Source organism: Callithrix jacchus, chromosome 7 (assembly GCF_049354715.1).
Source record: "Callithrix jacchus isolate 240 chromosome 7, calJac240_pri, whole genome shotgun sequence".
Lineage (NCBI taxonomy): Eukaryota > Metazoa > Chordata > Mammalia > Primates > Cebidae > Callithrix > Callithrix jacchus.
This window is the reverse complement of record NC_133508.1, coordinates 47,137,535-47,279,852: the sequence shown is the minus strand read 5'-3', so window position 1 is coordinate 47,279,852 and position 142,318 is coordinate 47,137,535. Positions and strand designations below refer to the sequence as shown.

At 52.5% G+C, this 142,318-nt stretch overlaps 1 protein-coding gene and 1 long non-coding RNA gene across 5 annotated transcripts; one reads left to right on the top strand and one right to left on the bottom strand.

Moving 5' to 3' along the window:
- Positions 1-45,533: 45,533 nt before the first annotated feature.
- On the bottom strand, positions 45,534-126,518 carry SPSB1 (splA/ryanodine receptor domain and SOCS box containing 1). Of its 3 annotated transcripts, XM_054258741.2 has the most exons (5): positions 126,347-126,518; positions 105,809-105,900; positions 103,410-103,526; positions 59,212-60,052; positions 45,534-47,602 (listed from the first exon to the last, which is right to left on the bottom strand). In XM_054258741.2, the coding sequence occupies exons 4-5, from the start codon at positions 59,903-59,905 to the stop codon at positions 47,475-47,477; spliced, it is 822 nt and encodes a 273-aa protein (XP_054114716.1). In that variant the 5' UTR covers positions 59,906-60,052; positions 103,410-103,526; positions 105,809-105,900; positions 126,347-126,518; the 3' UTR covers positions 45,534-47,474. The 3 variants fall into 3 exon arrangements, with proteins under 3 accessions (XP_054114716.1, XP_035163521.1, XP_035163522.1); XM_035307630.3 differs by lacking the exons at positions 103,410-103,526; positions 105,809-105,900; XM_035307631.3 differs by lacking the exons at positions 103,410-103,526; positions 105,809-105,900; positions 126,347-126,518 and adding an exon at positions 102,776-103,046.
- On the top strand, positions 79,503-88,622 carry LOC118155341 (uncharacterized). Of its 2 annotated transcripts, XR_004745715.3 has the most exons (4): positions 79,503-79,808; positions 82,287-82,375; positions 86,404-86,449; positions 87,385-88,622. It is a non-coding gene; the product is annotated as an uncharacterized LOC118155341 (long non-coding RNA). The 2 variants fall into 2 exon arrangements; XR_004745716.3 differs by lacking the exon at positions 86,404-86,449.
- Positions 126,519-142,318: the final 15,800 nt, after the last annotated feature.

Here is a 142,318-nt window from a genome sequence, read left to right as displayed (position 1 = left end):
CAAAGAAGAAGGCCTGGGCACCCCCCACCCCCCCACCCCATCTTTTCTTTTCTTTTTTTTTTTTTTTTTGAGTTTTGCTCTGTCACCCAGGCTGGAGTGCAGTGGTGTAATCTCAGCTCACCCCAACCTCCGTTTCCTGGGTTCAAGCGATTCTCCTGCCTCAGCCTCCCAAGTAGCTGGGACTACAGGCACCCGCCACCACGCCTAGCTAATTTTTGGATTTTTAGTAGAGACAGGGTTTCGTCATGTTGCCCAGGCTGGTCTTGAGCTCCTGACCTCAGGTGATCCGCCTGCCTCTCCCTCCCAAAATGCTGGGATTACAGGCGTGAGCCATCGTGCCCGGCCTCTCCACTTGCGTTATAGTCTCATTCCTCCTAGTTCAGGGACAGAAACAATCACTAGAGGTTTCCTTAGAGACTGAGAGTCCGCTGGAAGGATAAATGTGAAGCAAAAGCCGAGAAGAACCCTAGGCGGGGGGACACTGCCATTTCCACGGGCCCAGCACCCTCCTGTAGGAAACCTGTCCCAGCATTTCCAAGATCCCGCCTTCCTCTCCTTGCCAATCAAGGTTCCCACCCACATTTCTGACTGCAGTGATTGGCTGGGGAATAAGCACATGACTCAAGCTGGCCAATCAGAATACTCTCAGGCAGTTTTCGGCCAGAGTTGCCGGGCAGCGGCTCTCTTTTGTGGGTGGTGGGTTGGGGGCTGCTGAGCCACAGAGATGGCAAACTTTGGGTTTCAGATTATCCTCATGCTCCGCTGATAGGAAAGACATTATCTTAGAGGTATGGAGAAAGATGGAGACCTGATGACAACACGTGAACTTCTGGATCTTCATGTGCCTGAAGCTGAAGGTGGCCCATCTGTGAACTTTCCAGATCCAAAACAATAGGCTTTTCCCCACTTCCACTGGTGTGAATTGAGTTTCTGGCACTATTGAGTAAAAGACCACCCCATGGAGTTTGTAGCTGCTGGTCTCCCCAGGTCCTTAGGGGGAGCAGAGTTTTTATTGTTGTTGTTGGGTTTTTTTTGAGACAAGGTCTTGCTCTGTCGCCCAGGCTGAGTGCAGTGGTGTGATCTTACACCGCAACCTCTGCCTCCTGGATTCAAGCGATCCTCACACCTCAGCCTCCCAAGTAACTGGGACTTTGGGCCAGTGCCACTATACCCAGCTAATTTTTGTAGAGACAGAGGTCCTGCTATGTTGCCCAAGCTGGTCTCAAACTCCTTGGCTTAACCAATCCTCCTGCTATGACCTCCCAAAGCTCTAGGATTACAGGCAGGAGTCACTGCATCCAGCTAGAATTGATTTTTTAGACCTAGGCACAGTATACGAAGTCCTTTGTGGCAGACCCTGATGGCAGTGGCTCCTGCCATAATGTGGGCCGCAGCAGGGGCTATATACTCCATGGAGCAGGTGGAAGCCTCATCCCTTCTTAGTTGGTGTGGGAGCTCCCCAGGTGCCCCTGCAGCCACCCAAACAGCAGCTGCAGACCCAGACCTCCTGTTCTACGAAGCAGGCAAGAGCCACACTCTCCTGAGCAGAGCTACAGCTGCCCAGACTGCGGCCATGAATCCCAGCCTTCCAGTGCTCTCGAGTGGGAGCTGGGAGCAGGCAGGATCTGCCTTCCTGGGTGCAGCTGCAGCCACCTGACCTGTGGCTGCAGACCTGGGCCTCCCACTCCACGGAACAGGTTGGAACCAGGGGCAAGCAAGAGCCCCATCCCTTTCAAGTTAGTGGGGCAGGTGCTCCCTGGGTGCAGCTGCGGCCACCCTCCCAGGGACAGGACCTGGGCATCTCTGCAGCCTGTATCCTCAGGGGCCCAGGAAGGCCTCTCCCTGTACTTGCTGGCTTGGGGGTGTCTGCTCCCATTGCCTGTCCTCTCTCCTCTCCTGGTGCCCCTCCAATCTTGGAGCACAGTTGGGGCTGAGCCCTGGGGCCATGAATGACAGGCAGCAGGAGACAGACAGATTCCTGGGTGGAAGAGGAAGTTCCCAGTAAGGCCTACCTTCAGGTGAGGGAGGGCCTGAAGTCTGGGGGTCAGGCTGCCAGTCCCATGGACTGGAGTGGGGACTTGTGGTGCCTCCTCTGGGCCTAGCCATGGCCATCTGTGGGCCAATCAGCATGTACTTCCTCCACTGTGAGGTCTCAGCTAGAGCAGGGCAGAGAGCAGAGGACAGTGAGAGGACAGGAAGGCCTGCTGCAGGGAAGAGCTACCCTCGCTGCTGAGAGCTTCAGAGACCTGCAGAGACATCCAAGCACCTGCCTGTGGAGGGTAGCCACCCTCTCCAGGGCCTCCTGTCTGCTGAGGGCATCAGGCAACAGGACAACCAGTGGGCAGGGAGGAGCTACCCTCTCCAGGGCTTCTTCTCTGCTGAGAGCTGAACACTGACAGGATGACCTGCCTACAGAGAGGACCTACCCAGCAGGTCTCCTCTGAGCTGTTCTAACACCAAATAAAACTTCTTTTCATCTTCTTCACCCTTCACTTGTCTGCATACCTCATTCTTCCTAGATGAAGGACAAAAACTTGGGCAAAGGCACCACTGGCCACAGAGGTTCTTAAGAAGAAAATCGATACCTCCAAAGATCCCATAAGAACCCCAGACTCTTTTTGTGTTCTCCTGGCTCTTTGAGTCCCTAACACACCCACACTCACACACAATCTTCTCTTTGGCTGAACTCAACGTGGCAGACAGAGTAATGACTCTCAAGATGTCTACATCCTAACCCAGAGCGTTTGAACTTGACCTTACATGCAAGAAGGATTCTGCAGGTGTCATTAGAGTGGAGGACCTTGAGATGGAGAGATTATCCCGGATCTCCTGTGTGGGTTCAGTGTTATCTCTAGAATCCTTATAAGAGTTGAAGCAGTTGCTTATAGCCATTACTGGAGATAGTGGGAAAAAAAGGAAAAAAAAGAAAAAAAAAAAAAGAGTTGAAGTAGGAGGGTCAGAATCAGAGAAAGAGACTTGACAAAGGGACCAAAGGCCAAAGTGACTCAAGGAAGGGGCCATGAGACAAGGAATGCAGGTTGCATCTGGATGCTGGAAAAGGCAAGACAATGGCTTCTCTCCTGGAGCCTTCCTGACATCTTGACTTTGGCCCAGTGAGACCCATATTGGACTTCTCACCTCCAGATCTGTAAGACAATGCATGTTGTTTTAAGCCACTTGGTTTGTGGTAACATTTGTTACAACAGTGACAGGAATCTCACACATTCTGCTTCTTGCCTGGACATCTTCATCCCTGCCGTGGCTTCTGTCTGGCTTGCCCTTCACTGAGCTCTTGGATGTCTAACTCCTGATGGTCCTTGGAGATTCAGCCTAGGTATCCACAAATTATTCCTTGTTTCCGTGGCTCCATCTGTGTGTGTTTCTGTGCCTTCCCTCTCTCCCAAGCTAGGCTGGAAACCCCAGTTCCTCAGTCTTCCATTCAACAGGTGTATAGTACAGCAGGTCCTCAGATAACATCGTTTCATTGCAATGTTGATATGAAAACAAAATCAATTCCCAGCTGGGGCCACTGTGTGTGTGGAGTTTGCGTGCTCTTCCTGTCTGTGTGGGTTTTCTCCAGGCACTCTGCTTTCCTCCTGCATCTCAACACGCACATTAGATGAATTGGCACATCTACATGGGTCCAGTATGAGTGAGGGTGTGTGTGTGCGTCTGCATGTGACTCTGCACTGGAATAATTGGGCAAATAATTATCTTACTCGTTTTATTAATCTATTAGGTTGGTGCAAAAGTTATTGCAGTTTTTTTTTCTTCTTAAAAAATTAAAAAAAATTTTTTTTAAAGATGGGGTTTCACTATGTTGGTCAAACTGGTCTTGAACTCCCGACCTCAGGTGATTCGCCCACCTTAGCCTCCAAAGTGCTTGGATTTACAGGCGTGAGCCACCACGCCCAGCCCAGTCATTGCAGTTTTAATCCAGTCTGGGGGACAAGAGCGAGACTTCATCTCAAGAAAAAAAAATAATTACAGTTTTGACATTACTTTTAATGACAAAAAATAGAAAAATTAGGCTTTTTACATGACAAAAACAGCAATTACTTTTGCACTAACCATATATATATATATGTATCTCACATTAATTTAACTTTTTTTGAGTTGGAGTCTCACTGTGTTGCCCAGGCTGGAGTGCAGTGGTGCGATCTTGGCTCTGCCTCCCAGGTTCAAGAGATCCTTCTGCCTCAGCTTCCTGAGTTGCTGGGACTATAGGCATGTGCCACCACGCCCTGTTAATTTCTGTATAGTTTAGTAGAGCCAGGGTTTCACTATGTTAGCCAGGCTGGTCTCGAACTTCTGACCTTGTGATCTACCTGCCTCGGCCTCCCAAAGTGCTGGGATTATAGGTGTGAGCCACTGCACCCTGCCTTTAATTTTTGTTGTTGTTGTTGTTGTTGTTGTTGTTATTTCTTTGGGGTGTTTTTTGTTTGTTTTTTGGTGAGACTGAGTCTTGCTCTATCACCCAGGCTGGAGTGCACTGGTGTGATCTCAGCTCACTGCAACCTCTGCCAGGTGCCTGCCACCACACCTGGCTAATTTTTGTATTTTTAGTAGAGACAGGATTTCACCTTGTTGGCCAGGCTGGTCTCGAACTCCTGACCTTGTGAACAGCCTCCCAAAGTGCTCAGATTACAGGTGCGTCACTGTGCCCGGGCTATTTTAATGTTTAATATTAAAAGTTGTATTAGTCAGTTTTCATGCTGCTGATAAAGACAAACCCAAGAGTGGGGATTTACAAAATAAACGGGTTTAATTGGACTTATAGTTCTACATGGCAGGGGTAGCTTCACAATCATGGTGGAAGGCGAGGAGGAGCATATCCCATCTTACATGGATGGCAGCAGGCAAGAGAGAGAGAGAACTTGTGCAGGGGAACTTTTTTTTGAGAAGGAATCTCCCTCTGTTACCAGGCTGGAGTGCAGTGCCTTGACCTCACCTCACTGCAATCTCCACCTCCTGGGTTCAAGCGATTCTCCTGCCTCAGCCTCCTGAGTAGCTGGGACTACAGGCATGCACCTACACGCCAAGCTAATTTTTTTGTATTTTTATCAGAGATGCTGTTTCACCATGTTCACCAGGATGGTCTTGATCTCTAGACCTTGTGATCCACCCACCTTGGCCTACCAAAGTGCTGAGCCACCGCACCCAGCTGGAACTCCTCTTTTTAAAACCATCAGATCTCGTGAGACCCATTCAGCATCATGAGAACAGCACGAGAAAGACCTGCCCCCATGATTCAATCACCTCCCGCTGTGTTCCTCCCACAACACAAGAGAATGTGGGAGTTACAAGATGAGATTTGGGTGGGGAGACAGAGCTAAACCATATCATGCCTGTAGTCCAGGCTACTTGGGAGGTGAGGTGGGAGGATGGCTTGAACCCGGGAGGCAGAGGTTGCAGTGAGCTGAGATTGCATCACTGCACTTCAGCCTGGGCAACAAGGGGAGACCCTGTCTTGAAAAAAAAAAAAAGAACACTGGGAGGCTGAGGCGGGTGGATTGCCTGGGCTCAGGAGTTTGTGACCAGCCTGGCGACAAGGTGAAATCCCGTCTCTATTAAAATAAAAAAAAAAAAAAAAAAAAAAAAGCCGGGTGTGGTGGCATGTGCCTGTAGTCCCAGCTACTCAGGAGGCTGAGGCAGGGGAATCCCTTGAACCCGGGAGGTGGAGGTTGCAGTGAGCCAAAATTGCGCCACTGGACTCCAGCCTAGGCAGGAGAGCAAGACTCCATCTGGTTAAAAAAAAAAAAACAAAGATAAGAAAGAGAGGTGGGCGGGCCCACCACTCCTCTTTACGTTTTTTTTAATGTGGGCGGGGCCGCCACTTTATCTTCTTTCAAGGATGATTGTTGCAACTTTATTCTAGTGGCTTATACTGCAGGGGCTGTGCTATCTGGAGGGCAGACCAGCCTGGTAGAGAAGTGTCCTAACTGTTTCCTGACACCGCAAATCCCAAACACACTTGCAGTTCAGTTTCTGCTCACCCTATCAATTTAAGTAACGTGTGCAGGACTCACAGCCTCTCAGCATTGCACTGAAGGCCTTGCTATGTGGCCTTTGAGCCTCGGCTTCCTGAGCTGTAAAATAGAACTAAATAAAAAGACCTTTCCTATAGAGTCATGGGGGAATAAGAGGTGAGCTCTCTGGCATGGTGGAGCTGACTTGTTCTGACTCAGGAGGGTCGACGGAGAACTTTCAGAAATCGTTGGAGCCAGTTGTTAAATATGGCTATCATTAACAATTAAGTTCTATACATTTATGATTAAATAAATTATACTAAAAACAAAGCTATAAAGACTCAAGACTAGGCTGGGTGGGGTGGCTCACTCCTGTAATCCCAGCACTTTGGAAGGCCGAGGAGGGCAGATCACGAGGTCAAGAGATCGAGACCATCCTGGCCAACATGGTGAAACCGTACCTCTATTAAAAATACAAAAATTAGCCGGGTGTGGTGGCGCGACCCTGTAGTACTAGCTACTCAGGAGGCTGAGACAGAATTGCTTGAATCTGGGAGGTGGAGGTTGCAGTGAGCTGAGATTGCACCACTGCAGTCCAGCCTGATGACAGAGCGAGACTCTGCTAAAAAAACAAAAAAAACAAAAAAACTCAAGGCTCCTGGTTAATTATTTCACTCCTTTTTTCTATGCCCTGAGGCATAGCCATGGTCTCTGCCTGGTGGAAATACTAGTAATGGTGGCTACTGAACATCTCTTCCCAACTCCGCAGTCAACAATGTCATGCTGGGACCTCAAAATCAACTGCGCTGGGAGTATTTATACCACAGAAATGGGCAAATGCTCTCAGTCAGGGCTTTCTTTACTGTTCTGATGATTCTCTAGATTTAAGAAATAAATGGAGAAAATGTTAATATTGGCCGGGCACAAGGGCTCACACCTGTAATCCCACCACTTGGGAGGCTGAGGTGGGCAGATCACCCAAGGTCAGGAGTTTGAGACCATCCAGGCCAACATGGTAAACCCCGTCTCTACTAAAAATATAAAAAGTAGTTGGGTGTGGTGGCACATGCCTATAATCCCAGCTACTTGGGAGGCTGAGGCAGGAGAATCACTTGAACCCAGGAGGCGGAGGTTGCAATGAGCCAAGATCGTGCCATTGCACTCCAGCTTGGGCCACAGAGCGAGACTCCGTCTCAAAAAAAAAAAAAAATACTGTGAACTATTTTTTTTGTTGGGTCGGGTAGTAATCAAGCACTTACTTGTGGTAGGATTTATACTGTATGTTCACATATGTATGTGTACGCTCCTCCATCCCGCCCCGCAGATAGCTGGTTGTTCAGCATTGGCCAGCACAGCACAGAATGTGGCCATGGATGTGAAAATTCTTAACACAGAGACAGAGCTCCACAATGTCAGCTCAGTGGTGGCCTTGTGGCTGGAGCCCTTTGGAAAGGCAATGTGTGTATCTGAGCTGGGATGGAAACTAGTTCTTTTTTTTTTTTTTTTTCTTTTTGAGATGGAATCTCACTCTGTCCCCCAGACTGGAGTGCAATAGCAAGATCTCGGCTCATTGCAACCTCCACCTCCCGAGTTCAAGCAATTCTTCTGCCTCCGTCTCTGAGTAGCTGAGACTACGGGCACAGGCCACCACACCCAGCTAATTTTTGTATTTTTAGTAGAGACAGGGTTTCACTGTATTGGCCAGACTGGTCTTGAACTCCTGACCTTGTGATCTGCCTGCCTCAGCCTCCCAAAGTGCTGGGATTACAGGCATGAAGCACTGCACCTAGCCGAAACTAGTTGTTTTACTTTATTTATTTATTTATTTATTTATTTTTGAGATAGAGTTTCACTCTATCACCCAGGCTGGAGTGTAGTGGTGCTGTCTTAACTCACTGCAACCTCCAACTCCTGGGCTCAAGCAATCTTCCTGCCTCAGCTTCCGAAGGAGCTGGGACCACAGATGTGCGCCCCCATGCCCGGCTAATTTTTGTATCTTTGGTAGAGACAGGGTTTCATCATGTTGCCTAGGCTTGTCTTGAACTCCTGAGCTCAAGGGATCCTCTTGCCTTGGCCTCTCAAAGTGCTGGGATTATAGGCATGAGCCACCATGCCTGGCTGAGTTATTTTACTTTATTTATTTATGTATTAATTTATTTTGAGACAAGGTCTCATTATGTTGCCCAGGCTGGTCTTGAACTCCTGGGCTCAAGCCATCCTCTCACCTCAAGCCTCCCATGGTGCTGAGATTACAGGTGTGAGCCACTATCCCTGGCCAGAACTAGTTCTTGTAATCATGGCCTGGAGGTCCCACTGTCCCTTCCCCTGAAGATACCCTCCCCCTTGGATGGGCATGTTCTGGGCACAGGTGAGGTATCTGGGAACCCCAGGTGGGAGCGACCTACTTTGGGCAGGTCCAGTGGCCACCCATCTTAGCAGAGGGTCCAGGAACCCCGGGTTAACCTGTACTGAATGGGTTGAAAGGGCAGGATCAGGACCTAGGTGGCTTCTTGTGGGTCGGGGTCAGGAAGAGGTATTGAGGAGCACACTCAGAGTGGGCCCAGCTCAGCAGACAAAATTCTGGGCTCCGGGTTTTTTGCACTGAGTCATTTTTTTATTCATTCAAACAGTATTCAAGAAGCATCTGGTCTGTACCAACACTGGGCTGGGTCATATAGCTCATTTTTCTTTATTTCTTTTTCTTTTTCTTTTTTTTTGAGACAGAGTCATGCTCTGTCGCCCAGGCTGGAATGCAGCGGCACGATCTCAGCTCACTGCAACCTCCACCTCCGAGGTTCGAGTGATTCTCCTGCTTCAGCCTCCCCAGTAGCTGGGACTATGGGGTTGCACCACTAATTTTGTATTTTTAGTGGAGAAGAGGTTTCACCATGTTGGTCAGACTGGTCTCAAACTCCTGACGCCAGGTAATCCACCCACCTTGGCCTCCCAAAGTGCTGGGATTACAGGCGTGAGCCACCTCGCCCAGCCCACAAACAACTTTTTAGTGTATGTCCTGTCCAACATCTGGCAACGCTACACTACCAGCGCCTGCCTGAACTGGTCCCTTGCCAGCGCTCCCTCCCTCCTGCTGAGTGAGATGGGTTGGGCTGAGCTCAGCATGAAAGCAGGGATCTGGGGTCAGAACCAGATGCAAGGAGGAGTCCAGGACCCGGAGGACACAGAGCTGTGGAGGTGTCAGGCCAGACCCGTGAGGTTCGGAGCTGGACCTGAGCAGGATGGGGCCTCCAACTCTATCACCCCTACCCACCAAAGGGCAAGCTGAGCCCTGGCAAGTTTCAGGCTGAGAGCTTGCAAGCACAGGCTCCAGGTCTGAGTTCAAACCCTGACCCTGACATTTATAAGCTGTGATCTTGGGCAGCCACTTACCTTCCTTCTCTGAGCTGTTGTCCCATCTATCAAATGGTAATATTAATGCTAAACATAGGTGGTTGTGAAGATTACAGGGGACATGGGACACTCAGCACAGTGTCTGGTGTATACTGAGCACTTAGTAAATGGTAGGCATGATCATCGTGTATATTATTAATGTTATATATATTTTTTGTTTTTAAAAAATTAATTAATTAATTAATTTTGAGACAGAGTCTCACTCTGTCCAATTTCAGCTCACTGCAACCTCCACCTCCCAGGTCCAAGTGATTCTCTGTCTCAGCCTCCTGAGTAGCTGGGAGTACAGGTGCCCGCCACCATGCCCAGCTAATTTTTGTATTTTTAGTAGAGATGGGGTTTCATCATCTTGGCCAGGCTGGTCTTGAACTCCTGACCTCATGATCCACCTGCCTCAGCCTCCCAAAGTGCTAGGATTATATGCGTGAGCCACTACGCCCTGCATTATGATATATCTTTATACGATAATTATTTATGACAATAAGAAGTTCCTATAGACTGGACTTCTGATATCTTCCCAGCATCTGGAACAATGCCTGGAACACAGTAGCAGCTCAGTAATTATGTGCTGAATGACTACACCGTGGCAGAATGGGCGTCGCCTGCAGGGAGCTGGTACCAGACCAGACACCAGCATCCGGGAGGGGGACCATCTTACTCCCACCAGACCAAGCCACCCAGATTGCCCAAATGATAAATAAACAAGACACAAGGGGACATAGAACCCCAGGCTGAAATGTGTGGCCTCCTTTCAGCTGAGTTCTGGGCAATCAGCTCCTTTCCAGCCTGTGACAGGTGGTGGGTGGCCGCAGGGAGCAGCTCTGTATCCTGACTCATGTTGAGGGCCTGTGGGGTGAAGAGTCTAGATCCGTTCCTCCAAGGCAGACGGAGAGGAGCCTGCAAAACCAATGCAGGATGAGCAAGGCATAACTGGCTGTCCTTACCTGGCCCCACCTCTGCGGCGTCCAGCACGCCTCGCTGGCATGGCCATGAGACGTCCCCAACACCCATGCCTGAGGACAGAGTACTGGCTTCCATGGTTATTGGGGCAAAAACACCTTCAAATTCCTGGCATCTCACTGGAAATGTTCCTAGACCCAGCAGGTCTGAGACTGAGCTCTTGACCTTCTCCCACTCCCACTCTGCTGCTCGCTGGGTCTCCCACCTCTGTAAGTGACACCTTCATTCTCCCAGTTCTCTCCCCATGTCCTGGCTGCTCCTGCACATTCTACCTCCCAAATACCTCCCAACCCTCTCCACACCCATGGCCACCCTCTGGGTCCAAGTGTGACTTCCTTGTCACCTGATTACTCCCTGCCACGACCTGGCCCTTCCCCCCAGCCTCATCTCCGGCAGCAGTTCCTGGGCGTGGGCCTCTGCCGGGCGACCCTTGGTCTTCTCTCTGCTTTGCTAGGCTACTTCCGGCTCAGCCCTCAGGAGCTTGCCTTCCGGATGACCACCAAAATATTCAAAAGTCAGTTGCAGACACGATGACACTTCCCTTTCTCAATATTTCAGCAGGTACCTTCCAAAATCAAGGACAGTCTCCTGCATGGCCAAAAGTCAATTTCCATACTTAGGAATTTAGCTTTGATGCAGGGATATGATATAATATGTAATCCATCATTAAATTCTCCAAAGCCCTGAAAGCAGCTACCTCTTTTGCTTTAATGCAAGCTCCAGTCAAGAGTCACAACACTGGGGCCAGGAACGGTGGCTCACACCTGTAAAGCCAGCACTTTGGGAGGGTGAGGCAGGTGGATCACTTGCAGCCAGGAGTTCGAGACCACCCTGGCCAACATGGTGAAACCCCATCTCTACTAAAAATACAAAAAGTAGACAGGCGTGCTGGTGCACACTTGTAATCCCAGCTACTTGGGAGGCTGAGGCAAGAGAATAACTGGAACCCGGGAGGCTAAGGTTGCAGTGAGACAAGATCGTGCCACTGCACTCCAGCGTGGGCGACAGAGGGAGACTGTCTCAAAATACAAACAAACAAACAAAAAAACCCAAAAAACAAACTAAAAAGCCCAAAAAGAATCACACATTGCCTTTGGCCACCCTTCCCTTGAGTCTCCATGATGCCCTGGCAGCACCCACACTCCTCGCTGGGGAGCTGCGGTCCCGTGTGCAGTGGCTTGCTGCACTGCCTGCCTTCCCTCTGGACTGCAAGCTCTTGAGGGCAGAATCAAGCCCGTCTTGGGGGTGGCCTCCCCCACCACCCCAGAGTGCTTGACATACAGAAAGCATGCAGTGAATATTATTTGAAATAGAATCGAGGAGATGACACAAATCCTGTGTGCTCATAACCGTTCTTTGCTTTTATGGTAAAATCTGCTGTCCAGTACAGAGAGCTGCAGTTGAGGGGTTTTTTCTTTTTTTCTCTTTCTTTTCTTTTCCTTTTTTTTTTTTTTTTTGAGATGGAGTCTCACCCTGTTGCCCAGGCTGGAGGGCAGTGGTCCTATTTTGGTTCACTGCAACCTCTGCCTCCTGGGTTCAAACAATCCTCCCATTTCCGCCTTCCAAATAGCTGGGATTACAGGCACACACCACCACAACCCAGCTAATTTTTGGATTTTTAATAGAGACAGGGTTTCACCATGTGGGCCAGGCTGGTCTCAAACTCCTAGACTCAGGTGATCCAGCCGTCTCAGCCTCCCAGAATGCTGAGATCACAAGGTTTGAGCCACTGTGCCTGGCGGTGCTGCAGTTGAGTTTTAATTGAAACTCGAACGCGGCTTAAACTGTTGAAGTGTCAAGTGTGGAAGGAGGAAAGGCAGCTTATCTTTTCCTGGCATGTGGTGTCGGTCTGAGATGCGATGTCCTTTTCTAGCATGGAGAAGGGACAAGACACCAGGCAGAGGTATAGGGGGAAGGGCAGGGGCCAAAGTGTCGGCTCCTTTCTGACTCTTTCCAAGTCAGGGCCTCTGATGTTGCCCATCCTTCTGCGCTCAGGGTCATTCCCAGAAGGTCTGGGGAGTTCTGGTGAAACGGAGCATGCGAAGCTAGGAGGCAGAAAGTGCCTTCTGAGTTACCAGCCTGCCGGGGCCATTCGGTCCCCAACACCCTCTCTCTGGCAGGGAGCACTACACACTGGCTAGAAAAACAACAGCCTGGACACGGTCTTTGGAGGGGCAGGAAGGCCCACACGGCCCTGCGAGACGGAGAGGTCATTAAGAGTCACCAATATTTATTGACACAGCCATGACTGTTCCTGGGACAGCTGTGAATCAGAGGAACTGCCGGGAATAGCATTCAAAGGCCAGACTCACACTGCCTGACCAGCTGCCTGCTGGCCTCCCTCCCTCCCTGTGGCCCCCAGCACCAGGACGGGAACCTCGGCTGGGGTGGGTCTTGCCAGGCCCAGGGAGTCCTGGGTCCTGTATCAGGCTTTGCAGACACAAGATGAACACAACAGGCTGCCTGCTTTCTAGAACTCATTGCCTGGGGTTGAAGATGGACTTTATTCCTTCATTTGTTCAACATATGGATTGTGAGCCTACTGTGTGCCAGCCAGGTTTCTAAGCACTGAGTTTGGTTGTTCACTCTGCATTCTTTGAGCACCTACTGTGTGCTGGGCATCGTCTAGACCCTAGGTGACACTTCTCATTCTTGGTTTGTTTTATTTTTATTTTATTTTTTGAGATGGAGTCTTGCACTGTTGCCTCGGCTGGAGTAAAATGCATGATCTCGGCTCGCTGCAACCTCTGCCTCATGGGTTCAAGCGATTCTCCTGCCTCAGCCTCCTGAGTATCTGGGATTACAGGCATCTGCTACCTCACCCGGCTGATTTTTTTGTATTTTTAGTGCAGATGGGGTTTCACTGTGTTGTCCAGGCTGGTCTCGAACTTCTGACCTTGTGATCTGCCTGCCTCGGCCTCCCAAAGTGCTGGGATTATGGGTGTGAGCCATCGTGCCCAGCCTATTTTATTTATTTATTTATTTTAAAACAGAGTCTCGCTCTGTCACCCAGGCTGGAGTGCAGTGGCACAATTTCAGCTCACTGCAACCACCACCCCCTGGGTTCAAGCAATTCTTGTGCCTCAGCCTCCTGTGTAGCTGGGACTACAGGGGTGTACCACCATGCCCGGCCTGGCTAATTTTTTTGTGGTTTTAGTAGAGATAGAGTTTCACCACATTGACCAGGCTGGTCTCAAACTCTTGACCTCAAGTGATCCGCCCACTTTGGCTCCCAAAGTGCTGGGATTACAGACGTGAGCCACTGCACCCGGCCTGCTTTTGTTTTAGAATGCTCACTCAGGGCAACCTGAGGTGGTGAAGAGAGGCACAGACCCAACCTCTGTCCCCAGTTCCTTTGGGTTCTGGCAGCACTGACCCGGGCTGGGAGAGGGCAGTTCTCCCCATGCTGTAGCAGGGATCTGTGTCCCCCCAGGTCAGCCTGGTAGTGGGGAAGCACCTGGAAGGGATAATACATGAGCCCAGACTGCGTGGCTGGCTGTTGCCCACAACAGCTCCCAGGGTACCCGGCTCCGCATTAGAATGGCCCCCGTTGCCAGGAGACGCTGTGCAAAACAGCTCTGGCTGGTCTACAAACTGTCGAAGCCCCCAGGCCCCTGGGTGGCTGCAAGGAGCCCAGTCCCTTAATTAGAACCTGCCGGCTTGGCCTGCACCCTTCTTAGGCCTGAGCCTGAGCAGTGGCCGTGAAACCTGCAAACTCTTTCCTGCATACTCCCCTGGGAGCCAGCCTGCAGGAGCCTCAGAGGCGAGTCACTTCCCCTGGCTGAGGGATGAGCAGGTGTGGCTGCGGCCACCCGCCTCCTGGACTTAGCAGCTTTGGGGTGCAGGGCTGGCCCTCCCAGGGCCTGGCACTCTGTCAGTGCTAGGAGGGGACTACTGAATGAAAGAACCCCCAGCGCCAGAGGCCTGGCCGCCTGCCTCCCAGTCCTCTGCAGCACTTTCACCCACTTCCAGCAAAGCCGGTCAGCTCAGCTCAGTCCCAGGCTGCTTCTCTGGGCCTCTGCCCCATGGGCACAGGCATATGGGGTGCCGGTTTTTTACCCGACTGCGAATTCCTCTAGGGTAGGGACTGAGTTTGGTCTCTCTCTGTATCTTGGCACCTGCCCTGGGTTTGGCACAGAGGAGGGACCAGGGAGATTTGTGGGTAGCTGAATTAGTCACCGGGCTCCGGCAGGAAGGCGTTTACCTCCTCTTCCAGGAGCCAGAGATTCCTGAGCTGAACTTCTCTCCCCTGCGGACCCCATGAGGTTGGCATGGCCTGGGCCATCAAAGTCTCCGGCCAGGTGGACGGGGCTGTTTCCAGCTCGTAAACCAGCTCTGGCCAAGCCCAGGCTGGGGTTTCCACTTGGAGGAGGTCCCGATGGTTGAACTGGCGGAGGACACAGCTCTGAACCTTTGACTAATCCCAGCTGTCCAGCCTCTAGTTCCTGGTGCAAAGGGAGCAGCTGTCGCCTCTCCTAGCCGCCCTGTGTGAGAGGTGGCCGGGACCTGGGTTCTAGGTTGGGGCCACGGTGATGTCCCCTGGTTCCATTGCTGCACCCAAAGGCCATGTCAGTTTGCAGAAAGCCATGGTCTCAGCCCCAAGAACCGTGTGCAGTGGCCTCCAGCAGGGCCAGGCCGGGCTGGATATTTTTGGGAAAGATGGCTATGCTCTTCTGAGCTTTGTGGCTGTTTGTCTATACAAAAAGCAGTGGGATTCCTTGATGGGAGGCCAGAGGGGAGGGCTGTCAGCTAAGACAGGGACTTGAAAGGGCTCCCTGGGGCCCCCTCCCCTCCACTCAGGCCTCCAGCTGCAGGACGGGCTGAGCTGCCAGCCAGCAGCTGGCAAAACACAGCTCTGCTTGCCTGAAGCATCAAATAGCAAACAAGCATGACGCAGAAGCAGCGACAGCTCTGGGTCTCGGTGACAGCGGGGACCCTGCTGGAAGTGGGGGTTTGAGGGCAGCATGGGGCTGCAGCATAGGCAGAGTCTGGTGGGCAGCATCTCCCTGGGGCAGAGCAGGGCAAGGACCCTGCTCCCCCAACCCCCTCCCACCCTAGCTGGTCCTCAGCTGCCTCTTTCATGGGCAAGCAGCTCAGCTTTTGCTGATGATTTAGTTCCTAATTTGGGCTGGGTGTGGTGGCTCACACCTGTAATCCCAGCACTTTGGGAGGCTGAGGTGGGTGGATCACTTGAGGCTAGGAGTTTGAAATCAGCCTGGCTAACATGGCGAAACCCCTTCTCTACTGAAAATATAAAAAAATTAGCTGGGCGTGGTGATGTGTGCCTATAATCCCAGCTACTTGGGAGGCTGAGGTGGGAGAATCACTTGACCCCAGGAGGCGTAGGTTGCAGTGAGCTGAGATTGCGCCACCACACTCCAGCCTGGGCGACAGCGCAAGACTCCGTCTATAAATAATAAATAAATAAATAGTTGGGCATGGTGGCTCACACCTGTAATCCTAGCATTTTGGGATGCCAAGGTGGGCAGATCACCTGAGCTCAGGAGTTCGAGACCAGCCTGGCCAACATGAAATCCCATCTCTACAAAAATACAGAAGTTAGCCAGGTGTGGTGGTGAGTGCCTGTAATCCCAGCTACTTGGGAGGCTGTGGCAGGAGAATTGCTTGAACCCAAGAGGCAGAGGTTGCGTGAGCCAACATGGCGCCACTGCACTGCAGCCTGGGCAACAGAGCAAGACTCTGTCTCAAGTATATATATAAATAAAACAGTTTCTAATTTGCCCATGTCCTTTGATGAGTCTATCAGGCCAAGTGAGGACCTGGAAAATCTCTGTGTGGTGTGGCAGAGGAGGGAAAACCGGCATTTATTAGGCTCCAGCTGTATGCCTGGTGCGAGGTGTTGAGGATGGGATGAAAGGGGAGGCGATCATCTAGAAGCCATGGGTGAGGGCAGCAGCCCCCACGGGCGGGCGAGTGGAGGGAGGTGAGGCCAGGCCTGGTGCTGCCCTGGGCTCAGCCGGGAATGGGGAGCCCCAGGTCCCCGCCCTCCTGGGTGGGGCCTGCCTGCGTTTCCCGAGGATGAGGTCTTTGGTGGGCCACATTGCTGGAAAGGAGGGAGGGGTGGGAGAGAGGAAGTGGTGTCTGGGCTTGAGGCTGCAGCTGTATCCTCCTCAGCCTCTCTCCAGCTCTCCTCGCCCAGCTCGGGGCCCGTCTCTCCTCCCGCCCCCCCTGGGATCCTGGCAGAGGCTGCAGAAGAGCACTCCGCCCCTTCCCACCCCGCCACCTGCCTCCTGGTCTCAGACATTCCCCGTGTGACTCAGGAGGGTGGAGAAACGGCCTGAAAGCTTCTCAGCATCCCCTTTCGTCCCCTCCCCGGCTGCTGGCCAGAATCCCCCACCTTTTCTGTGGGACCTGGATAGCCTGCGGGGCTCCTCAGTCCTGCAGGGCACATTGGTCTGAACCCTGCTTCCACTCAGGAAAAACCTGGCCTGTCCAAGGGTGTGGCTGGCGGGTCTTGGCGAGAGGCTCCCGCCAATGGAGTTGCTGCTGCAGGGCCTGGACCTGCACGCCATGCACAGGGGTGGCTTCTGAGCTCTCTCACGGGCCTCACTGAAAAACATTTACAACGTCTCCCACCACTGGCTCACCCAGGCCTGAACAGGGGATCCTGGGCTCCAGAATCCATCCCAAGGCAGGAATCTGCAGAAGCCCACCTCCTCTTCCAGGAGCCAGAAGTACCAGAGCTGAACTTCTTTTCCCTTTGGGCCCCCAAGGCTGGGATGGCCTGGGCCATCAACGTCTCTGGCCAGGTGGACTGCGCTGATTCTAGCTCGTAAGCCAGCTCTGGCCAAGACGAGGCTGAGGTTTCCACTTGGGGAAGTGGAAGCCCCCAGTCCCATAAGGCCCTTGTTCCTCTTGGAGGAAACAGCAGGGCCAGGCTGGGCCTTGTAATCCCAACAGTTTGGAAGGCTGAGGCAGGAGGATGGCTTGTGTCCAGGAGTTCGAGACCAGCCTGGGCAACACAGTGAAACCCCGTCTCTACACAAAATCGAAAATTAGCCAGGTGTGATAGTATGTGCTTGCAGTCCCAGATAGTCAGGAGGCTGAGGCAGGAGGATCACTTGAGCCTAGGAGGTTGAAGCTGTAGTGAGCTATGATTGTACCAGTGCACTCCAGCCTGGGTAACTGAGTGAGACCCTATCCATTTGAAGGAAAGAAAGCGAGACAAAGGAAGGAAGGAAGAAAAGAAAGAAAAGAAAAAGAAAGAAAGAAAAAGGAAGAAAGAGAGAGAGAAAGAAGGAAAGAAAGAAAGAGGGAAAGGGAACGGACAAGAGCCATGCCCAAGCCTGGGACTCAGCTTGTGTGAGGCCTCAGTCCCGTGAAGTCCAGTTAACATGACTCAGGGAGGCCCTGGGCTTTTATGGAATGGCCCTTGTGGACGCAGGGGCAGGTGGCATGGTAGCTGGGCTGGGGGCCACCCCTGCTGGACACTCTCTCTGGGCAGCATTTTCCTCTCTTTCCTCTTTCTGAGGTAGCTGAGGCCATCCCGGGCCATCCTTGGCAGGGCCCAGCTTCTTGTTAACAGCACCTTTGCCAAAGCCTGGACTGTCCAGGGGTAGGAAGCCAGAATTCTGCTGACCCCACGATCCCAGATTTCTTGGAATGGGGAGAGGATGTCACTTCTGTTGCTGTCAACTCCAGGAACGGTGACCTGTGTCAGGATTCACTGTTCCTTTCGTATTGGAAATTATTTACCTTTCTTAAAAACAATACTTTTTTTTCTTTTTCTTTTTTTGGTAGCGATGGTGTCTCCCTGCGTTACCCAGGCTGCTCTCAAACTCTGGCTCAAGCGATCCTTCTGCCTCGTCCTTCCAAAGTGTTGGGATTACAGGGGTGAGCCACCACACCCAGCCAAAAATTCCTTTTTTTTTTCTTGAGACAAAGTCTTGCTCTGTTGCCCAGGCTGGAGTGCAATGACACAATCTTGGCTCACTGCAACCTCCACCTCCCAGGTTCAAATCCCTGCCTCAGCCTCTGAGTAGCTGGGATTACAGGTGCTCACCACCATACCCGGCTAATTTTTGTATTTTTAGTAGAGACGGAATTTCACGTTGGTCAGTCTGGTCTTGAACTCCTGACCTCAAATGATCTGCCTACCTTGGCCTCCCAAAGTGTTGAGATTCCAAGTGTGAGCCACTGTTCCCTGTCTAAAATAAATCTTAAGGCTCTGTATTGAACCTGGAATTCTGCCCCCAGACCCCATGCAAGTGGAGGTGAGGAGGCTGGTGGAGTTCTCTCCTCTGCACAGGGATTCTTCTCCATGGTTTTATCTTCCTACGGCTTCCTGGAGATCTGGGCAGTGACCTGCAAGGACGCAGTTCCCCTTGTGTGTGGCTGCTGGGCCTCTGAGCCTGCAACCCCTGGTGCTTTCTGGGGAAGGTTCTCTGTCTGCCACTGGACTGAGTGCTGGACCCTGCGTGCATAGGTCAAAGGTCAGGGGTGGCCTTCTCCACTGCAGGGGTATGACTTATCAGAAGGCCCTCTGAGGCAGGGATGAATAACTTGCCCCGAGTGAGAGTTAGGGCTTCACCGCAAGCATATTCAGATGGAGGTGAGGCTAATTCTCATTGGGACATGGTGGATAGAATAATGACCATCTGGAGATGTTTACATGGCAAAAGAGATTTTGTAATCATGATTCAATTAAAGACCTTGAGAAGGGATTACCCAAGTAGTCCTAATATCAAGGGTCCTTAAAAGAAAGAGAGGGAGAGAAAGAGAGAGACAGGTGAGAGAGAGACACACACACACACAAAGAAACAGAGTCAAGAGAGACAGAGACAGAGAGAAAGGAATAGAAGAGAGACCAGAAGATGTTATGCTCTGCTGGTTTTGAAGAGGAGGATGGGGCCAAGAGCCAAAGAATGCAGGTGGCCTTTAGAAGCTGGAAAATGCAAGGAAACAGATTCTCCCTTAGAGCTTCCAAAAGGAACTAGCCCAGCTGACGCATTGCTTCCAGCACTTCTGGTCTCCAGAACTGTACGTTAATACATTTGTGTTGTTTTAAGCAGTGATTTATGTGGCTGTTCGCTACAGCAGCTGCAAGAACCTCACAGCGGCCACCTGTGATCTTGCCTGCTCTGCTGGGAGTTGGTTTCTCTTCTGGTGACAGCTCCTGGACCTTCTTTTGGGAACCTCTACTCCCTACTCTCAGTCCTGGGTTTGGGTAGAACTGGCCCATCATGCCCTGGCTCCTTGGTGTATGTGACATAATTAATCAGAAGAGGGCATCTCCCTGGTCACAGTGCAGGTGGCCAGGGAGTCAACAGGGCTCTGTTTGGGGACATTTGCAGACATCGCTGGGGAGAGAAAAGTCACTCCTCCCTCAGAGGTGGCTGAGAATCAGTGTAAGCCCTGGGAGGCTGGCAGCTGCCTGAGTACTGTCCGGGGAGAGCCCACCTCTTGACGGACCCCATGCGAAAACCAGGGACTGTGAGCTGAGAGAGATGACAGAGTGGGTGCTCCCTAGCCACCCTAGTCAAGCTTCAGTCAAACTGCTCTTGAGCTTTTCTGATACACAAAATACTAATGTCCCTGTTTTCCTTACCCTCATTTGAAGTAGGATTCTGTTACTTGCAACCCCAAAAGCCCTCCGCTAATGTCACTCCCAGCCATTCATGTTCTCAGGTGGGAGAGAGGGTGGAGTTCTAGCCAGCTGTGTGGGCCCCTCAGCCTGTCTTTATGTCAGTCACTGCCATTTAGCATTTTTGGGGGTAATTATGCATTATGGTACCGCTCTGTGAACAATTTTATTTTGGGAACTTCCATTAAAATAGGAGCATACTGCCAGGCGTGGTGGCACGTGCCTGTAGTCCCAGCTATTTGGGAGGCTGAGGTGGGAGGATCGCTTGAGTCCAGGAGTTCTGGGCTGTAGTGTGCTATGCAGATTGGGAGTTGGCACTAAGTTCGGCATCAATATGGTGACCTCCCAGGAGTGGGGACCACCAGGTTGCCTAAGGAAGGGTGAATCAGCCCAGGTCGGAAACGGAGCAGATCAAAAACTCCCGTGCTGGTCAGCAGTGGGGTCGCGCCTGTGAATAGCCACTGCACTCCAGCCTGGTCAGCATAGCGAGACCCCGACTCTATTATTTAAAAAAAAAAGTAGGAGTGTACTTCTTACATGAATGTCTTCCATTTATTATGTCTACCACATGGGAAAAAATGGAGAACTGCAATTTTGGAGGCCGGAGAGTCGGTGGACACATTTAGCTCTTTCCTGGCAATTCGTAATCAGGAAACGTATGCAGAACTCAGTTCCTGGCGCGGACTTAGCAGGAGCCACTGGAGCGGGCGATCATGAGGCTGGTTGGGGTGTGTTTGCTGCTCTCCGGGACCCTGGCTGGGGGTGGTTGAGGGGCCTGGGGTTTGGCATTTGGTGGAGGAGCTGGCAAAAGATGATTGAAGCAAAACTGTTGCAAGTCTCTTCGCCTTGCCTTTCCCAGGTGAACACCATCCTCAGTTCTCTCTCCTGCAAATGGAGACCCTGTTTTCTGATGTTTTGTTCCATGATGGTCTAGATCGGTATGTGGGCATGGGAAAAGAAAGCAAGGGTGGATCTCTGGAGCAATCTTGTGGATGCACATGTGATAACCAGCAAGGAGGAAATAGACCAAGATGCCCATGTTCACAGCAGCAGCGGCAGCAGCATGACAGCCAGGTGGGCGGGCAAGGGGCCTTCGAGGTCTCTGTGGATGCAGTGGGGACTGAAGAGCCACAGACCTCCTGTAGACATCTGGGTGGGATGTCACTGCAACCATCACTCTTCTCTTCTGCCTTTCTCTTGCCCCTCTGGATCCTGGCCCTATCCCTGTGTCCTTTCTTCTTTTTTTCAGACAGTTTCACTCTGTCACTCAAACTGGAGTGCAGTGGTGTAATCTCAGCTCACTACTCACTACAACCTCTGCCTCCCAGGTCCAAGTGATTCTCATGCCTCAGCCTTCCAAATAGCTGAGACGGACTGAAGGCATGTACCACCATGCCTGGCTAATTTTTGTATTATTAGTAGAGATGGGGTTTCCCCATGTTGGCCAAGCTGGTTGCCAACTGCTGACCTCAAGCGATGCGCCAGCCTTGGCCTCCCAAATTGCTCATGAGCCACTGCGCCCGGCCCCCTCCTCTTCTGATAGAAACACCTGTCATTGGATTTAAGGCCCCTCCCTAAAACCAGGATGACTTCATCTCTGGATCCTTAACTGGTTATATCAGCAAATGAAACTATTTCCTTCTCTCCCTTCCTTCCTTACTTCTCTCTCTTTTTTTTCTTTCTTTTTTTCTTCTCTCTCTCTCTCTCTCTCTCTCTCTCTCTCTCTCTCTCTCTCTCTCTCTCTCTCTCTCTCTCTCTCCCTCTCTCTCTCTCTTTCTTTCTTCCTTGATGGACTTTTGCTCTTGTTGCCTAGGCTAAAGTGCAATGTTGAGATCTCGGCTCACCGCAACTTCTGCCTCCCAAATTCAAGTGATTCTCCTGTCTTAGCCTCACGAGTAGCTGGGATTACAGGCATGTGCCACTATGCCTGACTAATTTTGTATTTTTAGTAGAGACAGGGTTTATCCACGTTGGTCAGGCTGGTCTTGAACTCCCAACCTCAGGGATTACAGGCATGAGCCATTGTACTCAGCCTAGAACCTATTTTCAAATAAGGTCACATTCTGAGATTCTGGGTGGATGTTAATCTTCGGGGATATGTGTTAACCCGACGCAAGGCCCCTTGGACTGGCCATGTCCCTTGACTGAAGTCACTGCTCCCCTCAGGGTGGTCCTGCTATACCTGGCTTGCATTCTGTTTTGGGTAATTGCTCCCCACCATTGTCCTTTTGGGCCTAGGAGTGGAGACAGCGCTGCTACTGCCAGTCCTGCGTTCCTTCACTTTCCACCTCTCTTTGGGGTTCCCCTAGAGCCCCACCTTGTAAATAAGCCCTCCTAGAATTATCTTGACAATGCTGTCATTTCCTGTTGGGACACTGATGGCTGCAGTGACTGACATGGAGCACAGACTCCATCTCCTTCTGTCCTCACAATTACTGTCACTCACACTTGAAATGAAGGGACAGGGGCCCCAGGAGGCCCAGGTGCTTGCCCAAGGCCTTGCCACTGAGATGGGGCCAAAGGCCTCAAGACTGGTGCTCTTGACCATGGGGTGTCACTGCCATGGACAATGTCCTCCCTCTCTCAGGGTCCCAGGAAAGCCAGTTCTGCCTCTGGGAGGGGTCCTTCGGGTCCTTCAGGAGGAGGGGGGCCTGATGGTGCGCTTGCTGCAGGTGAGAGAAACCCAGCTCCAACTAGCTTCAGCAAAAGAGAGACTGTATTGGCTCATGTGCCTGAAGATCCTGGGGATGTACTGGCCTGAACCACCTCAGGACTCACGTGAGTGTGTGCTGGCCTGGAATGGGTGCATCCCTTGTCTCAGTGCACCCGCCTCCCCCGGGAGCTGGTTTGTTCTGCAGCAGCTGGGCTGTGATGCCGCCTAGCCTCTCTGGACCCTCATCTTACTAGCTCCAGAGTCTCAGCAGAAAGAGAGCTGCTTTCCCCACAGTGCCTGGGAGGGTCTCAGGGAAGCCACTGGTGAACTGGGTCACATGCCTGAAAGGTTGTTTCCCAGAGGAAAATCAGGGTACTGCTGAGACTTCTGGGAAGAATAGGTGCAGCTTGGGCGCCAAAGCTCTAGTGTGCCAGGGAACGCAGACAGAGGCATCATTGGTCAACTGAGGGAGAGAGGGGGAGGGTGGACTTGGCACTGGGGCTTCTTCTTCCATACTGCAATGTAACCACCCAAGGGGTTCCCCTTGCCTGCTGCCTAGACAGAGCCAATTCATCAAGACAGGAGAATTGCAATAGAGAAAGAGTAATTCATGCAGAGCCGGCTGTGCTGACCAGAGTTTTATTACTACTCAAATCATTCTCCCTGAGCATTCGGGGAACAGAGTTTTTAAGGATAACTTGGTGGGTAGGGGAAGCCAGTGAGCCAGGACTGCTGATCAGTCAGAAATGAAATCATAGGGAGTCAGAGCTGTCTTCTTGCGCTGAGTCAGTTTCCGGGTACAGGCCGAAAGATCAGATGAGCTAGCTTATTGATCTGGGTGGTGCCAGCTCAATAAGCACCATCAAGTGCATGGTCTGCAAAACATCTCAGGCATTGATCTTATTTTTTATTTTTAGTTTTTTTGAGATAGTCTCCCTGTGTTGCTCAGGCTGGAGTGCAGTGGCAAGATCTTGCTCACTACAACCTCCGACTCCTGGGTTCAAGCGATTCTCCTGCCTCAGCCTCCCAAATAGCTGGGATTTACAGGCACCTGCCACCACATTGGGCTGCTTTTTGTATTTTTTAAATTTTTTATTATCATTTTTAATATAATAATATAAAAATTCACCATGTTGGTCAGGCTGGTCTTGAACTCCTGACCTCAGGTGATCCGCCTGCCTTGGCCTCCAAAGTGTTTGGATTACAGGTGTGAGCCACCACGCCTGGCCCTTTTTGTATTTTTAGTGGAGACGGGTTTCGCCATGTCAGGCTGGTCTTGAACTCCTGACTTAAGGCGATCTGCCTGCCTCAGCATCCCAAAGTGCTGGGTTTACGGGCGTGAGCCACCACCGCGCCCAGCCTCAAGCACTAATCTTTTATATATATATATATATATATATATATATATATATATATATTTTTTTTTTTAAATAAGATGGGGTTTCGCCATGCTGGCCAGGCTAGTCTTGAACTCCTGACCTCAGGTGATCCACCCACCTCAGCCTCCCAAAATGCTAGGATTACAGGCATGAGCCACTGTGCCCGGCCCAAGCACTGATCTTAGGAGCAGTTTAGGAAGGGTCAGAATCTTTCAGACTCTAGCTACATGACTCCTAAACCATCATTTCTGATCTTGTGGCAAATGTTAGTCCTACAAAGGACTAACAATCTAGTGCTCAGGCAAGACAGAGGGTTGCTTTGGGAAAGGACTGTTACCGTCTTTGTTTAAACTCTAAACAAAGTTTCTCCCAACATTAGTTCAGCCTAGGCCCAGGAGTGAACAAGGACAGCTTGAAGGCTAGAAGCAAGATGGAGTTGGTTACGGTAGACCTTGTTCACTGTCTCAGTCATAATTTTGCAAAGGCGGTTTCAGCAGGGGTCCTCCCAAGCTGAGGTCTGGGGAGGGAGACACAAGCTCTTGGATGTTGTGTATTGGTTGGAGAAGACCCAGGCTGCCGCATGGGAACTGTCCCCCTGTTGAAAAAGCCAAACTCTGTAAAGTATTTGAAGAGATTTATTCTGAGCCAAATGTGAGGACTATGACCCAAGACGTTGCCCAGGAGGTCCTGAGAACGTGTGCCCAAGGTGGTTGGATTACAGCTTGGTTTTATGCGTTTTGGGGAGACATCAGCTATCAGCAACACATGTGAGGAATGCATTGGTTTAGTCCAGAAAGGTGGGACCATGTGGAGGGTGGAAGTGTGGGGCAATGGGGGCATGGCTTACAGGTCATGTGAATTACAGGTGAATTCAAAGATTTGCTGCTTGGCAGTTGGTTGAAAGAGTTATATTATCTAAAAACCTGGAATCAGTAGAAAGGAATTTCTGGGTTAAGATAAAGGGTTGTGGCTGGGCGCAGTGGCTGACACCTGTAATCCCAGCACTTTGGGAGGCTGAGGTGGGCGGATCATGAGTTCAGGAGTTCAAGACCAGTCTGGCCAACATGGAGAAACCCCGTCGTTACTAAAAATACAAAAAGTAGCCAGGTGGGCATGGTGGCAGGTGCCTGTAATCCTAGCTACTCGGGAGGCTGAGACAGGAGAATTGCTTGAATGCAGGAGGCGGAGGTTGTGGTGAGTGGAGATTGTGCCACTGCAGCCTGGGCAACAAGAGCAAAACTGTCTCAAAAAAAAAAAAAAAAAAGAAAAGAAAAAAAGCTGGGTGTGGTGGCTCACGCCTGTAATCCTAGCACTTTGGGAGGCCGAGGTGGGTGGATCACCTTAGGTCAGGAGTTCAAGACCAGCCTGGCCATCATGGTGAAACCCCATCTTTAAAATAAATAAATAAATAAATAAAAAGAGAAGAGGTTGTGGAGACCAAGCTTCTTACGAACTCTCCTGGGTGAGCAAGCACCCTTAGAGACAGAGTATGGCAAATGTTTCCTACTCAGACTTTTAAACGGTGCAAGACTCTCAATTACCTCTTCCGGATTGGGAGGGCCAGGAAGGGGGAAAAATTTTAGTTATGTTAATAGAGATTCTTTGCAGATGCAAATTTCCCCCACCCAGGCTGGAGTGCAGTGGCTGATGAGGGCTCACTGCAGCCTCCACCTCCCAGGCTCAAGTGATCCTCCTACCTCAGCCTCCTGAGTAGCTGGAACTACAGACATGCTGCTTATTTGTTTCTTTATCTGTCATGTGAATTTATGCTGGAGTCAGGTTGAAAAGTAAGCCACATTATATCGGGTTAACTACACCTATCTGATGAGGTTCTATGGTTGCTAGAGTGTGACTCCTGTAAACTGAAGAGTATCTGAGAAAAGTCTTTTTGTTGGACAGAGTTCCACTCTTGTTGCCCAGGCTGGAGTGCAATGGCACAATCTCAGTGCACTGCAACCTCCGCCTCCTGGGTTCAAGCATTTCTCCTGTCTCAGCCTCCCGAGTAGCTAGGATTACAGGTGTGCACCACCACGCCTGGCTAATTTTGTATTTTTAATAGAGATGGGGTTTCTCTATGTTGGTCAGGCTGGTCTTGAACTCCCGACCTCAGGTGATCTGCCCGCCTCGGCCTCACAAAGTGCTGGGATTACAGGTGTGAACTACCATGCCTGGCTTGAGACAAGTCTTAATTTAGGAAGTTTATTTTGCCAAGCTTAGGACACACCTGTGACACAGCTTCAAGAGGTCCTGACGACATGTATATTATACAGGTGGTTGGGCACAGCTTGGTTTTGTACATTTTAGGGAGACATGAAACATCAATCAATATACATAAATGTACATTGGTTTGATCTGCAAAGGTGGGACAATTTGAATGGGGAGGGGCTTCCAGATCATAGGTAGATTAACAGACAAATAGTTGCATTATTTTGAGTTTCTGATTAGCCTTTCCAAAGGAAGCAGATCTGCATGTATCTCAGTGAGCAGAGGGACGACTGAGTTTGGTCTGTCCTTTGTCCACAGGAAATTCCTTGTGGACAAATTGTGCGGGAGGTATGTAGCTTTTAAAAAATCTTAGTTGCTATTTTTCTTTTCTTTTTTATTTTATTTTTTTGAGACAGAGTCTTGTTCTGTTGCCAGGCTGGAGTGCGGTGGCAGGATCTCAGCTCACTGAAACCTCTGCCTCCCAGATTCAGGCAATTCTCCTGCCTCAGTCTCTGGAGTAGCTGGGACAACAGGCGTGCACCAACACGCTGAGCTAATTTTTGTATTTTTAGGAGAGTTGGGGTTTAACTATGTTGGCTGGGATGGTCTCCATCTCTTGACCTCATTCGTGATCTGCCTGCCTCGGCCTCCCAAAGTGCTGAGATTACAGGTGTTAGCCACTGTGCCTGGCCCCTTAGTACCTTTTTTTCTTTTTTTTTTTTTTTTAGATGGAGTCTTGCTCTCTCACCAGGCTGGAGTGCAGTGGTGCAATCTCAGCTCACTGCAACCTCCACCTCACGGGTTCAAGCAATTCTTCCGCCTTAGCCTCCCAAGTAGCTGGGACTACAGGTGCATGCCACCAGGCCTGGCTAATTTTTAGTAGAGACGAGGTTTCACCATGTTGGCCAGGATGGTCTTGATCTCTTGACTTCGTGATCTGCCTGCCTTGGCCTCCCAAAGTTCTGGGATTACAGGCGTGAGCCACCGCCCTGGCCAGCAGCTATTCTTTAAGGAATAGAATGGGAGGTGGGTTTGCCCTAAGCAGTTCCCAGCTTGACTTTTCCCTCTGATTAGTGATTTTGAGATTCCAAGATTTATTTTCCTTTCACACTCCCTTGGCCCCTTAGATAGGAATTTGGGCAAGAGAGAAAAAAAGGCGCAGTGGCTCACGCCTGTAATCCCAGTGCTTTGGGAGGCCGAGGGTGGTTGGATCATGAGGTCAGGCGGTTGAGAACAGCCTGGCCAACATGGTAAAACCCCGTGTTTACTAAAAATACAAAAAAAAAAATTAGCTGGACGTGGTGGCAGGTGCCTGTAATCCCAGCTACTCTGGAGGCTGAGGCAGGAGAATTGCTTGAACTCGAGAGGCATAGGTTCAGTGATCTGAGACCTTACCATTGCACTCCAGCCTGAGCGACAGAGCGAGACTCTGTCCAAAAAAAAGAGAGAGAGAGAAAAGGTCAGAGTTTAGTCCTCATCTCCGACGACCCTGGTCACAAGGACTTCAATAACATAAACCCTCCCCAGGGATGGGTGACTCAGCGTCATGGCAGCTGCCAAACTGCTCCTTTAAAGTGTGCCCTTCCATCTGGAACTGGGGTTCCAGATGCCCCCCACAGAGGCTCTGGAGGAAGCCTGCCTACCATAATCAGGTTACGTGACCCTGGACTGCCCTTGAACCCTCTGGGCCTTGGTTTCTCTTCCTGTAAAAATGGGGCCCGCTTTTTCGAGAGGCTCTAGTGGGACTTTGGATGTGAGCAGATTACCCAGGCTTTAGAAGATATTCAGCAGGTGCCACGCCCACATCTAAAACCCCAGCCTCTGCCTCCCCAGGGTGCAGCAGAGCCAGGCCCTCTACAGTTAGGTCCTGTGTGTGGATGTCTCCCTTTTGTCTCCCTTCTGACTGGCTTGTGCCTGGAGGCCCATGAAGTCAGGGCTGCTGGCCTGATGCTGCCTTTGTCACCCTCGACATCCACAACAAATGCTTGTTTCAGTGGCTGATGTTCGAGATGGGAGGTTCTGTCTATTCCAGATCGTGCATTGAATAAACACCTCTTGAGCTAATGCAGTGCCAGGCAGTGCGGGGCACGGAGAGGCCGAGGGGGACAAGGCCCGGCTTGCAGTCAGAGCAGTCTCTGTCTGAATCCTGGCCCTGCCTCCTGCCAGCTGTGAGTCACACTTTGGTCAAGGCTTTCCCCTTTTGTGCCTCAGTTTCCTCCTCTGTAAAAAGAGGACAGAAATCCAACCTTGTAGGAGTGCTGCCAGCATTAAACGAGGTGGGGTGCTCTGGGGGGCTTTTCACGGGCTTTTGGAGCTGGTTTCTGGAATAGCCTGGAGTCCTTTGATTTTTGCTCCAGTCCCTGCCAGCCGTGCAAGGTCAAACTACTCTTCCCTAGCCTTTGACTCACAGATTTTCCTATCAGTTTCTCTTTTCTTTCTTTCTTTCTTTCTTTCTTTCTTTCTTTCTTTCTTTCTTTCTTTCTTTCTTTCTTTCTTTCCTTCCTTCCTTCCTTCCTTCCTTCTTTCCTTCCTTCCTTCCTTCCTTCTTTCTTTCTTTCTTTCTTTCTTTCTTTCTTTCTTTCTTTCTTTCTTTCTTTCTTTTTCTTTTCTTCTTTCTCTCCCTTCCTTCCTTCCTTCCTTCCTTCCTTCCTTCCTTCCTTCCTTCCTTTCTTTCTTTCTTTCTTTCTTTCATTCATTCTTCTTTCTTTCTTTCTTTTTTTGACAAAGTCTCACTCTGTCACCCAGGCTGGAGTGCAGTGGTGCAATCTCAGCTCACTGCAACCTCTGACTCTTAGGTTCAAGTGATTCCCATGCCTCAGCCTCCCTAGTGGCTGGGATTACAAGTGTATGCCATCATGCCTGGCTAAATTTTTTTTGTATTTTTAGTAGAGTCGGGGTTTCACCATTTTGGCCAGGCAAGTCTTGAACTCCTGACCTCAAGTGATCTGCCCGCCTCGGCCTCCCAAAGTTCTGGGATTACAGATGTGAGCCACCGTGCCCGGCCCCTGGCATTTTCAAGTGTAAAATGCATAGGTCTGTGCATTGAAATTCTCTGGACTCGTCTTCATTCTTCCCTCTGTCTCTGTTTTAGCTCCTCCTATGTGTTGGGGAAGGAGGGTTGGTGACAAGTCAAGAGACCTGGCAGTTTTGTCCTGCCCAGGTCCTGGTCCTTTCTAGATGGGCCATCTTCACCCCCGTTCTTCCCGCTGACCCTGTCCCTGGGGAGGAGATGAGTGGCTGGCTTTCCCTTCTTTTCTTCGTCCTTCTTTGTTCCCCCTTCCATCTCCCAGTGTTTTCTCCGAATCCCTTCCTTGCAGCTGGGACCGGGAGACATCTAGGGGGGCAGACAGTTGGGGGCACAGAGAAGCCTGTTCCACGGCCCTAGCAGGTGAGGGGTCACCTGGCCTGGTGGTCAGTCTCTGTATAAGCTGGGGCCACAGGAAGCACTCACGCTCCTCTTCTAACATCGTTACTATTGAATATTTGGGCAGAGAGGGATTTTCTTTGCTTTGTGCACTGTGTGTTTTTTTTTTTTTTAATATACTGAGTCTCGCTCTGTTGCCCAGGCTGGAGTGCAGTGGTGTGATCTCTCAGCTCACTGCAACCTCCACCTCCCGGGTTCAAGCGATTCTGCTACCTCAGCCTTCTGAGTAGCTGGGATAACAGGAGCCCGCCACCATGCCCTGCTAATTTTTGTATTTTTAGTAGAGATGGGGTTTCACCACGTTGGTCAGGCTGGTCTCCAAATCCTGATCTCGTGATCTCCCCGCCTTGGCCTCCCAAAGTGCTGGGATTACAGGTGTAAGCCACCGCGCCCAGCTGTGCACTGTTGGTGTAAGGGGAGAGAGGGAGAGAAAGGAGAGGCATCTCCAGCGTGTGTGGTCCCTTTCCTGAAGACTGCAGGCACCCTCCATCTGAAGAACCCTATCCTGAGCCAGGAACTGGCAGGATGGCCCCTCCCCATGGCAGATCTTCTTGGCATGATTTTGGGAATTCCGTCCTAAACATTCAGGTCTAAAGATTCCATTTAGCTCAGGTGCGGTGGCTCCCACCTGTAATCCCGGCACTTTGGGAGGCTGAGGTGGCTGGATCACCCGAGGTCAGGAGTTTGAGACCCGCCTGGCCAACATGGTAAAACCTTGTCTCTACGAAAAATATAAAAATTAGCAGGGCATGGTGGCTCATGCCTGTAGTCACAGCTACTCAGGAGACTGAGACGGGGTAATCGCTTGAACCCAGGAAGTGGAGGTTGCAGTGACCTAAGATTGCGTCACTGCACTCTAGTCTGGGCTACAGAGAGAGACTCCATCTCAAAAAAATAAAAATAAAAATAAAGCTGCTATTTAGATAAAGAAGGTCAGCAGAGATCCTGACAGAAGGACCCCTGCATCCTCCCAGCTGTTGTTGAGTCGGGGAGGGGCCCAGGTGCTTCTGAGACATGCTGTCCTGGTGCTGACCCTCCGAGGGTCAGCCTGTGGCCCCCATTTTCCTCTGGCTCAGGTCTCAAGGGCCCTGCTCTCTGCAGATGGAGGGTCAGGGTTTGGAGAGCCTCAGGGCTGTGGAGCCTCAGCATGGTGTTGGCAGGTCCCACCCGGGAAGCCCTCCCCTCCAGGATGGGCCAGAGCACTGGATTAAGAGCCTACATGGCAGGACCAGGTCCCCTGGTCACTCATAATGAAAACAGAAGCTCTGCCCCATCTATAGGACACATACAGTGTGCTGGGTCATATCCAGCCCACAGCCCCATTCCCTACCCCTCAGCTGGTTCCATCTTACAGAATCCTCTTCATGCTCTGTAACTCTCCTTCTGCTCACCACTGTCCCTTATGGCTCCCCATATGAGAGGCCAAAATGAAGACTCTACTGACCCAAAGAGGACCAAGGGTTTTTTGACTGGGGAAGGGAGGGAAGGCGGCGCAGGGCTGCCTTGCACAGTTGTTCAGGTTGTACATTGCACTAGGGTATCTCACCTACCAGGACACCATTTTCAGTGTAGATGTAAACAAATCTATTGAGAGCATGTGGATGAGTGTGGAGACTTGGGCCTGTTCCTGGGGCCTGGCCTGGACACACAGGGAGATGCCAGCACACCCTGTCACACCCACATAACGTATGCAGCAGCGCCATGCCCACTGAGCTCAGGGGACACCCCAGCTCCCTCCGCCCGTCTGCTGCTCTGAGACCTGAGCCCACGCTGTCCGGCTCCTTGAGGGTAGGGATTCCATGTTCAAGGAGCAGGTAAAGGAGCAGTCAGTGAAAGAGTGACGGAGGGAGTGAGGGGCACGAGGAGCAGGGGACCCTGAGAGGAAGGCGAGCAACTGAAACTCCCCACTGCGGGCCTTGGTTTTGTCTTGGGTGTAATCCCAGGCAGTCCTGGGTCTGCCTCCTGCAGCCTGTCCCAGGGCAGGCCTGAGCTCAGCAAACAGTAGGTAGAGCCCTGACTTGGAGTTGAAAGTTAAAGCCCCTCGGCCGGGGGCAATGACTCACACCTGTAATCCCAGCACTTTAGGAGGCTGAAGCGGGTGGATCACTTGAGGTCAGGGGTTTGAGACCAGCCTGGGCAACATGGCAAAACCCTGTCTCTACTAAAAATATAAAAAATTAGCTGGGTGTGGTGTTGCATGCCTCAAGTTCCAGCTACTTGGGAAACTGAGGCAAGAGAATTGCTTGAACCCAGGAACTGGAGGCTGCAGTGAGCCAAGATCTTGCCATTGCACTCCAGCCTAGGCAATGGAGTGAGAATCAAGGCAGACTCTAAGGCAAGAAAACAAAAACAAAGTAAAGCCCCATATGACTGACTGGGTATCCACCGCCCCAGCAGCTTCCCCAGGCCACGTGGGGTGTGGAGCGTCCAGGAGGGGTCGGGGCATGCTTCACCAACATGGCCCCAGAGGGCCACTCCAGGAACACCCACCTCCTCCCTCCTGCCCACAGGCGGTGCGGGCTCTTCCAGGCTCCCCTGGGCATGGGGTGCGGGGCAGAGCCAGGCAGGGAGACTGGGTGAGCCCTGGCACAGCCAGCCTGTGGGGAATGTGCCGGCCCCTCCCGGGCTCTGGCGAGAGACTGGAACACAAAGCTATTTTTATTGATGATAGTGTCAGTGGGCCGGCCTCCGTCTAGACGGCTGGTGTTATCATTTGAGGCCATCCTGGAATGTGCAGCCTCATTTACTGAGAACAGAGGACAGTGTGCAGATTAAACAGCTCGTAAAAATAAGCTGGGAACCGACACTGGGCCAGGAAGACCAAGGTAACCTCGGCTAGGTCAATTGTCCTCATTTGTTTTGGACATGGGAATGTTTTCAAAGAAAACAAGGAGAGACGTGGCCCTGGGAAAGCCAGCACAGGCCTGCTGGTGCCCCCTCCGCAGAGACACACATGTGGAGGGAGGAGGAGGAGGGTGGGATGGAGGGGCCACCTTGCCTGGGACAGGCCATCCAGAGCAGCTCAGACTTGATGGGAAGTGCCGTCTTCCCTGGCCTGGGAGCCAGGGTGAGCAGCTGCCACCCTCTCCCTGGGCTCCTGCCCTTGGCACAGAGGCCATTGCTGGCTACTCTAGTTATCTGGGCTCCGTAGGGGAGCTGGGCCCTGGGGATTGATGAAGGAATCCTGTGTCTTAGTCAACTTACCACTTGGTTCATTTATCCACTCACTTGCTCTTTCTTTGGCCCAATCAGTCTGCAAATATGTACTGAGCACTCACAAGGTGCAAGGCAGAGGCTTCCAGACAGACATGGGGAAGAGGGACTGAAAACAGACTGGCCTCGCGTGGTGGCTCACACCCCTGATCCCAGTCCTCTGGGAGGCTGAGCGGGAGGATCGCTTGAGCCTTGGAGGCAGAGGCTGCAGTAAGCCACAATTGTACCACTGCACTCCAGCCTGGGGACAGAGTGAGACCCTGTCTCAAACAAAAAGGCGTGTGCGTGTGTGTGTGTTTGTGTGTGTGTGTGTCCCAGTGAGAAATACTGGAGATGCCCAAATCTGGGTGTTACTCTCTTAGTTTTTTTTTTTACTTCTATCTTTATTGTTTTGGAGACAAAGTCTCTGTCCCCCAGGCTGGAATGGAGTGGTGCGATCTTGACTCACTGCAACCTCCACCTCCCAGGCTTACGTGATCCTCCCATCTCAGCTTCTCAAGTAGCTGGGACTACAGACATGCACCACCACGCCTGACTAATTTTTGTATTTTTAGTAGACACAGGGTTTCACCATGTTGCTTAGGCTGGTCTTGAACTCCTGGGCTCAAGCCATCCTCCCTCCTCGGCTTCCCAAAGTGCTGGGAAGGTGTGAGCCACTGCGCCCGGCCTGACTTTTTGTTTTTTTGTAGAGACAGGGTCTCCCTATGTTACCCAGGCTATACTCTCTTAGTGAAAGAGCTGCCTGATGCCTGTGAGAGAAGGGGGCACCCTGGGCTTCCTTGCTGCCAGCCTCCCCCCTTGCCAGTTCCCACCCCTCTGGTCTGCACCCCCTAGCCTGGAGATGGCATTCCTCCCTTCCCAGGGCCCACCTTCCCCTCCTTGGAGCCCCTGCTCCATCTTCTCTGTATGGGGTCTCCCCAGGCCCCCCTTCCAGAAACCCATCTCAGAGTCCCCCCTCAGGGAAGCCCTGGCAGCTGGCATCCCAGGCCGGGGTCCTGGAAGCCCATGAGCTGTGGCGACTCTGTGTCTCCTTCCCTTTCTTGGAGCTCCCGGGAGGCAGGGGCTGTGGGGCTGAGCACAGCGTGTGTGTGAGCCCATGGACTTGGGCCTCGGTGTCTTCATCCATGAAGTGGAGATGAGAGTAGACCCTTCATCTAAGTGTGAGGACTGCAGGGATGAGGGGTAAAGGAGGTTAGGCAGTGCCGGCACGCACGAGGGCGTCACTGATGCCAGCCAGTGTGACCAGCTGCCTGCCTTTCCCTCCATCGTGCTTCCTTCTACTTTCAGAGCCTGGCTCCCAGCATGATCCCTGGGGGATGAGCCCAAAGCATTCTCTGCTTGCATGAGCAGCATGAGAGGAGATCGGCTGGGAAGATCCCCTCGCGGCAGGCATCCTCAGGGGACCCGTTTCTCAGCTCTAAACAGAAAAGTCAATTCCTGGGAAAGAAAAGAAAGAGGAGGCAGCAAGGGTGGCCTTGACCCAGCCCTTCCCTTTGGGCCAAGCAGCTGCAGGGAAGGCTTCTGTGTGGACACTGCCTGGGCAGCTCCAAGAGGGGCCAGATCTGGTTGGGGGACAGCACTTCCCCCAGAAACCGGCACAGCCCCCGGCCTCCTCAGCCTTCATCTTTGGCAAAGCCCAGGGTCTTTTGAGACGGAGTTTTGTTCATGTTGTGCAAGCTGGAGTGCAGTGGCGCGATGTCAGCTCACTGCAACCTCTGTCTACTGGGTTCAAGTGATTCTCCTGCCTCAGCCTCCCAAAGTGCTGGGATTATAGTTGTGTGCCACCACGCCTGACCTGAGTCTGAATCTTGATGTCCACATGTATCTGGCACGGGAAAAAGGGTCATGGTATGTTTGCCAAATGGGACAATAGAGATTGGGTTTACAGCAGCCCCTGTATTCCCCACCCAGACAGGACCTCTCGCACTCGGGGGCTAGGTCCCAAAAGAAAAAGGCTGCTTACTGGCTCGCACGTGGCCAGGACGTGCTCAAGGGCACGTCCTCCAAAGCAGTGTCTGGGCTGGGCTGCTGCCTCAGCCTTGGGGCTTCCCCGGGGGGAAACAGCATCCCCAGTTCATCCTTCCAGGAAGCTAGGGGTGGGGTTGCTCAGAAGGGCCCCCAGCATCCAGGGACCGCTGCAGGAGACCCAGGAGGAGAAGCCACTGGGCTAGAGGGAAGGATCTCTCCAGGAGGGATAGGCATTCCTAGGGATGCTTATCTTTCCCTCTTTCCCATAAATAAATATTATTATTATTATTATTTGTTTTTATATATAAAGATGGGGTTTCACCATGTTGGTCAGGCTGGTCATGAACTCCTGACTTCAGGTGATTCACCCGCCTTGGCCTCCAAAGTGCTTGGATTACAGGCATGAGCCACCATGCCCGGCCAATAAATATTATTATTATTTTTTATTATTGTTATTTTTGAGATGGAGTCTCGCTCTGTCTCCCTGGGTTGGAGTGCAGTGGCATGGTCTTGGCTCACTGCAACTTCCACTTCCCAAGTTCAAGCAATTCTCCTGCTTCAGCCTCCCAAGTAGCTGGGAATACAGGCACATGCCACCACATCCAGCTAATTTTTTGTATTTTAGTAGAGATGAGGTTTCACCGTGTTGCCCAGCCTGGTCTCAAACTCTTGAGCTCAGGCAATCCACCCACCTCTGCCTCCAAAAGTGCTGGGATTACTGGTGTTAGTCACAGTGCCTGGCCAACAAATCTATTAGATTAAGACCTTGGGGCTGGGTGTGGTGGCTCACATCTGTAATCCCAGCACTTTGGGAGGCCGAGATGGGCAGATTGCTTGAGGTCAGTTCGAGACCAGCCTAGCCAACATGGCAAAATCCCATCTCTACTAACAATACAAAAATTAGCTAGGTGTGGTGGAGGACACCTGTAATTCCAGCTACTCAGAAGGACGAAGCATGAGAATCTCTCGAACCCAGGAGGTGGACTTTGCAGTGAGCCTAGATTGCACAACTGCACTCCGGCCTGGGCGACAGAGCTATTGTGTCCAAAAAAAATTAAAAGAAAAAAAAACCTTGGGCAGTGTGGGCTTCGAGGCCTCCCAAGGAATTGCCCCGAACACAGATCTCATTTGATCTTCGCAATGCCACAAGCTTGGCTGGAAGGGGTCATTATTTCCACTTGAAGGCAGAGGAAACTGTGGCTCCCTAAGGTGGCGACTAGTCCAGGGTCCTGGGATCGGTAGTGGCTTGTGTTCTGAGTCCAAACCTCAGGCTGTCTGGGCCCTGGCCTGTGTTCCCGTGCCCTCCTGCAGCCGCAGGCTTCGCCCCTGTGGCAGGCCAGCCTGGGAATTTGCTAAGTTCCCTTACCATTTCTGGGCTCTTGGAAGAGGGCGTCCTGCTCATGATCTCCTCTCTTTCTGATTCTTGGAAGGATTCAGAAGCAAAAAAAAAAAAAAAATGGGAGCAAGGGCTGGCGTTGGGTGGTGCAGAAAGAGTTCCTTAGGGCTGCCAAAATCACAGGCTGGAAAGGTCTTCTCTTGCCCCACAGGGAGGCAGGGTGCTAGAGGCTAGCTGCACGCCCCGCCCTGCAGCCCCTGGCCGCTGCTCGGATGAGGGGCTCTCTGAGGTGTCTCTTGCCAGGGAGAGCCAAATTCGAGCGCACAAGCAGAGGATGTTTTGCTTCCCAGTGGACAAAACATTTCTGGCGCTTTTGGGAGGGGACTGAACACTCTGTCCACTTTGGCGCGTTCAGGATTCCTGGACGGACACAAGTGTGCTTTCACATGCAACAAGATTGATTACACAACCTCCTCCCTCCTGCGCCTTGCCCGCCCCACTCCCCGCCCCACCCCATTCCCTGGTTACCAGCTTTGCTCCCAAGCAAACCTTCTGAGACGTCCATTCCAAGTGGCTTCAGGACATGAACACTTAGTCATGTGCCTCTCGACACAGGCCTCCCGGAGTGGGGAGGAGCTAAGAAACACCCTCCAACTCCAAGTGAACCCCAGTAGTCACATCTATCCCGATAGGTGGGTCTGGTGTAATCCCATCTATCCAGACAGGTGGGTCTGGCATGGACACAGTGGCCTCTGTCCACAGGTTGGTTCCACTGGTGCCTGACTGGCGTTTCCCTGGTTCACTGGGATTTCCAGAGGATTGGGATCCTTCCAGAAGCCCCTGGCTGAACTGGGGTCCCAGCCCTGCTCCCCTGTGGCCTTCCATAGCCCAATTAAAGAGGCTGGCATCAGCCAAAGTGAAATGAGTGGGAGGGGCCAGGAGGGAGGAACAGGACCTGTCAGTCTGTCACACCTCGAACGCCATGCCCCAGGGACTGGGAACAGCCCTGCCGTGGAGAATCTGCTCCAAGGGATGCCCTATTGCAAAGCTGTTTGTGAAATTTCTACCTCTCCTAGAGGGTCCTGCAGAGAGCTCAGACAGAACATTCCCGAGCATTCTGAGGGTACCTGAAAGACGTCCTGAAATCGGGGCCACACCACCACCTCAGGAAGGTGGGTTGCTTCGGAAACCAGGCACCCGCCCTGCTGCCCTCGAGGCAGAACAGGCTCCGGCTGGGCGGGAGGGATCAGGATGCTGAGGAGGGGCCTGTGGGCTGCTGCCAGGGCCCTGAACCCTCTGGGGCAAGATGAACTGTGGCGGGAGGCAGGCTGCTAACCAGTAAGCAAGTTGTAAAATCCCAATTCAGACACAACATCTGGCAGCTGCTTCAAATAGTTCTCTGTCTGAAGTTGGAGTCGCTTGCAGGCCTCCTGTAAATCAAACCATGTGCACAGAGAAGCCCTGTGCCGACCCGAGGCACCCTGGCTTGGCTGGGCCCCCGCCGAGCCCCCAACCCCCGGTTCCTTAAATAGCCTGGGGTTCGCATTCCATTTCCTTGTACGATGAATTCAGAGCAGGCCTGGCTGCAGAAGCTGCCGGGATGCAAGCTTCATCTGACTGTCTCAGCGAAAGACGGAGGGAGGCGATGCTTGGCACTTGGGGCATGGTGTCTTGAGCTCAGTCCCATCAGTGACTGCTGGGCAATGCCCATCCTTCACAGGGCCCAGGACCCACTCATTGTAGCCTGTCAGAGGAGAGAGCAAGAGCAGTCCAAGTCCTCCGTTCAACAGGTTTCTGGTCTGAGCCTGGTCCTGTGGCTTCTAAGCAAGCCCTAGGTACTCCCCACTTAGAACATCGATCGGTTAATTCTAGAGCAAATCTGGTCTCATGAGACTGGCTGCAAGACACCAGGGCAGGAGGGAGACGGCATGTCTCGAGTAAGGAGGGGAGTCATTGCCTGCCGGGCAGCACCCACCACTGGCCTGGTGCTGGGCTCTTTTCTCCCTGCATGGCTTGATCAGTCTTCATGGCCACTCCAGGAGTGGGTGCTATTGTGCACTCTGCACCGAAGGTGTGTGTGGAAGGTTGCATGGTGGCTCCCCAAAAGGTATTGTCACGGGTGGTCAGTGACTACGTGGAGCCGGTGGCATGGGGGTAAGAAGAATTTACCAAGACTGTTGTTAAGTGAAGAAAGGCAAATTTATTAGAGAAAATATGAAAATACGTTGCAAGGGTGCAACAGGCAGATCAGCAAGAGAGGAGCTGACTGCAATGAGACAGAGGCTTGCTGGGGATTTCACGGGATGGTGCTTGTGCTGTGTGCTCAAGAGGACTTTGTGAAGTACTGAGAACGACAAGGTCGCAGTGAGCTCACCTGTATTTTCTCATCAGCTGAGGGGCTGGTGATGGTTGGGCACAGGAAGTTTGAGAGTTGTCTGTTCGGGAGGGCTGTGTGTGCTGGACCAGGAAGAAAGGCAGATTTCCAGCTTATCTGCTTTCTCCTGGTCCCGCCAGCCTGACGCCTTTTCCCTAATTAGGACTCCACAGGTATGTCTTGTCCTAATCCTGAAATCTGTGAATGTGACTTTATTTGGAGAAAGGGTTTTGGCAGATGTCATTGATTTAAGGATCTTGAGATGAGATCATCCCAGATTATCTGGGTGGGCCCTGAATCCAATGACAAGTGTTCTTATAAGACAGACAGAGACACAGGGGAGGAGGCCATGAGAACGCAGGAGGCAGAGAGTGGAGCCACGCAGCCACAAGCCACAAGCCGTGCAGTCTGAAGCCGCCAGAAGCTGGAAGAGGCCAGGACAGATCTTTTTTTTTCTTTTTTCTTTTTTTAGACAGAGTCTTGCTCTGTCGACAAGGCTAGAGAGCAATGGCATGATCTCGGCTCACTGTAACCTCTGCCTCCCAGGTTCAAGCGATTATTCCACCTCAGCCTCTCGAGTAGCTGGGATTACAGGCACCTGCCATCATGCTCAACTAATTTTTGTATTTTTGTAGAGATGCGGTTTCACCATGTTGGCCAGGCTAGTCTCAAACTCCTAACCTCAGGTGATCTGCCTGCCTTGGCCTCCCAAAGTGCTGGGATGACAGGCGTGAACCACTGCACCCAGCCTTTTTTTTTTTTAATTACATTTATTATTATTATTATATTCAGACGGAGTCTCACTCTGTTTCCCAGGCTGGAGTGCAGTGGTGCAATCTCAGCTTACTACAGCCTCTGCCTCCTAGGTTAAAGTGATTCTTGTGCCTCAGCCTTCTGAGTAGCTGGGATTATAGGCGCAAGCCATCATGCCTGGCTAGTTTTTTGTATTTTTAGTAGAGATGAGGTTTCACCATGTTGGCCAGGCTGATCTCGAGCTCCCGGCCTCAAGAGATCCACCCAACTTGGCCTCCCAAAGTGCTGGGATTACAGGTGTGAGCCACTGCACCTGGCCATAGGTCAGATCTTCTGCTAGAACTTCTGGAGGGAGCACAGCCCTGCCCGCACCTCGATTTTGGACTTCTGGCCTCCATAGCTGGGAGAGAATAAATGTGCATTGTTTTAAGTCACCTTGAGTGTGGTTCTTGATTAAAGCAGCTCCAGGAAACGAGGCCCTGGAGCTCTTAACCACCCAATTATCTGCTAGCCTTGGTGACCAGACTAGATTTTTTATTTTTAGACAGCGTCTCTCTCTGTTGCCCAGGCTGGAGTGCCGTGGAGTGAGCTCAGCTCACTGCAACTTCTGCCTCCAGGGTTCAAGCAATTCTCCTGCCTCAGCCTCCCAAGTAGCTGGGATTACAGGTGCCTACCACCACACCTGGCTAATTTTTGTATTAGCAGAGATGGGGTTTTCACCATGTTGGCCAGGTTAGTCTTGAACTCCCTACCTCAGATGATCTGCTTGCCTCGGCCTCCATAAAGTGCTGTTATTACAGGTGTGAGCCACTGTGCCTGGCCCGACCAGACTGATTTTTAGAAAACCAGATCTGATAAACTGAGGGTTGGCCCAGGCAATTTCCCTGCATGGTGCCCTCTAGGAAAGGGTCATTCATGGCGGAGGGGACTTCAGTGAACTTAGGAGCATAAACAAGGGTCTCTGGGTGCCCTGGGGGTGGAGGAGTAATTATACTAGCTATTTTTATTGGTTGCTTCCTACCAGCGTTCTAAGCACTTTACATACGTGGCTCACTTAATTCTCACAACAACCCTAAGAAGAGGAAATGTTCACCCATTTGATAAAATGAGGAAACGGAAGACACAGGGAAGTAATGGTGGGAGGGGCCAGGGAGCAGCTCCTTAAAAAGCCAACTGGAAATAAAGACACCAGACACAGAGGGTTACCTATTGTTTGATCCCGTTGATTCGAAATGCCCATGGACACAGGGAGGGGAGCACCACACACTGGGGTCTGTTGGGGGGAAATAGGGGAGGGACAGCGGGTGGTGGGGAGTTGGGGAGAGATAGCAGGGGGAGAAATGCCAGATATAGGTGAAGGGGAGGAAGGCAGCAAATCACACTGCCATGTGTGTACCTATGCAACAATCTTGCATGTTCTTCACATGTACCCCAGAACCTAAAATGCAATTAAAAAAAAAAAGAAATTTGGATTTCATGTAACTTCAAAAAAAAAAAAAAAAGAAAGAAATGCCCAGAATAGGCAAATTGAGTCAGAAAGTAGATTAGTGGTTGCCAGAGGCTGGGGGGCGGGTGGGGATTGGGAGTGGCTGCCTAATGGGTGTGAGGTCCCCACTGGGGGTAATGATAATGTTTTGAACTGAGAGGTGACAGTGGGACAACATTGTGATCGTCCTACATGCCACACTGATGTGCTTACTTTAGAACAGTGAATTTGATGTTATGTGAATGCCACCTTAATTACAAATAAAAGGCTGAGATAGGAATACCGTGGGCTCAGGCCCTGATGTGCCCAGCTCTAAGCATATGGGTCTCAGTGGCCCCGCCGGGAGGAAAGTGCTGTTCCCATTTCACAGATGGAGATGGCAAGGTTCCAGGCTTTAAAGATACCATCCTGGGCAGGGAGGAGGAAGCTGGCATCAGTCCCAGACTGTCCTGACTCCTGAAGCCAGGCCCCTTCTCTCCAGTTACGCAGCCTCCGCGCATGGCCAGCCTGGAAGATAAGGTTTCTTCTTCACTGGAGTTGATTCCACCTGTACACATCAGAAACCCTGGCAGCCCCACTTTGCTTAACAGAAATCATTGGCAAAGCTGAACATTTTTCAGAAGGTAGGGCCCAGGGATGTAGGTGGGGGGGGGGATTCAAATGTTTGCTTTTTTGGTTTTTTTTTGAGATGAAGTCTTGCTCTGTCACCCAGGCTGAAGTACAGTGGCAGTGGCATGCTCTCGGCTCACTGCAACCTCTGCCTCCTTCCCGGGTTCAAGGGATTCTCCTGCCTCAGGCTCCTGAGCAGCTGGGACTACAGGTGCGCACCACCGTGCCCAGCTAATTTTTTGTATTTCTAGTAGAGATGGGGTTTCACCATGTTGGCCAGGCTGGTCTCCAACTCATGACCTCATGATCCACCCGCCTCGACCTCCCAAAGTGCTGAGATCAGGCGTGAGCCACCACCCGGCCCAAATGTTTGCTACTTAGGCTGTAAAGAGAGGAAGACACAATCCTGGGTTGACAAGGCCCTTGTTCCTACATGCTGTGCTGAGGTTGTGGGAAACACTCGTGAGCAGCTCCCGTCGGGAGATGGCCCTGCTGGAAGGGTCTTGCGTGGGCCATGGCTGGGAGAACTGAATGTTGTCTCCAAGCTCCTGGTTCAACTTTCCAAGGTCTAATTTCCTTGGGGAAACTAAGCTAAAGGATAGAGCCCAAGGCGGAGGTTTCCTTGCCTGGACTCCAGTATTTCTCCCTTGTACCTACTTTGTTCTTTCCTAAGATGAGCACCTTTGTGCCTGGGTGAGAAGTTTTTGTGCCTGGCACGGACGCATTGATCTGCAGCTCTCAAGAGTGCCTGTGTGCTGATATACAGAGCAGAGAGCTGGGAGGGCCACTCGAACAGAGTCCTCTATACCTGTGGTCTCCAAGCTTCTCTGGGTCTCAGCCCCTGGCAGGACTCTGAAGGATCATGGGGCGACAGCAGAGAGGGCTGCATGGGTGCAGCTCTGCATATAACGCTGGCACCCCAGCAACCTTCAGGGCGATGTTATCTGAGTCATCTAAGGGTGTGCAAGGATGCATAGTCTCAGGCCCATCTGATTGTATATCAAGCTTACCAGGATTTTGCTACCCCTCCCTACCCAGATTCCTCTGGGTGATTCAGATGCAGGAGGCATCTGTGAACTTCAGGGTGAAATCCCCAGCTAGGTCCTGGTACTCACATGCATTTATACAACACATCCTTGGGGACAGCTACAAGGTTCACCCCCAAACGAAACATCACCCGGGAAGGGAGCTGAAGGAGACCTTTGCCTTTTCTGCCTATAAAGCAGACCTAGTAGAGGCTGCAACTGGGGCGGAGCGGGAAGACACACCCTGCACAAGGTCAGTGCCACCTCTGTGTAGCCAGTGGCCCTCAGCCTGAGCTTTTCCATGGAGAATATTCCTCTACCCAGGAAAACAATTATCAGGCCGGCAGCAACAGCAGTAGCTGTTCTCTGGCCCAGGAAGAAAGGTTCCAGAGAAGAGTTAGTTTTCTTTTTTCTTACCAAAAAAAAAAAAAAAAAAAAAAAATCAGAACCCAGGAGAAAACACCACGGTCTGAGTGCACCAGGGGGATGGTCGGCCCGAGTCCGGCCTGCCAGCAGCTGAGTCCTGAGAAACCCGAGGCGAGCCATGAGCGGCTTCCTCTGCATTTGCTGGGCCAGGACATCATTTGTTGACTCTAGGGCCCAGTCCCTAGCTCACGATTTCCTCCCTGGTTGCCATGGTCCCGTACAGAAAACACAGCAAACTCCTGGCCCCGGGCAGCTCATTTATTTCAAATATTCCTTGCAGCTGGAATCCAACCATGTTTGGGTGTCTGGACTGGAGCATGAACTAATTGCTCTGTCTTCGGCCCCCTCCCCAGCTCCCCCAGCATAGTTTATGGTTCAGTAAAGTCCACATTCCTCATCTCGCTGAGGAGCGGAGAAGGCGGGAGGGAAGCTGCATGCTGAAGGGTGGGGACGGGAGGACTCTTCCCATCTATGGCCAAGCCCTGAGAGTCTGCTACCTGCTTGAAGGCAGGGGATTAATTACAACCACATGGGCCAAGTCTGCACAGATGGTTTTATTAATACCACTCCCTTTGGCACAAAGCCCTGCTCCCCCAGAAGTCTCCTGGCAATGCAAAGGCCCTGATTTTCCCTGTGCCTCCCCCTGGCCCCCAGCGCCTGACCCCAGCCCCACTCCTCCCCTGCTGCCCCCTTCAAAGGAAGGGGAGTTCCAACTGCAACCCAGACATGAACTCCAACCTAAAAATAATTGTAGACCCCCCCCTTTCCTCCAACCACATCTGGGAAAGGGATCTAGGGGTCCCTCTTCCCAATACCCACCTTGACCTTTGGAGACTTTACCTGAGAAGGAAGATTATCAGTAAACTGGTTTAGAAATGTCTGGGGCCATTCTTTTTTTTTTGAGATGGAGTCTTGCTCTGTTGCCCAGGCTGGAGTGCAGTGGCGAGATCTCTGCTCACCATAACCGCCACCTCCCAGGGTCAAGTGATTCTCCTGCCTCAGCCTCTTGAGTAGCTAAGATCACAGGCGTCTCTGCCACCACGCCCAGCTAATTTTTATATTTTCAGTAGATGGGGTTTTACGTTGTTGGTCAGGATGGTCTCAATCTCGTGATCTACCTGCCTAGGTCTCCCAAAGTGCTGGGATCACAGGGTCAGCCACCCTGCCGGGCCGTCTGGTCCATTCTTAAAGACAAAGTCACAACCCAGAAACTGCCATTTTCCAGAAATGCAGGAGTTTTAAAGCATTCGTCTGCACATTCACTAAGATGCCAGGCTCGTTGGGAGAGCCTCACCGTGCCTTCACTACCCTCCTGTGAGACAGGTACTACACCACAGTGACTGCTGTTTTCCAGAGGCTCAGCCAAGGCCACAAAGCCAATATTTGAATCCAGGTCTGACTCAGGAGTGCATGCGCTCCTCATTGGGCCAACCCACCGACACCATGGAATAATTTCCCACTACCCAGCAACTCTGCAAAACAGCTGACACTGTCACAAGTAGTAGTGTCCAAACTCTCTCAGGCAAGGTCACCTAGGGAGTTCAGGAAATGCATATTCCTGGGCCTGGCCCGAGAAGTGTTGACTTGGAACATCTCAGGTGGAACCCTGCGATCTTCATTTTTACAAACCCTTCCCAGGTGCTGCTGATGTGTGTAGTCTGAGGACAGCTGGTCAGGAGGCTCTCAGAGAAAGGGACAGAGGACTTTGGGCCCAGGGACTTCGGGCTTTCAGGCCAGGCACTTTTCACGGCACTATCAGATCCCAGCACACCTTGAGAATGAAGTGTCCCCACTGCAAGCTAAATGTGCTCTTGCTAATTCTTTGGAAACTAGCTGTGACATGTGATCACATCTTAGTAAATTGCTTTCTTTTTGTTTTTTTTTTTTTGAGACAGTGCCTTGCTCTGTTGCCCAGACTGGGGTGATGGCACGATCTCGGCTCACTGCAACCTCTGCCTCCCAGGTTCAAGTGATTCTCCTGCCTCAGCCTCCCGAGTAGTTGGGATTACAGGCGCCCACCACCAAGCCTGGCTCATTTTTGTATTTTTAGTAGAGACAGGGTTTTGCCATGTTGGTCAGGCTGGTCTCAAACTCCTGACTTCAGGTGATCCACCTGCCTCAGCCTCCCAAAGTGCTAGGATTACAGATGTGAGCCACCTCGCCCAGCCTTAGTCAATTGCTTTTTGTCATTTTATCACCTATTGATCTTCTAAGCCAGAGTTTCTGTTGGGGGCTCTGCCCACGTGGCCAGCAGAATAAGTTCATTCAGCAATGGTTCAGCAAACATCACTGTGCATTCGGCCTCAGGGGCCCCAAAGATGAATGAGGGAGCTGCTCCTTCCCCGAGAGCCTGGACTCTGAGAATGCGTACAATAGTTCACACTCTGCTCCTAAAAAGCCCACGGTCAACTCAAGTTCTACAGCCCCACAAGCCAACCTGATCTGCTCATCAATGTGCAGAATCACTTTCTGTTAGTTCAGCGAGTTTCTGCAGCTTGGGCTGCCCAGCTTAGGAACTTCTGCAATGGGGATGAGGATGTTCTGGGGTCATCCCTCTAGGACTCTCCTCCTCCGTCTAGGGCTTCACCTGGCATCCAACCTCTGCCAAGGGGTGGCAGGAATCGGCCTGTCATCTGCTGAAAACTGTGTGCTGTGGAGGTGGTTGGACTAAGTGGAGGCGGAGACAGTCAGCCATGCCTCTTTCCCCTCCCCTGAGGCACAAACGAGGAACTCCAAAGTGGTTTGATATTTTAACAAACGTTCCTTTATTAGGTTACTATTATCAACCATCATAAAATAGAACGGAAGTTTCAAAACTGTACAAGCCACAAGGCTCTGGGCTGGTAGGAAAGAAGGTGGGGGGGTCGAGGGTCCCGGGGCGTCAGGAGGTGGGAGATGCAGAGAGAGCTCGAGTCACCCAGCGTCCGTGGGGACAGCTGGGTCAAAGCCATAAGCTGGGATCTGTACAAGTGAAACATTCATCAGAATGTGACCCATCTCAAACAGGAGGGAGGAGAACCTTTAGAAGTCTTACAAGTAAGGTCCCCTGCCCCCTCCAAAATAAAAAAACTCTCAGAATAATAAGGGAGTAATATACATTTCTCGCCCAGTCTTGGCACCAATATTGTGCTTTAAAAAATATACTCCACTGGAAGATTTACTTAAAAAACGGTACCCTACAGCAGCTGTTTAAAACAATTCTTACAGACAAATATATATATATGTGTATATATATTAAACATTTTAAACAAATAAAGTCATCTATTGTACCTGTGCAGAAATGAACCAAAGTTAGACTCTCAGAGAGTTAACTTCAAGCTCAAAGAAATGGCGAAGGTGGTGGCAGGTGCTGGGCATGCTACGTGGAGGGGCTGCAGGGACAGGGCACCCCTCTCTTGCCGGCAGCGGAGTCACCCCTCTTGAGGCTCTGGGAGGGGTTGGGATGAACTGGGGCTGTTTCCCTGGGCCTGGAGCCCCGGCAGGGGTGCTGAGCAGAGACCCGTGCTGGCTTCTGTGAGGCTCGACTCTGCTCCTGGCCTCCCCGTCCCGCCCTGCCCGTGGCTTCTCAGGGAATGGAGATGCGCTCGCCCTCCCTTCTTGGTTCTGGGGGTCCTCTGGCACACCCAGAGCTTCTGAGGATGCACTTGGGAAATGTCAGTGAAAAAGCAAAAGCAAAATCAAACCCACACCAAAAGACCCAGAGAAGACTAAAGAAATGCAGCCATGTATGTGCAAAGACGTCTGAGCCCAGGAGGTAAGCGGCTACCTGGAGAGGCAGGGGACCTGCCACAGCACTTCCAGACGGGCCCCGAGGACACCCGGATTGCATGTGAAGCTCCTCCTCCCTGAGGGGCCTGCTTGGGAACTTGGAGCAGAGCCCCCTGGAAACTGCAGGGCAAGGGGCCCAAAGACACACTTGTGCCTGGGCAGGTGTGCACATGAGCCTCAGGCGTGGCCCACACATCCCAGGGATGGGAGGAAAGTCACAGAACAGCCAGAGAGAGGTGACTGAAATCTTTCCTTTCTAGATGGAATAAATAAATGGCTTTTGTTATTGTTAAAAGAATAAATACAGGGTACGGGGCACCGACGGCTGGGATGGATGCTGGGTGCTTATTTGCCTGCGGACAGTCCTTGGTTTCTGCCTTGGTGTCCATGGTGAGTTTCTGGCATCCTGAGCTTTATCTGCCACGGCAAGCGCCCGCTGGGCTGGGCACCCGTGGCCGGGCACCAGCCTTGTCTAAGCACCTCTTAGTACCCCTGGCATCTGTTCTCAGAGCTGTGATACCCCCTGCTACCTCCACCACCCTGGAAGCCCCAGGTGGCTGCAGCCTTCTCATGGAGATGTGGGGAGCACCCGTCCCCCCCTGAGAGCAGATCGGAGCTCAGCGTAGGACTTTCGTAGGAGTTTATTCTCTGTGTCTTTTTTCAGGGAGGGGTGGTATATGGACGGCATGCAGGGACGCTGTCTTCTGCCGGTGTTGGGAAGGGGGAAGGAGGAGTCTGTTTTGGAATCGGTCCTTGTCCCATGGAGGCAGCCACGGAGGATGAGGGCAAGACCAGGGACCTCTGTCTATGGCTGTGGACGCCGGTCCCAGGTGCAGGGTGTGGCGGCCTCAGCAGTGGGCGGCTCAGTGAAGTGGCACCAGGTGGTTGTTGAGCTGGCGGTCTGACGGCAAACGTCACTGGTAGAGGAGGTAGGCCTTGAGGGAAGCCGGCAGCGGCAGCGTGTGGATCTCCCCCAGGCGCTCCTTCCCCAGGGCCAGGCGCACCGAACGACGGCACAAATCCATGAGCGGCAGCGGCTCGGCTGGGGAGACAGACAGAGAAACGCAGGTCAGTGCAGCTTGGTGGGTGTTCAGAAAACGATGCTAACCATGGTGGCAACATGATCACTCATTAGTATTCATTCAGATCAGTAAAAAAACAATTCTTTGGGAAGCCGAGGTGGGTGGATCACGAGGTCAGGAGTTCGAGACCAAGCCTGGCCAGCATGGTGAAACCCCATCTCTACTAAAGATACAGAAAAATTAGCTAGGCGTGGTGGCATGTGCCTGTAATCCCAGCTACTTGGCAGGCTGAGGCAGGAGAATTGCTTGAACCTGGGAGGCGGAGGTTGCAATGAGCCAAGATAGCGCCACTTTACTCCAGCCTGCATGGGGCGAGACTCCGTCTCAGAAACAAACCAACCAACCAACCAATTAAAAATGCAATGCTTTCATTTTCATTTTAAATTTAGCATGTGAATAGCCACCACCGGGAGCCCACCTGGGCTGGGCACCTGGGCAAGCCCTCTGCTAACACTCATTCATTTGATCCTCACTGTGGTTTCTTAGGAACAACTGAATAGTCACAGAGACACCATTACCTTCATCCCCATTTACAGATGAGGAAACTGAGGGACAGAGTCTAAATGAATTGCCAGGGATTGCCCTGCTGGGAGGAGACAGAGCTAGGATTCGAACCCAGGCCATCCCTGCTCTTCCCCACTGGTAACTGCCTGTCCTGGCAAGGAGCTGTATTGGGGCCTGTCAGTCAGAGCACTTGGGAGCCAGCTCTTCCCGGCACGCACCTCAGCACCAGATCCCACACAGGTTTCAAGAAAGGAACCATTTTCTGTTACCAGCTGATCTCGGATACTGTTTTCACGTCTGTTTTAAAGCTGAAGACCAGCTGGGCATGGTGGCTCACACCTGTAATCCCAGCACTTTGGGAAGCTGAGGTGGGCGGATCACTTGAGGCCAGGAGTTCAATATCAGCCTGGCCAACATGGTGAAACCCCCTCTCTACTAAAAATGCACCAATTAGCTGGGCACAGTGGCCCATGCCTGTAGTCCCAGCTACTTAGGAGTCTGAGGCAGGAGAATCACTAGAACCCAAGAGGTAGAGGCTGTAGTGGGCTGAGATCACACCACTGCACTCTAGCCTGGGTGACAGAGCGAGATTCTGTCCAAAAAAAAAAGAGTTGAGGATACACAGGCACAGAGAGGACACCCAGTGTACCAAGGTTAAAGGCTGGGACCTGAATGCAGGCAGCCTGGGCCCAGCGTCCACGCCCTTCGCCACTAACGGTGCTGCAAATGAAGACATGACAAACCCAGGTCTTTAATCACACGTGACAGGGCTGGCTGGCCCCACGGTCGGAAGCTGTCGTTTCTGTACCACATCGAGCCAGAGGAACCCTGGGTATCTGTGCTTCTGTCTGTTTGACAGTGAGGCTGCGGGCCCAGGCCAAGCTCAGGCCTCGGGAAACTGGAAATGCCAGCCCAGCTGCAGCTGATCCCCAGAGCTGCTTGGGCCTTCTCCCTGCCACTGCCCCAGGCACATGGGGCCCTCTCACAGCCAGGGAACGTGGGTAGAGCTGCATCAGGCCCCAGGGTTACAGAGTGCTTCCAGCTGCAGCCTCAGGGCACCTCTGTCGTGTGTTCCCAGAGGGCCCAGCCTTGCCCTCTTACAAAGGAGGCTGTGTTCATTCAGCTGCATCTCAGATGAGCTGTCTGCTCCAGATCTCAGGAGTCTGAAGCTCATACTTTCCAAGGCTTCCGAGCATTGGGAGGCTGCATGGGGGTGGGGATGGGGGTGGGGGGTGTGTAGCAGGCCCTGACCGCAGAGCAGACCCCCTCTCTGCTTTCTTTCCTGAAACCAGGTGCGAGTGAGCACACGTGGACCTTCCGGGGGCCTGCCATGCTGTTCTGCAGATGGAAAGCCCTAAGGCCAGTGGACCTGCAGCTTTATCCACGGTTTCCTCTTGACTTTCAGACTCCTTTGTGAGAAAAAGAAAGTCAGCCCCCAAAACGTAGAAAACCCACAAAACTCCATCCTACCAGTAAAAAGTGGATTAAAGTTCCTTAACATTCACCAACGTGTCTCAAAAATACGAAAATCAATGACTGAAGACCAAACTATGGGTGGGGAATGGCAAAATGGAAAGAGGCTGCTTATGGGTACAGGGTTTCCTTTTGGGATGATGAAAATGTTCTAAAATTGTGATGGTTGCTCAGATCTCACCACATGAGAGGCCACGAATTGATACTTCAATGGGTGAATTGTATGGTATATGAATTACGGCTCAATAAAGCTGTTATAAAAGAATGAACCTTAAGTTTGATAATGAACCGAGGAGGTCAGATCAACTGAGGTCAGGAGTTCGAGACCAGCCTGGCTAACATGGTGAAACCTCATCTCTACTAAAAATTTATTAAACCCTAAACTTTAAAAGAAGAGGGACCAGGCAAGGCACAGTGGCTCACACCTGTAATCCCAGTACTCTGGGAAGCCAAGGAGGGAAGACAGCTTGAGCCCAGGAGTTTTGAGACTAGCCTGAGAAACATAGGGAGACCTTATCTCTACAAAAGATAAAAATTAGATGGAGCGGGGGCGGGTGGTGCGTGTATCTGTGGTCCTGGCTATTTGGGAAACTGAGATGAGAGGATCAGTTGAGCTCAGGAGGTCAAGGCTGCAGTGAGCTGTGATTATGACACTGTATTCCAGCCTGGACAACAGAAACTTTGTCTCAAAAATGAAAAAAGGCAGGCTGGGCTCGGTGGCTCATGCCTGTAATCCCAGCACTTTGGGAGGCCACGGTGGGCAGATCACCTGAGGTCAGAAGTTCGAGACCACACTGGCCAATATGGTGAAACCCTGTCTCTACTAAAAATACAAAAAATTAGCGGGGCTTGGTGGCAGGTGCCTGTAATCCCAGCTACTTGGGAGGCTGAGGCAGGAGAATCACTTGAACCTGGGAGGTGGAGGCTTGACCCAAGATTGTGCCACTGCACTCCAGCCTGGGTGACAGAGTGAGACTCCATTTCAGAAAAACAAACCAAAACCCAAAACTGAAAAAAGAAAGAAAAAAAACAAAAGAGGAGGGATCACTGCTCTTTACCCGCCATGGACAGCCACAGCTTCTGATAGGGATTGGAAATCCTATCAGTGTTTTTCATGGAGAATTTTGAAATGGAGCCTTTTGTGGACAGCTTAGGATGATTAAGAGGAGCTCCTCTTGGGGACAGAAGGAAGAACAAAATAATCGGTGTCCTTTAAGGTCAAGGATCCCACAATCCCTTGTGGATGGGGTGGGACTGGGTTCCACCCACCCAGCCACTCACAGTGTTGGGTTTCCCTCGGGTAAAGCACCCACCCTGGCCACTCCAGACCCTGCCCCGAAGCCTGACCTGGAGCAGATCTCTCTGTGTGCCTGGACTTGTTTCCCCATCTGTAAGATAAGGAATCCAGACCAGATTCTCCCCAAAGCCCCATGCAGCCAAGATCCCGAAGGCCAGAGTGATTATTACAGCTCTTGGCCGGCCTGACCGGGTTATTGGGAGTGGGGAATTTGGGGGTGTGCTCTCTTCTCTGCTCAGAAGCTCTCCTGCATCTGGCTTTCATCGGGGCCGCCCTGAGCTCCCTCCCGTGAGGATGGGGCTTAGCCCCCACCGGAAGGTGGAGGGGCTCTCCCTGGAGACTGGAAAGCACTTGAGAAAGCTCCAAGAGCCACTGAATGTGGCCCAAAAGCCCTGCCAGGCTGTGGCAGTGAGGGCTGAGAGGGACTTCCCATCACTACCCGCTTGGTGTAAAGCGTTTCAAATCAACTCATGAAGAAATATTTCTAGGCTGGGCGCAGTGTCTCATGGCCGTAATCCCAGCACTTTGGGAGGCCGAGGTGGGTGATCACCTGAGGTCAGGAGTTCCAGACCAGCCTGGCCAACGTAGTGAAACCCCATTTCTACTAAAAATACAAAAATTAGCCAGGTGTGGTGGTGCATGTCTGCAGTCTCAGCTACTTGAGAGTTTGAGGCAGAAGGATTGCTTGAACCCAGGAGGTGGAGGTTGCAGTGAGCCGAGATTATGTCACTGCCTTCCAGCCTGGGCGACAGAACAAGACTCCGTCTCCAAAAAAAAGAAAAAAAAAGTTTCTAAACCACAGAGGCCCACAGGAGCCCCAGTTCCACCAGTGCCTTATTTTGGGTGGCTGACATTGTAGCCCCAGCCCCAGTCATGGCCTGTTGGGTACCAGCCAAGTGCCTGGTGGGGACTGTGACCCCAACTGACCGCAACCTACAGATGGGAAAATGGGAGGTGAGAATCAGGGGTTCAAGGTCTGAGAGCCATGGACTCCAGAGGAATGAGCCCTCCAGCTACTGCAATCTACCTTCTGTGAAAGCAGCCGTGCGGCGTGAAGGACCTGGCCATCTTTGGATCCCACTGAATAACCCACTTAGGGAGGGGTCATGGGATCCACCAAGACGGGCTACAGAAGCGGCAGTGAATGGCTGCAGTGATGCCTTATGAGCTGAAAATAGGACTAGAGTCACCCAGGCATCCTGTGAATGGGTCTATTCTCTGGGGCCTCAAGCACATAAGCAGGTCATGCCTCCTTGCTCTTGCAGGAGGAAACTGACGGCGAAGAGAGCCCCAGTCTAACTGCTTTTCAAAGACCAAGAATGCACAGCCCCCATTTCAGCTGGTTATTACCAGGACTAGGAGGTTCTCCCCAACCTCCACACTCTTGACTGGGGGCTGCCGGCTTTGCACCCAGTTCCAGCCACAAACCCAGGTGTCTGCTGAAATCCACCAAGGGGGTGGGCACCTGTCCCATGGCCTGGGGCCTCCGGCTGCTGTGCCCATCCCTGGGAAGCTTAGGCGTGCATTCATTTAAATAATTTCTATGAATGAGAGAGTGCAATGCTGAATGAGCAGCAAAGAAATCAGGAAGTCAATCAGGTGTTATTTGTGGGAGCAGAAGGCTGAGGAACTAGAAGAGACGGTACACCACCTTCGACAGTTCTGTGATAATGGCTACCTGGGGGCCGACGTGGATGCGCTCGGCCTCAGAGGCCTGACCCACGGCTATCTCGACGTTCTCTGAGAGATTTCAACCCAACTCAAGCCTGAAGAGGGTGGTGCTGTGCCCGGTTCACAGGCTGAATGAATGAGCTGCAGAGTGATGAGGTCAAGGAAAAATGTTCTGCCTGGGAGAACGCCTGGCTTCCGCAATGTCCTCACCGATGGCTGTCATGGCTCCTGTGGCTGGCCCTGAAAGAGGCTTATGGGGACCATGTTACAGGACATGGATTCTAGAATGTCACGGTGGGGGTGGCCATCATAGGATGTGTGTGTGTGTTTTCCTCTACATTAAGCAGTTCTTTTTTTTTTTTCTGAGACAGTCTCACTCTGTTGCCAGACTGGAGGGCAGTGGCACGATCTCAGCTCACTGCAACCTCCACCTCCTGGGTTCAGGCGATTCTTCTGCTTCAGCCTCCCGAGTAGCTGGGACTACAGGTGTGCGCCACCATGTCCAGCTAATTTTTGTATTTTTAGTAGAGAAGGGATTTCACCATGTTGGCCAGGATGATCTCAATCTCTTAACCTCATGATCTGCCGGCCTTGGCCTCCCAAAGTGCTGGGATTACAGGCGTGAGCTACCACGCCTGGCCATTAAGTAGTTCTTATGAAAGAGCAGAGCCAAACAAAACATGGAGCCTTTGTCCTTGTCAACTGGGGAAGGATGCCTGAGATGCATCTAGGTGATCAGAGATCCATCTAGGTGATCAGACACTCATGGTCCCCTACCCAGCACCCCCGCCGACTCTGAGAGCCTGCAGTCCTCATAGGACCAGATTTCCTGGAGGAGGTGGGGAAGAGCATCTGGAACAACCCCTTCCCAACATAGGAAGGAAGGAAGGAAGGAAGCCCCTGGTGTGGGGGGCATAAGCCTCCTGAGAACTACCTCCTCGAAGAGCCAGGCTGGAGTGGAGTGCTGGAAGGAGGCACCTGGGAGGAGGTGCGGATCTTGAGGAAAAGAGCTGACCTTCCCTGAACCTTCAACCATGACAAACCACACCAAACCCATCTGGAGCTGATAAAGAAAATTCTAAAATGCGGAATCATGGACGATGCCTCCTCAGTGGGAGACGTCTTTAAAGCAGTGGGGGGTGGGGCCAGAGGACCCATGAGGTCAGGGGCGCTCCCTGGACTGCCTGCCCACCTGCTGCTTGCAGACAGGCCTTTATGCATCTCCAGGGAGGGTGGCGGGCAGGTCTGGGGTCAGGCCAGGCCCTGTCTCCCCACTCAACAATGGCCATCTCCACTCTTGCCCCAGGAAAGACAGGGAGGGTGTCCCAGCAGCCTCTCTGGCTGCATCCTCAGCACAAGGCCTTGAGCCTCAAGCCTTGAGGAGGAATCAGAGTCCAGGGCCTGTGGCCCCAGCTGGCTAGACAGTGGAGAGGCCACACAGAGAAACATCGAGACCTCATTGTCCCTGCTTCTGCCCGACCATGGCTCTAGCCCTAGCATGGAAGCAGGGACTCTGCTGCGGGGTCTGCCTGGCATGCAGGAAAGAGGCCACGGGAACACTGGGCTGGGAGATCCCCAGGAAGGCACATGCAGGGCAACTGCCTGAGCTGCCCTACAAACAGCTGCCCTCACTGAAGTCGGACCCGTGTGTTGGGGGTGGGCACTGATGCCTCTCCAGACTTCTGGGGAGCGGAACTACCACCACCTCTAAGATAGAGACAGCAAAGCCCCAGATCAGCCTGATACCAAGAAAACATCCAGCCGGGTACCATGGCTCACGCCTGCAATCCTAGCACTTTGGGAGACAGACAGGTGGATTACTTGAGCCCAGGAGTTTGAGACCAGCCTAGGCAACATAGTAAGACCCCAATCTCTAAAAAAAAAAAAAAAAAAAAAAAAAGATGACAAATCCAGCCAGGCCTGGCCAGAACCTACACCTGACATGCTCTGCTCCCAGGAGGATCCTGGGATTTGGTCTCACCAGGATGCCCCCCTTCTTTAGGTGCCTTGGAAGGCAAAGCCAACTCTCCTGGGACAGGGGACCTGGGTGGCCTCTGACCTCACCATGGGCACCCCAGCATCGGTGGGGGTGGCGCGAGGGGACAGAGCACTGGGCTTATCTGTCACCCCCTCCCAGGTGGTGGCTCAGGGAGAGGAAGGCCTCGTGGAGATGGTCTACACTGGCTGCCTCCACATCTGGAGTGGGTTGAGCAGTGCCCCCCAATTCACATTCACCTGGAACCTCAGAGTGTGAAGCCTCATCTGGAAACAGGGCCTTCGCAGACGTACTGTTGTATGATGAGGACATACTGGATGGGGATGGCGGGGCCTGAATCCAATGGCTGGTGTTCTTGTAAGGAGAGGAGGGGGCACAGAGAGACACACACAGGTGGACCATCCTTGTTCAAACAGAGGCAGGGACTCGGGAAGGCATCTACAGACGCAGGGACGCCAAGGATTCCTGGCAGTCCCCAGGAGTGAGGGGAGGCCTGGGGTGGGCTCCGTCTCAGAGCTCGGAGGCAGCCGAGCCTGCTATCATTCTGATTGCAGACACCTGGCCTCAGCACTGCTGCTGTTTTAACGGGTCCTGCTCCTGGTCGCATGTTCAGCAGCCCTGGACACGAACACCCCGTGCATCTTCCTCCAGCCACTCCATCAGGCTCCCCCCGGCCCCTGGACTCAGACTCTCATCAGGGTCAACTGTGAATTCCTTGTTGCCAAAGCTGATGGACAGCTCTTCTCTTAGCCATCCATGTTCTTGACCTGCCGCTACTTTGCCCTTCTGAAAGCCCCTTCCTCACCTGGTATCCAGGACACCAATCTACTGGGTCCCCTCAGCCCCCACCCTCCTGGCCTCTAAGCAGGGCTCAGGCTCAGCCCTCTTCTCCTTGCTCTCTAGCCCCCACTCGCAGTGACCTCGCCAGGGTAGCAGCTCTAAAGCTGTCCATGCGTGGACAACTCCCCGACTTACGGCTTTCCCAGACTCTTAGGCTTGCAGGGCTGCTGGGATGTGTCGAAGAAGATGCTCAAATTTAACATCTGCTCCTCCCATCTCGGGAAGCCCCCGCCTTCCACCTGCTCAACCCAAACACCTGGAGTCACCTTGACATTTCCCTTTCTCGTCACATCCAATCAATGGAGGAGCCTGTTCCAGAGTCCCAGGACTGGGCCAGCCCTCTCCACATCTGCAGCTTCCATCCTGGCCCAAGCACCCATCACTTCTCACAGGACAGGCCTGGCTCCTCCCTGGCCTGGCCTCTCAGAGGCCACTCTTGCCCCTGCTGTCTATTTCTATAGAGTAGCCAGAATGATACTTCTTCTTTTTCAAGACAAGCTGGCGTGCAGCAGTACAATCTCGGCTTACTGCAACCTCCACCGCCTGGGTTCAAGCAATTCTCCTGCCTTAACCTCCCAAGTAGCTGGGATTACAGGCGTGCTCCACCACCCCTGGCTAATTTTTTCATTTTTAGTAGAGACAGGGTATCACCATGTTGTCCAGGTTGGTCTCTAACTCCTGACCTTTGTGATCCACCTGCCTCGGCTTCCCAAAGGGCTAGGATTACAGGAGTAAGTCACCATGCCTGGCTGTAGAACGACACTTCTATGACACAAGATGACACTTCTGTGTCACAAGATGCTGCCTCAATAAGGGCCTGGAGGTGTTAGGTTAATCAGGTTGAGGCTGGTGACTAACACCCATGCCCCCTACCCTGCCCCCACCCTGCAGCAGAGCTGTGACACTGCCTCACCCTTGGATTTTTTGCTCTGCGAACCACATCTATTTTCCAATCTGAATCCCCTAAAGTCAACCGTCCTTGTACCCCAGGGCCCATTCATGTCTGACCAGGATTGAGGAAGATGAGAAGCCAAGGGGCCCTGGCACTGCTGAGTATCTGATTCTGGTGGAGAGGTAAAGGGTCCTTGTCATTGACTAATAGTGCCCTGATGTGATGCTCTGAGTGGCCATCTAGCTTCCAGCTCACAGATAATGGTTCCCAAATACTGATTCCCATTCTCATATCCCCCACTCACCCAGCGCCTTTAGGATTTTCCAAACAAGGAAAATTATGAAAGCATCCAACCTCCTGTCTCATGCAGAGCTAACCAAGCAAGGCACCATCTATTCACAGGACACGCGTCTGCACTTCAGGACTGGGTGGGCAGAACCCTCTGTTCAAATAAGCCCCAGTGCCCTCCCAGCCACTCCAGGGCTCTGTACTGAAGCTAGGATACATGACCGTGAAGCTGTGCAAACCCACAGCTCATGAGAGTATCAGGGGGCTTGTTCCTGGAGGGGACAGGGCTGGAAATCTCACGGAGCCCCACGGTCCCAGTGGCTAGGCAACAATAGCAGGCCTGGCGGTGCCCTCACCTGTCTGTCTACAAAGAATGGACATTAACCTCCCTGGCTCCATGGTCACCCCTTGGCTGGGAGGAGGGGGCCAGGGCTCCCCAAGATCCTAGGTCCTGGCAGGATGTGCCCAGGGCTCCCAATCTGCACCCATCCCCGCTTGAGGCAAATTTGGCTTATTTCTATCACCCGGGGAAGACGGACACAGAACTCACTCTGCCCAGGAGTCCCATGACCTGGGGGCGCCGGGCTGTACAGGTGAGGACCAAGCAGGCCCGGGAGCCTGCACCACAGATGCCACGTGTGGCTGTCAACTCACTGCCATCAGGGTCACAGTCAGAGCAGAGGACCAGGAGGAAGAGGGGCAGTGGAGGCTTCCAAAGAGAAACATGTAAGCGTTTGCTCATGCCTGACCACCTGATACTTTCTCCAGTATCTTTCAAAGGCTGAGATGGGGGAGGAGGAACAGGAGGATCGGGAGAAGCTGCAGGTTTGGAGACTTCAAGAGAGAGATAGCATCTGTATTCCTGACCTCTGGTGGGGGCCTCCCCGGCCCCCGCCGCCTCTTGCCTGGCCTGCAGAGTGGAGTTAGAACTCAGGGTGCTGAGCCAAACCTGCCTGTTTAAGACAGTTAGCTCATGGGTGGATGGAGCTTTCCAGCCCACTCACTTCCCGAGGTGGGACCTGCAGGTGGTAAAAGGGACTCATGTAGGCAAGGGGCTTGAGAGAGGGCCACACACGCAGTGAGCTGTTCTGCAATGCCAGGCCCTCCTGCTATGGTGGGCTCCCAGCAGGGCTGCCATGGAGCCTCCACCTCCCACACCAGCATGGTGCCCCTACGCATGGGCTCATTCACACAGTCATCACTTTTGATTCAGCCTGTTTCTGATTCATGTGCTCCCTGACAACTTCATGACCAAACAAGTCCCTCGGGACTGTATCTCAAAGGAGCCCACTCAGAAGCCTCCAGCAGAAGAGAAAGACTCAGCCTGGTAATGAGTGAGAGAGGCCACTAGCATTCATTTACCCAAGAGGCCCTAGTATCCCCAAGGTTGCAAACCCCAGCTCGATCACATGCTGGCAAGTGGGCGAGAATTTGGTCAACTGAGGATCAAACCTGGAGGCAGGTCACCCAGAGAAACAAAGACTACCTACTCATTAATGTACCCATCTATCCACTTATCCATCAATTCATTAGTCTATTTGCTTATCCATCTACTCATCCATTCATTCCCTCATCTATCCATCTAGCCATCCATCCACTCATCTAGCACTCATTTATCCATCTACTCATCCATCAATCAAACACTCATCCACCCACCTATCCATCCATCCATCCATCCATCAATCTAAATACTTATCTACTCACCTATCCATCCATGTATCTATCTATCCATCAAACACTCATCCACCCACCTATCCATCCATCCATCCATCCATCCATTCCTCACTCATCCACCCACCTATCCATCCATCCATCCATCCATTCCTCACTCATCCACCCACCTATCCATCCATCTATCCATCAATCTAAACACTCATCCACCCACCCACCCATCTATCCACTCATCCAATATTCATTTATCCATCTACTTATTCATCCACTCATCCATCTGTCAATCTAAACACTCATCCATCCATCTATCCATCTATCCATCCATCAATCTAAACACTCGTCCACCCACCTATCCATCCATCCATCGATCTAAACACTCATCCACCTACCTATCCATCCATCCATCCAACACTCATCCACCCACCTATCCATTCATCCATTAGTCTAAACATTCATCCACCCACCCACCCATCCATCTACTCATCCAATATTCATGTATCCATCCACTTATTCATCCGCTCATCCATCCGTCAATCTAAACACTCATCTACCCACCCATCCATTCATCCATCCATCCATTTACTCAACCACTCATCCATCTATCAATCCAAACATACATCCATCAATTCATTATCCACTCATCTATCCATCCATCCAACCAATCGTTCATCCATCGATTCATTCATCATCCGTCATCCATCCATCTATCCGTCTGTCCCTTCATTCATGAGTCACCGTTAGGTAATCTAGCAGACTCTGGCTAGAATTCCTCACTTAACCAGATGCAGGCAAAAGTTGCCTGAGGGTCTGAATACACTGGGATATCAACTTCAAAACACGTTAGTTTCAATGACTGTATAAACTTTTGCCCTGAGCCCAGCCAGGACCACGGGGACAGAGGGAGGGCACTGCCTCTGAGAGCACAGAGTACACTTACGATCAAGTCCGTTCAAGTAGCGCATTCGGATCTCACAGTGGCCCCAGACGGCACTCACTACGGGATACAGTTTTTTGCCCTTCAGTCCCCGAAAAGCCACTCCCATGTACTGTCCATCCACAATGAAGCTCAGTGTCCCGTCGTCCATGTCCAGGGCTACCAGGAAGGAGTCAGGGACAATGAACGTCTCATCTGGTTCCAGAAAGGCCGGGTATGTTTTGCTTGGCTGGTTCTTGCCATCGTGGTAGAGCCGGTTGCGCCCCAAGTCCCAGCCCCAGGACTCGTGGTTATTCCCCACAAGCGTCGTGTACCCGACAGAGTGCAGGGGTGCATCCGCCGTCGCCACGCCCACCACAGCGTGCGTGCCCCGCTGTCTCATGGCCCACGTGATCTGCCACACGTGCAGCCCGCGGGTATACCCGACCTTGCCCCTGATAGCGTCTGTGCTCTGGGCCACCGGATGCCGGTGAAAGATGAGCTTGTCGTCCTCCTTCACGAAGACGTTGAGCGAACGGTCATTGTTGTTCCATGAATGCAGCAGCTGAACATCGTAGGACACAGGGGGCATGTCCAGTAGCAGGTCCAGCCGGGTGGGCTTGCAGTAATCCAGACCCTGGAGCTCCTGCTTCAGGGGCCGGTACGTGGGGTCCCTCATGTCCACAGTCTTGATCCCTCCAGTGACCTTCTGACCCATGTTCGCCCCTGGTTTCACCTTCTCACCGACTCCCAAGGCAAACTCATCAATCTCGCGGTCTCACCTCCAGTATTCTGATTGGGGCCAGACAGAATTCCTAAGGAGGGCTGCCAGGAGACCCCTGCAAGCTGCGGTGTTCGGTATTGCCTAATGGATAGAAAGACAAACAGCGGTGAGCAAGGCTACAGGGTGAAGGGGAGAGTTAACCTGGAGGGTGAGGCGACCACACAGGCATATCCTGGCAGTCTGTGCCTGGGCTCCGTCAGGCCTGACATGGGCAGGCTGGAGCCTTGGCATAGAATGAAATCCTCTGTTCCCTGTCTAGGCTGTCACAAAGGAAAGGGGCTGTCTGTCCACCTGGCAGACTGCATGGAGCGGTGGGCCTGGGGGCTGGGCGTCACCCTCATCTGTGTTAGGTGCAGACGCATGGCTGATGCCCACCAAATACCTCATCAGGGTCCCACAGGGCAGAAGGCCACAGTGCCACAGAACCGGGTCTCAGCCACGACACAATGGGCATTTTCGTGGTCAAAACAGAGGGAGGTAGATGGCTATTGCCTTGCTCTTCAGAGGGGAAGGGAAGCCCGGTTAGCAGCAGAGGCTGCTGAGGATGCCAATCCCAGCTCCTCTTCCCCATCTCTGGCACAGCGACCTCCAGCAGACGCACCACCAATTCACTCCAGAGAAGAGCCCTCTGGTGCAGACGAACAGCTCAATTCAGGGGTCTGTGTGCTCCTGGCAGGAAGGGCCCCGGAGCCTCCTCCGCCAGCAACATTCTTCTCAAGGGCAGGCCCGGATTCAGACAGCATGGGGGGCTCATCCCTGACCCCCAGGAGTTCTTATCTGACTGATCACCTCTTTTTCCTGCCCACGCCCTTCAACTAGAAGCCAGGGTTTCGCCCTCTGGGGCTCAACAGCACGTCTGGGGAGGAAGTCCAACACACAGACGCCTTGTTCCCTCTCTGGCTACCATCCCCTGGGTCCTTCAGGGAGGAAGAACAGAGACTCAGGTTGGGAGAGAGATCTCACTGCATCTACCCCATCCTCTCCACTGGCAGCCCAAGAAGAATTCTTTTTTTTTTTTTTGAGACAGAGTCTTGCTCTGTCACCCAGGCTGGAATTGCAGTGGCATGATCTTGGCTCACTGCAACCACCACCTCCTGGGTTCTAGTAATTCTCCTGCCTCAGCCTCCCAAGTAGCTAAGATTACAGGTACCCACCACCATGCCTGGCTAATTTTTGTATTTTCAGTAGAGACGGGGTTTAACCATGTTGGCCAGGCTGGTCTTGAGCTCCTGACCTCAAGTGATCCACTTGCCTCGGCCTCCCCAAGTGCTGGCCAGGAAGAGTTCTATCCAAGGAGGAGGAGGTGGCGGCGGAAGAGTCAAGCCTTGTTCAAGAGAGAAGTTTCTTTCTGCCATCAGGAACCCCCTTGGCCTCTGGAAGGGACCAGAGAGGCCAGGAAGAGCAGCCTGGTTTAGGGTCAGGCTCCTAGGATCAACCAGGGCAGGGGCAAGGCAGGCTCCTGGCTGAAGAAACAGAACTAAAGGAGCCTGTGGGGGTGACTGGGTGGGAGGTCATTGGAGCCTTGGCTGCCAGGAGAGTCACTCTGGGCTGCTTGTTATGAGGGTGCCCGAGGAAGGGGGACAAAGAGAACCCAAAGGAACCAGGGGTGTGGGAAGCTGCAGGCTTCCAGACACAGGGAAACCCAGGGACCTCAGAGTACTGGCCTCCCCTTCAGTGTGGGGCCAGCCAGGGCCAGGCTGTGCAGGGCTGACCTATAGCCCCCTCTCAGCTGGTAAGAGGCCCCATGAGACCCCATCTGCAGGGCAGCCAGGTGCCCAGGTGGTTTGGTCCCAGCAGAACCTTTCCACATGGGAAAATTTGGTGCCCCGACCCCCTTATCTCAGGGGCCAGGTCATGTTTTTCGACTTCCCCTTTCTGATGTCAGAGCATTCTTTTTTTTTTGAGATGGAGTTTTGCTCTTGTTGCCCAGGCTGGAGTGCAATGGTGCTGTCTCGTCTCACTGCAACTTCTGCTTCCTGGGTTCAAGCAATTCTCCTGGCTCAGCATCCCAAGTAGCTGGGATTACAGGTGCACACCACCACACCCAGCTAATTGTTTGTATTTAGTAGAGGCAGGGCTTCACCATGTTGGCCAGGCTGGTCTTGAACTTCTGACCTCAGAGCATCCTTCCACCTTGGCCTCCCCAAGTGCTGGGATTATAGGCATGAGCCACTGCACCCGGCCATAGACAAGAGGGTTCTGATCTCAGAGACATGGTCATCTCTTCAGAGACAGGGCAGGTCTCCTTGTGTCCAGTGTGTGCAAAGCCATTACAGAGCTGAGGTGCCCCTCTGCAGCCTGGAGGACCACCCTGGTTTCAGAAGGTTCTGAATACTGTGACCTCACATCCACGATCTCCCAGGAAAATCCCATTTTCAAGCTTTCATTCCCACTTCCTCTCCTGGGAGCCACTGAAACCTCTAGGACTCCCTCTATGTGGCTGCAGAGGGCACTCCGTGGCTTTGGGGCCTGCACCTCAAGCTGCAGGAGGCGGAGAGAGCTGGTCTGGTGTGGCTGGGGTGTGGCCTTCCTTGAATTCCCCTCTTCCCAACCTCCACTGGAGCATTTCTGAGCTGTAGGAAGGCCGGCCTGAGGCAGCTCTCGAGGGCAGAGCTGCATAGAGCAGGAGCGCAGAGTACCCCCGCATCTCTGTCTGGACACCCCCTCCAGCTTGGTGCCCAGGGACCTCTCCGTATTCTCAATTCTGCAGGGTCCTGTGGGCACAGAGTTCAGCACCCTGAGAGGACAGGGTAGGAGTTACATTCTAAGCGTTCACGGCACGCTTCCGGCAGCGTAGCTCCCCCACAGCCCCTCTGCTGCTCAACTGTTGCGGCTGGACAAACCTTTCTCCCAGAATCTCATCTGTCATGGAAGATCTGCCCTCTCTCCACCCGTGGGAACAGGTGGGAAGAGTGAGGAGGAGGCTGGGGGAGGAAGGGGTGGGTAGGAGGGAAAGGTGGCGGGGAGGGGTCCCCTAGCAGGGTAATTGAAAATGCTAGGAGGTCAAATCCAAGCACTGATCAGGTGAAAAAAAAGAAAGAAAATGCTAGGAGGGACCGTAACAGGGAGGTTGAGTGCGGTAGGGCAAGGGGGACACCTCAGAGCGGGAGAAAGGGTGATGTGGGAGACAGGGAGGGAAGGGAGGGGAGAGAGGGAGCTCTCAGGCTAATAAACCCAGGCCTGAACACACAGAACGCCTGTCTCAGCGAGACGGGAGATCAGCAGGCTTTTTCTGCAATGGGCGAGATAGTAAATGTCTGGCTTTGAGAGCCAGACAGTCTCTGCTGTTGTCGCACAAAAGCAGCCACAGACGGGACATAAATAAACGCACGTGGCTGAGTTCCAGAAAACTTTATTTATAAAGGACAGGCTGGCACAGGCTCCACCAGCCCGAGTTAGACCAGGCCGTCCTGCCTCGTCTCTACTTAAGACACAGCCCTGTGGGGCTGCAGCAGGCATTAGCTGGATGGCGGGAGGGAGCTCCCAGTCCTGTCCCAGAAAGAGTCACCAGAAAGGATGGCTTCACCCCAACGTGGGACATCCACTGTCTGTCTGCCAAGGTTGGCTCCACAAGCTCTCCCAGTTCTGAGATGCCAGAACCTCAGGTGGCCCAGCAAGTCCTCAACACTGATGCTGGGCTGAGCTCCCTAACCCTAACCCTAAACCTATCCCTAACCCTAACCCTAACTCTATCCCTCACTGTAACCCTAAACCTATCCATAACCCTATCCCTAACCCTAACCCTATGCCGAACCCTAACCACCACCCCTCCGCCTCCACCCACCTTCCCCTGTACCCCAGCCCAGGCCTTAGACCACAATGCTGTGAGACGTGGGAGTTGGTGGGAGGGAGGGCCTGGGAGGAGGGAGGCTGGGGACAGAGTGTGGGGTGTTTTCCCTGGGCAGAGAGGGCAGGTAAAGGAGCCTCCAGGACTGTGGGGTGACTCCCTCACAAGGGCACCCCAGGGCCTAGCCAGGGAATGTGGGCCACCCACCTGGCCACTTCTGCCATCTGAGTCACCTCCCAGGTGGTCAGTCACTGTGGTGACCCTAGGGCTACTCATGACTCATCTGTCACCCGCCCTGTGTCCAGGCTATGGTTAAAGATGACACTGCCTTCCCAACTTCCTGTTGTTCACACCTAGCCACCTCCTCGAAGTGCAAGAACACTAAAGCCATCCATCTGCCTGCCTTCCTCTATTTTAAAATGTGGCTGCACAGATCCACCCTTCCTGTGGGTCCCCAGGAGCTGGACAAGCTGCTTCCCCTGGGACTGCAGCCTGATGGGCGCTTCCCCAGCCCTGCTTCCTGGGGCTTCTGAGCTTACACACAGAGACAGCAGCTCTGGCCACGAAGATCCAGCCTGAGCTTCTTCAAGCTTCTGCTCACTCATCTGTCACACACTTACCTAAAACTCAGTGGAGACAGTGTTCCGGGGGGGCTGGCGCCACTGCCATTTCCACTTTTGTTTATTTCCCAGCCTGTGCTCCATTCATTGAACAAAGATCACTGCTCTCCTGTCTTCCTGGCCACATCTGGCCCTCTAGATGGACGCTGCCTTTGGGCCAAGACCCAAAGGCTTGAAAGGCTGGGCTAGAGCAGATCAAGTTTAAGGCTCCTTCTAAACCAGGGGTTGGCAAAGTCCCTCCATAAGTGGCCAGATAGTAACTGTTTAAGGCTCTCCAGATAATGTGTAAATGAATAGGCATGGGTATGTTTCAATAAAACTATTTATAAAAACAGATAAACTACGAGTCCTGGGCCACATGGTATTCAAACAGGAATGCCCCTGTTCGATTGGTATTAGCAAAACTGCTACTACCATCACCAAAATTCCTGAATATGGCACTCAGGATGGGGGGTGTGTACACCCACAGGTGCCAAATAACAAACATCCACAGGTGCTGGGATGGCTCCTGTGAACACCGGACCATGACAGACATCCCTGGGCCAGGAGGGTGTGCAGCACTGGGTACCACGCTTCAGGCAGGAGCTGAGAGAACAGTACAGGCCCCCTGCTCTGGGTCCACCCCACTTACTGCTGCTCTAAGAAGCAAATGCAGATAACTAGGCCTTGTGGGGTCCTGCAGTGCCACAGAAGCATTAGGGCCTGGGATTGCTGAGCAACTGGTGACTTTCCAGAAGGTGGGAGGACTCCGCCTTCATCCCCACCCAGGAGGAGCAAAGACGCAAAGAGTGTGACTTGTGCTAACCTGCAGGGCTGGAACGGGAGAGCAGAGGACAGATGTGGCCCTGCTGCCGCCACCGTCACCCACCACACGCTGTGCATGTGTGACTACAGGCACACACCCATGCATGCACACCCCCCACACACATGCACACACCCATAAACACATGCATACACCCACACAAATGCATACACCTATACCCACATGTGCGCACACACCCAAACACACTTGCTCACACCCACACACCCCACACGTGCACACCCCACATGCACACCCCCATGCATGTGCACACACCTGTACACACACACAGCCATACACACATACACACCCAAACACACCCCACACTTGCACAACCCACACATGCACATACCCACACATGTGCACACACCCATACACATACTTGCACACACCTATACACACACGCACACACCCATACATACGTGCACACTTGTGTGTCTGCACACCAAGAGCAACATCAGCAGCCGAGACTAATGAGCAGGACAGAGGCGTGACAATCCAGGCAGTGTCGTGGCTGGTGGCGCCTGCTCTCCATTCCCTTAGTGGAAGTTTTCACCCCAAAGCCCACTGTTGCATTAGTCACCAGGACTGCACCTGCCTCCTCCGCCTCACGGCTGTCTCAGCCAAACCCCACAGCAAACATGTTCCTGGCCTGTACCTCTTCTGCCCCACCAAACACTCCCTGTAAATGACAGTTCTCACTTTCACAGTCCTCAGGCTGCCGTGCAGCTGTCACACGGACAGTCCCAGGGCCTGGTGCTTCCTGAAGACCAGGCTGTTACCTTGTCACAGGTACGAATGCCATGAGGTATTTCAACCAGGAGAAAGAATGTGTGTGTATGCACATGTGTAGCTATGTGAGGCATGTATGTATCTGTGCATGTGGTGTGTATGGATGTGTATGGTGTGTCTGCATGTGTGTGTGTATGCTGTGCAGGCACGTATGTACACACGTGTCATGTGCATACATGTCTGGGTGGAGCATGTCTGCGTGTGTGTATGCATGTGTGTGTGTATGCTGTGCAGGCACGTATGTACACACGTGTCATGTGCATGCATGTCTGTGGGTGGAGCATGTCTGCGTGTGTGTCTGCATGTGTGTGTGTATGCTGTGCAGGCACGTATGTACACACGTGTCATGTGCATGCATGTCTGTGGGTGGAGCATGTCTGCGTGTGTGTCTGCACGTGTGTGTATGCTGTGCAGGCACGTATGTACACACGTGTCATGTGCATGCATGTCTGTGGGTGGAGCATGTCTGCGTGTGTGTATGCATGTGTGTGTGTATGTATGTGTGTGTGTATGCTGTGCAGGCACGTATGTACACACGTGTCATGTGCATGCATGTCTGTGGGTGGAGCATGTCTGCGTGTGTGTATGCATGTGTGTGTGTATGCTGTGCAGGCATGTATGTACACACGTGTCATGTGCATGCATGTCTGTGGGTGGAGCATGTCTGCGTGTATGCATGTGTGTGTATGCATGTGTGTGTGTATGCTGTGCAGGCACGTATGTACACACGTGTCATGGGCATGCATGTCTGGGGGTGGAGCATGTCTGCGTGTGTGTATGCATGTGTGTGTATGCATGTGTGTGTATGCTGTGCAGGCATGTATGTACACACGTGTCATGTGCATGCATGTCTGTGGGTGGAGCATGTCTGTGTGTGTGTATGCATGTGTGTGTGTATGCTGTGCAGGCACGTATGTACACACGTGTCATGTGCATGCATGTCTGTGGGTGGAGCATGTCTGCATGTGTGTATGCATGTGTGTGTATGCATGTGTGTGTGTATGCTGTGCAGGCACGTATGTACACACGTGTCATGTGCATGCATGTCTGTGGGTGGAGCATGTCTGCGTGTGTGTATGCATGTGTGTGTATGCATGTGTGTGTGTATGCTGTGCAGGCATGTATGTACACACGTGTCATGTGCATGCATGTCTGGGGGTGGAGCATGTCTGCGTGTGTGTGTGTACAGGAGGTCTAACTGCAGGACCCTTCTTATGAGCTCACCAGTCATTCTGGGTCGGGAACTCCTCGCAACATTTTCCCATAAGTAAAATCAAATTAAAGGTAAGATCACAAGGGTCAAGAGAGAAAAACAGCCATAAAAGGGTGGGCTGGGAGCTCACGAAAGGACCTTCCTCACAACTGTCCCAGAGGCTGTGAGTCATGAAAGACAACTTATCTGGGTGGAAGAGCTGATGCTGGTGGCGGATCGTGTGTGGGTGAGTTCCCTGACACTCGCTTGTGTCCCGTGGAGAGCTTCCTCCTGAGGAAGGCAGGCAAGCCGCCCACCCACCCACACTCCTGAATGTCTTTTGTCAGAGATCCGCTGTCAACTCAGAGCATTAAAGGCGCTGGCGCCAAGGCCTCGGCCTCTCAGGCTGCACCTGCCTCTTGTGTTTCACGTCCCTCAGCCTCTCTTGTTGAGCTCGGCTGGGACAGTCCCCTGACCCCACACTCACCTATCCCCAGTCCTGGCCTGGCACAGCGCTGGCCCCATTGTGCCACAAGCAGGTGGGGGATAAAGGGAGAGGACACATCACCAATATCAAAGTCAAGGCTGTGGCAGGAGCACCTGTATCATGCCCGGGAGGGAGGGCTGGGCTGGGGGAAGCAGAGAGAAGCGCAAGATGCGATGGAGGCAGGAACCGCCACCTGGACCCTCAGAGCCAGACAGCGGCGGGCCCTGGAGTCACCTTGGCTTCCCTTGCTGGGGACACAGACCCTGGAGGAGATTCTGCCTTTCCTACAACAGAGTGAAGGCCATTCAAAGCTCTGGAGGAGGGGGAGGGCTGCCTGCATGGACACCAGATGGCGAGAAGCTCTGGGGTTTAACTTCACTCAACTTCTTCCCTCAGCAGAATGAATCCCGCCCCCCACTGCCACACACACACACACACACACACACACACACACACACACAACATCCTTGAGTGGGTGAAAGGGGATGTCCCTTATACCCCCTGAGGGCAAAACCCCTCAACCCAGTGTCTCCAGAGCAGCCATGGGACAGGGGTGGGCTGAGGTTCCAGACACCCACCAGAGCCGCGTGTCCCTGCTGTATTTCCCGGTGGCAGCCTGGGCTGTAAGCCGATGAGCTTCTGAAAGCCCCCTCCTCCCTTGGCCAGCCTCCAACAGCCATTTAAGGTGGTGTGGGTCCAGGGAAGAGGCCAGCTTTGGAGAGGATTTGCTGGGGGCCACAGATCTTAGAAGGAAGGAAGAAAAGAACCTCATAAATCCTCCAGTTTTGCGGGCTCCTCCAGGTAGGGGCAGCCAGGTCTGCAGATAGAGAGGGAAATGGATGCTGATCCCCTGGGGTGGAGAGGAGTTGAAAGCATCCCCAAAGCTCATTGTTTGGAAGTCCTAGATCCGGGACAGGTGAAGGGCACCTGTCTTCAGCCTTTGATGATCCAGGGCAGCCAGTCTCTCTGTAGGCTGAGGGAGCCTGGAGGGGCAGGAGAGGCAAGGCAGGCCCGGTGGTCGGACAGTACCTTCTGGATGCAGATACGGTTTGCTTTCATTACGCAAGGCTCAGAGGACTGTGATACCAGGCACAGCACTACCTCTGAGATAGGAGCAAGACAGTGCTGCGGGATGCACAGGGTTAAAAGTTGCCATGCAGTGGTTCACACCTGTAATCCCAGCACTTTGGGAGGCCAAGGTGGGCAGATCACCTGAGGTCAGCAGTTTGAGACCAGCCTGGCCAACATGGTATGAAACCCCATTTCTACTAAAAATACAAAAATTAGCTGGGCATGGTGGCACATGCCTGTAATCCCAGCTACTTGGGAGGCTGAGGCAGGAGAATGGCTTGAACCCAGGAGGTGGAGGTTGCAGTGAGCTGAGATCACGCCACTGCACTCTAGCCTGGGTGACAGAGTGAGATTCTGTCTCAAAAAAAAAAAAAAAAATTTGTGGGAACTGCCAAGGATGTGGGGAAAGGCTACTCCTGCATGACTGTGGTGTGTGTGTTGAAGGGGGACAGACCTTGAACTGGGCCAGCCTTCTAGGTGTGCAGGTGCAACAACGCAGTCCCTGTCCACGTGCAAAACGCCCTAGCAGTAGCCCTTCCAGGCTCTTGTCTAGGAAGCCCTATTGGCCTGCCCAGGGCCATGTGGATGAGGATGCTTGAAGAGGCATGAGTTCCACCTTGTCCAGACCACGGAACTCCATGCAGCCCTGGAGAGAAGGAGGCAGCCTCTCCAAAGTGCGGACACGACAGAAAACGGACCGTGATGCTGTTACACTTTTAAAAGCAAATCGCTGGACAATGTGCAGGTCATGATGCCATTTCTGAGAGAACAGAATTTAGAAAGATCCTCTCTGTGCACATTTATCTGTTTGTAGGTACAGAGAAAGGTCTAGAGGAATCAACATCAAACCTTTCACCATGGTTAGTCCCGGGAAGAAGGACACTGCTCACTTAAAATCTTTTTGAATTGAATTTTTAAAAATGCACGCATTATTTTTGAAACTAAAATGATTTTTAAGCACATGAAAGAGAGTCAAAGGCTGAGGAACAATGATTTCACACACTACGCTGGCAAGAACAGGTTATCCCCAAAGCGATTCCTACAGGTGCTGCATCTGTGTTGCTTTTATAACGCAAGCCCAGCGTAACGTGTAAGCGCTATTGTCCTGCATGCCTTATCCATGAAGGGACGCATTAAGGATCTGTAACTGGCAGAAGGGCATTTAAAATTTTTTTTTTTTTCTTTTAAAGAGACAGGGTCTCACTATGTTGCCCAGGCTGGTCTGCAACTACTGGGCTCAAGCAATTATCCTCTCTCGGCCACCCAGAGTGCTCAGATTACAGGTGTGAGCCACCACGCCCAGCCTAGCAGAAGGGTATTCCAATAAAGGATGAGAACGCTGGGGAAGCTGTGGGGCCATCCTGAAGAGGGATATTCTTTCTACAGTGATCTATCCCAAGACTTCCAATTACACTGTCTCAAAATTACAGATTTTAATTGGCCCAGTAAAAATGGGGCAGCTGTCTCTTTCTACTGACCCAGAACACAAGAAGAGAACAACTGGTCTGTCTCCAGCCAGGTGACAGCTGCACAGTGGCTCTGCATGTGGCAAAGGCCAGGTGAGGTGGCCCCATCAGAAACAAAACAGCCACCGACAGGCCAACTCCAGGGAAGAGGGGGAGTTGAGGAGGAATGAGAATCTCAGAGCCCACCCTGGGGGAGGCTGAGACAGGGCAGACTGCACAGCACCTGCCTGCAACCCCATGATGGCGTTTCAGTGAAAGCCACAACCCTGAAGCCCCCACCTTCCCCAAAAGTGCTGTCAGATCAAGTGTCCTGGAGCCTCTCACTTCCACTAAAAAGTACCTGCTTATGGTGTTGTTTAGGAAGAGGTCTGCTGAAGGAGCGGCTACACCCTTTTTGGGGATGTAGCCAAGGCGACTGGGGACAAGCGGACAGAAAGGGCAGGTAAGGGATGCACAGAGGTGGGTCGGTCACCAGGGAGTGGCAGACACTCACCCACCTCCTATGCCCAGGTCCCCTGCAGTGCACCTGACTGACCCCAGAACAGTAAAACCATTGTTTTGCCCCAAGATGGGGAAAGAATGAAATTCAGGATGTGGAACAAGGTGACCTATTTATAAAGCCTCCTTTCACCTGAAGATCACATAAGTTCCCTCCCTCTGCCGCCCCATCTCACACATCAGTGGTGGCAGCCCAGGATTTTGCAAGAGAAACACGCCCAGAACGATCTGCTGTTTTATCAGAATGCAACCTTTGTAGCCTGGCTCAACTGCCGCTGCCTGCTAAATGGGGTTCGAGCTCCCTCCGGCATGCTGAACATGAGTGGCGGAGATGCTCTTGGTGGTGGAAGGGCTCAGGGCATGCTCTGTGCCAGCCGGGCCATGGAGCCCCTGGCAAAGCGGCCACCACCAGTAGGACTTGTGACATGTGGTTACCACCTTCCACCCCCTGCCCCGCCAACAGCCAACTTGAGGAGGGACCCCTTAAGCAGGGATATAAAAATAAGTCTGTGCCCCTAGAATCAACAGAAAGAACCGGATCCTTCTGGAAAGTTCTGAGAAGGGATTTTGGAGAGAAAATCCCACACGGTCCAGAGCTCTAGCCCTGACCTCAAAAGACCCAAAATGCACCTGCTGTAAACACCTATGGAAAGGCCCAGATGACTCACAGCACTTTCAGAAAGGGCTCGAATCAGTGGAGCCACGGCCCTGAGAAACCAGCATGATATTCATACAGAGAATGAAAATTACAATAAATTGGGAAACCAGCATGATATTCATACAGAGACTGAAAATTACAAGACACTGCAGCTGTTGCCTAGTCAGGGTGGTGAGGACAATGGACTGTGCCTGGTGCAGAGGAGAAGCCAGTTCTTGAGGGACCCTAGTGACACACAGCAACATTCCTGAAAAGTGCCCCAGACAGCAGCAGATGAGCCCTCCCGTGGCAACGGGGATAAGATGTACACTATGGAACCCCGACACCACCCAGCCTGGAGGCGGCGGGGGGGTCACACACTGGGCCCATCTTGTTCACACGGGGGTGGGGCGCCCCAAAGAGTAGAAGCAGGAAGGCAGCCTGAGAGCAGCCCCATGGTTATCTCCAGAAGAGCCACCAACAGGGCACCCACAGGGACAGGCTCAGAGAACCTAGTGCTCCTCGCCCTCCGATGACCCCCAGCAGCTCCCCTTGAAGGCAGGAGATGGGGGCTTGAGGCAGGGTGGGTCGGGGGGCCCAGGGAGGTCACTCCCAGGAGGAGGCTCTGCCGAGAAGCAGGTTCTCTCGAAGGGCTCACTCCAGCCCAGCCTCCCGTGAAACTCCAGAGCTCAGGGCTGCCTGGCCTGAGAGGTGGAGGCTGGAGCGCGTCTGGAGTCCGCCACTTCCCTCGAACAAGGCAGCCTCCTGGACACGGGTATCCATCCAAACCCAGGCTTTCAGAGTGCCGAGGCCCAAATGGCAGCTGGGGACACTCTGACCTCTCTCCATGGGATGTGCCAGCTGGCAAAGGTCACCTCTGGGAGTGGCCCTTGGGTCACCCTCATGTCCCTCCAGGGACAGTGAGCAGGAGGGTGACCAGGGAGGGCCAGGGAGAAGATCTGAGGACTTAGGAAGCATCAACCCAGAGAGGCTTCAGGGGTTACCACCCAGCCTGTGTGAGAGTCAGGGGGCCCAGCATCCACTCATCTCCCCCAAGGCCCAGGTGGCTGCCCTCAAACCACCTGGAGGAATAAGAAGAGGGAAGGGCGGCATTCATGATTTCAGCGTAGGATTGCCTAACCAAAGCTCCCGGCACGAAGTAGGAGCTTAGTGCATGCCGCTCCCTGCCTTCCTCCTGCCACCTCTCCACACCTAAGGCTATCAGGGGACACCTGAGAGCTTGGAATCTTGAATGTCAAGTGCAGGAGGACGCTCAGCTGGGGAATGCCATGGCGGATGCCAGTCCTGTGGCTCTTGTGGGTGACCCAAATTGCTGGACCCCATCATGAGACCCACAGCCCTCCCTCTATAATACAGTGGTGGGGAAAGGCCGTGGGAAAAGGCAAAAGAAAGGCCCTATTTTTTTCTTTTTAATTTTTTAAAAGCAACATGATTGTGATAAGATTTACAATGTAACTATGTTTGTTTTTGTTTTTTTTTGAGACGGAGTTTCACTTTTGTTGTCTGGGCTGGAGTGCAATGGCATGATCTTGGCTCACCTCAACTTCTGCCTCATGGGTTCAAGCGATTCTCCTGCCTCAGCCTCTCAAATAGCTGGGATTACAGGCATGCACCACTACATCCAGCTAATTTTGTATTTTTAGTAGTGACGGGATTTCTCCATGTTGGTCAGGCTGGTCTTGAACTCCCGACCTCAGGTGATCCGCCCGCCTTGGCCTCCTAAAGTGCTGGGATTACAGGCGTGAGTCACTGCTCGTGGGGAAAGGCCCTGTTTTACAGGAGTAGTTCTCAAAGTTGTGTCCCAACCAGCAACATCAGTATCACTTGGAAACTCAGAGATGCCAATTCTCAACCCCGTTAGACTTTTGGAATTAGAAACTCAGCCGGGCAGCCTGCATTCTAACGAGCCCTCCAGGGCACCAGAATGAGGCTAGAGATTGAGAACCACTAGTTTCAAGGAATCATGGCTGGACGGTTTAGAATCTCAGATCCCTATTAAATGAAAACCATCAGGATTACACTTAGAACAGCAAGTTTTTAAAACTCATGTTCTATCTCAATATATTTCAAATGTTAGACACTCTCATAAGAAATCTCAATACAAAAATGTAAAGTGTTTCCTCTCTTCCACTGCCCAGGGAAGCACAGAAGTGTGTGTGTCCTTCGAGAACATTCTGGTGCTTATGAGAATAGTCTCTTTACAGCAAAAGATCACACCACAGATACTAATCCACAGTTTGCGTTTTCCATCATATTAGCTCCTCCATCAACTTTATGTTAGTGGCTGCATAATATCCCATTGTGTGCTATTATCATAATTTTGGTGACATTTCTCCCAGATGGACATCTAGGTTGATTGACTTAATCATGGGCATGTGTGGGGAGGCAATTATTTCTCCATAACAGGATGGCCTTAGACTGGCTTTTTAAACTTTAGTTCACGGCCACCTCTCCTCCTTACCACTCTCAAAATCTTGGACCTTGACCGGGTGTGGTGGCTCACACTTGTAATCCCAGCTCTTTGGGAGGCCGAGGCAGGCAGATCACGAGGTGAGGAGTTCAAGACCAGCTTGACCAACATGGTGAAACTCTGCTTCTACCAAAAATACAAAAATTAGCCAGGTGTGGGGGTCTGTGCCTATAATCCCAGCTACTCAGGAGGCTGAGGCAGGAGAATAACCTGAACCTGGGAGGCAGAGGTTGTAGTGAGCTGAGATCGTGCCACTATGCTTCAGCCTGGGCGACAGAGTGAGACTCCTGGGCGACAGAGAGAGACTCCATCTCAAAAAAAAAAAAAAAAGTCTTGGACCTCAGGACCATCTGCTCCACTATCCACTTTTAGAAGAAAATCAAGTGTCTAAGTAACCTACCTCCAAGTTCCTGATTTTTGCAACTGAGGCGAGCCCCAGGTCGGGGAGAGTGTCTGTGGAGATAGCTAGACCGGAGGTGTCTCAGTGGGACCTCCACTGGATCTCAGCCAATGAACATGAGAGGATTCTGAAAGGAATTGGGCTGTGCACCTGCTTGTGCAACCCAATCACTGTTCCCCGTGTGGGATTTCACGGAACTCAATGGGATGTTGAGGGAGGGGTAAATCCCGAGGCCTCCCAGGCAGGTGAAAAAAAAAAGGCCTTCAACATACTTTCAGGCCACATCAACCTTTGGGCACTTCCTCCTCCTATATGCCAGTGGCCTCCCTCCCCTAGTTCCACCAATCTGGAACACATGGACCAACACTCAAGAGGGGAGGGCCCCAGCAAATTCAAAGGCAGTGAATAAATTCACCCTAAACTTCCCAGGCAAGCAGAAGGGCCTGGGGGGCAGAATGGCATGGTACCGGTGCATCACTTAGAAGGTCCAAGGCAAAGAGTGTGGAAGAGACCTCCCCAGCTTGCACATCAGTGGAGTATTACCCATCAAAAATGCTAATGGGGGCTGGGTGCAGTGGCTCACACCTGTAATCCCAGCACTTTGGGAGGGTGAGGTGGGCAGATCTCTTGGGTCCAGGAGTTCAAGGCCAGCCTGGATAACATAGAGAAACCTCATCTCTACAAAAAATACAAAAATTAGCTGGTATAATAGTACATGCCTATAGTCTTAGCTACTTGGGAGGCTGAGGTGGAAGGATTGCTTGAGCCCAGGTGAGGCTGCAGTGAGCCAAGATTGCGCCACTGTACTCCAGCCTGGGCAACTGAGTGAGACTCCGTCTCAAAAAAACAAAAACAAAACAAAACAAACTGCGAATGGGACGGATCTCTGTGCGAGAGGGCAAGGGAAAGGGTTTGCTATGTCAAGTGAAAAAAAGGCACAACTGCATCTACCTTGAGACTAAAACTTAGAAGAAACTGTATCGGCCCACTCAGGACAGAGGCAGAAAGGAGCCCAGAGGAATGAGAAGGTTGCTGCATTTAGAGCAATGAGCTTATGAATTCCCCCCCTTTTCAATTTCCTTACTGTTATTTTGTTATTGTTGCAAAAACATAAATGGATGATCCCAAATGTCCACTGATGGATGTGTGGATAAAGAAATTGTGGTATACACATTCAGTGGAATATTATTCAGCTGTAAAAAGGAATAAAATGAGCAGGTCAGGTGGCTGAAGCCTGTAATCCCAGCACTTTGGGAGGCTGAGGTGGGCGGATCACAACGTCAGGAGATTGAGACCATCCTGGCCAACATGGTGAGACCCTGTCTCTACTAAAAATACAAAAAAATTAGCCGGGCGTGGTGGCAGGCACCTGTAGTCTTGGCTATTTGGGAGGCTGAGGCAGGAGAATTGCTTGAACCTGGGAGATGGAGATTGCAGCGAGCTAAGATTGTGCCCCTGCACTCCAGCCTGGTGACAGAGCAACATTCCATCTCAAAAAAAAAAAAAAAAAAAGGAATAAAGTCCTAGTGCCTGCTATGATGTGAATGAACCACTTATATTAAGTGAAGGAAGCCAGATTTAAAAGGTCACATATTGTATGAATCCCTTTTGATGCAATGACCAGGATCAACAAATCCATAGAAACAGAAAGCCGACTGGTGCTTCCCTGGGGCCAGGAAGCAGGGGGATGGGAAGTGACAGAGGTCTCTTTTAGGGGTGATAAAAATGTTTTGGAACAAGACAGAGGTGGTAGTATACCATATTGTGAATGGACTAAATGCCATAGAAGTATACTCTTAAAAAGGTGAATGTTATGTGAATTTCACCTCAATTTAAAAAAACCCATAAATGGATGAAAAACGTCTACCACGCCAAGATCCACATGGACAGGGGGCTCTCCACGTGGAGGGGAGAGCAGGGCAGAGAGAAGCACAAAGCTTACAGAGGCCTGGCTGGCTGGACCAGGCTTGTTAGCCAGGGTTACACAAAAGGACACGGTTAACGACGCTCAGATGTGGGGAGTGAAGAGCCTTCGAGAGCAGAATTGTTGCAATCCAGGCCTCTGCCGCCTCCCCTTTCTGTTCTCCAAAGGAAAAAGCGCAGGGCTGTGGTTTGGCAGCCCTTGCTGCCCCGAGACAGCACCTGTGGATCGAGTTTCTCCCAAGGAGTCTGGGAGACTGCATCTCCACGCCTGGGCCCAAACTGTGGTCTGGAGAGGGGATGACCCTGCAGGCTGGTGGGAGATGAGGACATGGAAGAACCCATGACAGGGCGATCCCTACCCTGGGAACGAGGCAGGATGAGGCAGGAGAGGGACGTTTGGATTCCTAGGTGCCTACTTTCCCACTGAGCAAGTTGACACCCTGAGGCAGCTCCAAACTGACTAAGGCCCTAACTTCTGCTGTCAGGCCATCACCCAACCACTGGGATCCTCCCTGCTCTTCCACGGATGACACTGGGGCCTGACTGCCACTGTGAGCTGCACCATGGAGCTTCTGCCCACAGCTAGAGGTGCCCCTGGCTGATGCACAAGGTCTCTGGACTTGTCCCACATGCAAACCTCTTCGCACGGGTTGCATTTCTGCCATCTCATGTAGAGGGATCATCGCTCACAGACCTGGCACAGCCCAGGCGTCTCATGCCGGGTGCTGCCATTGCCCACGGGTCCTCCCCTGGCCAGGCGTGCTCACGTGGAACATAGGAAGTGGGCCAATACCACCTGTGAGGCCTGTGCTCTGAGTTGCTTGCTCACCCATCCCACCCACAAGGATCTGCTAAGCCCCTAAGACAGGTTCGAATGAGCTTCTCAAAACCTTGCTTTGTTTCTCAGTCCCCGAGTGCCTTAACAAGGTGGCCGATTCACAAACACAGGCCAAGTGGTCAGTGTTCAGGGAGAACGGGCCTTCTGCTTGCTAGAAAGCATCTTCTCCAAGGGGAAACTGGAAAGAACGAGCCACATGGACAAGATGTCACAGGAAAAAGTTACCCAACCCAATAGATGGTCTGGCAATGTTCAGCTGGTGAACAGTGGGAAACCACCCAAGTCCAAATAACGTGCCTCAGGGCTGAAATTCATTCCAGAAGTATTAAGCACCTACTGGATACACAGAACAGCCAGAACTTGCTGCCCTCAGGGAGCTTATAGTCTAGTGGGGGGAGGCTGGCCACACTCAGTCATTTGAACAATGAGTGCAAGTTTCAGGGGAAGCGGCTGCTGGCAGGGGTTCTGCCTGCATCTCCAAACCCTCTCTCAGTCCCTCCCCCAGTAACCATGGCCTTGGGACAGGGTGGCAGCTGGGGCTTGGGTCTGCAGCGTCCAGGTGCAGAGGGGTGTGTACACCCTGCTTCTCTCTTCCGAGGCCAGGGGCTAGGACCTAACCACTTTGGGAAGTTTCTCAGGAAAGCAACTTGGATCTGGGTTTCACCTACTCCCCTTATCACATTTTGAGAACAAGAGGGGAAAAGGGGGAAGTGGAAAAAAGGGAAATTGGCTCAATATCCATCGAACGGGCTAGTCTAGGACAGCAATCAGGGCCACGGAAGAAGAGACAAGAACGGGGCACTTGCTTGTCCCAGCAGTCAGCCCAGCGTTGGAAACTGAAGCCAGGACTGGCCTTTTGAGCTAGACAAGTCCTCTCCCCTTCCCGCTCTGCCTCCCCACCCACCTCACGCTGCTGTGGCCAGGTACACACGAGGACTACAAATGCGCATTTCATGTTTTCGCCTTGCTGGGCAGAGCTACTCTGGGACATCGGACAGGCTGCGCTGAGAAAGGTATTTCCTCTGTGAGCCGGACTTTCCATAAAATGAAAACAGCAGCATGTTACCTTTGCAGGCAGAGGGGCCAGCAGGGGACTAGTGTGTCCCATGCCCCTCAGCAGCAAGGAAGGCGGCCACATCACAGTACAGGCGGCTCAGACCACAGACCCAGGTGCTGAAGGGACCCCTCCCCGGCCCCACATCTTCCCGCCAGGCGTGGAGTTTCCACAGCTGGAGGAGGACCAGGGTCCTCTCCAACGAACACACTAACCATTTCTAACGCGGTCCCAAGTTTCCATTCCCATATCAAAAGCGCCTCTTTTCTGCTGAGGCAGCAAGACCTGCCGACAAAGCAGGCCACTGGGACCCACGTTTTCACGACACAGCCCCTTACCTCCAAACGCACTTCAGTGAATCACTCAGGTTTAACTATCGGCAGCTGGGCTGGTGGCAGGAATCCGTGTGAAAGTCAGACCGTGGGGTCCGGGCCAGTCCCTGGGGCCCAGGCCAGTCCCCATACACCAGTGTCCCTGCCCTGCCCCTGATCCCCTCCTCTGCTGATTGACAGAACCTCTTCTCTAGGCCCCCAAACGGAAAACCAGACAGGATTGAGTGCCTGCCCAGGGAGAGTCCATCTCCTTTCTTGAGAACAGCTCCTGTAGGGGCGAGGGAACCCGTCACCCTGTGTGCCCTGTGTGCCCTGTGCCTGGCAATGCTAGCTCGTCCCACAGACCATCACCTGGGAGCTTGCTGCAAATGCAGAGTCTCAGGAAACTGCCCCCAAATGGCACCGGCCCTAGACTCCTGGGTGACCTGCGTGACCAGGTGGGTCAGGGCTGTTGGTGGAGGTCCTCCCGAGGTGGGGGCTGGAGGGAAAACACAGGAGAAGGCGGAGGGCTTCCATCCCTCTCCGAGCCAATCCTGAAACACAACTGACTTCAATCAACCACATCTAGAGGCCAACCTGTGTCACGGAAGGAGCAGGCAGCCTCCCGTCCTGTGCCAGGGCCACCAGAGTGGAGGGCGCAGCTGTTGATCCCCTAGCCCAGCCCTTGTAGAAGCCCTCGGGGTCTGGGAAGTCCCTACTGGGAAGAGGGTAGGGCCACCCTGTTGGAGGCCTCCCTGATCTCCACCCTCCAAGCCCCTGACATGCCCTCTCAGCTTCTCCAAAGGTCCCTTAGACACCAGCAGCCGCACCAGCCCTGCTAGTCCTTAAGAGCCACACGCGTTAAAACGACATTCTTATCACTTCGAACAACCCCATCTGATGGGAATCCCATCTGTGCGGGATCTTCCGGGACCCCTCCTCCACGGAGCCTTCCCTGGTTGGCCTCCATTGTGGCCATCTCAGAGCACCTCTCCTTCGGTTCCAAACTTGCCCCGGAATTACCTCAGGACTCTGGTTCCTGCCAGAACCTGGCCTGGCGGTCAGCCCTGAGTCCACAACCTGCCCAAGACCACCCACATGTAGCTGGGCAGTGCGCATTCTCACCATCTCCCGGGAAACTAACAGAGGATCGGAGTTCTCGAATGTTCCAGGCAACTGCCTGGGAAAAGAACCAGGAGAGAAGCCCCTCAGATCCTCCCTCCTGGGGGGAGAATGACAGAAGAGGAGTTTGGGTAGCACCTCTGGAGCCCCTGCCATAGGGCGACCTCCCTGCCGGTTCCCCAGGCCTGCCTTGCCCAGGCTGGGTCAGCCCTGGCCCGAGCGAGCTCTGCCGTCTCCAAGGGGAAGCGGCCCTTGGTTACCACTGGCCTGGAGAACACAGAAGGCAAAACAAACACTGGAGGCCGCTCCCGGCCCAGACTCGCTCCTCACTGCTGGGAACAATTACAAGGTAATCGGCCGGGTTTTCCAGAGTCCTCCAGAACGGGGCCAGGGTATATGCATTCCTGCCCTGCAGCTGCTGCACTCTCCCCAAAACCCCAAGACCCCCTTGTCCCAGTCAGAAAAGCACAGCAGAGCAGGGCAGGAGAGCCCCCCAAAGGCAGAATCGTGGCCCACGCCACCCACGTTTCACAGCCACAAAGTCAAGGAGAGGAGGTAACTCCACCTCAGACCTCAAAAGGTGACACTGAAGACCCCAGCCCTGCCTGCAGGGCCAGGCTCGAAGGCAAAGGCGGCCCAATTCCTTGCCCAGCCCCTTTTCCAGTCATGACTAACTCTCTGGTTCCCAGGCAACTTGTCCTGAAATGAACAGAAACTCACTAGCAAAGGAGAAAGTACACTTCCTCCTGGGCGAGGCCAAGGCTGGCAGGAGAGTGGCCAGAGCAGCATCTGGCTGTGCCCCCTGCTCCCTGCAAGTTCTGTCCTGGGGGCGGGGGCCTTAGGCGCAGCCAGGATAGCCTGGGGATGGATCTCCAAATGCCTCCTGTCACAGCAAACCCAGAGCCCCCAGGGAGTCACCAACCTCCTCCCTCGGGACAGGGTCTCCCCTGGGCAGGGACACCCCAGAAAGGGGTCCTGGGGAGCCGACAGCCAGGGCCTTGGCTGTGTCCCAGGTCTCCATGAGCAGAAGCTTGAGGAAACAGGGTAGGGAAGAGCCAAGTGACACACCCCCACCCAGCCCACCCCACCCACCTCCATGTATCCAGGTCTGGGCTGGGGGAGGAGAGAGGGGACAAGGGACCTGCAGGGAGAGATGCTGGCCCCTGCCGCATCTGAGGACTCAGTGTCTTCCAGGCACCAATTCAAGCCATGCTCTCTTTCCCGAAGCACAGCTCGGGAGGTGGGAGCATCTCCATCCCCGCCTTTTTTGAGAGACAGGCTGCTGACTTGGACAGAGTGTTGGTAGCAGATCCACAGCACTACGCACAGGAAGAGCCGCCAGGTCCCTCTCTTAAGTTACCCCACCCTGCCTCTAAAGGCACTCTTGGGTCCGTTTTTCCCATGCTGGCTTCAGGGGCCCTCCCAGGAGAGAGAGAGAGAGACAGAGCATTGGAGCAAGAGGAGGAGGAATGGAGGCAGGGAGGGGGAAGGTTCATCCTCACGGGCGGCTCTGCAGCCTCGATGGCTGTTGGCTCAGGGCCCTGGTGGCCAGGGTGTCCCCATCAGGAGGGTGGCCTGAGGCTCTGAGCAGGTGCTACCCCCAGAGAGGCACCTAAGTGGGGACCCCAGCCCAGCAAGGCTGGAGGCGCAGCACTCACAGCTGAAGGGCAGAAAAGCCTGCAGAGGGCTGGGGCGTGAGGTTGGGGTGCACTTCTCCCCCACCCCAATCCTTGTCCTGTTCTCCCATCCCCCCAAAGAGGACTTCCTGCCCCCAAACCATAGAGGCCTTAAAGTTAAAACAAGTGAACAGGTTCACTGACTAGGTGGGTAGATGGCTGGCTAGGTGTGAGGTGCTTGCCCTGGCCACACCCCTCCCCTGATTGTGAGGAGCCCTCTCCTTCTCCCTGCTGAGTCCCCCTCCATCCTTGTCCTCTTAGGGGGACATCAGGGCCAACTCCTGCCCTCTAGTCTGCCTCGGCCGCAGAGGGGTGAGGCCGTGGAGCTGGAGCTCATACCAGGGATTAGAGGCTCAGGTCCTGACTTCCATGAGCTAGGAATGTAAATGGATTATTTCTAGGATAACCAGATGGAAACAACCAGAAAAGCCCCACTTTCCCTCTCCTGTAGACCCCTCATCATCTCTTCCCACTGGGACAAGCAGAACTGATGAAGGAGTTTCTTAGAATGCCAGGAGCATCTGGGGCAATGATGCAAGAGAGCGAGCGAGAAGCAGGGTCTGCGGCCGGATGCCAAGGGCCTTGAATGCCACGATAGGGAGTCAGGCCCCAGTGCTGCCGAGCAGCCCCTCTGTGGGGACCAGCGGGCACCAGAAGGGGAGGTGGCGGGTCGGAAGGCTCTTTCCTCAAACTCATCTGCACCACCCTGGGTCTCTGGATGGGGACTATAGAAAGAACCACAAATGGAGATGGAGAGCTAGTGCCCCTTTCCAGGGGGCAATGCAGTGTCACCACCTAATGAAAAGGCACCGAGGGCAGTGGTTCCCTGAACACAGCAACTGATGCCCTTTTATTGTCTCAGAGTGAGGGACCTGCCCAAGTCGGCCAGGAGTTGCATCCTCACTACCCAGTGCTACAGGTGAACTCAGGCAGTGGCCTCCTGCCTCCTGCCCTGCCCCAGACTCTTCCTTGAATGCACACAGGCAGATGATCCCCCACTCCTCGTTCTTTCTTTTGCTTTGGGGGAAGTAGGTAAAGAACCAGGAGGAAAAATTAGATAATTTGTTTTAAGTAAACAGAAAATTCAGAGTGAGTTAACAACCCAAGAAATAACACTTCAAACCCACAGCATTGCTCACTTTCTCCTGCAGAGACGAGAATAAACGCCTACCCTGGCAGACTGCAGAGCAGCACCGAAGATAATGAATACACACGAACAGTCTACAGTTCCCAGCACACAGTAGGTCCTCAAACTGTGTCGGATGCTTACACAGCTCTCGCTCTGCATGGGGCACCTCTGAGTACCCTGTACTTGAAATGTATTAATGCGTTAAGGGTGGCTATTATTATTGTGCACATGACGTTTGGAGGGTAAAGTCTTAACTCCAACGATTATCTTCCAGCTACCGACCAAGGGACCAGAGAACCACAACATTCTTTCTTTCTTGTTTTTTACAGACAGGGTCCTGCCCTGTCGCCCAGGATGGAGTGCAGTGGCATGATCATGGCTCACTGCAGCCTCAACCTCCTGGGCTCAAGTACTCAAGTGATCTTCCTGCCTCAGCCTCCCAAGTACCTGAGACTACAGGCATGCACCATCATGCCCTGCTAGTTTTTTAGTTTTTATAGAGATGGGATCTCACTCAGGCTGGTCTTGAACTCCTGGGTTAAAGCAACCCTCCCACCTTGGAGGGTTGGCCTCCCAAAGAGCTGAGTTTATAGGCATGAGCCACTGCACCGGGCCCCAAAACACCCTCTCTGTCTTTTTTTTTAAAATTATTTTTAAGACAGTCTCGCTCTCTTACACAGGCTGGAGAGCAGTGGTGCAATCTTAGCTCACTGCAACCTCTGCCTCCCAGGTTGAGGTTCAAGCGATTCTCCTGTCTCAGCCTCCCGAGTAACTGGGATTACAGGTGTTCACCACCACGCCTGGCTAATGTTTGTATTTTTAGTAGAGACAAGAGTTTCACCATGTTGGTCAGACTGGTCTTGAACTCCTGACCTCAGGTGTATCTGCCTGTCTCAGCCCCACAAAGTACTGGGATTACAGGGTGAGCCACCGCACCTGGCTCCACAACATTCTTTTAAAGCACAAAGATACCTTAAAGATTACCCAATGAAAATCTTCCATTTTACAAAATGGTGTGTTTTATAGGCCCTGTAGAAAACAACATGGCAAAATACTCAAGACAGAATCGCCTATATGACCCGGTAAAGCCCCTTCTGGGTATACACTCAAATAAATGCAAAGCAGGGCCTTGAACAGACATTTGTACAGCCACGTTCACAGCAGCATGTTCACGATGGCTGAAAGGTAGAAGTGACCTGTGTCCATGGGCAGACGAACAGAGAAGCAAAATGGGGCCCGTCCCAAGTATTACTCAGCCTTCAAACAGGACATTTTGATACAAGCTATATGAGCGAACCTCGAACATGTTATATGAAGTAAAATAAACCAGTCACAAAAAGACAAATACTACATGATTCCACTTACACGAGGTACCGAAGCCGATCAGATTCACAGAGACTGAAAGTGGAATGGTGGTTGCCAGGGGCCGTGGGGAACAGGAATGGGGAGGGAATGACTAACAGGCAGTTTCTGGCGGGGACGATAAGAAGGTTCTGGAGATGACGGCCTGGCCAATGTGGTGAAACCCTGTCGCTACCAAAAAGGTAAAAATTAGCTGGGTGTGGTGTTGGGCACCTGTAATCCCAGCTACTCGGGAGGCTGAGGCAGGAGAATGGCTTGAGCCCGGGAGGTGGAGGCTGCAGTGAGCAACCGCCACACTCCACACTCCAGCCTGAGCAACAGAGCAAGGCTCTGTCTCACAAAATAAAAAAATAAAATAAAATGTTAATTTTATGCTATATGTATTTGCTACAATTGAAAATGCTTTGTTTTATTAAAAAAATAAAAACCTGAGGCATGAAGATTAGGTGATGAAAGGAGTCTCTCTGTCCTGATGCTACTGGGACAAATGCGGAAAGGTGTGAAGGAACGCAGCCAAGCACCGCGGCCAGGCCCCACCTGCCTCTAAGCTGGCCAGCAGCCAGGGTCTCTACCTTGAGCTGTTTCCCCAGGAGCCACGCTGGAGAGGAAAACCAGCTGGGCAGAAGGAGAATGTCACTGTTTATTTGGCTCGTAGGCTCCTTGGGCCTCTTTGCCAACCTCTTTCCTTACCATCGGAATAAACAAAAGAGGACTGTGCTCTTCCCCAGGCCGCTTTGGGGCTCAGCCGACACTGGAGGAGGCTGTGCACAGCAGGCTCACACCACAGGTGCTTCAGGAAGCTTACAAGGAGGGCTGGGGGTGGTGGCTCATGCCTGTAATCCCAGCACTTTGGGAGGCTAAGGCGGGCAGATCACCTGAGGTCAGGAGTTTGAGACCATCCTGGCCAATGTGGTGAAACGCTGTCTGTATTAAAAATACAAAAACTAGCCAGACCTGATGGTGTACACCTGTAGTCCCAGCTATATGGGAGGCTGAGGCAAAAGAATCGCCTGAACTCGGGAGGTGGAGGTTGCAGTGAGCTGAGATTGCGCCACAGTACTCCAGCCTGGGTGGCAGAGCAAGACTCCATCTTAAAAAAAAAAAAAAGAAAAGAAAAAAAAGCTGACAAGAAGACAGAATTGGAAGTAGAGGTGGACTTGAAAAAGGAGATAAATGCATATAAGAGCAAGCCCTAAATGGCTAAGAAGTGGGGATGGGCTGCTGTCTGGGAAGCGACACAGGCTGTGCTGGTCCCTGGGAGCAGACACTGAACAGGGTGGACCAAGGGTCCCACCGAAGAAGGTGGTTCCATGTTTCTCACCATTTTCCCCTGGAGTTTGTACCTGGGAGGCGATTCTTGGACCCTGGGGGTTTGCTGGTCCCTGATGCAGCCCACGAGGGCAGGAGTTCCGTCAGCACTCGCTGGTGGAGAGAACTGAAACCAAGCCTCAGCCACGGTGCCCAGGATGGGTCCAGGGTGCCAGGACCATCCACGGAGGACCACCGCGGCCGATGCCCTCTCCTGCATCTGCCACACTTCCTGTGGTCTCTGTCACCCTCCAAGCGCTCAGGATGCAGAATCAGCTCAAGCTGACTTCAGGCCTGGCCCCTGCAGGAAAAATGCTCTTCCAAGATCATGGCCTCCTAATCGATAAATTGAATGGGACCAAAAAACAAGCATCTTCTCTGCCTCTCAACTGTGTTTGAAAATATCATGCCCTTGACCTGAAATGCTCCTAGTTTCGTGACAGTATGTGACTCACTCTCTAAGGTTCTGTCACAGCTCCTCTGCCATTCTTCCTGTTCCTTACACAACAGATGTTTTTGGGGGTCTCTCCCTATACAGGGCCTCCCTCCGTAGGCTCCTTTGCTCTCATGACCCCAGGGATTGTTGCCTGTGAACTTGACCTGTCCATCAAATAGCATCTTCCCAGCGGTGACCGTGCCCTTGACTCACACATCCCCTGTAGCCTAAACAGCCCCCGCCCAGCCTCTATATTGCTGCCAGTTTCTGTCATCGACTTCCAGTTCACCCAGATTCAAACCCATCTCCCTGGATTTCCCTGGATTCCTTCTCTTCTTGGTTTCCCACATTAGCGCCCAATGTTTTTTTTTTTTTTTTTTGAGATGGAGTCTCGCTCTGTCACCCAGGCTGGAGTGCAGCGGTGTGATCTTGGCTCACTACAACCTCCACCTCCCTGGTTCAAGTGATTCTCCTGCCTCAGCCTCCCGAGTACCTGGAACTACAGACACCCACCACTACCTGACTAATTTTTTGTATTTTTAGTAGAGACGGGGTTTTACCATGTTAGCCAGGATGGTCTCGATCTCTTGACCTCATAATCTGCCTGCCTCAGCCTCCCAAAGTGCTGGGATTACAGGGGTGAGCCACCTTGCCGAATGCTGTAAATTCCTCCCTCCATAATTGCTCAATCTCACCTTCACTCTCACTGCCCACACTGGCGAGGCCATCGCAAGGGTTTCCAAGTCTCTTACATCTCAGCACACTCAAACAAATCTTCCTAAAATCATTGAGATTTTTTTTGAGAGGTAGAGATGGGGTCTCACTATGTTGCCCAGGCTATTCTCGAACTCAAGCAGTCCTTCCCCCTTGGCCTCCTGAAGTGCTGGGATTATAGGCATCAGCCAACTCGCCTGGCTGAGGGTTTAATTTTGAAAATCTGTAATTCAAACATGTATAAAAACTTCATGTATTTTTAACATTCAAGCTCTCAACATTTGACACGTTTGTTTTTGGTCCTTTTATTGCACAATAGCCAGAGGATTGGAACAGACAATACAGAGAAAAAGCAAATGCAAATGGTAAGTAAACCTGCAGGAAAAGAAGCTCAACCTCCCATGGAGACAAAGGGACATAAAAGAAAAGCAGTAGTGAGATCGCACGTACGTTGCACCCTCCGTGTTGCTACAGAGTCAATACAGAGACGGTGCCTTCTGCCTACAGGAAGTGGAAAACAAGTACCCTCGTGGCTGTGGGATCTGAATCCCACAGCTTTGGGGAAACGAACGGGCAACTGATCCAGCAATTCCATCCCTGGTGCATGAGCCCGTAAGAACAAGAGCGCCGGCGGGGTGCAGTGGCTCACGCCTGTATTCCTAGCACTTTGGGAGGCTGAGGCAGCTCACCTGAGGTCAGGGGTTCGAGACCAGCCTGGCCAACATGAAGAAATCCTGTCTCTACTAAAAATACAAAAAATTATCCAGGCATGGTGACATGTGCCTGTAATCCCAGCTACTCAGGAGGCAGAAGCAGGAGAATCGCTTGAACCCAGGAGGCAGAGGTTGCAGTGAGCCGAGATGGCGCCACTGCACTCCAGCCTGAACAACGAGTGAAACTCCATCTCAAAAAAGGAAAAAAAAAAAGAACAAGAGCACCAGTAGCAGGAGATCCATAAAAGGGTGTTTACGATAGAGATGTGGCCACTTCTTGCCACTCCAAATCAAGTGCATCGCCGAAGGTCACTCAGGCAGATCGCCCCGATATGTCTGCACCATGAACCATCATTATGCAGCAATTAAAAAGAAGAGGTGGAACCACATCAGTAAGCCTGGAGACACTTCCACAAACATTCAGCAGGAAGAGCAGCAGAGAACATGAAAGGAGAGCCCAGTCTAATCAAACAGTGGCATCCTCAAGATGCAGACGTACGGGTCGGTGTTGGCAGGGGGTGTGAAATATTCTGGGTGCATCATCCTTCCATAAAAGGTTTATGTTGTTTTTTTTTTTTTTTTTTAAGTACGTAAAAAAAGACCCAGAAAATTACAAGCGTTGGCAAGGATGTGGAGAAACTGGAACCTTTGTGTATCATTGATGGAAATGCAAAACGGCATAGCCTGCTGGACACAGTCAGTGGTTCCTCAAAAAACTCACAATGGAATGAGCCTACCATCCCGCGGCTCAACACTACTCAACTGCATGTCTTAAATGGTTAAAATGGTAAATTTTATGTTTGTATTTGTATATGTTACCATGATTTTTAGAAGAAGTTCAGAAGGACATCAGTTTGGGAAGGGAGAGAGAAAGGACAGGAGGAAGGGATGGGGACAGGCAAACCCAAAATACTCCCCTGAATGTGTGGTGAAGTTAGGGATACATGTATCTGCATCACAGGGTCAGCTGGCAGGATATTACCATGGTTTCCTTGGGGTGGTAGGAGTGAGAGATTGGCAAATCTTTATAATTATTATTTTTATTGTTATTATCTTTTGAGATGGAGTTTCGCTCTTGTTGCCCAGGCTGGAGTGCAGCAGCATGATCTTGGCTGGCTGCAACTTCCGCTTCCTGGGTTCGAATGACTCTCCTGCCTCAGCCTCCCAAGTAGCAGGGATTATGGGCACGCACCACCACACCTGGCTAATTTTGTATTTTTAGTAGAGATGGGTTTAAGCGTGTTGCCCAGGCTAGTCTTCAACTCCTGACCTCAAGTGATCTGCCGGCCTCAGTCTCCCAAAGTGCTGGCATTACAGTCTCAGCCACCATGCCTGGCCTGGTACATCTTTATGTGTACATATCAGGTGTCATTCAGATTCTTCTCAATGAGCAAGCACTAGCAATTATTTAAGCCACCCATCTCCAACAAACTACAGTGAGAAGAGACACCTTGTGTCCTCGGAATGGAGGTAACAGACCCACGCGGATGGTCACGGTTCCCTTTTCCTCTTTGCAAAAACATGTGGTCACCTGCTCCTGAGCCACTCTGAACCCACTGTCCTGTCATCCACAGCAGTTTTCTCCCTGGGCTCTAGAAATCAGTCCCAAAAAAGATTCCAGCAGCCTCACAGTGTCAAAGTTTTGAGAAGAAGTGTCTGTAGAGTCACACTACCCACAGAATGTTCTCTTCTACCTCCACACTCAAGCCCACCATCTCCATGACCCACTGCCATCTGTCCAAGGCAGAGGTCTGGGAGGTCTCCTGGGCTCCAGCAGTAACTTCCTTTGTCGTTGTGGTGTTGTTATTTTTGAGACTAGGTCTCACTCTGTCACCCAGGCTGGAGTGCAGTGGCGCGATCTCCACTCACTGCAACCTCCCCATCCTAGTTCAAGGGATTCTCCTGCCTCAGCCTCCTGAGTAGCTGGGACTACAGGTGCATGCCACCATGCCTAATTTTTGCATTTTTTTTTTGTAGAGATGGGGTTTCACCATGTTGGTCAGCTGTCCAGCACTATCTTTTGACAGGTGGCCTCGCCGATCTTCCCAAATGCTCTCTCCCCTACTCCCTTCCTGGGACCCTCTCCCCTGACCTATCCACCACCATGTGCCACCTCCCCTGACATCTCCATCATTGCCCTCAAGCCCTTGGCATGAAGTTCATGGACTGAGACTCCCACCCCTGTCCACCCATCCAGGATCTCGCCTTTCCTCCCCTCTCCAGCTGCGTCTCCCCCGACCCACAAACCCCTCACCTGGTGGCACCTGAGCCCCATGCAGACTGAACTGCCTGCATTGCTTCATACAACTGTCCTCAGGTGTCTTCAAGTCTCCCCCTTGGGAGGCCTTCCCCGCCACCCCACCCCCCACGCGAGCTCCTACACATCTGCCAGAGTTCTGGCAAGTCTTTCTGCCCTTGACTGGCAAATTCCAGCGAGTGCAGGGTCCACCCCTGTCAGGGCAAAGCACTGGTTTTCTCTTCTTTTTTAGAAATGGAGTCTCGCTCTGTCACCAGGCTGGAGTGCAGTGGGGTCACCTCGGCTCACTGTAAACTCCGCCTCCTGATTCAGCTGCCTCAGCCTCCCAAGTAGCTGGGACTACAGGCACACATCAGCACACTCAGCTAATTTTTGTACTTTTAGTAGAGATGGGGTTTCACCATGTTGGCCAGGCTGGTCTTGATCTCCTGATCTTGTGATTTGTCTGCCTCAGCCTCCCAAAATGCTGGAATTACAGGTGTGAGCCACCGTGCCTGGCCAGAGCAGTGGTTTTCAACCAGGGTGATTTTACCACCCTCCCTTCTCTACTCCAGGACATTTGACAATGTCTGGAGACACGTTTGGTGGTCACAATTTGGGGTAGCGTCTGGTGGGTGGGGGCCAGGGACGTTGCTAAATGCCCAGCAATGCCCAGCACAGGCCCCACACGGACAATTCCCCTGCCCTATGGCAACAATGCCACAGCAGTGCTGGGAAGCCTCGACGCAGAGTGTGCTTTAGGTGAAAGGATGCAGGGTATTCCTGGGACAAAACCATCTTTGTGTGCCCAGAAGCACTACCTAGAACCCAGCACCTGCAACCCGGGGTCAACTCCCTGGCTCTCCCAGGCCAGAAGGGAGGCGGTCAGCGGGAGCTCCGTGCTGATTCCAACTCGCTCATCAGCCTCTGGGTTACCCTGAATGAGACGTTTACCTCTCTGGGCCTTAGAGTCCCTGCTTATAAAATAAAGCGTTGAAAGAAATCAGCTCTTCCCAAAGTGGCCTTGACAGAGTCGTAAAGCACTTGAAATCATTTCTGAGTGGGAGGAAACATTTATCCCCTTCTAGAGAGTCACAAAGTGCATCAGCATCTTAAAGACTCTGGGAAGTCCTGCAAGGCAGAAACTCAAGGGTTCTGTTCAACTGCAGCAGTTCCCAAACTTGAAGAACAGGGACACTTCCTGGAGCACATCTTTGCAAACACCGTGAGAGACGGCAGTCTGGAGGACCTCCACATGTCTCTGGGCTCAGCAGCTTCAAGACTTTATTGATGAGCCAGGCCCCCCTCCTCCCTTGGCCCCTGTACGGAATCCTCCACACAGCACGTTCATCTGGCTCTAAAGGAGGGGGTGTCAAGGTGTGCGGCAGAGCTGAGATGTTTACCATGTGACATAATGGTTGTTCATCACCTGCTCCAGCTAAGCAAACTCTCTGAAAAGTCCACGCCATGCCCCCGAAATCCTCCCAAAGTGTAAATGTGATTGGTGCACTCCATTCACGAATCCAAAGTCAGGGGCCTGCACTTTGGTGAGAAACTGAGGCTGGTCCTAGGCCCCATTAGGGCCCGTCCTCTTAAATCTAGACTAGGGTTGGCCAAATTACACCCAGAGGCCAAATGTGGCCCACTGTCTACTTCTGGAGGTGAAGCTTTATTGGCACACAGCCAGGCTCACGGTTTACATGTTGTCTGTGGCTGCTTTCACTCTACAAACAGAGCCGAGTCGTTATGGCAGACACCATGAGGTCTACCAAGCCTCAACAGTTACCATCTCACCCATGTGCTGACCATGGTTGAGACCCTGGGAAATGGTGAAGAAACAGGGGTCAAATCTCTCCCCGAAACTCCCCCAAGACTGCTGTATGGGCTCAAGTGCTTGGATCCAGGTGCACTGGGGTGGCCAGCTGCTCTTCAAACACAGACAGATGCTGCTGTCTGCCCAACCTGTGCCCAACCCTGCCCTCCCCATCCGCCTGCTCTGCCTTGTAAGGTGCATTCCCCATGGTGCAGCCTTTCCCGGACCCCTGGTGACACCCGCTTCCCTTTACACACCAGAACCTCATCTCCAGCAGCTATCATCCTCTGACTGGCGATCGACTTTTAAGCACGTACCCGCTGAAGACATATACACTCATGCGTATGTGATACTCACATGCTTCTGTATCAATAGATTACATGCATTATGAAACACACATCCCCAAAATAGAAATGAAACTAGATGAGATAAAAATAGCTACCAATTTCTGCCCACATTGGGGTGGATCTTCCTATGAGTGGCTGCTCTGGATGCTATGGGCTTAGAGGACCACCTGGGACCCTCGGAAGCGCTGCACTTGGGTAGAGGGGGTGGTGCTCGTCTCTTCCTCAGGAAACGACAGGAGATGCATCTAAGAAAGAGGAACCATCCCAATGCCCGCCCTGAGCACCTGCCCCTAAGCCATGACCCCCCAGTTCAAGAGGTCTGAAGTTCCTGGGACCAAGTTCTTCTCCAATCTGGAAGACTGGAAAGGGCTGTGAACAGGAAAGAAGGGGTTAGGGTCCCCCCACCCACCGCCACCAAAAAAAGGCGCCAGCTGCTCCCCTGGCAGCAAACACCCTGGTGTATCCAGGGGGATTTTTGTGTTTTGACTCAGAGGCAGTAAGTCTTTCAGTTAATCCAGCGCAGACTAAACTGCAGGAATGAGAAAGCCCCTCAGGAGCGGCGGGCTCACCATGTCTGCTCGGCCAGTGGGAGGGAAGATGGCTGATGATCAGGCTGCTGTTTTTCTATGGAGGCAGCTGACCAAGGTGGCTTCCTTCTGGAAGGTGGCATAGGAGCCACCGCAAGGCCCCCAGCTCCTTGGGGCTCTCAGACTCTCAACTCACCTTCTACTTGGAGCCCACCCAGCCCAACCACCAGGGAGAACATTCGGCCACATGCAGACAGCGACCCCGGTGGTCTTGAGGTGAACCTCCCACCTCCATGTCCCCTCTGGTCATGCCTTTAGCCTCTGTGCCTGGGCAGTGTGAAGGGACTCCTCCGACACCACCCACTGACTTTTCTGTGGCCCCTTCAGAGACTCCAAGAGCTTCCACGGCGTCAGGTCTGCCTGGCCCCGGGTTTCTCTACCTCCACTGCACAGGGAGACTGAGGATCAGAAAAGCAACCTGCCCAGCCTTCCAGGTGGTGCTGGGAACAAACACAGATCTTTCCAAGGGTCCTGCAGAATGGTTCTTTGTTATTCAAGAAGTCTTCTCAGGAGCATCAGAGCCCCAACCAATGAAAGGCAGGGAAGAGTAAACTCAGCCCCACTGAGAGCATTCCACCTGACCTCCCCACGTAGCAGCTGGCCCAGCCAACCTCCAGGGGACAGATGGACGCAGGGGTAGAGTGGGACAGGTCATTCGGACCTCAGGGAGCCCACATTCCTCCCGGCCAGGACCCAGGACACTCTGTCAGCTCCTTCCCCCATGCTCTTCTGCCTGCACCACTGGCCTTTTGGCTCTTCCTGGCACCTGCCAAGCTCCTATCTCAGGATCTCTGCCCTTCCCACGCCCTCTGCCTGGTTCTGGGCACACAGGACCTGAGGCCCCAGGTAGCTGTTCCCCAACTTCCCTCAGGGCTCTGCTCCGAGGTCACCATGTCACCAAGGCGTTTCTCAGCCATCCTGCCCAAGTGGCAAACGTCCTCTGTCCCCGTGCCACACTCTGAGCTTCCCCACGGAACTTCACAATGACGTTCACTTGGTTATCTACTTAAGGCCTGTCCCCCATGAGAGCACAGGGGCTGGTACTCGGTCTTATTCACACTGTGTCTCGGGGCCTTTTACAGAGTAAGTGCTGGGTACGTGCCTGCTGAGTAACTCTCTGTTCCACGGTGCCACCTGCCCATACCACCATGTTCTGCAGAAACACCACTCCCATGAAAGCAGGGCCTAGGGTCTCCCACATCACTTTCCTGAAAAGGTGGGCAGGCATCCGTCTCTCTGTCCCCGACCTGCTATGGAATCTTCCCCACTGGATCCAAAGCTCTCCTGGCCCAGGTCAGCCCTGCAGGGACCTCATTCCGTGAGAACTCAGTCCCCAGAGGTGGCAAGAGCTCCATGCTACACAGCCCAGACCATCCCTAGCATGCAGGGCTGGTGAGACCCAGGGAGCGGGGACAGCTCTCCACCTGCACTGGCGGAGGTAGGGGACAGGGGCATTGGCTCCGGCCGGATGGCAGAGCACAGGTCTTGGACGCCCAGTGCCCTGGCTGGGGGAAGCCCAGCCTGCAGTGGGAGCAGAGGAAGCTTTGTCTAGCTCCACATGCCGAGCTCTGGGGTCCCAGCTTCCAGCGAGTGCAGCCACTGTGCCCACACTGGCTGTCCATTCAGGAGGCAGCAGCCAGCGAGTGTCTCTGCCTCCCGATGGGGCTTCCCACCCACTACAGACCCGCTCGCAAGTGCCTCTGATCCACCAGCCCACCAGGCCAGGTGTCCCCGCTCTCACACCCCACTCCGTTTTCCTAAAAAGAATGTGTCTGGTCTGAATCTGACAAGACCATGCTGGCTCCATGGCACAAGGAACAGGCTTGTCCCAAACACAACTGTCTGGCTGGTTTGTGAGAGCTCTCAGAACACAGCTCTCAGAAGTCCAGGGCCACAGGGGTTTTCATCACAGCAAGCTGTGGCTCGGAGGTGGCTGCGCTCATTCCCAGAGAGAGTCTGGGCTCCAGGAGACACAGGCTGGCCACCACCTCCCGCCAGGAGCCACACACAAAGTGCCCTTTATGGGAACAAGACAGGCCAGGTGCTGGCAGTTTCAGCCTCAGGGAAACCCAGGTTAGGGTTTTCTCTGAGGGCACAACCAGGCTTTTGTCTTGACTCCCCTCCCTACCCAAGCTAATTTCCGCATCGGACATACTGAGTCCTGGGCCCACTGCCCTCCACCAACCCTCCAGAGTCTGGGCACAGAGAGACACCATGGAGGACAGCAACGGACCTGTACCAGGCACCAGACACCCTCACAGTCCTCATCACAGCCTCACTGAGGACCTACCATGTGCTGAGCCACAGGATAGGGGTGGATCTCACTGCAGAGCAGAGCCGCAGACGGCACACCGCTAGCAGCTAATCAGGACAAAATTCATTGATGTCACCAAGAGCTGTGAGTCCCACTATGTGCTGGCTCCATGTGGTGGTAAGGACAAAGTCCCTCCCATCTGGGGCCCATTCCAGCTGCATCAAAGGCGTCTACTTACTGGATGAGAAAAACAAGTGATTAGCTACCAGAAATATGGGTCACCAGTCTGGCATGCAAAAAAGAAATGGACTGAAAAACCTAGAAAAACAGGTGTGAGCTGCCAGGCACGGTGGCTCACGCCTGTCATCCCAGCACTTTGGGAGGCTGAGGTGGGAGGATAATGAGGTCAGGAGTTCAAAACCAGTCTGGCCAATATGGTGAAACCATGTCTCTACGAAGAATACAAAAATTGGCCAGGAGTGGTGGCGCATGCCTATTGTCCCAGCTAGTTGGAAGGCTGAGGCAGAAAAATTGTTGAACCCGGGAGGCAGAGGTTGCAGTGAGCTGAGATCGTGCCATTGCACTCCCGCCTGGGAGACAGAGTGAGACTGTTTCAAAAAAAAAAAAGTAAAGAGGGGTGACTGTGACGGAGAGACATCCGCTGCCCCCAGGATGGGTTCCTCTGCCAAAGTTTGGGCTGTCAAGGAGAGCTTTGGGTAGTCACCTGCACATGTCCCACCTCCTTGAGGCCTGCACCCTGGCTCTCTTTGCTGCAGGAAAAGACCCCTGGAATTTTGCATGGGCCACAGACAGGAAGGGATGGGAGAAGGCCCTGGTTCCAAAGTCCCGCCTGATGCAGCCCCTGCTGTCCGTGGACAACAGCAGTAGAAATGTATTCCTCACCACCCTGGAAGCTAGCAGCAGAATGACATGGCATCGTCTCCCTGAGGCCCAGAGGACCAGCCACCTGGAGGTCCTCCAAAGGCTGAAGCCCCAGAATCTGCCCAGCATGGGCTCTCGTTGCCTAAAGATGCACCGGCAGCCAAGGGTGAGACCGTCTCCATGCGGGCAGGCACATCTGGCATCCTCCCTTCTCCGCTTTGTTCACATCTGGATCCCACGAAGACTAAACACTGAGCTCCAATGAAGCCCCTGTGTGTGGACAGGGCTCCAAGCCCCGCCATGAGGGCAGCATGATCCACCACTGGCTTCTGACCTTCAAGGTCAGCCTTGGTACCCAGCACCAGGGTGAGCATTTTGAGATCCCCTGAGATCTCTGCCAACGACTCCGAGGGAGGCTCCACAGCCAGCCAGGGGGAGATGTGGAAAGTCCCCAGAGACCCCACAGAGGGCACATCCACTGCTGAGCGCCCTGCCAAGGGGCTGGGACCAGAGAGGGGCCCCCCTCAGCTCAGTGGGAACTAGTCTGTTTCATCCAGACCCTCGAAGCTGCCAGCCCAGCCCGGGCACTCCATGAGAGTGGAAAGGCCAAGCGCTGGGACAGAGCCCCCATGGACACCCCTCTCCAGCACGGCAGCGGGAAGGAACGTCCGGCAGGCGGCTGTGGAGATGGCAAAGTCCTTGAAGGCCAGAGCTGGGGAGGGGTGGCCACCCAGCCCGTCTACCACCAGCATCAAAGAGTGACAGCCAGACACTGTCACTGTGGGGAAGGTCACATCTGGGTCAGTGCTGGCGGCACGGGAAGGGAGTGACCTGTTTCCAAGGCCCATTCAGGAACCTCCCTGCGAGCCCAGACGTCTGACACAGCCAGACAACAAAAGAAAGAGTCTGAGAAGAGCATCCGGGCGGGTGGAGCGGGTGCGGGCTGGAGGTGTCTGGTGACCTAAGGCGGTGCTTCCCTCCGCTGACCATCAGACCGGTCAGAGCAAGACCCAATCTCCAAGTCACTTTCCCTCTCCAACACCTGCCACCTTGTATGCTGGCTCTCCTGAGCCTCCAGAATATTCTAGTCACAGTGGAACCTGCAGGGGGTCCTGGACTGACTCTCCCCAGCCCACCTCCCACCTCTGTCCGGCAATGATGCCACTTTTCAGAGGCCTGAAAGAAAACTCATCAGCGACGAATCCTAAGCCCTCATCATGATGCCGTATCTCCTCAATGAACCATCAGATTAGGGCTTTCAATGTCTCTGGCCAAGAGCCCAGTAGACAACAGGCCATGCAGGTGAGCAGGTGCCTCTCGGGACAGGAATAACAATAGAGTTGCTGAAAACGTTCAGAAATGAGAGACAGGCACAGGCTTTGGAGCTGACAACCCTGGGTTCTAATCCCGGCTCTGCCCTTACCTGGCTATAACCTGAGAGACTTTCCAAATCTCAGTTTCCCCACCTGCAAACCAGGAAAATTAACCCCATCTCACTGGGACAATGTGGGGATGAGATGAGACGATGCTGGTACCCCACTCAGCCTGGTGCATTTTTAAGTGCTGGTTAAAGAGAAGCCACAGAGAGGAGTCCAAGACAAAGAGGGAGCCAGCCTCGACCACCAGGAGCTAAGTCCTGGGAATATGGGTGGTTAATAAAGAGCCCTTCAAGCCTCTTACAGGATGGGTGCTCAGGGAGTGCACAGATCTACGTCACCTGCCAGGGGTGGTTCCCAGGTACACATCCACTGGGGAGGGCTGTGGCCCATCTGTAAAACAGACATCGTAGTTGTTCTCTATAAGGTTAGAGGTGACTGGAGAGCCCAGAGCAGGATCACTCATCAATGGCACCTCTGTGTATTCATCTCACTGCTGTCATATTCCCCAGCCCTGCTCTGCCCATAAAACACCATCCAAGATGCTTCTGCCGCTGAAGAGCTTCTCCCGTGATCTCTGCGGTGCCCCCGGCCAGCCTCCCAGCCTCTCAGAGTCCTCCTCCCGGGCCGGCTCAAAGTCATGTGATCCACATCTTAAGATCTCTGCCATCAGGCTGGTCCTGGGGTCAAGGGCACATGACAGTGACAATCAGCAGCATATTTGAAAAAAAAAAAAAAAAAGATGGTAAAGCTCATGGTCGCCAGGTTTCAGATGTGAAGAAATACAGCATTAGTGAGCTGTGACTCCCTCACTGACTCATCAGCCTCTCAAATGCCCTCTTCCCCGTTCTGAGCTGAATCACTGGCACACAGTAAGTGTTCAGTAAAGGTCTGGAGAACAGAGCTGCTGAGACACTTCTCATCGGGCACCAAGGTGATGAACAGGTCAGGACAAGTTAACACAAAATCCCACAGGATCTGCTCTCTCCCAAGAAAGGGCCCTGGAGCTCGGAGCCCACCCCCTGCCATTGGGCCATCTAGAGCACCAACACACACACATGCTTTCTCTGTAAGGAGCTCTTACTTCACCCTGGATGTGCCACCAACCCAGAAACTTGACGCTTGCAGGAGTCAGCTAAGCCCAAAGAATGTAAATGTTTAAGGCCCACCGCCTGGGATGCCTCTTCTGCCAGACTAAACTAAGAAGGTTTCAGAGCTTTTTCCAGCTTTGTATTTTTGGGGGATTTTTTGGTTGTTGTTTTCTTTGGGGGGAGCAGAGAGGAGGAAAAGGCTGAAAGGGAAAAAGAACTATTTCCAGTACCTGTAATTACACGGCTGCTTTTTCCAGCCAGAATCTCCCGCAGAGCACCTCCCACTGCCTTGGTCTGGAGAGTGGCAACCAGGGACTCAGGAGCACTTTGAGAAGGGGAGGGGCCTTCCACTGGAGCCTGCGGGGTTTGGCCCTTCCCTATCCAGCCAGTCTTTCTTTCTTTGTTTTTTTTTTTTTTTTTTTGAGACAGTCTTGCCCTGTCGCCCAGGCTGGAGTGCAGTGGGGCAATCCTGGCTCACTGCAACCTCTACCTCCCAGGTTCAAGCAATTCTCCTGCCTCAGCCTCCCAAGTAGCTGGGACTACAGGCATGCCACCACGCCTGGCTAATTTTTTTGTATTTTTAGTAGAGATGGGGGTTTCACCATGCTGGCCAGGCCAGTCTCGAACTCCTGACTTCGTGATCCACCTACCTCGGCCTCTCAAAGTGCTGGGATTACAGGCGAAAGCCACCGTGCCCGGCCCAGGCCAGCCTCTCATGGCCAGAGCTCACTCTAACTCTATCCTGCTAAACCCGGCACAGGATGCTGTGGCTTCCAAACCACTACCAGAGACATAAATTCAAAATCCCCCATGAGGAAACAAAACAAGGAGCCACCCTCCGGGCACCTTCAAAAGGAAGGTCGTGCCAGCCAGAGCCCAGAGAGGTGAGCCCACGGTGCAGTCAGGACCCTAAGTCACCAGGATACAGCAATGTCTAGGAAATGACTAGAGATGTGGGGCAAGTCAGTCTCTCCTGCTCCACTGCTCCAAGTACCTGCAAAACGGAAGGGACTGCGTGCTTCCTCTGTGTATCCAGGAATAGGTTAGAGGCGAGGAGCAAGACTACTGTATAAAAAACATCGCAGGAGCAGCGTGCTGTGGAATGCCAAGAGAAAGGGCTTCTCCTGGCCATCGGGGGTGGGGGGTTCCCAATCAAATGGGGCAGTGGGGTCACCCCACATCTGCACACACCTGGGGCAGGGCAGGGGGAGGAAAGGTGAAAGGAGGCCTGGGGCAGGGCAGGGGGAGGAAAGGTGAAAGGAGGCAAAGCCCCCTGGAGCTTTAAGCCATCTGGCTGGGGTGGAGGAGGTGACACAGACACAGAGGGCAGTCCTGGTCCAAGACGCAGTCATGGCTGCTGACCGCCCTGCAGTCTGTCTTGAACAACCCCCGCCTAGAACAATGCTTGGCACACAGTGGGCGCTCCACAAATATTTGTAGAAGGAAGTTTCTGCCATGCAAATTTAGGAGGAAGGCAAAAGAAACTATAGCGGAGGGTGGGGCCGGTAAGAAGCAGACGCTTAGACACCTGGGGTCCCTGGCAGGCAGCCCTGAGCAGGTGAGTCTGGCTGCACACACAGCAGGAGTCACCTGGCCCAGTGGGTTCAAAGCACAGACTCCCCTCCACCCCTCTGAGAAGTCAAAGGTCCTGCCTCTGACCCCAGGGACCATGCCTGTGGGTGGTCAGCTCAGCGGCCAGCCATGGTCCTCCCAGGAAGTCTGGAGCTGGATGCTTGGGGCCACAACAGGTAGGGAAGCTGCTTCTCACCTGGGCCAGGTAGAGGGTGGCTGGGCCAGCAGCTCCAGTGGCCACAGGAACAGTAGGTGTGGATGTGAGCGCTCACTCAAAGGCTCATGGAACCAGTCACACCACCACCCCAGGCCAACTCCCTGCAGTGCCCTCCCCTCACTGCAGCAGACCTTTGGGGGCTGCTCCGCGCATTGCAGATCTGGACGGGCCGGACAGGCCAGACGGCAGGCTTAGCCTCCTGCGGCATCCTCTGCATCAGCCAGAAAGGAACATCAGCAACCAAGAGACACGGCATGCATAAGGCCGGAGAGCCAGACCCAAGCGCTCCTCATCTCTTCCACTTGACTTCAGGGGGAGCAGCGGCCCAGGAGTCCCACAAGGAGGGCATGGGGACAGCAGGGCCTGGGGGCCTCTCCTCCCACCCCTGTACTTTGAGGGGGGAGGAGGTAGGAGGGAGAAGAAGGAAGAAGGGGAGCAAAGCACCTGACCTGAGCTGGGCTGGGTGTGTTCCCCGCCTCAGTGAGCAACATGGCACGGCCAAGGTGGTGCACATGTCCACAGACTGACCCGCAGACCACAACTCTGCCTGTCTTGGTGCCCTCCCTGTGCCACCCCCTGGCCCCCTTCACCTCCCAGGTCCTACCTCTTCTTTTGTTGTTGTGGTTTTTTTGTGTGTGAGACAGAGTCTCACTCTGTCACCCAGGCTGGAGTGCAGTGGTGCGATCTCAGCTCCCTGCAACCTCCGCCTCCTCCCAGGTTCAAACAATTCTCCCACCTCAGCCTCCCGAGTGGCTGGGATTACAGGTGCATGCCACCAGGCCTGGCTAATTTTTTGTATTTTTAGTAGAGACAGGGTTTTGCCATGTTGCCCAGGCTGGTCTTGAACTCCTGACCTCAGGTGATCCTCTAGCCTCAACCTCTCAAAGTGCTGGGATTACAGGTGTGAGCCACCGTACCCGGCCCTACCTCATCTTTAGGACTCACTGCACACCCCAGGCTAGGCTCTTCCTTTGTCACCCTGTAATACATTCACCAGCTCATGGCTCATAGTTCCCCACTATATGGAGTCAGTCCTTGGGGATAGGGACTCCTCCTGCTGTGTGTCCAGAGCCTTCATTTTGAAGGTGCCTGGAGGGTGGCTGCATGTTTTTGTTTCCTCGTGGGGGATTTTGAATTTATATCAGTGGCAGAGGCCCTGATCTGAGTGAGCTGCCTGAATTGTTGAACAGACAACAGAACAATCCTCTGAATGGTGGAAACAGCTGCCTTGAGGCACCAGCCACAGTCTGGCTTTGGTCCAACCTGCATGATTCTGCAAGGTAATTCTCACGCCCATTCTTACAGATGGCTCACTCTCACTCTCATAGGTGGAAACTGAGGTGCAAAGAGGCTGAGTAATTTGTCCAGGATCCATGTCGGAAGCCAGACTCCAAACTCAGGTCTTCCCTGGATGCTAGAAACCTGGGCGTGGAGGAAGGAGGGTGGCCTTGGGGACAAAGAAGAACATGGCAGGGTGGCTCCATGGGCCATAGGACAGGATGCTATCCCCATTCTGTCTGTCCCCAAGGCAGCCCGGATGCTGTGCCTCAGGCAGGGTTCTACAGTGTCTGCCAAGAAAGAGCAAGGAGGTAGAGGCCAGAGAGAACGACTAGCAAGGGAGGCGTGGGTGGGCAGAGACCCAAGCGGCAGGGGACCTGTCACTGCTCTGCTGCCGGCTACGTCCCTGGTGGAGGATCTGGGGGCATCACAGGCCTCCGGGTGCCCACGCCCACCTTCCACCACTGCTTGCTGTCAGCCCAGACCCCAGGGCCCCGCCCTCACTGGGCCACAGGAAACGTCATCTCTCCTCAAGCTGCAGCTTCCCAGAACAGTCACCGAGTTTCCCCGACCTGTCCAGAAGGGGGAATGAGGGAAGCTGCATCCTCTCCCCACCTGGTTCTGTCCACCCAGCTTCCTCTGGCTCCACAGATGCTCGGGCCGAGCCTGGCACACAACAGCACCTAACAAACTTGCCAAGTGAATGGAAGGCCAAGGAAGCAAGACACTCCCACTGAAGCGACCAGCCAATCTGCAGGGGCTCAAAAAAAAATGATCGGTTCCCTCGCCACCAGAAATCACCTACATAAGGCTCTGAAACTGTCTTTTCTCGCCAGGCACAGTGACTCATACCTATAATCCCAGCACTTTGGGAGGCCAAGGAGGGTGGATTGCTTAAGCTTAGGAGTTTGAGAGCAGCCTGGCAACATGGCAAAACCCCATCTCTACAAAAAATACAAAAAAAACCAATTAGCTGGGTGTGATAGTGTACCCCTGGGGTCCCAGCTGCTCAAGAGGCTAAGGTCTGATGATCTCTGAGCCTGGGAGGCAGAAGCTGCAGTGATCTTTGTCCCCAGCTTGGGTGACAAAGCAAGACCCTGTCTCAAAAACAAACAAACAAACAAATAAACCTGTCCGTTCTTGCCTGGTGGGCTGAAATTCGCTATCACACCCCCACACATCCCTTCTGCCAGAAACCTAACCCAAATCCTAGAGTCAGATTGACTTTGGTGATGACTTTTATCAGGCACTTACTATATTCCAGGTATCATCAAAGCTCTGGGTGGCTTTGCACATGCATGCCACCTTCCACCGGTGACATTCCTCCCTTTCTTCCCCTCTTCCTCCCTCTCCAGTGCTCACACATCCTAAGGCCCAATTTCAGCATCACTTCCTCCAGGAAGTCTTCCCAGATTCACGTGCTGAGAGTAAACCCTGATCCCCAAGGCCAGAACCTTGCTGGTCTCTAATCACCTTTACCACCCTCTGCCTAGTAGGATATATTATGTGATAGTTCTGTCTCTCCTTCCAGAAAGCACATGAAACACACCCTCACAGGTCAGGTTAAGGATTCTCAATTCCATGGTGTGTTTCCACTTAGAAGCAGAAAGGAACATCGGAGGTAAGGCCTGGCCCCACCACAGGCCTGGCATCTCTGAGACCAGCGCGATCAGGAGAGCATGAGGCAGCTCCCTCCCCCCGGGGCCCTCACACCCCCATTTCGCAGACGGAGACTGAAGCTCAGAGAGGTCACATGGCCCGGCCAGGACATGGGAGCCGGCAGTACTGAGGCAGAAGGCCAGCCACCTCCCAAGCTGGGCTAGAAGCTGCTTCGGCCCACAGACCCAGACCCAATGCCGATTCCGAGTCGGTCTCCTCTGGAGAAGCAGCCACAGTGCTGAAAAAGCCCTGCACTGCTCCACTGGAATCCAGGAGTCATGGCCGGCTGCCTGCACCTGTATCCCAAGGCGGCAAGAACAGGTGGGCCCTAAGGCAGCAAAATGCTCCAGCCTTTTGTAAATGGCAGCCCCCCAACCCACTTCGATCATTCCCAACCCCTCACCATCCAGCACCTCAAGGGGTGATGCCTGGCACAGCAGTGGCCCCCTAGGACCCTGCCCTACATGCCCACCAAAGTCTGCTCTGCTTGGTGAGTGCTAGTATCCCCTGGTTGAGCCTGTTTGGGGACACACACACACACACACACACACACACACATAAATACATGTACAAACACACCCTGCCCTTGTCCCCCAGATGCTGTCCCTCACCCTTTCCTTAGCACAATCTGGCATATGCCAAGGGACACCCCCATCTCCAACTCACCCGAAGCAGGCGACTAGCCGGCAGGGAGCATGGCCTATCTGACCTGGAACCTTCTTCTTCGCCCAGGTCTCAGCCCCCTGCCAGCACAGGGCAGGGTTGAGTCAGGAAGAGCACAGGACCACCGTGGTTCCTGCAGCAGGACCCAGGGATCCCCATGCCACTGTGGCCCCACCACCTCCCTGACCTTGGGCACCTGGTCCGGGCTTGCAAATGACTAAGCGATTTCCACCTCCAAACCCATCTGCCAAGAGGCCCGGCTGGCTGCAGAACTAAACCAGGATGCCTGGAGCCGCACGCGTGAAACCCATAATTGGCAAGCCTTCTTCTTGGGAAAGAAAACTCCATGTTTTGTTTTGTTTTGTTTTCCCCTTAAACGAAACAAATCCACCCACGTAGTTACTGGAAACTCAAGCATGTGAAACTGAACCGTTTGCAAAGAGAATTAGTCAGCAACCTTGTGAGCTGCGCGGTCCCTCTGGAGGTGGCTGCCTGTGCTCCTGACGCCCCCACCGACTCCCCACTTAGTGTTCTTTGCTGCACGTGACGCCCTGGTAGAGGGTCAAAATGAGGCTGCATCCCACGGATGGAGGGCAAGGTCACTGGCATCAGGTTGATGGTGCCATGCACATCTCACCTGGGCCTCCAAGTGTGAATCACTCGCTGGTTAGAAACCGTGGCTCTGGAGTCACGTTCACATTCAACTCTCACCCCCTCATGTGACTCGAACCTCTCCAGGTCTCGGTTTGCTCATCTGTGAAATGGGGAGAACAGAAGCCACCAGGTATGTGTGTGTGGTGTTGTAAGGACTCCAACACATGACACAAGGTGCTTTGTACCTGGCACCCAAAAGGCAGCCACCAAGCCCTGGCTGCTGCTGAGATGCCCTCCTGTGGGAGAGCTGAGGTAGGTGGGCAAGACTGGCATGGGGCCATGTCCCTTGAAGCCAATACGGGGTCTCTTGTTACTGTGGAGTCTGCTGCGTTGGTTCCTAGGCCCACTGCTTTGCCTGGAATACGGCATAAGGAGTCGGACAGAGGGCCAGGCCGGGTGCCGGCAGGTAGAGCTCTCGTCCCAGCCCCACTGACTCAGTGACCCCCACTGTGCTGCTCAGCCTCGCCCTCCTCATCTCTACAGAGAGCGGACATTCATCCCACAGATGTTTTATTTTAAATCAGTGCAATGCTGTGTCTTTAAAAACAAACAAAAAACCCACTGAATTATGCCAGCATTTTTAAAAGTCTGGATTCTTGGCTTCAAAAGGGATACTACAGTGCCAAGGGCTCTAGTCCCCCAGGTAAGAAAGGTCACTCCGCGTGCAGGACACGCTGTTCTCCTTTGCCGAAGTCCTCTCCCTGCCCTGTAGCCTCCCACTGGCTGCTTCCCCCATTTGTGCCTCCTTCCCGACCCCTGGGGGCACCTGAGTTTATGACCCAGTTTAAAACCCTAATTTTATTTAGGGGCACAACCTCAGCCACTTGCCACTAGAAATAGCCACAGGAAGTGTCCCTGGGGAAGGTAATTCAAGTCTGACACTTAAGGCTCATTTTTCCCGGAGAAAAACAAGACAGTGTAAGAAGACCTATGCCCCAGTCTGGCCAAGGGAAACTCAGGGATGAGACTGTCACTTTCTGCAATTCTTTGTGTGATTTACTAGATAAAGAGCAGAGGCAAATATCTGGGGTCCTGCTCTCCCTTTCGCTGACCTGCCTCTCTCTCCATTTGGTGATGAACCAGACGGCCTCATTGTGTGGATTTCAGCCAGTGGGCAGTCAGGGTCTAGATGCTCACAAGCGGGCAGCCCGGTGCCCGTTTTCCCATAAGGAAGGTACCAGGACAGCTGCTCACAGAACAGGAAGCCCTCCAGCTTTCCCAGCCAGGCAGCTGCCTTGCATATTTGGGGGTGGGAGGGAGGAAGGATTCAGTGGCCACATCTACTCCCAGCCCAGCAGAGACACTGAAAATGTCAGGTGGGCATTTGGAGGCATTTTCCAGTTGTCTTGTTCACTTTTTTTTTGAGATGGAGTTTCACCCTATCACCCAGGCTGGAGTGCAGTGTTGCGATCTCAGCTCACTGCACCTTCACCCCTGCAATGGCCCCACCACCTAGTTCAAGCGATTCTCCTACTTTAGCCTCCCAAGTAGCTGGAATTACATACAGGTGCCTGCCACCATACCTGGCTAATTTTTGTATTTTTAGTGGAAACTGGATTTCACCATGTTGGCCAGGCTGGTCTCAAACTCCTGACCTCAAGTGATCCGCCTACCTCAGCCTCGCAAAATGCTGGGATTACAGGTGTGGGCCACCATGCCCAGCCAGTTGTCTTGTTTGCTCCTATAGTGAAAAGCACAAGATTCGAGATCTCCAGCCATCTTGCCTCTCCAATAACACTCCTCCGTTCATTCAGCCTTCACTGAGCACCTGCTGCAGGCCAGCCTCTGAAGCACAGCAGGCAGGCTGGACTGGCCAGGCCTTGGCCCCTGCCACAGCTTCCTGAGAATGTTCAATCTCATCTTTCCGCCTGAGCTCACTCCCTCCCTCCCCTGGGCACCCTCCCATGCCCTCTCCTTTGCCTGGCTAAGGCTTCTCTCCATCAGAAATTTCTCCCGAGCAACCTGGGCCGACCCCTCCCAGAACTTAAATCCCAGCATCCCCCCTACCCCCCAGATCAGGAGTCTGTTCCCACTCAGAGGCCATGTGGGCAGCACAGTTCAGAGCCCAGACTGCCTGGGTCTGCATCCAGCTTGACTTCTTGCTGTGTGGCCCTGGGCAAGGCATTCGACTTTTTTTAACATTGGTTTTTCCATCTGTAAAATGGGCATGATAATCCCCATTCCACAGGGTTCTATGCAGCAGTCAATAAGTAAATGCGTGGAAAGTGCCCAGCACAGTGCCAGGCACAGAGCAGGCACTCAATTAACATCAAGCAAACTGGTCTCGTTTTAAAGCTGGTGGGAAAAGATGTGTCTGTGGCAGACACATGGCCTTGGTACTGGCTTTGGACAGTCGGCACACACTGCCTCTGATAACCTCACCTCCGTCTCGGAGATAGAATTCTAAGCTCCAACCAGGCAGCCTTCCCTAGGTGCCTTCCAAAACTGCGCCACTTGTGATTAGACTGACCAGGCTGAAATATATAAAAACATAAATAAAAACAAAACTAAAGCAAAGAAATCCAAAACCGTGCCACTTTAATGAGATGAGTCCATGCACGTTATCCAATCATCGCATAATTCAGCTCATGAGCTGCTCGCCCAACAAAACTCCGTGTTGGCACCTGCCTGTGTCACCATCGGCACTTAGGGAACTTGGAAGAATGTGGCCTTCCCCCAGTCCACACCTGCAGAGTATGCTGAGGTAGGGAGAAGAAATGAATTCCAGGACAGTGTACATGGCTGCCTGAACATGTGTGCGCCAATCATCAGGATCACATTTACAACAGGTGAACCATGTGGCATCTGAATAACACCTCCACAGGGCCATTAGGGAAGAACCCTGTTAGCTTTTCCTGACTACAAGACTCAGGAAGGTCAGGGACTCCCTGCTTTGTGTCATAAAAGAGGCCGGGCACAGTGACTCCTGCCTGTAATCCCAGAGCTTTGGGAGGCTAGGTGGGAAGACTGCTTGAGCCCAGGAGGGGTTTGAGATCAACCTGGGCAGCACAGTGAGACCTCAGCTCTAAAAAAGAAAATACGAGAATCGCTTGAACCCAGGAGGCAGAGGCTGCAGTGAGCAGAGGTCGTGCCACTGCACTCCAGCCTGGGTGACAAAGAGAGACTCTGTCTTGAAAAAAATAATAAAAATAAAATAAAATAAAAATTAGCTGAGTGTGGTGGCATACATCTGTGGTCCCAGCTACTCAGGAGGCTGAGGAAGGAGGATCGCCTGAGGAGTTCGAGGTGCAGTGAGCTATGAATACGCCACCACACTCCAGCCTGGGTGAATGAGACAGGCAGGGCGAATGGTTACACCAAGAGAAAAACATCATCCGCATGAGGGCTCCTGTATCTCAATACTTGGCCACTGGCGTAAAGAAGAGAAAAACAGTCCCATTTTTCTGCTTTGTCTAAGCAGAGCTATTTCATCTGGCAGGACTGAAACAGGGCTCAGTGCCACCAAGAAAACTCATACCCCTCATGGATGCACCAAACCCACCTTTCCAGGAAGAAAACAGAGGTCCCATCCTGAACACACAAAGCATAGTGGATAAAGCCACGTTTCATGTCTACCACTTGGCAACCATGGCAGAAACATCCTGGGTGCCGACCCTGATCCATTCCCACTGTTTGCCAGAAGCAGTGGAGTTAAATCTTACACAGAATGCTCCCCTGCCCCGCAAAAAAAAAAAAAAAAAAAAAAGAGCCAAAAGATAAAAGTGAAAGTGCCCTGGTTCAAGGGTTGGTTCAAGTCTGACCCTTTTCCAGGACTGTGATGTTATTTCTAAGTCCATCAGTCCTTCCAGAAAAGAAGATGTCCCGTGCGTGTTGAAGAGATGAATGAATAACTTGATGCTGGGTGATGAGGGGTATGGGGTTCAGGATAGCAGTCTCTCTACTCCGGCCCATGTTTGAAATTTTCCATTACAAAAATCTCCACAAATGCGGACAGCAAAGCAAAACCTCAGCCGTGCCGAGACCCATGATGGGGAAGAAAGAAACCCCAGTCATGGATCAGCACTCAGCTCAGAGACGGCCTCCTTGGTAGGCCCTGTCTGGGCATGGCTCTCTCAGTGCGGGCACCGGGACAGCCAGGACAGAGCGGGCATTCAGGGAATACTGGCTGAATGGTGAAGGCATTAAAAAAAAAAAAAAAAACTTTATCCCGAGCTGTCTAGACGCCCCTGAGAGTGGCATGGGGGTCCGGAGGATGTGGCTTCCAGGGAGCCTGGGAGGCTACAAGTGGGGAAAGAAAGGATCTGTTTACCGAACAGCTCAAAACTGGCCTCATAGGATGCAACCAGAAGAAATATAGATTTTGAGACAGAGTCTTGCTCTGTCACCCAGGCTGGAGTACAGTGGCATAATCTTGGCTCAGTGTAACCTCCACCTCCTAGGTTCAAGCAATTCTCCTGCCTCAGCTTCTTGAGTAGCTGCGATTACAGGCGCATACCACCGCACCTGGCTAATTTTTGCATTTTTAAGAGAGATGGGGTTTTACCATGTTGGTCAGGCTGCGTCTTGAACTCCTGATCTTGTGATCTGCCCACCTTGGCCACCCAAAGTGCTGGGATTATAGGCGTAAGCCACCGCACCCGGCCAAGAAGAGGGGAAAGATACTTCTCTTTTTGAACATTCCATTTTTCCAAAGATGGAGAAGTGTTTTTAGAAGAACCCTAACATTTACATATAATTTATATATGACAGAATTAGAATAAATTAAGCATGCTGTTGCTCCCTTAGGATGACTTCTCCAAGCTTCACAAATGCAAGGCGAACTTTCTCATTAGCACGTTCTTAAAATCTCCAAATGAGAAGACCCTTGCACAGGGGAAAGGCTCGAGAATCTCCCCCGAACCCTATCTGCAGAGGAATGAGGCGACAAAGTCATGCTGCTGCCCAGGTCTTTTCTTTTTTTTGAGCCAAGGTCTGACTCCCATTGCCCAGGCTGGGGTGTAGCGGTGCGATCACAACACAAGGCAGCCTCAACCTCCCGAACTCACGCGATCCTCCTGCCTTGGCCTCCAAAACAGCCGGAATCACAAGCACACACCATCACACCCAGCTAATTTTTTTGTCTTTTTAGTAGACACAAGGTTTTATCATGTTGCCCAGGCTGGTCTCGAACTCCTGGCCTCAAGTGATCTACCTGCCTCGGCCTCCCAAAGTGCTGGGATTATAGGCACGAGCTACTGTGCCCGGCCCCTCAGGTCTTCTCAATCTATCCAGGAGCTCATTCAACCCTTAGAAATCCAGGAAGGTGCCCCAGGAACCTGACATGAGATGACTTGCCCTCACAAAAAAACCACCATTGCCTGAAGTAAACTCATGCTTAATCTTGAGTTTGCATGAGGCTTCCTGGGATCAGCTCAAGAGGTAAGACCCACCGGCATGGCCCTAGACTCTGGCCTTCCCATGGCAGGTTCAGGAGCATCATCATAGGGACCCCACCATCCCTACCTGAGGAGAGATTCAGGGCAACAGGCAATACCACCCCAGCCAGAAGCCCAGGACCTCGGGCAGACCCACAACCAAATCCCCAAGACGACAGATAGTGGTCAGGACAGGGGAGCCCCAGGCATATCCGAACAAAAGGATCAGGAAGCTGAATTGGGTCCCCAGGGAGACTGGCCAGGGCCCCAGTGACCACATTTTATAGTCGTTTTTGTTTGTTTGCTTGTTTTTGAGACAGTGTCACTCTATTGCCCACGCTGGAGTGCAATGGTGCGATCTTGGCTTACTACAACCTCTGCCTCCTGGGTTCAAGCGATTCTTCTGCTTCAGTCTCCCAAGTAGCTGCAATTACGGGCATGCACCATCACGCCCAGCTAATTTTTGCATTTTTATTTATTTCTTTAAAGATGGAGTTTTGCTCTTGTTGCCCAGGCTGGAGTGCAATGGCATGATCTTGGCTTACTGCAACCTCTGTTTTCTGGGTTCAAGCGATTCTCCTGCCTCAGCCTCCTAAGTAGCTGGGATTATGGGCATGCACTACCATGCCCAGCTGGTCTCAAACTCCTGACCTCAGGTGGTCCACCTGCCTTGGCATCCCCAAGTGCTGTGATTACAGGCATGAGTCACTGTGCCAGGCCTGGTTACAACATTTTAAATGCAAGGGAGAGCCTGTGTAACATGGCAAGACCCTGTCTGTACAAAACATTTTCAAAATTAGCCAGGTATGGTGACAGGTACCTATAATAACAGCTACTCAGAATGCTGAGGTGGGAGGATCACTTGAGCCTAGGAGTTCAAGGCTGCAGTGAGCTGTGACTACACCACTGCATTCCAGCCTAGGTGACAGAGAGACCCTGTCTGTCTGTCTGTCTGTCTGTCTGTCTCTCACACACACACACACTCTGCAGGGGAGCACACAGGAATTCAGGGGGGAAGTCTAGCTCATCTGCACATCTCATTAACAACTCTGGAGGTGAATGGTATAGAAGTAGAAGGACACCCTGTGCCCACTGACGACCCCTGGGCTTGGTATTCGATGCCCTCCCTGCTATACAGCTCTGAAGCCTTCCCCTGGTCCTCCTCACGGCAGCCAGTCTCCTGGCCCCTACCATGAAACACCCCGGTCTAGAACGAACACTCCTGATGGCCCCAGGAGGCCCTCTGTACCCATACTGGTCTGGTGTCTGCCCAGCCCCCTGGAAGTGAGCTCATGTTTCCTGCACACACCTGCTGGGCCACAGGCTCTCAGGGACCTGGAGGTGCATCACACACCTCCCAGGCTGTGTGTGGCAATAGCAGGTGCCCAATCAACAGGGCTGGCATGTTCCACTGTCAGAGTAGAAAAAACCCAGGCGGTGGGGTCAGGCCCCCCTTCCAGCATCCAGGAAGACACGCCACCTCCTGAAATGCAGAAAACCTCTCTGGAAAAAAGTTCTTCTTATCTGTAAACTGAGAGGTAACATCTAACTCACAGGATTGTTGAAGGGGTTAAAAACCCATCTGCAGTGGCAAGCAGAGCACCTGGCTCATGGCACACATTCAGTCAATACAAGTGAAGACTATTTCGGGCAGAATCACACTCACAGCAGATGGGATCTGAGACACCCTAAACTAAACGCCAGCCCCAGCATGGGAGGGAAAGGGCAGGAAAAAGTTGTCGGGAGCTCCAACAAGGAAGGGGCCAGTAGTCCCTCAGCGGATGACAGCTTAGGTTTTCTCCCATGCCTGGGGCAACCCCAACCTGTCTCCTTTCCCCCACCCATAGTCAGGGCACTGTGGCTCCAGGGGGCCCTGGGCATGGAGGACCCACTGCAGGAGTGCCCATGGCCCTGCTAAGAGTGGGCCTGGGGTAAATGGCTCCCTTGCTCGGTACCACCAGCCAGGGCAACTGCATCACGATCCTGAGAGCACTGGTAGGAAGCTCCTAAGCACACTTCTGTCACACTCTGTCCAATGAGAGGCAGGCCACCCCCTTTGGGGCCTGCTACGTCTTAGAAAACATCGGAAAGAAAGGAATTAAGAAACTGACTTGCTAAAGCTGAAGTTCTGGTCCCAGATGGGTTAACAGGGTTTGGAAGTGGCACCGAATGGCCAACACTGTCAGCAACCATTCCTGGAAACAGCTCCTGCCCCCAAGAGAAGGGGCAGCATGAGTTACAGACCCCCAGCCTCAGGGTTGGTCCCCATAGGGACACATCTGGCACCACAGTTGAGGTGGACCCTGGGGAGGAGGGAGTGGTGCAGGGTAGGCCTGGGAGGAAGCTACATGCACCCCAAAGACCACGTCATGGGTTTGCGAATTCACCATAAGAGCAATGGAACTGCTGATGGGCTCCAGAAGGGAGCTGATAACAGGTGTCATTTTTAAAAGTTCGAAAAGAAAAAATTAAAAATAAATAACAAGATTGCTGGCAACAAGAATTTGGTGGCTGAGTCTCTGGTGACGAGGGATATGGAGAAAAAGACAGATGCCCTTGTTTCCCAGCCAAGCTCTTAGACAAGCTGTTTGTATCTGACTCTTCCATCCCACCTTCATATGGCCTACGACGAATCCAGGACAGGAAATCCAGCTTCCACTTAGGAAATGCTTCAGTCTTCCATGCAAAACTTAATCAGCCAGAAGTCAGACGCAGAAGGCTGTACAATGTATAGCTCCGTTTGTACGAACTATTCAGCACAGGCAAAGCCCTGAGTCAGAACACAGACTGGTTCCCAGGGACTGCAGAGGGAGGATCGGGGGTGACGGCTAATATGGAGGGGGTTTCCTTCTGGGGGGATGAAGACATTTTGGAACTAGACAGAGGGGATAACTGCACAATATTGTGAATGCACTAAACGCTCCTGAACTGTTCACTTTAAAATGGCTCATTTATATTATGTGTTTTACCTCCAATGAAGAAAGACAGCTGGTCGTGGTGGCTAATGCCTGCAATCCCAGCACTTTGGGAGGCCAAGGTCAGGAGTTCGAGACCAGCCTAGCCAACATAGTGAAACCCCCATCTCTACTAAAAATAGAAAAATTAGCCATGCATGGTGGTAAGTGCCTGCAATTCCAGCTACCCGGGAGGCTGAGGTGGGAGAATCACTGGGATCTGGGAAGCAGAGGCTGCAGTAAGCTTGACACTGCGACACTGCACTCTAGCCTGGGTGACAGAGCAAGACTCCATTAAAAAAAAAAAAAAAGACAACCTAATTAGCCAATGTCACAGAGCACATCTGTATATCCAGAACATCTTCCAGCTGACTCTACTTTCTCTCCATTTAGTTCAGACAGCAATCCCCATATACCTGGACCACTCTGACTCTTGTCAGCCCCTGCATCTTATTTACCCAGCTACAGTGACATCTGCTCTGCTGACCTGTCTCTTGGGTCACTCATTTCTTCCTTGCTCTTTCTTTGTGGCAGGGAATGGTGGTGAAGAGTAAGACCAGGAGCCAGGCTGCTGGGGCTTAGCTCACAGCTCTTCCCTTGGGTGGCTGGGAAGCCCAGAGTCATTCTAGTTTGTCTTTTTTTGGTTTTGAGACAGAGTTTTGCTCTTGTTGCCCAGGCTGAAGTGCAATGACATGATCTTAGCAACCTCCACCTCCCAGGTTCAAGTGATTCTCCTGCCTCAGCTTCCTGAGTAGCTGGGATTACAGGCACGTACCACCATGCCCAGCTAATTTTGTATTTTTAGTAGAGATGGAGTTTCTCCATGTTGGACAGGCTGGTCTCGAACTCCTGACCTTAGGTAATCTGCCTGCCTCAGCCTCCCAACAGGCATGAGCCAGAGGTGAGCACAGCCCATTCTAGTCTTTTCATCTGTAAAATGGGTAGTACCTACCCTATAGGTATCACTGACATTATGACAACTGAATGACGTCATGCATACATAGGACCTGGAAGCGTGCTCAGATACGCCATGTCGGGTTGGTGGCTGTCGTCACTGACCCCACTACAGACAGACCCCAGTCCATGCACCTCCCACAGCCCCCTCTGCTCCATCCATCCCCACCTCCCCCAGGCTGGGCATTGCAAAGGAAAACTGGTTATCCCTCCCACCCCAGCTCTGCTGTGCCCCAAATGCTGTCCGTGGTGGAAAACATGGAGCAGAAAAGCCGACTGCTGCAGGATGCAGCGAGGAAGGACCAGGGCCCGGCCATCCCTCCACATGGCTGAAAAGGGTTAAGGTAGTAGATGGCAACAGGCAATCGCCTGGGTGCCCTCAGTCCCTGCTCTGTGGGGCCAAGGGCAAAGCTCACCCTTTAGGAGCCCCCACGGCTTCGTCCCTCCCCTGCAGGAGCACGGCTGGGACCCAGCCTAATGGCTGATTCCCCAAAACCACTGCTCTGTCCCCAACACGCCTTCGTTCCCTAAACCACAAACCCCTCTCCCATGTTACTTGAAGTTGCACAAATGTCGCCAGGTCTGTGGGCCCTCCTGCCTCTCTGCGCTCACTCCGGCCACATCCCGGCACCCATCCCGCCTTTCCCACCTGGCCACCCCACCACCAGTGTCCTCTGATGCCCTGAGCACTGTCATCACTGGAGACGGGCCTGTCTCACCCACCACACAGCGAAACCTTCCTCATTCTTTATATCCTCGCCCCAGCAGACTGGCTGCATATAATAGGTGCTTAGTAAATGTTTGAATGAACGCATGAATGACATGTGGTCCAGTAACAGCTCCTGAGAATGAAGGTTTGTTCAGAGTGCTTGTTCGGAGTTCCTGACCTCCTACAGGGTCACAAAGGAAATCTGGTCTGAGAACGAAGACCTGGCAGTCTAGTTCTGTGACAGGAAATCCCCACCCCCAGCACCTGCACATCGAGCTCTCCCAGACCCTGCCGGGATCCACTAAGCCACCAGCCTTGCCGTTGCTCCCTCATCCAACAGGTGTCCCAGAACCCACTGTGGCCCTAACTACTGGGGACACAGTGATGAACAACAGTCATGTGGCCGGGTCCTGCCCTCCTGGAGCCTGCAGGTCATTGGGCTGCCCACAACAGCAGGTGTCCCTGGCACGGCTGAGGGTACACATGTCGGGGTGACAGGATGGACGTGGATAGCACAGCTGCCTGCTGATGGGTACACCCCTGGGAAGGGGGAGGTGTGAGGGGATCAGTTTTTGGAAAGCGAAATGAGACAGATGCAGGTCAGCTGGTGGGAATGGGCCAGCTAAGGCGGCACCGGGCAGCACAAAGAATGTGTGAGACAGGGTCAGCAGAAAACAGGTGACAGTGGTTGAGGCTACAAGGGAAGAGAGGGACTCTTCTGAGGGGGCAGATGGGCCATGAGGGTGGGAGGGAGAGGTGGGAGAGGCCTCTGTGGGGAAGACAAAGCCAGATGGGTCCGGCGCAGTAGGCAGGTGTGGCCCAGGGAGTGGCCAGAGCTTTCAAAGCCGGGATGGGGGAACAGCACCAAAGCAGCAGAGGGTGAGTGCATGGCTCATGCCCATGATCCTACCACTTTGGGAGGGTTGCTTGAGCCCAAGAGTTCGAGACCAGCCTGGGAAATATAGAGAAATATATTCCCTGTCTCTAAGAGAAATTTAAAAATTAGCTGGTGTGCTGGTGTGCACCAATAGTCCCAGGTACTAGGGAGGCTGAGGTGGGAGGATGCTTGAGCATTGAAGCCATTTGCCATCCAGACACATCCACTCAAACCACTTCCACTTGGGACAGGTTCAAAGCATCTCTGTGGACCCAGTCCCCCAGCCTGTAAGTCATCATTCACAATGACCCTCAAACTAGCTTGGAACCCAAGACACCTGCAATTCTTCACCCTCCTCTACATCTCACATTCAACTAGTTACCAAAGCCTGCCACCCCACATTGGAGATGCCACCAGCACTCCATACGAACTGGCAGGTCATGGATGTGAACCGCCACCTCTCTGGCCTTCCAGCTCCTGCCTCCTCCCCACCAGATTCTTAAGGCATTCATAACTGCATTAGCCAGGGTTCTCCAGAGACACGAAACCCATAGAATAGAGAGAGAGAGAGAGAGAGAGAGAGAGAGAGAGAGAGAGAGAGAGGGGAGAAGGGATGGATTCGTTCTGACATCCAAGCGCAGGAGAAGGGCGTCAAGCTCTGGGACAGAGAACTAGGATTCGCCCATGCTCCAACTTTTTGTTCCATCCAGGCCGAGGGCTGATTGGACGGTGCCTGCCCCCATGGCGGGCAGATCCTCCCCACCCAGTCAAGTGATTCAAATGCCAATGTCCTCTGAAAACACCCTCACAGACACACCTGGGGCAGCCCGATCATTGTACACAAACACCAAGCCACTGGGTTTCCCTTTCAGCAGAAAAGGGAAGGGCTCCGTGTATACTAAGCATTGAGAATGATCATTGCTTTACCATCTACCTGGGTATTCCCCAATCTAGTAGTCAAGTTAACATCCAAAATCGATCATTGCAGGTCCACCCCTTATCAACTGGCACCCGTAGGCATCCGCTGGCATCTCCTTAAACCATACTTAACCTCCAAGGCAATAACAAGGTCACAGTTCCACCTAGCATGATACTATCCTTCATACCACCAAAGACGCACTGATCCCTTCTCCAGAGGAGGTACAGTCCTCCAGTGCTGTTCACACCTCCCTCCCCTGATATTCAGTAACTGAAATACTATGATATAAAATGAATGCTTAAATACTGCTATAAACTCAACACATGTTCTAAGAATAAGGAGTAAGAGAGGTAAGAAAACAGACATTTGCCTAATACACATGTAAACGCAGACAACCGTATTCTGAACAAAACTGGGAGGAAATACTCCTGGCAATTCCGGCCCTTGTTTCTGTAGCTGGTCACATGGTTGCAGCTGGTATTTATTATAACCACCTCCCTCTACTCCTGTTCTATGTTCCTTTCCTCTGCAACAAGCATCCCAGCTGGCTGTGATTCTTTAAGTGGCAGAGTGACCCAAACATTCATTCCTGAAGGGTCTGAGTCATTCACAGTCCTGCCTGGATGATATCCTTGTCACTTGCCATTGACTTAATCACGGGGCATGGTGATACTGAGAGATGCCCTGAGGGGTATGCAGTAGTCCAGACAACTCTTCCCTACCTCCACTGCAGAGCAGACCAGATCAATTTTCCTTTGCTAGTTCAGATCAATCTCCCCAGCCAACACCATCACTCCGCTCTCGGCCTGCTGACCCAGAGGCACAGGGAGCCCAAACTGCCAGGTGGCAGCCTTGCCCCCAGTTCAATGGACTCACTGTTGTGTCTCCTGGTGGAAGTATTCCTCCTTTTGGAACCAAGACCTCCAGGCCAGCAGAGCATAAAGTCACAGGAACAGGAAGCAACCATTTTGCTAGTGGGTCCCTCAGGGTGATGATGTGTCGTGCCGCCCCCATTTCCTCCCCTTGATTCCTGGACCTGTGAATCCTGGCTATGGGAGAAACCAGCACCATATACTGGATGCCGATACAGATTACATACAGCCTTTGGAAGACACCTGCCCCAGCCCTACAAAGTACTGTCACTTAGCTGCTGTCGTAATTGAACTTCAAAAGACCCCAGTGCTCTTCTTTCAAGTCAGCTGCTTGGGATGGTGGGGATCATGGTCATTCTCAGTCCCAGGCCAAAGACCACCCTGGGGACCACTAGTACGAGTCCCAGAGTCTACAGGCCAGAGAACCTGGAGTTCGGACGCAAAAGTGCAGAAGAGTGTCCCAGCTCTGGGATACAGAGCCAGGATTTGCCCTTCCTCCAGTTATTTGTTTCATTCAGGCCCCCGGCTGATTGGACAGTGTCTGCCCCCATGGAGGGCAGACCTCCCCATCCAGCTGAGTGACTCAAAAGCCAGTGTCCTCTGAAAACACCGTCACAGACACATCTGGGAAACCCGAGCATTCTGTGCAATGTCAAACCACTGGGTTTCCCCTTCAGCAGAAAAGGGATGGGCTCAGTGTGCGCTAAAGCACGGAGAACAACCAGTGCTTTACCAGCTATGTGGGTATTCCTTCATCTAGTCAAGCTGACATCCAAAATCAATCATCACAAGTTCACCCCCTATCAACTAGCACCCATAGGCATCCGCTGGCATCTTCTTCAATATATTTAATTTCCAAATAAAGGCAATAACAAGGGCACAGTTCCATTTAGCATGAGAGGTGAAACCAGAGGGCTCGAGCTCACCAGCCAATTCCCTGCGCATGAGCCCACAGCCACACTTCCGTGGTTGTGAAGTGAGCTCCTCAGAAGCGGTGCTACGTGGACAGCATGGCAGTGGCAAGGTGTTCTGGGAATCCGTGGACAGTGATTTCGGCAGAAACACTGTGTGCAGGGAAGACGAGTCTATATCCAGAACAAGTGCCTGCTCCAGTGAGGACAAAATGCTGCCCTTTCCAAAACCGAAGGAGTCCAACATGCCTTCCACCAGGTGCAGCGATCACCCTGGGGAATGGGGCCATATTGGAGCTCAGTGTTAGTCTCTGCTGCTGGGAGACTGGAACCCAGTGGCAGCCATAGCCAGGCTGGCTCTGGTGAGTGGCAGTCCACATTGCTGAGCCCACACATTGCCTCTGTCTCTGCCACCATGACCACTCTGTTCCTGGCCCATCAGGCGATGACAGGGGTGGAAGGAAAGAGGCTGACTGGTACCCACCTCGGTCATCCTACCCACAAACCTCAGGTCCTCTGCCCACTCAGGAGGTCTATCCACATACCTCTTCCCCCAATTTCTTTTTTGTTTGATTGGATTTCTTGACACAGGGTCTCATTCTGTTGCCCAGGCTAGCGCAATCACAGCTCATTGCAGCCTCAACCTTCCAAGCTCAAGTGATCCTCCCACCTCAGCCTCCCAAGTAGTTGGGAGTCATTATGCCCAGCTAATTTTTTATTTTTGTAGAGATGAAGAGGGGTCTCACTATGTTGCCGAGGCTGGTCTTAAACTCCTTGGGCTCAAGCGATCCTCCCACCTTGGCCTCCCAAAGTGCTGGAATTATAGGTGTGAGCCACTATGGCAGGCCCCCAGATTTCTTTGTCACCAATCTTCCAATCACATTCTTTCCAAGTCCCCAAGCCCCTGACCATCCAGCCAAATCATCCGGCACAGCCTATGAATCAGTATACAATCCCTCATCTGGCCATCTCTCCTCTGAGCAAAGTGCACAAGCAGGTGCACTGCCCGAAGCTCTGCCTGGGAGGATTTCCCTTCACCCTTGTCCTTCAGAGGTGCCCCGGCAAGGGGCTGCAGTGCTGCAGCTGTCCACCTTTGGGTGGTGCCTGCATATGGTGCAGAACCCTCCGCAGCCATCTGTAACCCAGGCTGTCTTCTACTTTCAATCGATCATAAGGAACTCCCCATGAGACGATAGGTACAGGCTGGAGAGAGAAGGCAGTGGGCAAAAGTAAGAGCCATGGGCCTTTGGGCCACTTCCTCATGTCACTTACTTGTGCCTTCAGGACCCGCTCAGACCTGATCCCATATGTACCACTTCCACTTGATGATGTTGAACATTCTGCTGTACATGCCCAATGTATGGTTTGGTGGGTCAGATCGTCGATAACACCCATTTCCTAATGGGCAGCTCAGGTCACATGGAAACTTCACAGCCGATGGTCAAACGTTACCTTTGTACTAGGACCCAGTATTAGGCCAAGAGCTGTCTCTCAAAAGGACTGAAGTTATTTGCGGGTGATGGCAGGGCCTTGTTCCAACTTCCCAGAGGCCTGCACTGCGATTCGCCTACAGGGGGCGGCCGAAGGCTTTCAGCAGCCTCTCTGTCTGCCACTGACCTCAAGCACCCTTGGATCTGCTGGGGGCCCAAGTGGCAGAGCAGCCTGCACAGCAGCCCGGACCTGTTGCAGAGTCTTCTGCTATGGGCTCTGCTCAAAACTAGAAGCGTTAGGGTGATTTAGCAAATGGGCTGGAGTAACACACCCAAATGAGGAATGTGTTGCCTACAAAACCCAAACAGGCCCATTAGGCATCCTGCCTCTTTCTGGCTTGTAGGAGGAAAGCTGTAACAATGTATCCTTCACTTTACAGGGGATACCTTGACAGGCCTGACACTGCTGGACCCCGAGAAATTTCATGAAGGGAGAAGGCCCCTAAGTTTCAGCAGAATTTATTTCCCATCACTTCACATGTAAATATCTTCCCAATAAGTCCAGAGTGGTTGCTACTTCTTGCTCACTAGGTCCAATCAGCATCATGACATCAATGTCATAGACCAGTACAATACCTTTTTTTGGTGGGGGGGTGGTGGACAGGGTCTTTCTCTGTTGCCCAGGATGGAGTAAAGGAGCACAATCACTGCTCACTGCAAGTCTTGACCTCCTGGGCTCAAGCAATCTTCCCACCTCAGCCACCCAAGCAGCTGGGACCACAGGCATGCACCATCATGTCTGGCATTTAAAACATTTTTTTGTAGAGATGGTGAAACCTTGTCTCTACCAAAAAAAAAAAAAAAAAAAAATACAAAAACTGGCACACACTTGTAGTCCCCGCTACTAAAGCTAAAGCATGAGAATCACTTAAGCCCAGGAGGCAGAGGTTGCAGTTAGCCAAGATCAAGCGAGACTTTGTCTCAAAAAATGTAGAGATAATGTCTCACTACATTGCCCAGGCTGGTCTCAAAACTCCTGAGCTCAAGTGATCCTCCTGCCTCGGCCTCCTGAAGTGTTAGAAGTGCTAGGATCACAGGTGTGAGCCACCGTGCCCAGAGACAGCATGACATCTGCAGAAGGGAAAGGTCATCAAGATGGCTGTGAACTAAACTGTGACATAGGGCTGGAGAGCTGATAACCTGTGAGCCAAGACTGTCAAGGTGCATTGCTGGCCTTGCCAGCTGAAAGCAAACTGCTTCTGGTAGGCGTTATGGATGGGTACAAAGAGAAAGGCATTTGCCAGATCAATAGCTGCATGCAGTACCAGGGACCAGAGAGGTGTTAATTTTTGGAGTCACCACTTGATTAAGCTTACAATAATCCACGATCAGTTTCCAAAGTCCATCTGTCTTCTGCGCAGGCCTAATGGGAGGGTTGAGTGTGGATGTGGTGGGCTCACCACCCCCTGCATCCTCCAACTCCTTGATGGTGGCGCTCATCTCTGCAGTCTCCCCCAGGGATGCAATGTTGCTTTTGATGTACTATTTTCCTAGGCAGAGGCAACTCTAACGCTTTCCATTTGGCCTTTCCCACCATAATCGCCCTCACTGCACAAGTTACAGAACCAGTGTGGGGATTCTGCTAGGTGCTAAGTGTGTCAAGTATGCATCTGGAACCAGGAAATAACCACAGGATGGGTTCAGGGATCCACTGGAACCACCACGAGTCAGACACAGCTAAAACTCCACTCAGCACCCGACTTCCATAAGCCCCTCCTCTGACGGGTGGGCCGCAGTGATGTTTTTGGTTTCCTGGAATCAATGTCAGTTCAGTGTTCTGCCATCTCTGAAAAGTCCAATTATTTCCCTTTCCTCAATGCATATTCTCCCTGGTAAAAGGCCATAGGTCCCTTTGGGGAAGGCCAGGAGGAAGACTAATAGCATTCATTTTCTGTAGTGTACTGAGCTCCTTCTTCAAGGGAACCCAGTCCCCAATTCATTCATTCATTAATTCAAGGGCTTAGTTGTGTAAACTGGCTCAAGTCTGGGAAGCTGACTGAGGCCTGTGATTTTCTCTTTTAATTATTCAGGTTGGACTTGTTTTTCATTTGACCTGTAAGTTTTTTGCTTATACAGATCAAGTAAGAATTTCATAGGTTTCCTGTCTATTTCACTTCTAGGAACACCATGATTAACTATCCAATGCCACACATCCATGCAAGTCAGACTATTCTGATCGAAGCTTCGCCTCTGCTGTCCAATAGGTAACCACACTCACCTTGCTGTGGATGGCTGAGTACTGCCACTTGGCCCCTGCACTCCCAGATGCAATTATTCCCATTGCATTTGAGTTTTCCAATTGAGTGACTGCGGCTCCTACTGTAAGGCCTGGATCACAGAGCTCTTCGGGGATGATGGGGCCCCTCACGAATCTTATTTCTCAAAGTATTGGTGAAAGGTCTGTCCTCTGAATCTTCCCAGTGTGGGTGAGCAGCTTTTAAGTGCCAAACCCACTCCAGCATCCTAATGTCCCTAAGCCTTTGAATCCCTAATGCTACTTTAAACCTAAGCCTATGAATCCCTAACTCTACATTAAACCAAAGGAGACCCAGCAACTCCGACTCACTCATGGTGGGTCCTCTTTTGATCCATGTCTCAGCCAACCAACCAAACAGATCCTTCGTTAACTCCCTGAGCTACAGTATTAACTGCAGAATCTCTGCTTAGTGGTCCCGTTATCAATAAATTCAGCCAGATCCAACTTCATGTTCCTTCCACCATTTTTTCACATCCTAATATCCACTCCGACATGTTCCCTTGGTGTCTGCTTGTAGAGATTAGAAAACAGGTGGTTCCCTTGGAGTGGAGTGCAGCCCCTCACTCCGACCTCGGAAAGGGTGTGACCAGATCGGCCACACTCAGACCATCTGGCAAGGGGTGTTCACAACTGGGGCACCTGTGAAGCCCTTGTCACAGGTAGGTTTTTCCAAACCTGGAATCCCGTATTCCTACTCAGCAGTCATTTCTCAAGTGTGGAGTTTGCATCCTAATACTTTCTTCATCTTGGGCTAAAAGCACCCAACACCTCCCTGGTTTTCCAAGGAACACCCAAGGGTGGCAGAGGCTCTCAGACTCCTCTACCCATCGCCTATGCAGTAAATTCAAGAGAGTCAGGCTCAGCTTCAGGTCAGATCCAGTGCTTGCTGACAAACCGTTCTCACAGCCACATCCCCCCACACCCAGCCCTGCCACAAATCCCACGCGTGCATTGCACAAGGTCTGGACCTCAAAGGCAGGCAAGGCTGGGCTGTGCCTTGGCGGATTCTCCTTCCCATCTCCAAGAAGGGCCCCAAGAGCCTAAGCCTGTTGTTGATGTGGTCTGTCTCATGATCACTGGACTCATTTATTTTTAATGTTGGGCAATGAACAGAGCTTTTAAAACACAAAGCAAGCAAGCAGCTTCCCAAAGGTTCCAGGGGGTTGGCAGCAGGACAGATTCCCCCAATAAGCTGTTCTGGGTTTTGCCATCCTCCCTTTGTCCAAGCAAGGAAGGAGCCTCAAGCCCAAGTCAGAAGGGATGTGCTTCTCCCGACTCAGGCCCCGCAGAGTCACAGTCAACCTCTCTGAGACTTGATGCTTCCTTTAAGTGCTTCTTAGGAAGAAGCTACAGATGACTTGACATTTGGATTTGCTTCAAAATAATCCAGCATGTGTATGTGTATATATGTATGGTGTGCATGTGTGTATGTGTGCATGGACATGTGTGTATATTTGTGCATACACTTGTGCACATGTATTCTGTGAGCATGAGCAGGTATGTGCATATGTGAGTATGTGTATGTGTGTGTCTGCAAGGTGAGGAAACCTGGGGGCTCATTATACTGTGTTTCTGACTTTGATATGTTTGACATTTTCCATAATTATAAAAAATTTCATGGCCAGTCACAGTGGCTCATGCCTGTAATCCCAGCACTTTGGGAGGCCGAGGCAGGCGGATCACGAGGTCAAGAGATCGAGACCATCCTGGCCAACATGGTGAAACCCAGTCTCTACTAAAAATACAAAAATTAGCTGGGCATGGTGGCACATGCCTGTAGTCCCAGCTACTCAGGAGGCTGAGGCAGGAGAATTGCTTGAACCCGGGAGGCGGAGGTTGCAGTAAGCCAAGATCGAATCACTGCACTCCAGCCTGACACCTGGCGACGGAGCGAGATTCTGTCTCAACAAAAAAAGAAAAAAAATTCATTAAAAAAATGAGCACATGCTTCTTGAAGAAAAGGTTAAGGTGGCGGAGGTGACAAACTGCACTGGTGAAGGGCTTGGGTGCCAAATCTGATTCAAGTTTTGGCCCTACCATTCCCTTGCAGCAAGACCTTGGCCAAGTTGCCTGCCCGTTCCAAGACTCGTGAGAATGTGCACGGAGGCAGAACCCACTCCCCAGGGTCCTCAGGAAGCCCATGAGTCAATGCGTCCAGGACTCAGATCAGAGCCAGGACCCACATGCACTGAGAAACCATGAAACCATTTCCCACTGTTATTATGCTTAGAACTCAAAGTCACATCCATAAAGCACTCTAACATAGAGCCTGGCACATGGCTGCCAATGGAACTTGAACTCTAGACTGGGAGAGATGCTATCAGATAACTGAGGGAGGGGAGAGCACTCAATGAAAGTCCAAAATCAAAGTCTCTTAGAGTCTGGATTTCATCGATCTAGTGTTGGGGATGGGAGGTAGGATAATACACCCCTGGGCAGACTGAGGCACACCTGTACGCAGCCTTGTGCTTTCATCTGATAAAACTTTTCAGAACAAAAAGATAAATTGAGCTGGGCACAGTGGCTCACGCCTGTAATCCCAGCACTTTGGGAGGCCAAGGTGGCGGATCACCTGAGGTCAGCAGTTCAAGACCAGCCTGACTAACATGGTGAAACCCCATCTCTACTAAAAATACAAAAATTAGCTGGGTGTAGTGGTGGGCGCCTGTAATCCCAGCTACTTGAGAGGTTGAGGCAGGAGAATTGTTTGAACCTGGGAGGCAAAGGTTGCAGTGAGCCAAGATCATGCCATTGCACTGCAGCCTGGGCAACAGAGCAAGACTCCATCTCAAAAAAAAAAAAAAAGATAAACTGAATCAGGCACACCAGCCACAACCTATTTCTTGAGAAAAATTAATGCAAAATGCCCAGACAAACTCATGACACCACAAGAATCAGAGGTTTTGCTAAATTTGAAAATGTGTCTGCAGGCAAGTTTCCATCCACCCAGGAGGGGCAGGTGCAGGAAGGGAGTACTGCATGCACCATGGGGTGGGAGGGCAGCACTGGCCTTGACGAGCTGGACCCCTACCCCATTCCCCAGCTCTGGTGAAGAAATTAAACATCTGTGCTGATTCCAAGGGGGTGAGTTTTTTGCAGGAGCCCAGAAGAACCCACTGAAGGGCGGATCCAGCCTTACTGGAACAGTCCAAGAAATGGCCTCACCCAGCTCCAAAGTGACATCACCAGGGCCCAGGCAGGACCACTCCTTCCTACGAGCCCTGAAACCCACTGATTCTCCCCAGGACCTGGCCTCCCTGAAGCCTGCTCCCTGCTTGGGGCTCTCTGAGCCACTGGGTCAATGTGCTACTGCTTTTGTTCTCTCTGCTGCTAGGGTGGTAGCCAGGCCAGGCGAGGAAGACTTGTAAAGTGATTGATTGCATTAGTCTAAAGTGTTCCCTGCACAAGAAAAGCAGCCATAAGAGAGCAGGAGGAATGCTTGAAATGATCTAATCCAGCCCATCACTTCACAGCTGGGGAGACAAGAAGCGCCTGGCCCATGACCTCAGTGCTGGGGACAGTAACCAACAGCAACAGTTTCAGGACTGGGGAGTCTTGGTCCACAGCCCAAGCTGTGCAATCTAGGTAAGTCAACCACCCTCTCTGGGCTTCTGCTAGGAACGGACAGGTTTGCTTAGACAGTAAGACAGAGCTTCCCTGACTCCAAGATTCCTCAGTGGGGAGAGACCATCTGTGCTGCTCATGCTTACACCAGGGCTTTCTACCACTGGGGAGGGGGGTCTGAAGAGGGGGACAGGGCAGGAGGGAGAGGCCCTCATGCCCTTTCTTGGTTGCTGCTCTCCTCACACCTCACAATGCGGGATGAAGTTGTGTGCACAGCCCCCACAATGAGAAAATTCTTCCAAGGACACCAAACCTTAGTCACCAGGGATGGCGCTTTTACCATGAACACCTGTTAAAACTCAACTTATGACCAGTTTCTGATGCTACAGACTGGAGTGTTTAATTAACTGTTACTCACTCAGGAAGCAGCCCCTGCCAACTCACCCCCAAACCGTGCATTTCATTTTCAGAGAAATGGAGAGAGGAAGAAGGAGCCTGTGCTCTCTTCAGGGACATGGCAGGGCTTCCCTAGTGGGGTGTCCGTGGCCCCGCATAGCTGGCTCTCCAGAACCAAGCAAATAAATCACCATGAGCAGCAGTACCCAGGAACCAGCCGCCCTCCTGGATGGTCTACACACACTCACAGACACACACACACACACACACAAACACAGACACACACACCCAAAGACACACTCAGAGAGACACCCACAGAGACACACTCAGAGACACACTCACAAAGACACACACACACACCCAAAGATACACTCAGAGACACAGAGACAGACACACGCAGAGACAGACACACTCACAAAGACACTCAGACACACAGACACAGAGACACACACACAAAGACACACAGACCCTTGCAGACACACTCAGAGACACACACACACTAAGATACCCACACATACAAAGACACCAGAGAAACACACAAGAACACTGAGAGAAACGCACAGACACACTTGCAGACACACAAAGGCACAGCGGCACACACATACACACACAAGGACACATTTGTAGAGACAGACACACAGACACACTCAGAGACACAAACTTGCAGAGACACACACCGAAAGACATATAACCACACACCGAAAGACATATAACCACACACACAAGGACATACACAGAGACACACAGACACACACATAGTCACACACACTCAGACACACAGGCACACTGACAAAGACACACAGACTCACTCAGAGATAGACACACACACAGACACACTACTCAGACGCAGACACATATTCACAAAGACACGCGCACACACACGCAGACGCGCTCACAGACACCCGCTCTTCCTGCAGACCCGCACCCTGCCCTCGGAGCCGTCCGGTCCCGTCCTCACCGGAACCTGGACGCCCGCGAGCCCCGCACACGCCCAGGACGGCGACCCAACCGCGGTTCCGCCCGCGGGCCCAGGCCGCCCTTGTTTTTCTGATTTAATCGATTTCCTGACAATCCTCCGGCTCTCCCTCCGCTGCTGGCAGAAGCCGCGGCGGCTCCGGGACAGCCGGGAGGGCGGCGTTCGGGGGTCCCCGGTGGGCTCCCTGGGGGAGGCGCTGCGGGAGGGTGGGGGGCGCCCTGAGGGGCGACTGGGCCGCGCCGCCGATCCCGACCCGGACTGGCGGGAAAAGCGAAACTAACTTAGTCGAACGGCGTCCCGCGGCCCCCGGGCTGAGGGAGATGGATCGGCGGCCCCGGGGCGCCCTGGCCCCTCCTCGGGACCGCAACTCGGCGCGACCGTCCCCGCGCCCCGAGACCCCCGCCGCGCCTCGCCCCGGGACCCCGCGTCCTGCAGCGGCGGCAGCGCGGGGCAGGCCGGGCCCCTCTCCCGGGAGCCGAGGCGAGGGAGGCGAGCCCGGAGCCACCGCGGGAGGGGCCTCGTCCCGAGTCCCATCCCGGACCCCACCCGCTCCCCGCGCCCGGCCCGGCGCCACCCACTCGGTCCCCAGGCGCCGCGATCTCCGCGTCCGCCCCGCCCGGACTCCCGCGCCCACCCACCGGGTCCCAGGTAGCCCGCGCCGCCTACCGCGCCCTGGGGACCGCCGCCGCCGCTGCTCTCCGAGGCCGAGGAGGTTTGGGCGCCCGGGCCGCGCCCGCCGCAGGGAGCGAAGTCGCCTCCTCCCCGCGGCCCCGGCGCCGGCGCCTGGAGCCTAGTTCCCGCTGCGAGCGTGCGGGCTGCCCGAGCGCGACTCCTGTGCGGAGGAGAAAAAGCCACAGACGGCTTTAAAGTGGAAAAAAAAAAAAAGGAAAGCTCCGGTGGGCGGGGCCGGCCCTACCCCGCCCCGCCCCCGCCTAGCCCCCGCCCCGCCCCGCCCCGGCCCCGGCCTCGGGAGAGCGGACCACTCAGCACTGCAGGGGGCGGCGGGGATTACTGGGGGCGCGGGGGCGCGGGGGCGCCGGGGTGCCGGGACTGAGCGTGTCACGTGTCCGGCACTCGCTTGGCCGCCCCCTTCGTCCACCGCCCTCTCGGGAGCCGCCGCCCTGGCGTTGCTGGCCCGAAGCTCCGGTCCCTGCGGAGGCGTCTTTGGGAAACGCGTGGCGCGGGGCCTGGGTGGCAGCCGCGGGAGGCTGAAGTGGGGGCGGAGGTTTCCTAGGAGGAGAAATCTTCGCAGAGAGTGAGGGGGTGGGTCCCAGTAGCCCCGGAGCAAGGCCTCGTCGGCCTCCTGTGAAATGCTCAGCGGGGACCGGTGGGCAGCCGCCGGTGGTCATGGAGCCTCCCCGCAGCGCTGTTTGGGCACCGCGCGTTTCGCTGCCCACGGGGACTGGGGCCTCGGACCTCGAGCCCCTGAGGGCGCTGGCACCTGGCATCCGCGGGGCCGCTCCCTGAACAGGTCCAGGCCTCTGAGGACTTGTCCTGTGGCTCTAGCTTGTCCAAAGAATTTTCCTTCCCCTTCCCCGAACAATCGCTTGGGACTGGGAAGATTTTAAAGAAATGACTGTTTTGAGAGCAAAATCCCCTTGCCTTCCCCACCTCTCGCTGTGTGAAGTCCATTGAAACGAGTGAGTAGTTAGCCTTTCTGGGGAAGCTTCTGTAGTTGTTGGATCTTTACCATAACCCAACAAGGTGAGAGTGGGACTCATGTCACACTCACTGTAAAGGTGAGGAAATAGTGACCGGCCCGAGGCCAGCTGTCCAGAGCTTGGAACCCAACTGTGATGTCTTCCCATCTTACAGTGCTGAAAATCAGTTTAGTTTAGCTTTGTTTGAACCCAGGATAGGAATATGGAGACTCCACGTCTCCCTGAGCTGGATGGGCCTGGGTGGGCCAGAGCGGGCATTCTGACTTTCCAGGTTCCAGCGGTTTAGGAATGTTGAATCCAGACTGGTCAGGTGGGCAGCCATGGCCAGCAGCTTAGGGGTGCTTCTCATTTAAAAGAGCACTTGAGGCCAGATGTAGTGGCTCTCATCCCTGTAATCCCCACACTTTGGGTGGCTGAGGCAGGCAGGTCACTTAAGCTCAAGAGTTCAAGACCAGCCTGGGCAACAGCAAGACAGATTCTGCACAAAAATAATTAATAATAATAATAGCTGGCTGGGTACGGTGGCTCATGCCTGTAACCCCAGCACTTTGGGAGGCCGAGGTGGGTGGATCACCTGAGCTCAGAATTTCAAGACCAGCCTGGCCAACATGGCAAAACTACGTCTCTACTGAAAATAGAAAAATTAGTTGAGTGTGGTGGTGTGTGCTTGTGATCCCAGCTACTCGGGAGGCTGAGGCAGGAGAATTGCTTGAACCTAGGAGGCGGGGTTTGCAGTAAGCCAATATCGCACTACTGCACTCCCACCTGCGCTGTAGTGTGAGACTCTATCTCCCAAATAACAACAAAAAAGTACTACTAATAATTTTAAAAGAGCACATGACCCCTCCAGCCACTCTGTATTTTGAGAACTGTTGTTGACTTGGGGAGACCTGGGACAGACTCTGGGACAGGCCCATGGGGTGCGCTCCAAGGCAGTCACTGCTGCAAATCACAGCTGTCTCTGATGTCTGATGGCTTCATTTCTCCTCCTTGGAAGAGAAGGAATGTTTGGTGGGTTATTTACTGTGTGTGTGGCCTCTACCAGGCACTGTCATCTCATGGGGCTAGTGCTACCCGGCCACGTGGCCTGGGGCCGTGGTGTTGTCAGCTTTCCTAAGGGGGACTCCTCCAGGCCTTACCTCTTGCCATGTGGGAAGCTTCCAGGCCAGACTGGGGTACTTTGGAGCTAGAGACCTGGCTTTGATGTGAGGGCCCTGAAGGAGTTCCGGATGAAAAGCCTTCAGCACCCCCACTCCACCGCCTTTGGCGTTAGTCTTGAAATCTCCGCTTTGATCCGGTTGAATAATTAGATCCTGCTGACCTAAATTTCCCAAAAGAAACCCTGGGGAGTGGGCCTCGTCTCCTCCAGGATGCTGGGCAGTTCGGCCGGAAGATGGAAAGCTGGTAGCCAGCAGTGACTGCTGCAGCCTGGGGCGGCGTTGAGCAATCCTGGAGGCCAGGTTGTGAGTAGGAAGGGCCCATAATCGCCCTAGATGCTGATACTATGGTTTGTTTAAAAAAAAAAAAAAAAGATACCTAATCTTGCAACACTGTGACATAAGCTAATGGATACTATCCAAAAATCTGAAGGGTGACTCAGGACTTCTACAAGCATCTGTGTACTGCAGGGGTGAGTCGGGAGGGAGGTGGCCCTGGGCTCCCAGTGGTGCCACCCCCAGTACCCCCAACTCCACCCCCACACACATTTCATCACTCCCATCAGCACAGTTTGCTCATGTCTTCAATCTGTGTCATGGAAATGGTGAGGAGAAATTGTTAGATGGTGAATTGGCAGCTGCTTTTTCTGATGATGGCTCTGAGTCTTGAGCTTAAGAGCAGAATACTGCTGCCCTCACAAGTGTTAGGGACTTCCATCTCCTCTGAGTCCCTTTTGCTGATTGGAGCAAATGTGCAAAGGTTTGGTAATAGACAAACTCAATGCAATCCCCAGCTATGCCATTCATCAGCTGTGTGACCTTGAGCAAGTTACTTAACCTTTCTGAGATGTCCTGTTCTCATCTGGAGAACTGCTCTACATATTTCCCCAGAATTTGGGGAGGTGGTTGCAATCATTCAACAAACATTAATTGTGCTCTAATGAAATCAAGGATTTTGAGAAGTTTGAAAATAATAGATGAAAACAAACAAACAATAACCTGGGATTTGCAACACAGAATTGTAGCAAGTTCTACCATGAAGAACACTGGAGCATATTAATACAATTTACATCTATTATGCATCCTTAGCATAAGACATATACTTATCTCATGAAGCAAAATGGAAGTAGCGTGCTTTGTATGTTACAGAATTTAAAAACAAAAAATAGAGACAGGGTCTTACTATGTTGCTCAGGCTGGTCTTGAACTCCTGGGCTCAAGTGATCCTCCTGCCTTGGCCTTCCAGAATACTGGGATTATAGGCATGAGCCATCACACCTGACTTCTTACAGAATTTTGATCTCATAATATTCCCTAATTTAGTACTTTGAGTCATTTCATAGATTATTTGGTCTAAACTACTGACTGTAAGGGCTCATACCAGATCACAGCTTGTCAGACAGCGACGCCTGCTGGCAAATTGTGATATTGCACTATAGCTCTATCAGACATTGTTAACCATGAATAAAGGATAAGATTCAGAGCAAAGTTTTGGGAAGATTTAAATGAGCCATTAAATGATAAACAGGCTTGGAAAGAGTTTCCATGACTTTGAGAAAAAAATAATAAAGAGATGATCTTGGGTTTGTGACAATAACTATTGCAAAGTTCTTCAGAAACAGTGAAATAATAATGAGTAGGCTGTGATACTGGTGCCTATCTTAAATCTTCACCAGTTGTTTTTAACAGTATTTCAGTATATTTTATCCATGGGACATCTTAAATATACATTATAATTAATTAACCCCTGAACTCAAAGCCCAGGCTGCACATTGGCCTGGGTCAGATCGTGACTCTTCTGAAGGCGGAGCACCAGGAGTACCAAGTGGTAAAGAAAAGGGTAGGTGCTGCCTTCACAGCCCCAGTGAGGGTCATAGGCAGAACAATAGCCAAAGATCTGTGCAAGTCAGGTACGAGCCTGACCACACAGCAAGGAAATGAGCAGACAGTGGCTCTAAGGAGCAGCTCTGTGGTCAGAGGGGTCAGAAGGTGGTCAAGAAAACAGGGCACCAGGTGGCCCGACAGTGGCCTCCGACCCATATTCCCTTCATTTTCCCCCTAAGTGACCCCCAACACTTGTCCACCATGTCACCTCCTCTGTCCCCCACCCCATGCCACTCTGTACTGGGTTGAAGAGTGTGTCCCCAAAATTCATGTCCACCTGGAAATGTGAATACAACCTTATTTGAAATACAGTATCTGCAGACATAACCAAGTTAAGATAAGGCCATACTGGATTAGGGCAGGCCTTAATCTAATGACAGGTGTCCTTCTTATAAGAGGAGGGAGAGTTGAACACAGAAACACATAGGAGAGAAGCAGAGATTGGAGTGAGGCATTACAAGCCAAAGAATGCCAGCGATTGCAAACAACCATCAGAAGCTCCAAGTGGCAAGGAAGGATCCTCCCCCAGAGCCTTCGCAGAGAGCACAGCCCTGCCCACACCTTGAGCGTGACCTTGTCAGCCACGTGCCACCATAACCTCTCACCTGGATGACTGCTGTGCCTCCTCACCCACCTCCTAGCATTCACAATTCCTCCCAATCTCTTTCCCACTCAGCAGCAGAAATGATCTTTGCAAAATGCACATTTCACTTGGACCCCCACTCACTGCTTTTAAAATAGAGTCCAAAAACCTTACGTGGCCATAGCCTCTCTGCGGTCTGACTTGCTCAATGTTCCTGGCACGCTCTTCCATGGACCCTCCTCATTACACTCGTCATGGGGGCGATTTTCACACTTACTTGTCTGATTCTTTCATTAATCTGCCTCTCGCCAGACTGTTCATTTCATGAGGGTCTGCCTTTGCTCCCCACGGAACTCCCAAGGCTTAGCTGGGTGGGATCTCAACCCATGGTAGTCCCTTGTATCAGTCATCCATTGCTGTGTAACAACCACCCCCAAGCTCAGTGGCTTCAAATAATTTGTTCTTACTCTCATTTCTGCAGGGTTGCTAGAGGGGGCTGAGCTGGTCCCCCTGGGCTTGACTGGGTGACTGCTTTGGCATGTAGGCACTGCCTGGGCTTGACACACAGAGCAGCTCTGCACGTGTTTGTCCTGGGGTTTGGGCTAAAGGGCAGTGGGAAGCCTGGAAGCTCTCCTGTTGAGGGTAGACGAGGAGGAAAAAAGCCCGTGGGAACGAGTGCATTTCAAGTCTGCTTCTGTCTCATCCACTCACTTCCCAGTGGCTTTGCAAAACAAGTCCCATGGTTGAGCCCCAGGCAGTGGGGTGGAGAAGGATGCTGCTCACTGGGTGGTGGTGGGGGGGGACAGTAAATATTTGAACAATAATGTCATCTTCCACTGTCCCAAAACAATATTTGTTGAGCAAATGGGGACATTTGCTTGAGCAAACTTAGTCAAGTGGAAATGAAGAGACAGCAGGTGAAGAACTGAAGGAGAAGGCTTGTGAGTTTGTAGGTCTGACATGCCCAGGCCTGGCCTCCCGAGGTGGCCTTCAGGAAAATGTCTCCAGGGGACCCTGCCAAGGTTAGCATTAGGCTCCCATGGAAGGGTGTACAAGTACCTGCCCACCTTACCATGGGGTGACACGCTGGCCCTGCCCTGGCCACAGAAGGGGTCTCTGGGACAGGACTCTCTGCTGCTCACTCTCCTCGTGGCTTCCCTGGGCTCTCCTCTATCACCTCGATCCACACGCCTTTCTACCTGTGATCCTCTGATTCCCGGCTGATGCTTCCTACCATGCTGCTTTGATACAACGCTTCCTTTTTGCTCTGTATTTAGACTCTGTACCACCTTCTAACCTGGATAATTTCGACTCATTGAGGTCACAGCTTAAATATTCCTTTATCAAGTGACCTTTGCTGATCTGCCCTTTGCCTTAGTGAGATGGTTCCCTGTCAAACACTCTCGCTTTTCTGATCCTGCACTTACCACACTTGTAAAGACATTTTTTTAACTCAGTCCCCAGCCCCTACAGGAGTCCATTATTTTGATTATGATTTTTTCCATGCAGGCAACTCACAGGCAGGGCGGCCAAGTGGACTCAGGCACCCGACTACCGGGGTCCAATTCCAGCTCCACCAGGACTTCAGGAGTCACCTAATCACTCTGTACCTCGAATTTCTTATCTGTAAAATGAGGTCAGAAGGGAGAGCACCTCATGGGAGCACCTGTAGCAAACGCCTCCTTGGCTTTTCTGATCTCCTGGCTCAGGTATCACTGACCACAGTCTCCCTGCGCTGCAGGAATGCCAGCCGGGTTCCCACAGGTGTGACCTGGGGGTGCTTCTCTAAACTTCCTGTTGACATTGACGCTTGGGAAACCATGGGACCCTCGTTAGCACCTGTGCATGGGCAGCCCAGAAGTACTGGGTGATTAGCACCCATGCAAGCAAACCTTTGCCCTCCTACTTCAAAGGATTATAGTGCATTCCCATCATCACCTATTTTAATGCTCAAACTGTGCTCACTTTAAGTGGGTGTCCCTTTCAGCTGTCCTCCGTCACATCCTTTTGACAAGTCTCCACTACTCTTTGTGCATTTCCTTTTCTACACAGCAAGCTGTTCCAGGCTCATTTTATCCTTTCCCTGCCCCAGTCCTGGAATCAGCCATTTCCCCAGGGAGCCCTGATTCCTTTTATTGGAGAGAGATACTTGGAACCCAGGATCTGGGTGCCCATTCAGACTGGCCCTTGGCCATGCTAGACCCCCGCTCAAAGAGGCACCACACTGGGGAGGAGAAGGAGGCCAACAGGCTCCAGAAGTGGAATCAATGGGTGACCTTCTGTACTGGTTATATTGACAGAAGAGTCGCAATTCTGTCAGGGATTCAGAGGGAAAAACTCACGTTAGGAAATTAAAAGGTGAGGCAATAATTAAATACAGGAAGAACAAAATAAAAAATAAACTAGAAAGGAAATGTAATCATAGTATACTACATGGCTCAGCTGTAAACAATATTTATATACTCATAATAATACGATGAATATTGATTTAACCAAAAGTTGTAATACAACCATACCATGAAGTTGGAAGAAGAGCGTGACTCCTCATCTCTCATACATGGAAGTTAATAGCAATAATCATAATAGCACCAACAGTTAGTTAAGAACTTATTATGTTCCAAGCACAGAATAAGTACTTACATGTGTTAGCTCTTTCAATCCTCACATGAGCCGTATGGTATAGACACTATGATCCCATGTTATAGATAAGAAAACTGAGGCACAGATTAGTGACTTGTTCAGGGTCACACAGTTAGTAAGTGGCAGCGCCTGGAATTGAATCTGGCTCAGAAGTCAGCATCTTAACCATTATTCTACGTAGTCTGTTAGATTTTAGACATTTAGGTGATGCCAAAAATGAAAAGATTATGAAACAGAAGCATAAGCAGGCTATTGAGACATACAGCAGTAAATAGCGAAAAAGAAAAGCAAGTTGTCCCCTCTTGGGTGTGGCAGCCGGGTGTGGGAAGGGGTGGGGTAGGAAGGGGTTGGGTTTTTCTGTTTGTTTACTTGTACACTCTGACGTTTTTAAAACTATTTGCACGTGTCTTAGTCCATCTGGGCTGCTATAACAAAATACCATAAACTGGGTAGCTTATAAGCAAAAGAGAAACCTACAACAGAAATTTTATTTCTCGCAGTTCTGGAGGCTGGGAAGTCCAAGATGAAGGTGCTGGCAGATTTGGCGTTCCTTGTGGTCTGGCTTCTTTTTCACTGTAACTTTGCGTGGTTGAGGAGCGAGGGAGCTCTCTGGGGCCAAGAGCACTAAATTCCATCCTAAGAGCTCCACCAACATGACCTCATCACCCCTCAAAGGTCCCACCTCCTAATACCACCACCTTGGGGATAAGGATTTGAGCACAGGAATTTGGGGGTCGGGGGGACACAAACATTCAGACCTGAACAGCATGTATTATTGGATTAAAATGCAAACGAAATTGAGAAAGGGAGATTCCAACAGTATAAAAGGAATCCCTGTTCCCCGCTCCAGTGGCCACCCTCTCACCAGCTTCCTGGGCATCATCACCCAGAACCTTCAGATCCATCTGTGCTCTGCAATGTGGGTGCCGCACGCCAAACCCGGGGCTCCCTCTTTCCTCTTTCCCCCAACAGTCTGTTTGAGATGGCTCCCGCCAGGGCATCAGGGTCTCTCCCCAGTTCCCATTGCATGGCAGCACCTCATTATCAAGCTGGGGCTCCCAGCTGCAGGGGCCTGTGTGAACTCTTTCCCATGTGCCTCAAGGGCCCTCATGAGGCCAGCCACAGACATGGGAGCAGAGCCACTGGGCCCAGGGGCCTCTCCTCTCAGGCAGAGCTCACAGCCTTGGCACCCAACCCAGAAGGAGATGCTCCTGCCCCAGCCACTGTCCACCAACTGCTTTTCCCACAGGCCCAAGTGGGGCTCTGGAGCAGGGCGAGCTCAGTAAGCCCAGGGGATCTGGGCCAGGCCTGGCTACTTGAGGCATCAGAGTCTCTCAGTCACCCCCTTCCTTTTCTTTCTTTCTTTTTTTTAGAGGCAGGTTGCAGTGCAGTGGCATAATCCTAGCTTACTGCAGCCTCCAATTCCTGGGCTCAATCGATCCTTCTGCCTCAGCCTCCCCAATTAGTGCCACGTGCCACCATGCCCAGCTAGCTTTTTTGTGTGTGTGTAGAGATAGGGTCTCTCCATGTTGCCCAGGCTGTTCTCAAACTCTTGGCCTCAAGCAATCCTTCTGCCTCTGCCTCCCAAAGCATTGGGATTCCAGGTGTGAGCCACTGTTCCTGGCCCCTGTCACTCTTCTTGTTTTGTGGGTCATCTGGTAGCTGTGACTACCTTGTCCTCATATATATGTGCCACAGAGACACCCCACTCCTTGATCAGAGGCCATCCCTCTCTGGATGAATGGGGCTTTGGGAGATCCGGTCAGCTCCACTCCCACCCTGCGAGGGGACCTCTCTCAGGAGCTGGCAAGCCCCCCTCCCTCCTCCATCCTGACATGGCTCCATCCCTCCAAGCCACGGTGGCTCAGCGAGGGGGCGGCTGAGTCTGGGTGAGGTCCCAGGGTGCCCACTCAGAATCCAGAAAGAGCAGCACTGGGGTGGAGTGGCTGATTTTCCTTTCTATTTAAAGAGAAACAGTCAATATTTTTAGGTGCCAGCTAAGAAGTTGTTTCCTTTGCAGAGGGTCTGTTGTGTGGCCAGAGGTGGTGGCTGACCTGGTCACAGAGTTGGGATAGGGAGAAGAGGAGGACAAGGAAGTGGTGAGAGGCAGGGGAGGAGGAAAAGGAGGGGAGGGGAGGAGGAGGAGACTGGGAGATGGAGAATGGGGCGGAAGGAGGAGAAGGAGGAAAAGGAGGGAGCAGGGGCCCTCTGTCTCCCTGGGCTGGTCAAGACAGAGGCTGACATCTGGTTTTAAGTGAGGGTCTGTTATTTTCCGCACTCAACTGCTGTGTTTGCCTGGACCTCTAGAGGAACTTTCAGGAAATTGGTGGCAATTTGAACCCTGGGCTCCTTCTGGCCTCTGGATTTCATTCCAATACCAGACCACCCAGGCAGCTGGCACTTCCCGAGAGCGGGCTGAGCCCTGTCTGGAAGCTGCATCAGCCAGTCCGCCTGTGCTCCTTGGGTCAGCCTGTGGAGGTGCACGGTGGTTCTGCAGCTTGGCAGCATCCCATCTGGCTCCTGGGGCAGCTGGGGAGCTGCAGCGAAGACCCAGAGGGAAGCTCTGCCTCCTCCCAGAGGGCCCTGGGGCTTGGGCTGGGAGGCAGAGTGTGCAGTGGTGGTAGGACCCGGGCCTGCAGGCAATGCCAGTGCAGAGAAGGCAAGGCCAGTGTGGAGGGGACAATGCCAGTGCAGAGAAGGCAAGGCCAGTGCAGAGGGGGTAATGCCAGTGCGGAGGGGCAATTCCAGTGCAGAGGGGACAATGGCAGTGCAGAGAAGGCATGCTAAGCAGGTCCCGGCCTGGGGCTGGGCTGCTGCTAACCGCCTCCGTGAGCCTTGATTTCTACATTGAGAGAGCCCTGAACTTTCACAAGGCTTCCAGGTTATCAAGTAGCAGTAGAATCTCTTGGCCCCTGGGAATGTCATAGGTGTCACATCCCATCAGAGCCACTGGAACCTGAGAGAGCACAGCTCCAAGTTCCTCTGCTTATGGCTGAGGAGACTGAGGCCCAGAGAGGGGCAGCAGCACTTTCCTCACCTTTCTGCTCCCAGCCGAAGCATCTTTTCCATCAGGATGGAATCACGTTCTGTGCTTATCCGCAGCATGGGCAGGTGCCCCTGCCAGGCGCTCCCATGGCACCCTCCACATGGCCCAGCCCGGCCCTGCCCCTTGGGGCTGCCATCCCTTGGGCCCTTGTCTGTGTCCCCGACAGGCCAGGAGCCCTGGGCAGTGTCTTCTTCTGTGCTACCACCCGTGTATCCCAGCACCAAGCACAGCGCCTGGCATACAATAGGTCCTCAATAAATTGTGTGATGAGATGTGAAATCAGTCTGTGGTGTTTGCCGAACTTCTCATTTGAGTCCCCAACATGATGGCGCTCTCTTCTGACTCCCTAACCTCCTTCCCCGCCACCCCTCAGAGCTGCAGTCTCTGTCTGGAGCCCTGTGGCTCCCATCCCAAGCACTCTCCACATCTGCAGCCCCTGAGAACGCTCCTTGCCTGTCGTTTCCTGAGTGCAGGGCCATGTCTTGGTCATCCTTGTAGAAGACAAAGCCCCTGGCACAAGAGAGCCCCTCGGTCGGCAGATGAACAGCTGCGCGTGCAGACACATGGCCCTGCACCACTGCTCCCCCCCAGCACTGCTGCGGGTCTCCCGCTCAGACCACGGGAGCTCATTGTGGGCCCTCCCATGAAGTCCTAGCTGTGCACCTCTTTTCTGGAAAGTAGGGTTGACTATTCAGTTCAGAGAGGAGGGACAAGCTCACGGTGGCGAAACTGCCCTATGCCACTCTCTCAGGAGCCAGGCTGGGATTTGAACTCAGACCTTTTTGACTCCAGAGTTCGACTCTTAGCCTCATGGGGTGCTGTCTCCTCCCAGGTGTCCTCGAAAGCCAAGGACAACAGGGCTCCCTCCATGTGCTTGCTCCTTCCCACCTGCAGAGAGCGTGGAAAGTGTCCCACAGGAAACCCAGAACCAGTGTGTTTGGACAGGCCTGAGGCTCAAAGGAAACGGCTCCTGGCAGGAGCCGTCTGTGAGTCGGAGCAGGGGCGTGGGCAGAGCGAGCATGCAGAGGCAACCCCTGGGCACTGGGACCCTGCAGCTGCTACTTCTGATAAAAAAACACATGAAGAGGAAACGCCCACAGGCAGCAGCGCTGGCTCGCTCAGTCCAGTTGAGCCCTGCCAACCGGTGCTGATTCAGTCCTTGACTCAGTCGACAAGCACTTACCCAGAGTAAGGCCATGGGATGAGTCGTGGGTCTTTGCCAGCTGCCAGGGACGGGGCGGGGCGGGGCAGAGGAGTGAGTACACAGATCAATCATGGTCTGGAATGGAAAGGGAGGGCCTTGACCGCGTGTGCAAGGCTGCCTACCCCGCAACTGCCATTTGCTGAATGAATTGAATGAATGAACGACTCTGGGGAGAGCCGGCACCCCTCGCCCCAGGTCTGCTTCACTGACCATCCCTGCACAGCCAGGGAATGGTCTGGACCTTTCCCCAGGGAAACGCCCTCTGATGATTGCCCAGTGCCTAGGAAGCAATTCTCAAACTTTTCCCCAAAAGCACCCTCACCCACCTCAAGTGGGAATAGCTTTGAAGGCTTGTGTTTTCTATTTGAAAGGGCTGGAATTTTGCGTTCTGCTCCAGAACATTTCAAGTAAAAACGATATTTCTCTTCAATTCTTGGGGTACAATCTGTTCTGGGGAGATGGTGCCCCACTTGCCCTGTGGCTTCAGGTCTCAGGATTTCTTGGCTCATTCAACTTCTTGGCTGACCTTCAAGGCCTTAGGGTCTGGCCTTGAGAGTTAGGCCTCCGATAGGCCTTCGTGCTAGCTCTCTCTCTTCTCTCCAGGGTTCAACGCAGCCCTCGGAGGGGAGGCTGCCGCTGGACGCCGGCCCACAGCTGGCCTCTGTGTGACCTAACGCCCAACCCCTGGCACTTTGTGCTTCATATGAGCAGCCTTTCAGTGTCTGCTGAGCTCGTGGCTAGTCTCTTGGCATCCGAGTGGGCCAGGAATGTCACCTGCATCCAAGCGACAACCTCCCTCTTCCCTGGAACCTCTACGCCGCATTTTAGGACCTGGTGAACATTCCTCGGAGCAGCACACAAAGTCATAATATTTACAGGGAATTGAACCGTGGCTGAGAATGGAGAAGCTGGGGGCCTGGGATTTCCAAGGCAGCTTGCGGTGGGGGAGCTGAGGAAGGAAAGCGCTGTGGCCCGAGAGCAGGAAGAGGCTTCTTCCCCTCCTGCCTCAGTCTCCTGCAAACTTTGCTCTCCAACACAGTGGGCGTAGGAGCTGACTGCCTGCAAGGCTCCGGTAATAAACACACCCCTCGGTGTGGTTTCCTTGGGAGATGACTTGCTTCTGAAATAACTTTACGATTAGAAAAACTTTGGGGTGGCTGTTCCCTTCCCTGGAACATGGAAACACAACTGCGAAAGTCGTTTTTTCTGTTCACTAGGCCGTCCTGATTTCTGTGGCCTGGTATATACTTAGTGAGAAATTCTAGGATCCTTCAGAACTTTCACCTCCTGCCCCTGTGCGGATCCATGTGGCTCTGTGCTCAGCATTTCCTTCTGGGAGCGTCCACCTGGGGCGTGCAACACCCGGGGACAGGACAGACAGCCGGCCTCATCCCAGTGCAGCCAGTGAGGGACTCAAACGCGAACCCTACCACAATCCCCATGGGGAGGGGCTCTAGGCAGAACCTGATTGGAGGAGCAAGCACAGCCAGGCTTGAAACTGCCTTGGCCCAGCCCTTGACAAAGACTGAGAAACTCTCAACCAGTCCTACCCAAGAATTGGGGGGCAGGGGGAAGTGAGAAGGCACCCCAGGGGCTTCCCAATGTTGCAGCCATGGCATCCACGCCAGATCCTGCAAGGGCCTCCCTAGGATGTCTGACGTGCAGCCATGGAGCTCGATGGCCTCTCCTCTTCTGGCATCTTGGGCCATCAGGATGGAGCCATTTTCCCTTACAAGAAAAGCCAAATGCAGGAGGCAAGAAAACGGCCTATATGTAGACTGGGGTTGCCAGATCGAGCAGATGATACCTAGGTACATTTGAATTTCAAATAAACAGCGGATAATTTTTAGTGTAAGTATGTCGCAAATGTTGCAGGGACATGCTTATATTAAAACTTTATTTGTTCTTTATCTGAAATTCAAACTTGGCTGGACATCTTGAAGATCGACTTGCTCAATCTGGTGGCCCGAAGGCAAAGGGAGCTGAACTCAGTTTCCTGGCAACCCTGCTTCCTGTCCCTGGACCCAGCTCTGCTGAAGCTGTTTCTACCCTGGGGCCTTCCAAGGAGAAGGGTCAGGACATTTGCTTTGTTTTATTTTTATTTTTTCATTTTCAAATTTAGAGTTGGGTTTCTGTCCCTTGCAACCAAAGGAGTCATGGGAAGTAAGCAAGTGATGGCCAAAATTCAGGGTGAAGTGAGGTGTGGCATGGAAATCTAGCGGCTTGGAGAGGGAGAATTTGAAACCAGGTGACATGGTTTGGCTGTGTCCCCACCCAAATCTCATCTTGCATTTTAGCTCCCGTAATTCCCCAGTGTTGTGGGAGAGACCTGGAGGGAGGTAATTTAATCATTGGGGCGGTTTCCCCGATACTGTTCTCATGGTAATGAGTAAGTCTCACGAGAACTGATGATTTTATAAGGGATTTCCCCTTTCACTTGGCTCCTATTCATTCTTGCTTGCGTGCTGCCATGTCGGATGTGCCTCTCGCCTTCTGCCATGTAGAACTGTAAGTTCATTAAACCTCTTTTGCTTTATACATTACCCAGTCTCAGCCAGGCATAGTGGCTCATACCTGGAATCCCAGCACTTTGGGAGACCAAGGTGGGTAGATCACTTGAGGTCAGGAGTTTGACACCAGCCTGGCCATCATGTTGAAACCTTGTCTCTACTAAAAATACAAAAATTAGCCAGGTGTGGTGGCACATGCCTGTAATCCCAGCTACTCTCCTGGGGAGGCTGAGGCAGGAGAATCGCTTGAACCTGGGAGGCACAGGTTACAGTGAGCCGCACCACTGCACTCCAGCCTGGGCAACTGATTAAGACTCCATCTCAAAAAAATCAAGTCAAATCAAATCAAACACCCAGTCTTGGATAAGTTTCTTTTCTTTTTTTTTTGAGAGGAAGTTTTGCTCGTTGCCCAGGCTGGAGTGCAATGGCATGGTCTCGGCTCATCACAGCCTCTGCCTCCTGGATTCAAGTGATTCTCCTGCCTCAGCCTCCCGAGTAGCTGGGATTACAGGCATGTGCCACCAGGCCCTGCTGATTTTGTATTTTTAGTAGATACAGGTTTTCTCCATGTTGGTCAAACTGGTTTCGAACTCCCAACCTCAGGTGATCTGCCCACCTCAGCCTCCCAAAGTGCTGGGATTACAAGCGTGAGCTACTGCGCCTGGCCTCGGGTCTGTCTTTATCAGCAGCATAAAGACAGATTAATAATACACAGGGGTTCAAGATCTCTTAAAGGAGGATTTCGGGGTCTGGTGTCGTGGCTCCAGCCCAGGCAGCTTCTTCTTTTTCTCTCATGGTGGGTGCCCTGCATCCCCGCAGCTGCCTACACAGCAAGTGACCTGTATTGAGCCTGGGGTTCATTTCTTTCTCCTGACCTGGAGCTTTTCTAGGCCTCCACCTGTGCCTGGGCTATCTTGAGTCTTCTAAACCCTTCCTTCCTTTCTTTCTGAGGCTGTTGGCTGTTATTGTGATTTAAATTATATCAGCATTTGTCTTCCATTACAAAGTAATCTGTACTTACTGGGTCATTTTATTTTTATGTTATATATTTTTTATTAGAATATTATATATACATATATACTTTATTTCAATAGCCAATAAGTGGTTTTGGTTACATTACTTTTTTTTTTTTTTTGAGACAGTCTCACTCTATAGACTAGGCTTAGGGTGCAATGGTGCGATCTTGGCTCATTGCAACCTCTGCCTCCTGGATTCAAGTGATTCTCCCACCTCAGCTTCCCAAGTAGCTGGGATTATAGGAGTGCACTACCATGCCCAGCTAATTTTTTGTATTTTTAGTAGAGATGGGGGTTTACCATGTTGGCCAGGCTGGTCTCAAACTCCTGACCTCAGATGATCCACCCACCTCAGCTTCCCAAAGTGCTGGGATTACAGGTGTGAGCCATTGTGCCCATGATGAATTGTTTAGTGGTGAAATCTGAGATTTCAGTTCATCCGTCACCTGAGTAATGTACATGATAACAGGATCATTTTAAACCTCACACTTTCATTGTTTTAAAAATAATAAAGGCTGGGCGTGGTGCCTCATGCCTGTAATCCCAGCACTTTGTGAGACCAAGGTGGGTGGATCACAAGGTCAGGAGATTGAGACCATCCTGGCTAACACGGTGCAACCCTGTCTCTACTAAAAACAAAATACAAAAAATTAGCCAGGTGTGGTGGTGGGCACCTGTATTCCCAGCTACTCAGGAGACTGAGGCAGGAGAATCACTTGAACTTGAGAGGTGGAGGTTCCAGTGAGCCGAGATGGCACCACTGCACTCCAGCCTGGGCAACAGAATGAGACTCTGTCTCAAATAATAATAGTAATAAAATTTCAGGCTGCGTGCGGTGGCTCACACCTGTAATCCCAGCACTTGGGGAGGCCGAGGCGGGTGGATCACGAGGTCAAGAGATCAAGACCATCTTGGCCAACATGGTGAAACCCTGTTC

Bases quoted from the DNA above. Each gene is read 5' to 3' on its own strand.
- SPSB1 (XM_054258741.2), bottom strand. From the start codon at position 59,905: ATGGGTCAGAAGGTCACTGGAGGGATCAAGACTGTGGACATGAGGGAC. The intron at 47,603-59,211 runs GTAAGTGTACTC...CTGTCTCCCCAG, and splicing joins CTACTTGAACGGACTTGATC to CCGAGCCGCTGCCGCTCATG.